General features: G+C 34.9%; 7 protein-coding genes and 1 pseudogene across 11 annotated transcripts in view; 6 read left to right on the top strand and 2 right to left on the bottom strand.

The window, feature by feature from the left end:
- The window catches only part of LOC138329421 (uncharacterized), an 11,729-nt gene extending 1,345 nt beyond the window's left edge, over positions 1 to 10,384 (top strand). The window contains exons 2-11 of one of the 2 annotated variants that reach the window (XM_069276411.1): positions 79 to 194; positions 1,850 to 1,902; positions 2,356 to 2,419; positions 2,735 to 2,814; positions 4,599 to 4,655; positions 4,765 to 4,846; positions 5,314 to 5,438; positions 5,756 to 5,816; positions 6,153 to 6,275; positions 7,144 to 10,384. In XM_069276411.1, the coding sequence (XP_069132512.1) occupies positions 79 to 194; positions 1,850 to 1,902; positions 2,356 to 2,419; positions 2,735 to 2,814; positions 4,599 to 4,655; positions 4,765 to 4,846; positions 5,314 to 5,438; positions 5,756 to 5,816; positions 6,153 to 6,275; positions 7,144 to 7,352 (970 nt within the window). In that variant the 3' untranslated portion in view covers positions 7,353 to 10,384. Of the gene's footprint in view, positions 1 to 78; positions 195 to 232; positions 255 to 1,849; positions 1,903 to 2,355; positions 2,420 to 2,734; positions 2,815 to 4,598; positions 4,656 to 4,764; positions 4,847 to 5,313; positions 5,439 to 5,755; positions 5,817 to 6,152; positions 6,276 to 7,143 lie in introns of those variants that run through there. The other variant, XM_069276412.1, reaches the window with a different exon arrangement.
- A 7,497-nt stretch (positions 10,385 to 17,881) lies between these two features.
- On the top strand, positions 17,882 to 18,669 carry LOC138329017 (alpha-crystallin B chain-like; annotated as a pseudogene).
- Positions 18,670 to 19,948: 1,279 nt separating this feature from the next.
- On the top strand, positions 19,949 to 21,350 carry LOC138329422 (alpha-crystallin A chain-like). Its single transcript, XM_069276414.1, has one exon. The coding sequence runs from the start codon at positions 20,118 to 20,120 to the stop codon at positions 20,817 to 20,819; it is 702 nt and encodes a 233-aa protein (XP_069132515.1). The 5' UTR covers positions 19,949 to 20,117; the 3' UTR covers positions 20,820 to 21,350.
- Positions 21,351 to 24,914: 3,564 nt separating this feature from the next.
- LOC138329423 (vesicle transport protein GOT1B-like) lies at positions 24,915 to 37,708 on the bottom strand. 3 transcript variants are annotated; one of them, XM_069276416.1, is made up of 7 exons: positions 37,623 to 37,708; positions 36,431 to 36,522; positions 35,808 to 35,986; positions 35,493 to 35,574; positions 34,881 to 34,913; positions 30,788 to 30,814; positions 24,915 to 27,281 (listed from the first exon to the last, which is right to left on the bottom strand). In XM_069276416.1, exons 1-6 carry the CDS (start codon positions 37,645 to 37,647, stop codon positions 30,800 to 30,802), a joined length of 426 nt encoding a protein of 141 aa, XP_069132517.1. In that variant the 5' UTR covers positions 37,648 to 37,708; the 3' UTR covers positions 24,915 to 27,281; positions 30,788 to 30,799. The 3 variants fall into 3 exon arrangements, with proteins under 3 accessions (XP_069132517.1, XP_069132516.1, XP_069132518.1); XM_069276415.1 differs by lacking the exon at positions 24,915 to 27,281 and adding an exon at positions 28,352 to 28,604; XM_069276417.1 differs by lacking the exons at positions 24,915 to 27,281; positions 30,788 to 30,814 and adding an exon at positions 28,352 to 28,604.
- A 3,074-nt stretch (positions 37,709 to 40,782) lies between these two features.
- Positions 40,783 to 90,444, top strand: LOC138329424 (leucine-rich repeat and IQ domain-containing protein 1-like). The gene is made up of 31 exons (XM_069276418.1): positions 40,783 to 40,862; positions 42,451 to 42,682; positions 42,958 to 43,069; positions 44,146 to 44,237; positions 44,502 to 44,610; positions 44,976 to 45,100; positions 45,642 to 45,758; positions 46,310 to 46,384; positions 46,785 to 46,924; positions 48,343 to 48,492; positions 49,093 to 49,806; positions 49,977 to 50,066; positions 50,386 to 50,524; positions 50,720 to 50,872; positions 63,947 to 64,097; positions 64,486 to 64,679; positions 67,450 to 67,577; positions 67,798 to 67,871; positions 68,071 to 68,167; positions 68,450 to 68,620; positions 68,979 to 69,347; positions 69,606 to 69,765; positions 71,688 to 71,810; positions 72,141 to 72,190; positions 72,629 to 72,871; positions 73,104 to 73,198; positions 74,226 to 74,333; positions 74,700 to 74,838; positions 86,454 to 86,541; positions 87,047 to 87,143; positions 87,378 to 90,444. Exons 2-31 carry the CDS (start codon positions 42,500 to 42,502, stop codon positions 87,512 to 87,514), a joined length of 4,623 nt encoding a protein of 1,540 aa, XP_069132519.1. The 5' UTR covers positions 40,783 to 40,862; positions 42,451 to 42,499; the 3' UTR covers positions 87,515 to 90,444.
- On the top strand, positions 74,964 to 76,629 carry LOC138329425 (uncharacterized). The gene has a single exon (XM_069276419.1). It carries the CDS (start codon positions 75,614 to 75,616, stop codon positions 76,430 to 76,432), a length of 819 nt encoding a protein of 272 aa, XP_069132520.1. The 5' UTR covers positions 74,964 to 75,613; the 3' UTR covers positions 76,433 to 76,629.
- Positions 90,445 to 91,208: 764 nt separating the features above from the next.
- On the bottom strand, positions 91,209 to 106,520 carry LOC138329426 (kelch domain-containing protein 4-like). Of its 2 annotated transcripts, none has more exons than XM_069276420.1 (13): positions 106,381 to 106,520; positions 99,093 to 99,309; positions 98,528 to 98,672; positions 97,493 to 97,543; positions 96,842 to 97,008; positions 96,273 to 96,390; positions 95,594 to 95,692; positions 94,783 to 94,876; positions 94,260 to 94,340; positions 92,965 to 93,050; positions 92,573 to 92,792; positions 91,991 to 92,130; positions 91,209 to 91,588 (listed from the first exon to the last, which is right to left on the bottom strand). In XM_069276420.1, exons 2-13 carry the CDS (start codon positions 99,301 to 99,303, stop codon positions 91,219 to 91,221), a joined length of 1,782 nt encoding a protein of 593 aa, XP_069132521.1. In that variant the 5' UTR covers positions 99,304 to 99,309; positions 106,381 to 106,520; the 3' UTR covers positions 91,209 to 91,218. The 2 variants fall into 2 exon arrangements, with proteins under 2 accessions (XP_069132521.1, XP_069132522.1); XM_069276421.1 differs by lacking the exon at positions 106,381 to 106,520 and adding an exon at positions 103,315 to 103,400.
- Positions 106,521 to 115,169: 8,649 nt separating this feature from the next.
- Positions 115,170 to 118,123, top strand: LOC138329427 (post-GPI attachment to proteins factor 4-like). Its single transcript, XM_069276423.1, has 2 exons — positions 115,170 to 115,317; positions 116,151 to 118,123. The coding sequence occupies exon 2, from the start codon at positions 116,413 to 116,415 to the stop codon at positions 117,604 to 117,606; it is 1,194 nt and encodes a 397-aa protein (XP_069132524.1). The 5' UTR covers positions 115,170 to 115,317; positions 116,151 to 116,412; the 3' UTR covers positions 117,607 to 118,123.
- The last annotated feature ends 5,285 nt before the right edge of the window (positions 118,124 to 123,408 follow it).

Genomic DNA, 123,408 nt, shown 5'->3' on the forward strand with positions numbered 1-123,408 from the left:
AATAAGGCTATTTTTACTGTTATATTTGGCTTTGGGCTTTTTTACTGTTATATTTGACTATTTGAATTCTACATTTAGGAGCAGTGCGAAGTTGATGTCCTTTGGAACAGGAAATGCTGACCTTAATATTCTCATGTCCGAGGTGAAAGATGTGAGGAGTAGCGCAAAGTCATTCATGGGAGCTCAGAGTCTTGGTAAGTCAATCATGGGAGCTCAGAGTCTTGGTAAGTCATTCATGGGAGCTCAGAGTCTTGGTAAGTCATTCATGGGAGCCTAGAGTCTTGGTAAGTCAATCATGGGAGCTCAGAGTCTTGGTAAGTCAATCATGGGAGCTCAGAGTCTTGGTAAGTCAATCATGGGAGCTTAGAGTCTTGGTAAGTCAATCATGGGAGCCTAGAGTCTTGGTAAGTCAATCATGGGAGCTCAGAGTCTTGGTAAGTCAATCATGGGAGCTTAGAGTCAAGTGAAGTCAATGGTAAAAGCTCAGAGTCTTGTATTGGTAAGTCAATGGTAAAAGCTCAGTCTTGTATTGGTAAGTCAATGGTAAAAGCTCGGTCTTGTATTGGTAAGTCATTGATAAAAGCTCAGAGTCTTGTATTGGTAAGTCAATGGTAAAAGCTCAGAGTCTTGGTAAAGTTGTTAATAAAAGATCAGAGTCTTGGTAAGTCATTAATAAAAGCTTATTAGAGTCCCAGAATAGAGAGGGCACTGGAACTAAAGATCAGCTTATTTATCATTGAAGGTAAGGTAGTACATTTTGTATATATACAAATTCTATTTAGGCACCACATACACTGTCTTCCTATGGAATTTATGGTCTATATAGATCTGCCATGGCTTTGCAGACAAATTTCATAATGTGCGCTAGTGCATTGTAAGATGATATATTTTATGAAATACTTATAATTACATTGTTAACTAATTGCTTAGTTAGACAATGATAATCATCAACGATAATTTAATCTACAAGGAGGAACAGCCATTTTGACGGTGATCAGTTTGTGTTGCCATGTCAACATTATTGACGTGATATTGGTCATAAAGGAGAAGGTACGTTAAGACTCGAATATAGCCTCAAAATTAATTCTCCAGTAAAGAACAACATATTTTGCCATATAACAGCTGAATACATTTGCTAACACATTATATCTCGAAAATATCCCGCATGTTCCAATTTTGTTCACTATGACGTCATCAACATGCAGTTTCCCGCCATTTTTTCACAAACATCCTTGAAAAATCATACTTTTTGAGGGTTTTTCTCTAAAAATAAAATGTGGCCGCCTTCGTGGAGCAGAAAGAGATTTTCACACTTTGTGTATCGTGTATTTATGCATATCCATGCAAAATGTTAAGTTGCTCCAAGGTGGCGGCCAAATCCATTTCAAGCCTTTTCTAACCTAAAGATGATGAATTTCTAGCAAAATTTGGCGAGAAGAGGAAAATCATCAATTTGATGACGTCATAGGTGGGACACATCGTGTACATGGTTATAAAAAATTATGTTTTGATGAATGGCAAGTATGAGAGTATTTATTGATATGAAATTGATGGGGATCAGAGTTAATTTTTTTCGGCCTGAAAAATTAAGGCCAAATACTGGTCCTATCATATCTACTCCTTTGTTCATCCGTCTCAGCTTCATGGCCTTGTGATAACTTGCTGTTTTTCAAATCACTCACAAGCTCCTAGGTTTGGTTTGTCATTTCTATCCTCTCCCACTATATCTAATAATAGGTAACAATCATTTATTGAAGTGTATTTTAAGAATAGGTGAAAATTCTAAATTTATTGTATAATAGACTAAATAAATACTGTATTTATTCTTTTTATTTGCTTTTACTTTTAGCATCAAATGACATGTTAAGATGGGCAGCAAATGAAGAGAACAGGGCGATTCAGGTAACTTAGATAATAAAATTTTTAATGACTTGTCAATATTATTGAACAAAAAACATCGAATGAAAGAAGAATTTACTGAGTATATTAGAAAATGTAACTGCACCAGAATGGATATAAATTGTATGTTTCACATACACCTATATATATATAGCTAGCTGTATAGCTAGCAACTAGCTGAGAAAACATTTGCCTCCCAACTAAAGGTTTTCAGACAAAAGAAGAATTTAAGATTCCAAACCTTTAAATTCCTTCTTTATTGTCACAATTAAACCTCAGGATGTAACATAGCTTGTACATTAATATTTTAAAAACGTATTGGTGCAGCAAATTTTACACTTCAAATAGTTCTATTAACCAAACTCCAACAAGGATGTCTGTAATGTATATATCATTTCTGATTATTGAATTCTGTAGTTTGTGAATTTTAATTAATTCTTAATTATTATGTTTCAGGATGTTGTGAATCAGATATCAGAGTTAAACACCCAGTGGACAGATGTACAAAGAGACTTTATATGTAAGGATGTTAAAAGCATTGATTTCTAGTACTGTAGGTCAATTATATGATGTAGTACTATTTGCTAATGTTTGAATAGGAGTTATCTCCCCTTTCACAAAAGAAAAGAAATGCTTGCATATACCGGGGTAGGTATGATAATTTGAAAAATACTTGGATAATGAAAATTACATATGGCAAATTAATAAATACAAGCAACTGCGTAATCAAAACTTTCTATAATAATGTAACCTTGTTCATGGTTGTCATAACCTGGCACATGTCATGTTTTGTTTTACCACTCAGAAATAGATGATGATTTATTATATATTACAGATCACTTGAAGGAGTACAGACAGATGTTTGAGATGATAATGGAAGGAGAGAAACATGTAGGGCAGGCCAAACAGAACCTGGTATATTTACTCTTTATAAAATAGAAAGGAACTTAAATATAAATTAGTGTAAATTATCAAAAATATGAGTAAAAATATTTTTTTATTTTTTTAGAGCTCTGGCGAGTTAGTTGATATGTAGTATGTTTATTTGATAAAAGTGTAAATTACGGTGTGATAAATAAACTACCCGGTACTTTCTTTTGTGTGTGATATACTTTCGCGAATTTCACGATCCAGGTAAATATCAGCATAATTACGTTGAATGCTGTACATCAAGGACGTATATGAGAAGGATAAGTCACACTGGGTTTTGGGGGAATACAAGGCAGGAGCTTTTGTGTTTGTGCACTGACCGTGACGTTGGGCGACGGCTGATTTTCCTTTGATATCCGGGTTACCGTCTTACTTTCTGAAGCGGGCCGTCATTTCATGAGCTGTCGTATTTTTTTAATGAAAGTTTAAGACATAGCCTCTAAATCTTCCGTCCTTAAAATAAGTTATAAACGTTGTGAAATTTAATAAACTTTACATTGGTGTTTCGTTTGACTCGATAAGACAAGTATTTGTTGAGAAAAACGATTTGTATTCCCGTTTCATAGGCGTCTCGCGTGTTGTTTAGTAATGTAAAGAGACAGACACGAATCCTTCTTACTTATAAATCCTTGTGTACATGTACCCTTATTACAGAAAAAGGCAGATTTCCCATATTATTCTCTGTTGTAGGATTTTAATTAATTATGATATTCAGTCAGATAATCTAGTCTAATTCATCGATAAAAAAATATGTAAATGCATGTGTTTTTCACTGAGTAACATAATTTTAGTGCGAGTGTACTTGTACTTTTATTTTCCTTGTTTGGTGTAGATTCAGTGTACATCCGCTATGCGCAGATTCCAACTGCGCACGTCATACCAGAAGTCAGTGTCTAATAGTGTTTAATAGATTTCGCCATTTCACCAAACTTTCAAAAACATATATTAAGATATACTTGTCAGCGATAATCTACTATAAATTAACAACAATGACATTACATAGTGCTAAACGCATTTGTTTTGTGTAAACTTCAAGCAGTGTATCATACAAACTCTTGCATCAGTCACGATATTCTAAGCATCTGATCGACTTTGGAAACTTCTGGAACAATAAAATGCAATTCAGGTTTATACAGTCAATAAAAGAAAGGGACGAAATGGATAACTTTTAGTACCGGCCACATATTTAATTTATGTCACATCATCCTAGGTCCTAGGTGTGGGTTGCACTATCGCTTACTAAACCCTGTGACCATAGACCACATTTGCTTCAGTTCTAATTAATATTTATAAAATTACACAGCTTTGCGTAAGAGAAACAGAATAAAAAACACATTATAAAATATCAGTCTGAGTGTCTGAGCTCTAGATCTAATGTACCCCAGAAAGGCATTCAAGTATGACACAGGTAAGTCACCACGTGCACAGAGACTGGACTGTGTTCTAGCGGACGACTATTTTGAACAGCGAAACAAATGTATCGTATCAATATCAATATGATAATAAACACACTTTTATGTAACAAAGAACTTCAAAGTAATTTCACATTTAAAGTTCTGATGAAGTAAAGGACAGTATTTATTACAATGCACAAAGGGCGTAAACCATCTCCTGCCAATAGTCCCAAGGATAATGAGCGAAAGTGCTATATACACCTGTTGTAGAGGATGATTTCATAGCAGTAATTAAGGTTAGGAAGTATTTAGCGAGCAATTAAGGTCTAACAGACATATTTCTAGTTTTTAGCAAATTTTCTATTTTCTTTACAGGCACTGTGTGAACAAAAAGAACTCAAGATCAGAAAGGAGTTAAAGAAAGCTGCGAAGGTAAGCATGATAGTGACTGATTAGTTGTAGGTAAGATGTACATACTGAATGCAATTTAGGCTCTGTTCAACACTTCTATAGTCAGTACTGATCTATTTCTGTATCACAGAGAGCTTCTGCCCCGGAGATCGGCATGTTAGAGGGACGACTAGGACAGGCAGAGCGAGCAAGGGAATTAGCAGAGGTGGAGGGTAAGATTGTATTCCTGGGTTAATGTTTTGGTGCACGTTGTGAAATTCTGTTATCTCTGATAACTGACATGAATTTCTACATGAATATAGGATTGTATATTTTAAGTGTTGTGTTTGGTATGGGCAAGGTGAAAAATTATAATTTTGAGTATTTCTATGGAGTCAATTTGTACTTCACATTCCCCCTACAACTGACATTGATTTCTGCCTTGGTATAGGGGCTTAGTGTACATAATATGTTGTTTTGGATATGAGCAATCATTTTACAGGGAAAACATGGGGTCTTTAACCGGCTGCCAGAAGGGAGTTCAATCTTAGCTGTTCTCAAACTGCACTTGTTATGACTTAAGCCTGACATTTTCCCAACAAATAATCAAATAATAGTTCCTCCAGTTTCCTGGTTTATAGTGTTAGGGCAACTCAAATAGTCATTAAAAGTGATTATGATATTTTGTTTTTGGCAATAGTAAGTGAGAGAGTCCGAGAAAACGAAGCTGTCAAAATGATACGTATGAAGGAGGGACTGCTAAGAATGTCTGAAGCCTACGTAGAACTCGGCAATAAGTGTGCCATGATATTCGAGGCACAGCGGGTAAGTACAATATCTATATGCTGACAATTTCTATAGGCACAGAAAATTATCTCACTATGTCCTATGAAATTTAGGGGGACAGGGGTCCCTTAATGTGATTGTTGCTCTCTGTCTCAATTTCATGTTGAAGTAGAGACATTTAAGTCTCAGACTTTTCCCATTTTCTTTTTCAGTTCTTGTACTTGTTCCATATTATAGTCAATTTCTTAAATTGTTTCATGATTTCATTTTGTTTTAAGTTTATGATAATTATGATTTCTCTGTAATACAGGTATATTGTAATTTACTTTTATAACGTGTTTGATATTGTTTTACAGGACATAGCATTTCAGTTACCAGACGTCCACGGAAAGGAGTTGGAGCAGGTCAAATACACGGGTAAGTTCAAATGCTGAACCAGGTTTTCTTTAAATTATTTTTGTGGTGACTTGGTGCCACAATATTACATACTTTCTCTTATTCGTGTGAGATTTCACTTCACTATGTTTGTGAACATTTTTATTTTTGCTAACTTTAGTACCCACGAATAGAATAGAAGTAATGACGAGAAAGTAAACCTATATGGCTTCTTACTTTAAAAAGGGGACAATGTATGAACAATTCTCCTTAGCAGTTTCATGAAGAAAACCGTGAAGTGTTCTCCATAGAAATTTAACAACTGTAAAGTAAACTATATTTGATATTTATTATTATAATTTGAATGTGTTATTTAAGGAGGTGGAGCCACACAACTGTATGTAAAGCAGGCCAAGGAAGGGGTGAAGAAATACAAAAGGAAGTCACACCGCCTAGATCCGCCGCCTTTTTCTGAGCGATCTGACTACTCCAGAAATACGTGTAAGTAGTTCGTATTGATAAAAGTTTTGTGTGTCTTGGTGGTTGTGCTGTTTTAATGGGCATACAAGTAGGATATAAAAGAAAGAACAAAAAAAGAATGGTCAGTGATGAATGGTAAAAGGTTTGATGTGTCACATAATCAGCTGTAGTCACTTTGTACATCCACTCAACACCTGTCGTCATACGTTAGTTACTGTGTAGAGTTACCACGGCTACTGGTTTGAGACAGGTACAACAAACAGGTCTAAGAAAAGGGTTGTGTACAAGATTTTGTACAGCTCGTTCATCAGACCTACATTTTATCTACAGTAAAGTTGTGTGTGGTACAAATTGTTCTACAGCTGTGGTGTCACAGAGGACAACGACTGCTTTCTGAGACCAGACTCTTCCTAAAATCATCTGCCAACCAATAATTTAAAGATTGTTTATTCAGATATATAAGATCTGTTGACAGCCATTTAACATGGCATTGCACTAGGGTGATAAGGTTTTCTGTAGGGTTAGAAAATGTCATTTGGTGAATATTTTGTGACAAGAGAAGTTTATGCATTATCATATTTTCTGGAAAGAAATTGAGAATTGACAAGTTTATGCATTATCATTACACACCGGTATTGTGCCCAGATATAGGTTTCCTATATGGTATCTTAGTATGCTTCAGTTGGGCAGCACTATAATTTCAAAATTAGTTGAACATGCCGGAACTTATATTCACATATATATAATATATTTATATTTTGTATGTGAAGTAACCATGGGTTCTCGGATATGTGTAGTATAAAGAAAGTTCTGACTTTTAGAAGTCTTACAGATTTAACAATCTATCAAGTTACTGATGTATTTCTGATCAAGAACCTGTCTCCAATAGGTGAAGAACCTCCCCCTCCTTATTACCCAAGTGACGAGTTCCTTAATCGGAGCGAAAATAGTAGCGACGGAAGTAACCTGTATAGCCCAACGACGACCGACATACGAACACCTGAACACCGACGATCTTACCCTATAGCAGCACCTCGACACCTCACTGATCCAGAAGAGGAACTTAGCACTACGATGGGCGCCTCAAAACTAAGCTGATGTTGTGATGTGTTTCTATAGAAACAGTGTTTTACCGCCAGATATTAGCCTCAGAGTTGTAGAATATTTTTATTCAACAAAATTTTTTGTTATACTTTACAGTAGATCTGTGTAATTGAATTGAAAATTAAAATAGAATTTGTGTATATTTTTTTTCCTTAGCCAAATGCTCTTTGCTTTCATAACTTTAGCAAAGGAAGGAATATTTTAATGATTGTTTTTATTAAAAACAAAGGTATTTGCAGTTTTATGTTTTGATTGATCAATACAATTAAGTCATATACAGGATTATTAACAGGCTTAAAATACATGTAAAATTGTAAGCTAAAATTATTTTTTGATTTTTTTTTTTTTCCAATGTAACTATGCATTTGTGTAAAGTTATAGGTGCCGACTTTATATGTACCTGAGTAGTTAAAAGTCTACTATTAAATATCACAAAGAATAATTACACAGTAATACTGGAGATTACTGGTGAAATGTTCCCTTCATTTTTGGGGGTGAAAACGTGTGGTGTTTCTTATTTTATACACGAGGTAAATATCCTATAGATTAGGAGTGGTATTTTAACTCACTCACCCTTGTAGACACATTTGAACTCTTCCAATTCGATGCTGGAATAGTTCATTATGAATTTTTAGGGGTGTACAAGTTAATTGATGTGTTTGTACATGGTTTATATGTCACTCAAGATTTAATACAGTAGTTATGGGTGTTTGTGTACTCATTGTTATAACTTTCAAGGAGATACAAATTTTAATTGATGGCAAAGACAAACTTATCTTTGTATTGAAATTATAATCTTGGGACAGTGAGATACTTTAAGGAATGGTTTTCTTTTATTTTTTTTTAAACAGAATTTAGGCAGGAAAAGACCAGTTTACATTGGCTTTATTTTTCATCCAATAAGTTATCTGGATATTCCTTTTCCGATCAATTTAATTTTATGTTAAAATTTTCATAAGTGAAAAGATATATTAAAATCAAAATTAACAGAATTAGACAAAAAACAAAATACGTTTGTAGTGAAATCCATTCAATGACACCAGTATCTATATGATGTTAATTTCTTAATTTGCCAAACCATTGTTAGATTTTGTGTTAATTATTTTATGTTGATGGTGTTTTAATCTGTGGATCATATATATAGAACAAATATGACTGGGTATAAGAAGTCTTTCAGCTGATGTGTGTACACCGATATTTACTAACTGTGTTTTAATGTTTTGTTATTTCTTTTGTTTTATGTACATATAATGCTGATTTGTTTTACTTGCCGGTTTTTTTTCTTGTGTAAATATTTTGTGATTTGTTAAAATGATTGAAATATATTTTAAGAAAAGTAATTTCAGTATTTTAGCAATATGTCAGCTTATTCCCACCATAATCTATTTTACTCCTCTAATATAGATATATAGATGTATACCATTTACGTCAACCTAAACAGCTTATACACTTAAAATCAATTGATGAGCATGTGATTCATTGCTATATTTGTACATTAAACTAATTACTTACATCTTAACAAATTATATTTTACCAGTAAAATTTAAAAAAAAAGATAAAAAGCAGAAAATTTGATTATGCGTTTTCTACCTATTTGAAATAATATCTTTGGTATATATATTTTTTCATATATTCGTTTCTTTGATATTTGTTTTAAGTCTTTGTTACCTAACTCAGATTGTCTGAAGGAAAAGACGAAAGTCTAACTCAATTAGCCCTCTTCTTCCAGAATATAACTCCCATTCACTCGATATGTAGCTCTTCTTCTGGAAGCTCTCCCGTCTATAGGATGTTAGAATTGAGCTCAGTGAACACTCTTTCAACTCTATAAATTATAATAGGTATATCAACGGTATCATAGTTCACTCCCATTCTTCATGTCTGCCTGTTTGCTACATTCCTTATATATATAATTAAGCTCCTCGCAGAGTCCTTAATTCCAGTATTTTCACTGTTAACTTGTATGATATATAATTCTGCTTCTTGCTGTCATTGAATTCCCTCTACTTTGTATAACGTGTATATGTTGGTATATCCCTACAACTTAGAAGTCTTATATAGCTTTATTTCTACTGATGGTGCTTTTTAACTTGAAACTCTGGATCATTGTTGTTTGTTTACTTTGTCATTTTATATGCAGATTCTTTGTAGAGAAACTATTATTTTTGTTGTATAGTCATTAATATCTAGGTCGTAGGGGATTTATACATCACCAGGTATCATATAGCCAGTGATTTTCGCAGAGATGATATTTTCACCATTTCACGGGACACTGCTAAGATCGCGAAAATTTGATCAAATATTAAAAAAAAAAAATGTATCTTATATCGTCTTAAAGCCATGTTACGAAAATTAAAGCATCCTGAGTTTAATTTGTCCGTTTTTAGTTTAAATCTGGAAAACTTGGACCTGTGTAATTAACTAGCTATATCGTGAGTGGTATATGTTCATAACTAAGGCATTAGATAATTAATTGTACGCATCTCCCTTATCACCAATAAGGTGAGGAAGCATATACGTCAAACATTTTCTGACATAAAATTGGTTTAATTCCAATAAAGACTCTTTAGTGTTCTCATATCATTAGGCAGTGTGATAGTCGGTTTTCTTGTGACTTAGTCAAACTTTGTTTCATTTTATTTACATATTAATTTTCTTTAATTATTTTTCGATTGGATTAGTGTATTCAGCTTTAAATAAAACCCAAACTTATAATCAAATTGTAATGTTTTACAGGGTATTTTAAATTCTGATTATTTGCATTGGCCTTGAGAGCTATTTCCTGGATACTAGAGGGAATAGAGTGCTAGTTCAACACAGCAGGTTTGTTATACTTTTTGTTTTAATGGCATGAGGGACTACCTCAATTTGTTTTACATCTCTTCTACAAAATTATCGCCCATTGTGCCCAATCATGTTTGAACACTGGATAATCTTACGTAGGTTCCTCTCTGGACAGAAAACGGAAGTTGTGTCTAATATAATTTGAATATTAATTATTAAAACATATATTGAATTAAAAGAAATCTTTCTTTTCTGTTAGTGCTTGCCTTGTATTAAAAGCGGTTGGTCTTCAGCTGAAAAATGACCAGATTAATTTAAATCACATTGGACTATAACTGTCATTTGTGTATGGGAAACAAATCAATGAAGCAGAACTGTCATTTAAGGATCGTGAACAGAACAGACTCTTTGGTCTGAACTGTCCGGTAAGAATGACAGTCAATTAAATGTGGCCAGAACTACCCTTTACTTAACAGGGGATAATGAACACATACATGTGGCCATAACTGTCCTTTCCTTATCTTTGCTTTCATTATTTGTAATGATAACGAAGAGATTTCCTTCTTGTCGAAAACATTAAAAACTTTTCAATGAGATGTTCTGCATCCCCTCTCCATTTAAAATCTCGAGTTCCACACTAAACCACTTGTTCCCAATGTTCATTTGGGTTCCATTGTTTGTAAGAAATGTGTCGAATTTTCATCTTGTTCAAGAATATCTTATCATCTTATGGATTTGATTTGTCAAAATACACGTAATTGTTTATTTCCGGCCGCGTACCCGAGATATTAACGCAAAACTGATTGCCTATCAAACTCTAACGTCTTTTGTCTCACTTCCGTTTCATTATTCAGTTTTCCAATAAATTAGACAGATCGATAATCGATAAATGTGGACTGGTGGAAGATCCAACATGCCAGCAGGGTGACAAGACTGAAAGCTTAGAACACATCCTTCCGTCTGAAGTGTCACTGGCTTATGGATGATACCAATTGAGATACAGCTTGTAAACACCTTAGAGATGGAGCGGTAGAAGGCAATGGAAACACAGAAAGGGCTCCCCCCCCCCCCCCTTTTTCCCCCCCCCCCCCCCCCCCCCTTTTCGAAAGGGGAAAAACACCTTTGAAAATGACAAGCAACACCAATTTCGGCATTCTAAGGAGTGCGGGAGACTGAGGATGTGCGTGGACATGGGTGGGGAAAAGTCTTTTCAGAGGCAGTGGCGGCAGCATTGCGACCAGGCATATAGTTGCTATCTTCTAGTAAAAAGACGCTGGTATTAGTGGAACTATATATGGTGACTGTTCCCTGGAAGACAAGATGTGAACCGGCACAAGTGTGAAAAAGTCAGCTGAGTTGACGGCAGAATGTTGAAGGAAGGACAGGTAGAAACGGAACCTCTCTGTGGAGATGTGCTACCGAGGATTATGTAGACCTCGACATTACAGGGGCGACATGGAAGACTCATTAGAAAGTTGAGGAAGGAGAAAGATGGATGATGCGAGAGTACAATGTAGTTGGAAGCTTAAGCCAGCCATCGGAGAGTAGGGACTAATCACCCTTACTGACCCACATTCCGGACAGTTCTAGGATAAGAGTTGACAAACTCGAAGATAGATGGACCTGGCTGAAGACGACGATTTTTGAGCAGCAATAACAACACTGTATTCAGGTATAATTGCATATGAACTTTTCCTGCAGATGTTGTGCACATAAAAGTCTGAATGAAGCTCACAAATTGTCTCTTTCTTTTAGTGAAGGGTACAATCTGAGTGAAATGGCCTTCTTGATGCAATTACTTCTTGTGTGTATTGACAACGGGCTGACACCGTTCATCTTTTCAGAGTGGACATTCTAACGACTTATATGAACAGACATTTTATCTGACTTGAGAGGACGCTCGCCTTACACTCGGCCATCATATATGTACAACTATGGGGTAAGTGCAAACTCAATGTACACTACATCATTACTAACCGATAATACAACATTTGGTCTTTTGGATTGCGCAGCCATGCTTGGGAGATGAACCTCGGGATTTTTATTTTGATAATTGATTCTGAACAATTCAACTAGACACTTCAATATATTTGATTGTACAACTTTTGTTTCAGTATAATCCGAAGCTTAAGTTGGCCTGAAATGGGCCGATTATCAATCTTACATTGATCAATACAAGCATAAAGCAGATACTTTTGCTGTATGTTTTATTAAAGATGCTCCACCGCCGACAGAACATATATGATACTCGTCCCTTTCACAATTATTGGTATTCAATCGTGTTTATATATGCATAATTAACACAAGAAATAATATAAGATAATTAATTTTGCTTTCAGTGCATGCGTAATCAGTACTTCATTCCATATATGACATAGTGCTGCAGACTTTTTCGGGTTAAAACAATAATTATTTTTCATATTTTTATCTTGAAGTAAAATTAGATTTTCATACTTTTCAATGATGTTAATGGTGTAAAGTAAGTAACTTTTGTCACTAGAAAAATACTAATTCGTCTCTTCATGTTTTTGATAGAGAAAAAAAATTTATTTGTCAGCTGTGGAGCATCTTACTGCCGTTCTATCATAAGATTGCACGATTGTGTTACAGTACTAGTGTATCGACTCACTGCAGTAGATTACATCGCTACATGTTACAGGTGAAGTGCCTATGTAACACGCATTGTGATTGGCTGAGTTGATCTAAAAATAGAAGAGAAAAACGTGTGTGCACATTGCTCGTGCCCCGAAACGTTATATTTAGCGTCACGGTACGTAAAACTCTTCATTCATTCATTCGTGTGTGCACAGTAAAGCTGTTTTTTTTTTTTAGCCTGCCATGCTTGGTCTCATTTTCTTCCGATATTCGACGAATTTAACAACTTCTTCACTGACCTTTGTTGGTGTCATGATAGACCGAACACGTGGAAGCAGAGAACCATGTTGTTCCTCGCACAACTTTGCGATGTTTCCAACAGGTGGATTTACAAACGTCGGCCGCTTTAGATATATTTCCATAGGACCCCATGCCATCATTGTACATTTTCACTACCCTTTCGCGTACTTTTAGATCGGTTCGTGGCTTTGACATGTCGACATATGATCGGTTGAGCACAGGGTCCCTGTGCGGTTGAGGACTGCTTCTAATTTTGGCTGTGATCGGTTGAACCGCTTCTAATTTTGGCGCAATTTTAGCGAGAGATTAAAATAGTAACGTAACGTTACACATGTGCAAACTCACATGCATCTTACCGGTAACTTATAATATGCACGCGTTGGCAGCTTGGCGATCGACGATTTTTAGTAAGTTCAAATTCAGAGTTAAATTGACATTTTAAATATACCTTACCATAATTATGAAACTGAACAGTTGTTTTAGCAGATACTTTCTTCTTGACCTTCATATTTATTCATTAACGGTACCAGTATTATCATGTTTAAATCAATATTATGTATTCTTCTACAGCTAGTATAACCTGATTGTGTGTTATCTCTTTCCATGTTTGATTTTTTTTCAATCATCTTATTTATATATTTACAACAGCTATTTCAGGAAACTCTGTCAGTCAAGTTCGTCACATGTGCTAGGTGTACTACGGAAAAAACCACCCAACAGTCATGTATATTACAGCGCGAATTCTATATATCAGCGTTATTTATTTTTACAGTAATACTTCTATTTTACAAATATTAATTTTCCAGATGTTTATCTATGAACATTTGTAATTGTTTCGACGTACTTACAACGTCCCGATTGCACAAATAGGTTGCATTGTGTAACGTTTATTTATATACACACTTCAGCCAATCACAATGCGTGTTACATAGACACTTCACCTGTACCATGTAGCGATGTAATCTACTACAGTGAGTCGATACACTAGTACTGTAACACAATCGTGCAATCTTATGATAGAACGGCAGCATCTTAAAGCATTTTAATTTTGAGACTGTGTAAAGAAAATCATATTTTAAATGTTTTCATTTGTTAAATGATAAAATTTCAGTATATTTCGGTTCTAAACTTCATATGAAAATGAATCTTTTAAGCCTGGTTTTTTACATTGTCTATGAGCAAATAACCTGATGTCCAATTCAGTTGATGTAACATATTCTTCCATGATATGCATAGCCTGCTCGAAGTATGCTCATCTTATGATCACTAAGTATGTACATTCTAGATCTGCCCACCTCCCGCCTGGTCATGTCCTCCTATCGAATTTCTCCCCATACGTTGTGGCACATTAGGGGATCGAAATTGTCTGTCTTCTCGTTTGTAGAAACACGATATGTCTTGGACATCATTATTCCTCAGAAACATTCAGAATGCACGGCATGTAGGCACACGACCTATCTGCTTAACTGAATGGGAATCTAAATCCATTAGGACCAAAACGCTACATAATTTTAAAGTATGCGTACCTTCTATACATTTCTTGATTTTGACACATAAGTAAAATATTAACATTACTGCCTGCTAATTTAGATATGTTTATGCATGTCATATTCAATGTATTATTCAAAGATAAACTATCACTGAAGTATTGATGATGGATACTATAATACCGACGAAGGTTAACCTACCTGCAATGCCACACACTCTTGACACAGGTAAACGCATATTCCCCTATTCCATCACGTTTCCGTATAAATGCTGAGGGATGCCATCCAGACTAGGAAACATTAAATTTATAGCTGATTTGTCATACCTATTGTTATCTTCAACTTCTATATTCATCTTAAATGCTAGATCAGGACGACAATGGAATACGTGATAACCTTTGATACTGCATTCAAATTGAATGACCCTTGTAATATTATGGTGGTTATTGTCAATTACTATAACGCACTTGTAAAGTGATTAATGATTACTCTATTGAATAAGGATCAAAATGCCAAAAGCTATTAACAACCGTAACTTCTGTATGAGGGATGCAAAATTATAACTTCAAAAATATGAAAACCCATAACTTCTGTACGAAAGGGTAAAAAAAGATGGACAACCATTATTTTGTTTTGAAAATGTTTTAAAAAACATAACTTCTTTATTTTTTTTTAAATAGTCATGAAAAACTATTAATTTCAGTATGATTGGATGAAAAACCAGGCCTTTCTTTTGAAAAAAACCCCATAAAGTCTGTATAGAAAAAAAGGAATAGAAAACCATTACGATTTGTTTTGAAAAAATTATGGAAAATTATACTAACTTCTGTATGAAGGTGATATCCCAACGTTATACGTAATTCCTTAATGCCCTTTCCTGTTGCTTACCCGTTGATATAATAAGTAACTTGTTTTTGCTTGTGTCGTATTGTTATAGAAGTAGCATACATTGTCTACATGTGTTATCGTATAACTACATGCTTGATATAATGACAAACATACATTGTTTATCTAAAGCTGGCACGTCCTTATTAAATCACCTTAGCTGTTAATTTGTTTGAAAACGTTATGAAAAAAACTCTGTATAAAGAGATTGAAAATAAGAAATTTTCGTTTTTGAAAAAATCATGAAAAACTAAAACTTCTGTATGAAGGGATGGAAATTAAGAATTTTTCGTTTTTGGAAAAATTCATGAAAAACCAAAACTTCTTCAAATAATGACTGTTCCCCGTGTTTGAGATATGGATAATAATTTCTTTTGTCAATGTGATGGTAAACCATAACTTTACCGTTATGATAAAAGTGATTTGTTAACCATATCTTTTAAAATTATACTCTTCATATACATGTCTAGATATTGGTGTAAACATTTTTATGTCTTATATTGTGTCCGAATTTCTAAACCTAAATATTGCTGTGAATTCTTCATCTTTAGATATAGGCCTATAGTGAATTGGTTATGCTAATTAGTTGCCGTACTGTAAACTGACTTATTTTTGCGTCTATTTTGCGTTTTCATTCATATCACCACGACGAAATTATATAGAAACTTGTAGTTTTCACTTTTCGCGGTGATTCATTTTCAAGTCGCGAATATTAATAGTCAGTGAAATAAGTAATATTTATCGACGCTCGCGCAAAAATGTTGCACAGCACTTCTGCAGTTGTGTTCATCCAGTTGTATGTAATATGAATATACCACAACTTCTGTAATTCTTAAATGCCCTTTCCTGTTGCTTCCCCGTTGAAATAATAGGTAACATATTTTTGCTGGTGTCGTGTTGATAAATGTATTTCCTGTTGTAGGAGTAACAAACATTGTCGAGATGTGTACTTCTTGTATTATACTCTGTTTTCTTATAACTATATGTTTGATATAATGACAAGCATACACTGTTTATCTGAAGCTGTGGTACGTCCCTATTAAATTGCTGTTAATGGGACGTTATTACTATATAATATTAGACAAATAGATAAAATCAAACAACATTCTATTGTAGATAATCATTACTTATTTATTGGTCAGATTGGTCTATATCCGTATGAATTGTTATGACCGGTGTTGTCGTCTTTAAAACAACTTAATCATATGTTACACTATCGTAATGACATTATCTGATATGTAAAACATATGTTTTCCACATATGATATTTTCATATGAAAATATCTAAACGATCTATTTTAGGTAATTATAATTTGATAATGTGAATATATCATAATGACATTGTCTGATATTACAGCTATGTTTCGACATGAAATATCTAAAGATTTATTATAAGTAATTTTAACTTGCGGTAATACTTGTGTGACAGCCATGTGTCGTCGTTTTCCGCTATTATATATAAAATATCTTTATATACATTACACGATTAATGAGACACCATCTCATTTATCCTGTAATATATAAATATTATTACTTGTTTATTATTTTTTTAAGAAATATGAAAATCTGAAAATCATACCATGAAAATATACTTAAAATACGTTAGTTTTCAGTACGATGTATAGTGTCATATATTGTGGTTTTCCTGTGTTCGGTGTGGGTCACTGATCACCACTCTCTAATGATATAATAAAGTCACTGTTCATTCTAACAAGTTTTATCACGATGAGAATGAAAGTCTCAATGACCGTCATATAACACTGCCATTCACCCAGTCTCCTTGAAGTCACCTGCATAGCTCCAGGTACAATGGGGCGTGTGTTACACGTATATGGGCGAGTCAGTCATTTGGAATAACAAATCTGTAGTATATACGTAGACCTACATACCTATTTTACTATACACACATTCCCTAAGTTATAAGTCATGTTGCTATTAAATGTTTTACGAAACATAACAAACACCTGACGAAGACTTTTCTAAAAGGGACATATTTACTCATCCTCCGAATTCCTAGATTTTTGGGTGGAGATCTGTTATCTTGTTTTGAACGATAAAGAAGTAGATAAGACAAACATTAGAGGTGTCATCTAATTGTGTAATATACACACCCATCAGAGACTGATGCTGAGACGGATACTGGGAGGCCTCAAACAGGGTGTGCGGATGAAAAGGATAATAAAACCGTACAATAAAAAAAAAACCAAATCATACCTTTAATAAACAGATAAAAATGTATGTTGAAACTGGATTCAAAGAAACTATTAACAAAATTAGAATATGTTTCTTATCTAATGTTATTTGGTTTGGTTATTCTGGTAGCCTTCCTAAGGGAGCCCCTGGTTGTTTACATTTACGTCGAAGAGTTTGGCCAATGAGTGTCGTCCGGCCCAAAATAGTTCTGCGAGAGATGAGTCAAAAGGAATCCCCGCACCGTGTTTTGCAGTCATTGGAGGTGTATAAATAGACCCTTATACCAGCATCGGGTATCAAACTTGAGAGATCGAGCGATCGTACCGGACCAGTACACCACAGCTATTACGTACTACACATATTACAACCAACAGGCAGCAGGCAACACCGCTCACACATCTACAGGATCGCTCATATTGCTGGTTATTGATTGAGAATCTGTTACAACACTTAGAAAAATGGATCTTATGAAAAGCGACTTTTTCGACAAAAACCTTGCAGAAATGGATAAAGAGTTTGCGACCATGAGCTCCACCATGAGCTCTATGAAGTCTGTGAGCACAACTTCAACCATGAAGAGCTCCAGTTCTGCCTTTGACTCCCCAATGGTCAAGGGTAGTTCCGTGGGCGCCAGTGATTCCCTCATGGGAGCCGGTATTGGTGGAGGACGCCTTGTCCCCACTACCTTCTTCGACTGGAACTTCTTCGACAGACAAAAATCCATGTTCTCAGATATCAGCATGGACTTTGACAATGACTTTTCGAAATTTGATATTTGGAATTAGAAAAATTGCGATTTGATGGTGACCCGAATGTTGAAAGCCGGACGATACGCACCCGAGAACATTCACATCAAGACTGTGGACAGTACTGTACACGCAAAGCATGAAGAGAAATCACCGGGTAAATCTGTATACCGTGAGTTTATACACGCTCCCCAAGGCTGTCGACCCATTAGCTCTGACCTCATCACTGTCAGCCGACGGTGTGTCCCTCAGCATCGAGGCTCCAGCTCCCAAAGAAGTCCAGGCCATAAATAAGATAAAATCAAACAACATTCTATTGTAGATAATCATTACTTATTTATTGGTCAGATTGGTCTATATCCGTATGAATTGTTATGACCGTGTTGTCGACTTAATCGGTGTTGTCGTCTTTAAAACAACTTAATCATCTATGTTATGTGATATATCATAATGACATTGTCTGATATTACAGCTATGTTTCGACATGAAATATCTAAAGATTTATTATAAGTAATTTTAACTTGCGGTAATACTTGTGTGACAGCCATGTGTCGTCGTTTTCCGCTATTATATATAAAATATCTTTATATACATTACACGATTAATGAGACACCATCTCATTTATCCTGTAATATATAAATATTATTACTTGTTTATTATTTTTTTAAGAAATATGAAAATCTGAAAATCATACCATGAAAATATACTTAAAATACGTTAGTTTTCAGTACGATGTATAGTGTCATATATTGTGGTTTTCCTGTGTTCGGTGTGGGTCACTGATCACCACCCTCTAATGATATAATAAAGTCACTGTTCATTCTAACAAGTTTTATCACGATGAGAATGAAAGTCTCAATGACCGTCATATAACACTGCCATTCACCCAGTCTCCTTGAAGTCACCTGCATAGCTCCAGGTACAATGGGGCGTGTGTTACACGTATATGGGCGAGTCAGTCATTTGGAATAACAAATCTGTAGTATATACGTAGTAGACCCACATACCTATTTTACTATACACACATTCCCTAAGTTATAAGTCATGTTGCTATTAAATGTTTTACGAAACATAACAAACACCTGACGAAGAATTTTCTAAAAGGGACATATTTACTCATCCTCCGAATTCCTAGATTTTTGGGTGGAGATCTGTTATCTTGTTTTGAACGATAAAGAAGTAGATAAGACAAAACGTTAGAGGTGTCATCTAATTGTGTAATATACACACCCATCAGAGACTGATGCTGAGACGGATACCGGGAGGCCTAAAACAGGGTGTGCGGATGAAAAGAATAATAAAACCGTACAATAAAAAAAAAACCAAATCATACCTTTAATAAACAGATAAAAATGTATGTTGAAACTGGATTCAAAGAAACTATTAACAAAATTAGAATATGTTTCTTATCTAATGTTATTTGGTTTGGTTATTCTGGTAGCCTTCCTAAGGGAGCCCCTGGTTGTTTACATTTACGTCGAAGAGTTTGGCCAATGAGTGTCGTCCGGCCCAAAATAGTTCTGCGAGAGATGAGTCAAAAGGAATCCCCGCACCGTGTTTTGCAGTCATTGGAGGTGTATAAATAGACCCTTATACCAGCATCGGGTATCAAACTTGAGAGATCGAGCGATCGTACCGGACCAGTACACCACAGCTATTACGTACTACACATATTACAACCAACAGGCAGCAGGCAACACCGCTCACACATCTACAGGATCGCTCATATTGCTGGTTATTGATTGAGAATCTGTTACAACACTTAGAAAAATGGATCTTATGAAAAGCGACTTTTTCGACAAAAACCTTGCAGAAATGGATAAAGAGTTTGCGACCATGAGCTCCACCATGAGCTCTATGAAGTCTGTGAGCACAACTTCAACCATGAAGAGCTCCAGTTCTGCCTTTGACTCCCCAATGGTCAAGGGTAGTTCCGTGGGCGCCAGTGATTCCCTCATGGGAGCCGGAATTGGTGGAGGACGCCTTGTCCCCACTACCTTCTTCGACTGGAACTTCTTCGACAGACAAAAATCCATGTTCTCAGATATCAGCATGGACTTTGACAATGACTTTTCGAAATTTGATTTGGAATTAGAAAATATGAGGAAAAGCATGTTCCGATTTGATGGTGACCCGATGTTGAAGGTCGACCAACCGTATGTTGAAAGCCGTTCTGGAAGCAAAAAACTGTCCTTGACCTTCGACGTTAGTGGATACGCACCCGAGAACATTCACATCAAGACTGTGGACAGTATGCTCACTGTACACGCAAAGCATGAAGAGAAATCACCGGGTAAATCTGTATACCGTGAGTTTACAAAGTCCTACACGCTCCCCAAGGCTGTCGACCCATTAGCTCTGACCTCATCACTGTCAGCCGACGGTGTCCTCAGCATCGAGGCTCCAGCTCCCAAAGAAGTCCAGGCCAAAAAGGAACGCTTCGTCCCCATAGAACTTCTCAAGCCATTGTGAAACTAGGTCACAGCGACCTTGACTTATAGTATTGTTTTGTGATTTGCTGGTCATTTGTACAGTATTGTTATCGTATTTTATGAATATTTTTACAGCGCATTTTGAAATTGTGAAAACTAAAACTGAGTGAAAAAAACCTACATGATCGCGATTTGGATGGTACTTTCAATTATGGACTTTAAACAGAGGATAATTTAGCTAAATGCTAATCTACCGCGTGATCCTCTGGATTTATTCATTTTCAAAACAGTATAATGGTTTCAAGATCCTGGTTAATCAATATCATTTCATGCTTCGGAACACATCTTTAATGTGTAGTTATTTATTTACCAGTTGAAGTTAAAGTTTTCAGACAAAAAGTGGAACATTCCATTTGTGACGGGACGGATGAGATGGACTCAGTGGTTTATCGTAAGCTAATACCGTGCGTCGCACGGCGATCCTTGTTTTTTATTTTGTCATTGTTGTGTACAGAAATGTGCATATTCCCTCATTTTGTATTTTTTAAATCATTAAATTTTCTTATTTGTTTATATTATTTATATGTTTTCTGTCCTATAAAAACACACTAAATGTTTAAACGACTTTTAGGTTCTGTAAATCATAGCGGTCGGTTATGTCATTTTGAAAAAAAAAATGTCATGAAAAGGTCTGAAATATGTCATGGGTTAAGTGTAGTTTAACGAATATGTCAATCGCTATGAATTACAGAATATATTTAACACGCATGGGTTTACTTGTATAAAGCATCAAGAGGAAAGTATCTCATTGTCTACACATCGAGGAGATCTCATCCTCTATAATGTTTTATACAAGTGGACCCATCATTATTATAATAATATTAAAGATGCTCCACCGCCGACAGAGCATAAATGATAATCATTTGAAGAATAATTAGTGTTTAATCGTGTATACATAAGTCTAATTAACACAAAAAATAATACAGAATAATTTATTTTGCATTTAGGTCATGCGCAATCAGTACTTCATTTCATATAGGATATAATGCCACGGATTTTTTTTCGGGATGCAATTAATTTTTTTTTTATATTTTTAACTTTAAGTAAAATGAGAAACTCAAAATTTTCAACGGCGGTAATGGTGTAAAGTAAGTAACTTTTTTAACTGAAGAAAAATACTAAATCGTCTGCTGCTGTTTTTGACAGTGAAAAAATATCATTTGTCAGCGGTGGAGCATCTTTAGGATAAACATCACCATATTGACTTTACATTTGTATTTACGTTGATTGAAGTCGTGACTTCAAAATTGCTGATTCTGTCACATTAACTCAAGGTTGGAAACGAAAAATATTTTGGATGCTATTAACATAAACTAACACATCCTATTATAGTCCATTGTAATTGTTCTACCGTAATGTTATCTTCAGTCGTTCAAGTAGACATCGACTACTTTAATGGTTAAGGGGGATATGGAAATGTCTAAGACGCGTACTTCATAGCTTCAAGCGTAGATAAAAACAAATTAGGAACATAATACTTTCTGACACGAACTCCTATTTATTTATATACTTTAAAATATGTGAGTAATTAAAATGGTAGTGTTATGTGATTAAATACGTACTTTAAAGTCAATTAACGGACCAGTGAATTTCCGGTTTGTTTATTACATTCTAGAGAAAAGCTCAGGAGAGATCTCTTTTTAGTATTTATATTTTTAGTGCGGTTGGGCTGAAAACCTCAAATAGCATTTTTTAGCAATTTGTAAATATGTTGGCAGAATCTCGCATGAAAAATAAGAGTTGTTGTTGAATTTTGTTACTGAATAAACTAATACAATAATATTATACTATTATTACATTGATAGCAAACTATATCAACGTCGCATGTCTGCGCTGTGAAACGCATTACAAACCACAATACCGTGCATTTAATGTTTACAAGTTATGGCGGAGTTAGTAAAGCTGTAGTAATATATCCTATAATACTCAATTGTATCTCCGGTCTCTCATGAGTAGTTGGACGGCTCAAGAACGATATAACTTGACTTATTCGGATTAAACACATATTATAGTACGATTATAAAGAAGTTGATATCAGAAAGAATCATGTTCCTTATTTGTTTTTAACTACGCTTGAAGCTATGAAGTACGCGCCTTAGATATTTCCATATCCCCATTCACCATTGCAGTAAACCATCCGAGCAGTCGATGTCTACTTTAGAGTAATTGAAATGGTAGCGATTCGTGATTAAATACGTACTTTAAAGTCAATTAACGGAACAGTAAGCTTCCGCAGTATACGCCGAACTGCTATGATTATAGTGTAGACTGAGGAATGTATATTGTATTTCAATAGTCTGTTGTCAAAGAACAATCAATGTTTGTTTATTACATTCTAGAGGAAAGGTCAGGAGGGATCTCTCTTTAGCATTTAAATTTTAAGTGCGGTTGGGCTGAAAAAACTCAAATAGCATTTTTTGTAAATTGTAAGTATGGTGGCAGAATCTCACACGGAAACTAAGAGTTATTGTTGATTTCTGTTACCGAGTTAATAAACTAATACAATACTATTACACACGTACTATTATTACATTGATAGCAAATAATGCGTGTCTGCCATGTGAAACGTAATACAAACCACAAAACTATGCATTTAATATTCAAAAGTTATGGCGGAGTTAGTAAAACTAGGAAACAGTGGCGTAGTGTGTTATCGTACATCATGATCTGGGTAATTATGTAGATGGGTGGTAAGATTCGACAAAATACAACAGATGTATTTATTGGTGGCATAATCATCACAATCCCTCAATAGGTTACCGTACACAAGGTATACAAGCAATTCAATTTTGTTACAATGTTTCAAGTAACGAATTCTGAATATTGGTGTCTTACAGCTTAACATCTAACCATGTACATTTCTTATTAATATCTCCCGCAGTACTTTACGTAATGTTAATTATAACGAAAACTGATCCTGCATCACGTTTAGAATATTTCAGCTTGTGGAAAGCTAAGTTATTTAGAATACACGGCGAGAAAACGAATGAGGAAATTCACACCATTTAAATATTTCATTCTCAATACTTTATGTTATATTACATAGCAAACTTGTGTTTAGTTAAATAACTACTATTGGTCCATGATGTAAGACTGAACATATCACTTTGTGGATATTAAGCTGGTCTGCCATCGTTCGAGAATTATCTATCATCTGAATGTAGTTTCTGCATCTGGCGGATATATTTAGAAATCCATGTAGGTACGATTGTATCAATGTGATAAGAAATATGACAGACCAGCAGGGCTTATCACCCGGAAAAATCTCCATATTACCAATTAGCTTCTCATAGATCTAAGTCAATAGGATTTGGCCGATTCATGTCGGATCCAGCTGTTTCAAAATACATTTATCACATTAAACTGTTTTCTTATGATAGCAATTAAAACGCACTCAGAACCACTGAAGAGATTCGCTGACCTTCGTCCTAATTTCAAAGTCACCTTAGAGCTATTTACGATGACTTCTGAGGCTGAACGCGCGGTACCTCTCATCTTAGCGACATCTTGAGTAAACATCAAACTGAACCCCCATAGAGACCAGATGTGTGCGATCGCTCAGGCACGTGTTAGACGAGGTGAGAATTGACGAGATTCTACGGTGGTAACCCCTAGTTACTGTAAAGTGTTTTTGTGTGAAACATTACGTAGACAATAATCGGCGATTTATGTGACCGTATGTGTGCACTAAATGTGCTTTCTTCAGCGTACGTGCATTCTGCTTACGTCATCAATAGAGTGATCCGTGCACATAATGTCTTCCATGAGTCAATAGGACCAGGAAACATTCCTATATGTTTGTGTGTGACGCGCCACCGAACAATAAATAATATGACCTAATGCATTCCATCTACAATACATTAGCAAGAGGTGAGGCATCATGAGAGAGAGACTCCATACTCTCAAAATTATAAATTAAAAAGAGAACTTCTCAAAAGACATAAATAAAAGACAAAATTGAAGCATAAATAGGCTTGAAATTGTATAACAAACACATGAATTGTTTCAAGTTAACAAAAGTCTAGGCTTAATCAGAACAGGTTTATTGCCAATAGTTCATTTAAGGTATCCATCTCACACATCTGGGATAGAGTCTCGAGACTATATATATTACAATCTTTGACAGCTTTAGCGTAATACAACCATCTCTGGAACTCGACCAAACATTGTTGCGGTAGACCGATTAAACATTTTGACATATACCATACTACTTGTAACCAAAGAAAACTGATGATATTGGTTTTGATATCCCACTGAATCTAGAATATCAATACTCCGACGTTTCATTCGAAAATCAAATAGAGTCTGAAAAGATGTTTTTTGTCTGGCTCTATTTTTGTTTATTACCATAAATGTTTAACTTAGTGTTTTCCCAACGCCGACACTAGTTGCTTCAGATCAGTGTCCGTACACAAATAACCATTTCTATATCAAATGATTAGTCTAACTTTTCAAACTGATTTCTATGTATGTTTTCCTAATACATAACAACTTTTTTTTCTACCTTCTATTTAAGCACATCTGTTTCTAACGACTTTATCAATATATATTTATGTTACAAATTCCCCAAAAATATTTTTCAGGAATTCGACCGCAACTACTGACACTAAGTCTGAACTCGTCAAACTAAACTGCCGCAATATTTGGCACAAACCAAATGTGCGGAATGAAGTAGCCGTGAAGATACTTTATGCCATTCATCTCCTGTGTACAGTCTTATTTACTCAAATTAGCAATAAAGGGAACTGATGGTTCCCTCTGTTAGACAAATGTCCGTCATTAAGAAAGCAGAGATAATATGCCATCGTGGTTGCAATAGTACAGAGCCCATGCGGGTAATGACAAATAACGCATGAAAGCTGTGTACGCGGTCCTATGTGTCAATACCGGGTATATTACCCTCGGCAGTAATGACAGCTGACGTATAGTGTGAGGATACAAACAGACATCGTCCCACAGGAATTTTCTCTTCCTCGAAACACCTATGAATGTCAAGGTAGAACGTATCGTGAAACAAATCACAAAGATACTTCAGCGCCTACCAACATCTTAGATTATTGACCCACACTATTAATACACAGTCCCATGTGTATTCTTAGATCAGTATTTCGCTATCGTCATCAATATATTTTTAAACATGTACGTCCTTCTATCAAATAATAGCATAATTTGTCTTTGGAAAACCACCTCCTGATAAAAGCAAATGAATGCACGTTGGCTACACGAGACCCGGGCGGAATGCCCATTACATTGCATGTTGACATGGGTTCATAGAATTACATTCACTTTGGCAAACATGTACACAGATAACTACACAATGAGGAAATATAAGACGAAGCCATCAAACCTAATACCAAAGATTGCCTTCGGGAATGAATAATACTCCGAAATGTTCCTTCGGCGGATTCTGCTTTGAAGATTACTAATTGGATAACAAACAAAAAAGTGATCTTGGTGAGTAAGCCACTCGACGTTTATTAAGTACTTTGCATACTGTAGTTTGGCGCATGCACGATGAGGAGGTCATGATTATATAAGGTATGCACGTGAGCATCCTCGAGGATGGCACGTGCGTTGATCACCAGTTTCCTTGTTGTAAGGAATAATACCCTCTCGACACCTGTCTACACTACCGATCAAAGAATGTATGGAGACCCGTACTACGTTACCAGCCATAGGATTTCGGTCCCTCATAATCCACATGTACAATATACACGATGGCGAACCATTTGGAATGAAAATTAGTCACTTTGACCAATTCAAACGACCTTTCCGTAATTATTTGATCAGAAAATAGTCGTTGAATTATAACTATAACGTATAAATTCACCTATCGCCAACATAAGACGTTGGTATATTTTGAAATAACTAATCCATTTATTATAAAGCAGTACATAACTAGTATTAGAAAAATTGAAGATGTGAATATACAAAATTTGCATTAAGTATACGGTATCAGCTTGTGCATTATGAATTTGTCGAAACTATAAGTCTTTTACATTAGAAGCCGAGATTAGCTATATCGTATTACAACAAATGCTTCTTATTTATGACGAGACGAGCAGATTTGAAAATGGTCGATTTAACACTAATTACACGTAAAATACTAGAAAAGCCACTCCATAGAAACTACGTTTACGGAAAAATGGGACAAACTTTATCAAAATTTGACCTTTTTTGCGAAAAATCTTAACTTTAATTAATATTGACCTACTTCGGAGGAAAAATCTTCATTTTGCCAGGTCTTTGGCCTACTTCGGAAAAGTCAGAAGTTTGAAGGAGTACACAGATTATTTTTTCAGCTGACATGATCTTGTCGGGTTTGCAGCTTCCTTCTGTAGACACTTTCTCATTTAAGTCTTCGATGGTTTTCAGATACATACTCCAAAGTATATCTGATGCTACTTGTGAAGAATTTGCGGCGCCGACAGTAAGGTTCCTCCTAGACAACAAAAACAATGTCTGCTCAAGTGAAAGACCTCATCAGACAAACACGTGTGGGAATGCAGAACTATAATTTGTTTTCTAAACAAACAAGTCTGGTAAACCACATACAGGGTAAAAAGGCCAGTTATTGTTGCAGAGATTGAGCGCATTTGGATAACATTACCTGTAGAACTACTGGTAAACAGACAAACGATTGCATTTTTCTGTGTTTATACTGACAAATTCTCTTACAAGTTTAAGATAATAACTTCCTTGGTGGTACTCCAATTATAACTAGTGAAATCCTGGCTGTTTTATCAGGAATTATAACAAAGACGTTGTCGAATTATCCGATCGTTTCATCTTCTATCAATGCACCAAACAGCATTCAAACATTCCAAAGGAACCGTTGTACATGTATTAAGAGTAAGATGCATCAACTACTGCATTACGCAATGAAACAGTGATAATAATCTGATTTTGAACATACATCAATTTACAACATAAAGGTTTCGTTATTTACACCAATTTATCAATTAATATCGCACAAAATTCATAATAAACTCTACACAAATATAGCATAGGAAAGCTTAGACTCGTGGAATGCCGTTGAACAACGCTATAGCGCTATCACTTTACTGATGAACATATCGCAGTTGGTATGTCCATTTTACGAACAAATATAACTGACAAATACTTTCCGATAAGGCATAAGCTCACAGAGAGTATTATGATGCATCGTAATTAAACCTTCGTTACCATTATCAGTCGGGAGACGAAAGAATAAGCGGAATAGCAGAAAAAGACCTGAGCGGAAGTGATTAATATCACATCAAACTGCAGGTTATTCTTAGAAAGACCAAAATCACCTTATAAATTGAGAGAAAAAACAACAGGAAACCATTCTTTAATATTTAGTTAGTAATTCGTTATATTAATGTTTTCGATATATCTACTGAATGGCGCTCCTGTTATTTTTTTCGTTTTAACAATTACAGTTTATAAATCTTCGCTAAAACAACCAGGCAACTGGGGTAAAAGATGGCATCATACAAAAAATAAAATACAATATCTTGAAGACAAACGTCAAAAATTACAATACATCTTTATAAACGTTACAATCAAAATATGTGAAACAGTTTAATGTATATTTTGAACATATGAAACATGTTATTGGATTGTAATACATTTCCAATGAGGATGGAGAGTTTTGACACAACAAACACGTGAATTGTTACTAAAGCATATGTATAAGTATTAACACTTAATCGGTACAGTATTTCTGGTCCTTTTTAGAAATCGTTGTCCCAAGCCCCCTGATGATTTTGACACGTTACGACTGGAAAGAGACAATTAAGAAATAAGAACGTTAGAATTACGACAGTCCAAGACCAGTTATTGTTTTAGAAATATTAAAGATTGACTTGTGATATACATTCAACACTTCAGTTTCCATAACTTTACTTTAGGCTGCTACACCGTCGACAGAGCAAACACAAAAGTTATCAAAGTGAATATGAATAGCATCGATTCAGTGTATGCATATCAAATTAAAAGAAATGAAATCTTTATGCTTTTGACGCATGCACAAAAAGTATTTTATTCAATAGTTAAGCGTAACGAATTTTTTAGGGATATACGAATTTTTTTTAAATATATTTTTACTTGATAAACAAAACATTCTAAAAATGAAATAAGAGTTGAAAAAGTGTAAAGAATGTAACATTTGCAACTAGAGATGAACACAATTTCAGTTGTTTTTATTTTCTGTTTTAAACTGATAAACATACAATTTGATGGAGGTGTAGCACTTATAAGGTCATTATGATTTCGAAAGCCCATAACCGAACATACGTGCATGCAAAAAAAGTTTTGTCATTGAAATATATTTTCCCCAAGTAAAGTATCAAGTTACTTTTTGTGCTTGTGAAGGCTTTAGTGAAACTGTCATGCAAAACAAAACCTGACAGACAATGATCGTGAACTAGCACCAACAAGACCGACAAGGCAATCAGCCATTAGCAGTAACGAGAGGACGGCTCACAAAGCATACAATATACAATGGAACAGGAAGTAATTGGTGGAAACTTCAACGAGGTTGGACGAATATTCTCCACTTATAATGTGTTTTTCAGAAGAGAACTTTCATATACATGTACATTACCTGTCAACAATTTTTGCTTTTCTTTGAAATAAACAGATACGCAGCTATTGAACCAAAGAGGAATTGAATGAAGTGATTAAATAACATGATTGAAAATGAAAGTAAGTATAACCACGCCACCTAGTGCCAACCATTCAAAGTGAAAATGGAGAGTTTACTTACATATGAAATGTAAATAAAACAACATTCTGTACAAAGTCATTCTTCGCGTTTTCTCTAGTTTTCTCGCCATTATGTCAATTGCAATCTGCATTATTAGGAATTCAGAAGTGCCAACTTATACCTTTATCAATGCCAGCATGGTTGGTAACCTTTTCATCACCAAGCGCCGATAAGTAACCGTTAACAACCATCAGCGTTAAAAAAGACAATGCTCAAGGAACCCAGACCAACATAGAGTACATTTATAAGCATTATCTAGCGTTTTATGCCTGATCGCACATGTTACATATTGCAAAAATATGACGCGGTTATTTTATATTTTATATTCGTGACAAGCAAAATTACATTGTAATATATCAGTTGTTCAAAAGGTAATTCGCTATCACACGATTAGTGAAATTTTCATTTCTTGTTATATGGAAAACCTGTGAATATATCGCCTCTTAAGATGGCAAGGGGTAAAGAACGGAGTACTTTTTTCAAGTTTACTTCAAAAGAAATTATAAGATCTTCACTTGAAAAAATTTGTTAAACTGATATTAGCCTAATCACCTCTTGAACAACTGTGCCCAGATAATACATTCGCCTTATGTTTGTTATCGCCAGCGTTGAAACAATCATGGTAGGCAAATGTGTTTAATATGACCAATTAAGAGCGAAAACATCTAGCAAAAAAAAAAAAAAAAGTTGTATGATGATGACGTAGATTGGCACCCCTGGAATTACCCGTCAATACAGTATTTCGATTAAAAAAATTCTTTCGAATCATAATTCATTGCACAGGGGGCCAACTCAATGAAAATGGATGTTGTCATACATTTTTTGTATTTGGAGGATGAACTGATGAGTATATATGACAGTCATGTGATTTTTTTCAAAAAATGCGAGATTTGAAAAATTATTTAAAAAATCGGGATATTTACTATAAAACATATAGTAAATATCCCGATTTTTTAATAATTTTTCAAATCTCGTATTTTTTTGAAAAAAAATTACATGACTGTCATATATACTCATCAGTCCATCCACCAAATACAAAAAAAATGTATGACAACATCCATTTTCATTGAGTTGGCCCCCTGTGGTATTATTTACATAAGTACAGAACGCTGGGTGACTTATGCCAAATAATCAAACTGAAGCTTCTTTCTGCTGGCACTTCTACAAGGTGAGAAATATGATACAAATCAAATTACCTTTTTTCCTATCTATGCCATGTCGTTCTGTAAGAGAGAAAGAATGAAAATAACAACTGCTAATAAGATTCATTAACTACGCTAATTTCTTTTTTCTTGCGGGCACGAATGATTGTTACCTGGTCATAAGCCCCTGGGAGTATTTTTAGAACATTGTAATTACCTTTTAGAAAAAAAGGAAGCGGGCACAACCTTGCACTATCTGTTGATTACAGGGAAATTAATTAATATCAAATTCTGGCGTAATTCCAATGTCTTCATGAAGACAACTATTTTAGTGCGTCTTGTTTCAGTGTTTTGCAGATGCATAATTAAAACATTTTGAGTACATGCAAATGGATTGGGTTTTTTTAAGTACCAGTGTTTAATCATAAAACAAAATCTGTCGAATTCGTATCTGATATAGATCCATTCAAACTTGAAATCTTGAAACTTTAATCGTCAATAAACACTTGTATATCCTTCCTCAAAAAAGATTAAAAACAAATCAAGGTTGAAACATGTACACAGTGATGTGCGGATAAACATTTCCAAGGACTAATCCGTTTTTATAGAGACTTGGGTTGTATGTAAACACGTCTGTGCCCGTATCCCACTGAAGGGGTGTTAAGTAGAGATATACACTTCACCAACAGCTGTTCCTGTACCTTTACATCATCAATAAGGCAAAGTGATGTGGTGTGACTCGAGTCTGATGGTATACATTTCCTACATACTGACAGATAGGAAGAGATCTGGCGGGCTGCCGTGTACAGTTTTCGGACAGATCTATGGAAGTATCTCAGAGCGCAATCTAAATTAATACAACATATATATATACATTGATATTTATTCTCGTTTCGCCTGTTGTATCATATGATCACTGTCAATGTAAAAAGCTGTCCTCTTCCCTAATCGCGAGAAGGACGGTCAATGAAACAGGAAAGGACTAGTCATTAGACATAGTATAACATTAGTTCTTCTTTATCTAATATTATAAATCAAATAATGTATATACCGCCATATATTTCTACTTTTATCAATTTATCCATTGATTTATCAATTTATTAACACTTAACATCACACATTTCTACATTCACTAATGAATATACGTCTTCCCTTATTCCTTTGGCTTGGCATGCATTTTTAATCATAATAGAATTCAATGATAAAAAAGTTACGTATCTTTATTATGCTCAATCTGCAGCATATTCATTCAAAATTATCATAAGTTCCATACAACAATAAATGAATTATTTCCACTGACATTACAGACGTATTTACAAATGATATTTATACATAACGAAATATTCAATACTCAATTAACAAGAAAACAGGAATCATTCATAATACACAGTTTTTAAATTATATTATACTAAAAAGTGTTTTTACAATAATATTTTTGAATACTTGTATCAAATTACAGATTAGACTCAAAATCAGAACCGATTTAAAGTCTGTTACAATGATGTCTTATGCATAATAAAGGGAGAAATTCGGATATACAACTAGATATCTAATACGTGTTTCCATACAGTGGTATTTTATGAAATTTCGTAGAACATAATCCACGTTACTTATATCTACATCCGTCATTGATAATTACATTACGTAAATCTATATTTCAAAACACAGGTAAATCTATATTTCAAAATACAAAGTAAATCTATATTTCAAAATACAAAGAAAATACATATAAAGCAATGAATAAATAACACATATTTCCTGATTTAATATTATTTTAGTGTATATGTAACGTTTGTGAGAGTAACTTCGATTTAAACATTAAGTGCAGCATCCGGTTATATATTTCCATGCTAATTATAATCCGCCGACATGGCAGATTACTGATGAAAGACTGTAAAGAGCATTGCCAAAATGACATACTTTGTTCATTCTGTTTAACTTGTCTATAATGACTACACAGGTGACAAAGATAAAACGATTGTTATAGTCAGACGGTCTATATACACAGGTCAAATTGTGTGGAGATTTTGCCATTTTGGATCCCCATGAGGTGTTTTTTTACGCAAGTAGTTTTAATACAGAAGTGGCCGCTACACCAGGTATAATGTAGGTATATATAAACATCCAAATGTCCCACATAGTGCCACCTTCACTTACAATATTTGAAATGAAAACTGCAAGCATTTCTTATTAAAATGTGTTGTTTAAAACATTGGAAATGGACCTTTATAGCTATCCTGGAAATGGTGGCAAAAAGAGAAAAAAATGTTATTTTTCATTTTGGTATACATGTACAACTCACAAACTCAAAAGGCTAGAGTGACTTGAAATACCATACTGATTTAAGGATTTTTATTTTAAGGAAATGGCGACTGATGGGCAGACTGAGGACACTGCAACATGGTACAAGCATAAGTAAGTTACTTAAACATTTATAATTTCTAGACATCATAATCAAAGTTATTGTTTTTGTATTGATCAAGGTATAGCTTCCTGTATCCAGTGTTAAGTTACAGGTACATGTATTAATCTACTTTATGAAATAAATACTAGAGTAAAAACAAATATTAATATGAATATAAAAAAAACATCAGCTCACATGAATGTTTCATTACAGATGTTTCCTTCAATGAAGTTTCTGAACTGTTATGTATAAAATACACATTTCAGTTTTGTTCTTCTATCACAATTTTTATTAATCAAACATTTTCAAGGACAACAATTATTTGTTACAAAATATGATTGGTATAAAGTGTAATGCTGGGTATGATTTTACTAACTAGCAGAATTAATATTGAATTTGTTACATAGACACAAATTCATTCGTACACAAACTGTTAGTTTGTAGAATTTTGTTCACGTCACTTTGTAACATATTGCACGTTTTCTTGTGTCTTTTACAAAGAAATATATATAAGAAATTCAGGAGGCTTATAAAAATGAAATTTTATCCAAAATTCTTTATTATTCCAATTTACCTATGTCATGATTTTGTCCTATCGATGTATACCCTTTTATCACGGTGAACATACAAAGCACTTACACAGCAATCACTCTCATAAATTACATTGAATTCCACATTAACACACACATTCCCATCAAATATAACCACCACAAACATTCAGCCAACAACACAGTAAAAATACTTCAATTGTTTGTTTGTTTATCAGATAATAAAATAAATAGCATTGTCTTCAGGTTTATGTTTTAACTCATGGCACTAGTTGTATCAGTATAAAAATAGGCATTAAAGACAAGTGGAATTTACCTGATCCAATCATTAATTAACTTGGTATCTATGAATAACATCCAAAACTTACAAGCATTATTCAAGTAATAGCTTTAAATATGATATCCATAAATTCACAATTTCTGTTCGTTTTTCTCTCCAAAAGTCCGCGGAGATTTTTGCTTGAGATATAAATCTTTCCTTTGTCCTTAGAATATTTCAATCCTCTTTCATCATTCAAGTAAATTTTGAACCATTTACATGTGAGACGTTTTCATTTTCAATTTTCTTCAATCTTATACTCAAGACAACACAAAGCTACCTTAAAATATCAATTTTAAGAAAATACAGCAAGTCTGTCAAGACTAACAATATAGAAAATAATTTGGGAAGAAACACATTTTGTCCGAATAACCAAATACAGGATATGTGTATACCCAGTAGATTTCATCATAATATACGATAGTCATTATGGGATTGTTCAAATCTTTATAAACCTGTAATAAATAAACTAAGGTGTCCACTGGTATAAAAATCCCTTAATCAGATGTTTTATATAGCACCATCCAGTACTTTGGTAATCAACATGGACATAGGTGTCGATGTGATAATTGTCAACGGCTTACATATCAGGTCAGGCTAATCCACAATAGGGTATAGATTCAATATTAGAAACTAGACCCACATTTTTCATAGGAAAAAACATGCAAAGGATAATCGCTGTGTCTTTAAAGTTACATCCTTATTAACGAAGCAAAAATTAATGTTTAGACCGATAATCTCTTACAAAGCGTCGTCTCTCATCCCATAACCTCTACAGGACCGCCACACACCCAGCACAAGTTTGTATTTACAGCATGCATTCCAAATGTAATCATGATACAAATGAGATATAAAGTCACAAAAAGATTTTTATACCATCGAGTTGGATTCCCCTAGTTTATCTGCAATCTGAAATAAAATAAAAGTACAAGTGTTAAGTTTACTGTCAATGATAATACATGTAATTCATACTATTGGTAAAATCTAGGGTGTAAACATTTTTAAAATCCTCAACTTTACAATCTGATAATCGTATATCAGTACATACAATAATAATGAGTCAATAATTATACTTTTAAATCCAAGGCAATCTTATATAATTTCTGAGGTAGAAAATGATAAGTGTAACACTTAGTATACCTATAATTAAGGATTTTATATCAGTACTTTATCATCAAACATATCTAGCTTATTTTTATAGCTAAGCCTTTAAATCTCCTTATCATGTATCATCCATACCTGTCTTTTTTATCAATTATTATTGTACTTGAATTATTGTGGGCAGGAAGGGAATTACCTTCATAGATTTGCGTGTGTGTAAAGATCTTTATTTGGGTGGCTTTATTAAGATTTGCAGATCTCCCTCACTGTAGATCGTTACAAATGGGTCTCAGCAGATTTCAAGACAAGCAGATTTACATCCCTTCCCTTACACACATAATTGATCATGCCCTTACACACATACAGTTGGTTATATATTTAACTTACTGCTCTTATCCCAGGCATATTGAGTAAAGTTCCAAGGACTGGAACTCTTCGTAAAAAATTAATTACAACTGGAAAAAATCCACTGAAAGACGAAGAAAAAAAATATGTAGAGTTACAGATTAAATTTTGACAATTATGGAACAATTGACTTCTGTCTCAATGCATATTACCAAAATTAATGTGTTATTTAAATATAAGCCATATTCCTGAAATATTAACAATTCTATATTGTGAAACATCATAATTCCTTTATCAAGTAGATATTTTAGGAACATATTGAGAAATTAGTATATATGATAAATCTATAAGTCTTACCTGAATAAGAGAAAAAATCCATACATTTCCACACACATTCCAATTACAGGCCAACCAATCAAAACTACCACTATTCCACCAATGAAAAATCCTGTTGCTTTCAGTTTATGTTTTTGAAAGAAAAATTTGACAGTTCTTTCCAAGCCAATTACAAATGCTAGTCCACATATGAAGAGAATCTGAAAGATAATTTTAAAACTAATTAAGCCATATCTATTTTTTCTATACAGTTTACAGCATAGAGGAAATTTGAGTCAAGAGCAGAAAATAGTAGCAGTAATTCGGACCACTACGTTTTATGCTTCGATATAAGATTTAACAACTCCGGGTTCGGGGTCACCTCAGCATGACCCCTATGGTTAGCCAATCAGTGTGTCGCCTACAAAATCTTCGGTATGATTCTCTTGGAAGTATAAATTGGCTAACAGTATGTTCCGAGATGTTCTGATTCTATGCCATGAGTCATGCTGAGGTGACCCCAAACGGGCAGTTGTTAGATCTTATATTAGAGTGTAAGGTAGAGCATCGTAGTGGAGCAGAATTACAAGTCTAATTTATATTAGATTGATGTTATTAATGGTAGTATATTTGGCTATTTAATTAATATTTGCTGCATTACTTACATTTCCAATCGCCAGCAAACCTTTATCAAAGAAAAACAGTACACCAAGAAAAAGGAAGGCTACTCCAAATCCAGTCAGTCCGACACCAATTTCTATTGTCAAATAAAGAAATAAATTTTATAGCAGGTGAAGTGATATTTTGAAAATTTATATGGCAAGCAATGTGTTAACAAAGGGCAATAAATCCCTCTTTTTTATATACACACATGTACACAATAGTCAAATAAATTCAATATTATTCTTTCTTACAGAAAAAACAAATTTTGAGAAAATATCATCAAGGTTATGTATCAATTGGGTTTTTTGGGTCGACACCCATGCATATTATGTATTCTAGCCCTAGCTACGTATATCGTTGTAGTGGAGAAGGTTCAATACAGGTACTCATCAGCAGAACCTAGGTATATGGGGTGGATGTAGGTTCAGTCTAACTGTATATGTAGGGCCTAGTATTTTTTCGCTAGCTTGCAATTGACAAGCTGACAGCAGACTTGAAGCATTTTGACAGATAAAATGTACTACATGCCAAGTGTATATAATTACCATATACATATGAAATTAATATTCTGGTAGGATTTTCACCTTCTTACAAAATAGTTACATCTATATTGCGCCTTGAATAAAAATATCACATTAAAATAAGATTTAAGTATTATGTATGTAACTTCATTAGCAGTACAATATGACAATCTGACAGGATGATGACAGATTTTTACAAAATATTGTAGTATCGACCTATGTAAATATAAAATAAAATATTGACCATTGCTGAAACTTTTTAAGTAGGCTTCCAGTTGAAGGCTAGCGTATGACCATCAAGTTCAGATGAATCATTGTAACTAACTGTTACAGTGCATACTGTCCCGTCAGTAACTGTGTACATTCCAGTTTTATCAACTTTCCTCTGTTCCTTGTAAACTTTTAACTAAAGTATCTGGTGTTTCCCTATGGATAATTCAAAGATAATGAATTCCTTAGAGTTAAGGAATGTTGGTAAAAGTGGAGCCTGGATAGGGTAGTGATGGACTGTGTTTATCAACAGAACAGACCCGACCGGCAGATGACAACATTTGTTGACACTTCGAGCCAAGACTAAATTGTGAAAGAAACACTTTCCTCAGCACTTACGCCAATATATCATGTGTGTAAAAGGTCAAAATTGATTAAAATATGGAAAACCATTTTTTCTTACTCTGAAAATCTGATATTTGCATCATTTTGACAGTCGTGTTGGCCAACTTCCTTCGCCACGATGTCGCTTGAATGGACTAATTCTTGTTTCACGCATAGAAGAGCTACTTACCAAGGGCAATAACTTATATCAAGAATTTATGATTAGAATGGTAGTCAAAAATCGATTTTGACTAGACTAGTAGTTTTATTTAAAACAAAATTAGATCCTGTCATACTTTTTTTTTTTAAATCGTTCAGACAGATTTAAATCTCTGGTTTAGATAAAGGATTTTTAAATTCTTGCTCAGATTGAAGAAAAAAAGAAAGAAATAGATCTACTTACTGCATATAAACCAGCTTATTTTGGCAGAGCTTATTTCGCATTTTATAAGCATTTTATGGCGATGCATTTTTTATAAACAATTATTAAAATTAATCATTGGTTATTATTTTTTGCGAATCCTGACCGTCACGGCAATATACACTTGAAATAATTGCACGCGGAAATCTTTACAGTACTATGGGCAGCATTGCCAACATCTGGTGAAGAAATAAATAGGATAATCACCATAAAACAAGTGTGAAAAGGTCAAAATAAGGTACGTAACAACAGATATCAAGATTGAGTTAGCCCACTACGTTTTCGAGACAAAAGTAAGTTTCTTAAATGCCCACTACCTTTCCGAAACGGCTTTTAATTTTTAAAATGGGAATATAAAACAAGATCGATAATTTTGTAGAGTCGCAAAAATTGTTAACTTACCGTTAATACTACATTTATCATCACCTTCTGAACGATTTGATTAAAATAAATAAAATGTTTGTTTTCATAACGCGGGTCGTATTATGTTTCCCGCCGTCATCCTAAATACCACGCGGTAGTTGACTATCACTGCGCCAGACGGCAAAACAGCGAATTGACTCTCCACTGTTTTCATTTGTTACGCAGGAAATCTTGCATATGTTTGGTGTCGTAACCTTAATTTAGGTCATCGGTTTGCATTTTCTGATGTTATTAATGTTTTTTTAAGAAACCTTTATATTTTGCTCGGGAAAGGTAATGGGCCTTTAATTAAAAACAACAATATGAAAAATCTATATCGATGAACTAAAATGATGCTCACAAGGTGGTGATAGGTGTAGTATGTTTGGTGTTGTAACCTTATCTTAGGTCATCGATATGTATTTTTTGATGTTATTAATGTTTTTAAAGCCCCACTTCCTTTCTGAAACGGCATAGTTACAGTTGTGTTCCAGGGAGCTCTGTGGTGATGGAGCAGTTTTTTTGTCTATATTTACTCTATAATGCGATAAATATTAACAAATTAGGTATGAATGTGATCTACTCTATGTTTTTTATCTGATTTGTGTGTTTTCTGTCATCGAGTATGAAACAGATACTTGTAAAATGACAAAAAGCAAAACCAGAAGTTCAAAGAATCCTGGAGGCTCCGTAGCAACACGAGCTGAATCCGTTTCAAAATCTGGATCCAAAGCAGCCGTTTCCCAATCTGACGAATCCTGTCAGGATGCGGGTACAGATACGGAGAATGACTGTATGTTATGCACAAAACAATACGTAGGAAGCAAAACGAACATTATGAAATGTGATAGATGTCAAAGCAATTTCTGCATTGGATGCCTAGACTTTGACACACGCAAATATGAAATCCTATCAACATCGGACTCCATGTGGTTTTGTTCACCTTGTAGGGTGACAGGGGAAAAAAGTTTATTGACGGATAGAAAAAATCGAAGAAAGATGTCGAGAAATAATGGAAGAATATGAACGAAGGATATCAGAGCTTGAAAGATTGATAAATGTGAAATATAAAACTGATATTACAGATATCAAAGCATGTATACAGGATGAAGTTAAAATACAGATGAAAACAAAGGAATCACAGCCAATTACGGATGTGATCGTGTCAGAAATGAGGGACAGAAAAGCACGGGAAAATAACATCGTCCTATTTGGAATCTCTGAGCAATCTGAACACGACGGAAGAAAACGAATGGAAGCCGATACAGTGATGGTAGAAGACATTTTGAATGTATTTGGGATTAGGAAAGTTATTAGACTTGGTAAGACATCAGAAGCGAACGGCACTAGCCGGCCGGTTCTCATGTGTCTAGACTGCCCAGGTATGAAAAAAAACAATTTTCAGAAACATTAAAAAACTGAAGGACCATCATAAGTTTTCCGCTATACAGACACGAACTGACCTAACTAAATGCGAAAGAGAAAGGGAAAGAGAGCTGAGTAAAGAAGCAAAATCATTGGAAACAGAAGTCTATCGTGTTCGAGGACCACCATGGAATAGGAAAATCATACACTTTCTTCGAATAATAACTAATTGAAGGACAAGGAACTTTTCATATGTTGTTTTCGGACACAATATCAGAATAGGATAATAAAAAAAACTATTAAAATTATTAGATCAAATTCTGTTAGAGTGATTTAGATATGGATATCGGGGCATATGCTTGCCTGCGTCCATTACTATTACTTTAATTTTTAAAATGGGAATGTAAAAAGAGATCGATAATTTTGTAGAGCCGCAAAAGTTATTATTACCGTTAATACTACACTTATCATCATCTTCTGAAACAATTTAATTGAAATAAATAAAATGTGTATTTTCATAACGCGGGTCGTCTTATGTTTCCCGTCTTCGTCCTAAATAGCGCCCGGTAGTTGACTATGCACTGCGCCAGACGGCAAAACAGCGAACTGAATCTTCACAGTTACCAGTTTGGTGTTTTAACGTTGTTACCTCATCTGAGGCCATCCATATGTATTTGCTTATGTTATTAAAGATGTTCCACCGCCGACTGAACAAAAATTGTGTTCATCATTTGAACGATAGTTGGTGTTTAATTTATTTTGCCTTTGGTGAATGCGTAATCAGTCCTTCATTCCATATAGGGCAATGTGGTAATGGTGTAAACTAAGTAACTTTTGTAACTGAAGAAAAATACTATATCGTCTGCTCCTGTTTTTGATTGAGAAAAAAATATCATTTGTCAGTGGTGGAGCATCTTTAATATTTTTAAGAAACATTTAAATTTTTACCGGGAAAGGTAGTGGGCCTTTAATAGCCCTTTACGTTTAGTTTGATGGGATACTGTAGGCCTATCCGGTTTTTAGTCAATCCCGCGACCCATTTCAAGCGCCTCTCTGACGTTGATCAACCAGACATGCCAACGCCAATGGCGAACGTAAACAATTTTTGAAAGCAAACATGATCATCGACTGGTAAGAAATGAACTTATTACTTTAGCAAAATACATTACCATTCTGCGAAATAATTAAGATTATACCGATTTCTGGACGATATTGTTTCGAATTGTAATATAAGCATGTGGGTGCTAGATTTTTTTGCCGGTTGAGTTGATACTTGTCAAAACCAAAAACACACTTCACAAAAATTATTTTAGTACTTTGTAAGCAAACTTTAAGGTAGCTAAGGTATCATTGGACTATAAGATATTTTCTACTAATTGGCCATTGGGATATCAGACCTTTACACAAATGGACTCATGGACTATAAGACCAATTTTAGACTACTGCAGCTGGGTCCTTAGACTATGCAGGCATTTACACTAAATGGACCCTTGGACTAAGAGACCAAGATCTGATGAACTCTTTGGCAATCAAGCCTTTACATTAATGGATCCTTGGACTTTCAGACCTTTAGACTAATAATGGACACTTGGACCACCAGGTCTTTACGTTAATGGACCATTGGACTATAAGACCAAGTTCAGACTTTTAGTCAGGTCCTTGGACTATCAGACCTTAACACTAATGAACCCTTAACGTTAAGTCTATCAGACTTTACAATAATGGACCCTTATGGACTATCAGACTTTACACTATTAGATCCTATTGGGCTATAATACATTTACACTAATGGACCATTGGACTGCCGGACCTTTACACTAATGGAGCATTGGACTGCTGGACCATTACACTGATGGAGCATTAGACTATCAGACTTTTACCCTTATGGACCATTGGACTATCAGACCTTTACACTAATGGACCCTTGGATTATAAGACCTTTACATTAATGGACCATTGGACTATCAGACCTTAACACTAATGAACCCTTAACGTTAAGTCTATCAGACTTTACAATAATGGACCCTTATGGACTATCAGACTTTACACTATTAGATCCTATTGGGCTATAATACATTTACACTAATGGACCATTGGACTGCCGGACCTTTACACTAATGGAGCATTGGACTGCTGGACCATTACACTGATGGAGCATTAGACTATCAGACTTTTACCCTTATGGACCATTGGAATATTAGACCTTTACACTAATGGACCCTTGGATTATAAGACCTTTACATTAATGGACCATTGGACTATCAGGCCTTAACACGAATAAACCCTTGGACTATCAGACTTTTACACTAATAGACCCTTGGACTATAATCCTTTACGCTAATGGACCCTTGGGCTATAAGACTAAGTTCAGACTATTAGGCATGTGGACTATCAAGTCTTTGGATGAAAATATCTCCTGACTTTCAGAAGTTTTGACTAGGTTTACCTGTATCTTGGACTTGTGACTGTTAGGTTTAGGAACATATATACATGTGTCAGTGTCTTGAAGTTTTATGGATGTTGCTTACCTTTCATTTTATGTAATATTTGCTTTATTTCAATCCTAATTTGGTATTTATTAAAATCATGGATCTTAGTACCTTTCATCTTTTTACTTTCGAAATATATGACCTTGTTATACTTAATATAGTAATTGTTAGTGATCAAAACAAAATTGTGATAATCTATAATTCAAGACTGAAACTGAATTTCTTTATAGATTTATCAATGGTGTTACAAACCGATCCTACTGACACAGGAGCTTTAGTATGCCCCCATCAGGTGTGAGTGGTATGATGGATGAGGAGGCGCTTATAGAGGCAGAAATTCAACAGCAGCTGCAGCAGCTCGATGTCGAGGACGAAGATGATAATCATGGTCAGTGGGATAATGGAGCTGATATTCCTGGCCTGGATGATGGTCAAGTGGTCAGTCTGCGGGAGGAGGACATGGTAAGTACTGAACAGGTCAGAGTTATTATACCTCGTGCAACAAAATTGATGGGGAATATACTGGAACCATCCTGTCTAGTTGTCTGTCTGGGTAATTGTGTATAATCTACAAATCTTGACGATATCTCCTCCTAAAGTACGGGATCAATCACAAAGAAACTTAAGGATCATTACAGTTTGTCAACAGCAATATAGAAGCGGGGTTCCTAAGGATGACTGGATGTGATCAAAATCAAATTTTGATTAAATAATTATGATTTTTATAATTGTTGTAGGGCCTTCCATCAGAAATGGATAACTATTTCCAACTATTGAAAAAACAGACTGCAGCTTTTGAAGAAGAACTGGAAGAATGTGATGAACTCATCAACTATAAGCATGGACAAAGTAAGTACACAGGGTCATAGGTCACTATACACAGACAAGGTAAGTACACAGGGTCATAGGTCACTGTACACAGACAAGGTAAGTACACAGGGTCATAGGTCACTGCAGGCAGACAAAGTACACAGGGTCATAGGTCACTGCATGCAGACAAAGTACACAAGGTCATAGGTCACTGTGCACAGACAAAGAAAAACACAATGTCACAAGTCACTGCATTGATGAAATAAAGATACAAAGTCATAGGTCACACTACATGGACAAAATAAAAATACAGGATGACAGGGTCTAAACATGAACAAAGGAAGTACACAAGGTCACTATTATGTATGATAGTGAAATTTCGATACATTGTTGTATTATCATTATATACAATGCCTTTTAAAATTAATGAATTCTTCTTCTACTTTATTTAATTGCCAGTACACTATACTAAACTTTGTGTATCAATTAAGCTCCAATCAAATATTGAGTATTCACAAGAAGGCCCTGATCTATGAACTGTGACTGATTTTAGAATAATATTGGATTATTAATTAATATTTCATTTAAATGATTCACTCATCCAGTGTGTAGTTTTGTGAAGTTGCTGGATGTAAACTGTACTGTGTGTAAGTTCAATAACGCTTATACCTTAGAATGATAGATATAGTACTCACATTATATAGAAAGAGAAAAGAACTAATTTCTCCATAAGATTCCAAGCGAGAGCAGGCTTACCATAACAGATGGTTGGTCTCATTTCTGGTTTTGTTTATTACAACTAGTGTTGCAATAAAGATTGTAAAATCACAGTTTATGTTTGGTTGTGGACGATTTTCTAATTATTGATTGTATTATAATCAACCAATTATCAATTAAAATTGATTCAACACTAATTACATTGTACAACATAATGAGTTTGTAAGTTTTAAATTTATATAGTTGATACTGATAAAATTTATCTGTTAAATTCAAGGTTATAATTTGTTGAGTTTAGAATGCAGTCATGCTGTCCCACAATATCAGGGTATTATATATATCTTATATAGATAATAATAATTTATGATACAGTCAGTCAAGAACCATTTGAATTTTAGATTCCAATGCCGTAGTTGCTGTTGACGACTTAGAACTGTTAAAGGAGGTAGCTAACGAACAAGGTGAAGACCCTGACGAGCTCCGTCGGAAGGTAATCATGTTACTATTGTAATTCTCAATCATGTAACAGCCTAGTTTATAGATATCTCTATGATGCTACCTTCTGTGTGCTGCCATTTCAAAGAAAAAGGAAAAGTTTCATGTATAAATTATAAATAAGGTCTGCTGTATTTGCCATAGTAAGTTTTAATACATATGTAATGTCCTGCACCTTTTGAAATACTGATTTACATGTTGTTGGTGTTAGTCAATTACAGTAAATATGGTAAGGTTGCTTATGTTGTATGAAATTCAGATTTTGGAGGAGATTTCCAGGACGACTGAGGATATGACTGGAGCTGATCTGGAAGCCGAGCCTATAGTGTTGGCTGGTATTGGTGATGGGCCAGGAAATCAGGGTCCAGGTATGTAATTTCACAATCATCTATTTCCTCTTTTACCGAAATTTATCTTCAGAAACTCTGATGGATTAATAGTTGTTACAAAGAGACAGATATCCGTCAAGAAAATAAACCATTCTGCAAATGCGTCATTCACAAATGATATGTAATAGATAATTCATAAGTACTCCCATAGCCATATCATGAAATTTTGACTTGCTTAGATTTAAGTCTAAATCGCAAAAATAAACATCAATATGATAGTTTAGTACAATAAAATGTCAATATTCTGATGTGTGATGTTGATTTTTGTTATTGGTGATTGACAATTTGATGTGTGATGTTGATAAGTGATTGACAATTTGATGTGTGATGTTGATTTTTGTTAGGTATTGGTGATGAAAAGGCGCTGGTCCTTGTCGATGAACGACAGCTGGCATTCCAGAGGGAGATGAGGGAGCAGATAGATAATGTGGAGAGGCAGTACAGGATCCGAGAGGAGAGACTAAAAGCCGTGAGTCACCAGGAGTTATACCTAAGAATGTTACTAGAGTGCCGAGTTACCTCCCTTGTTGGTAGGAATTCATTGTGACATCATTCTTTTATGAGCGAAATCCACAATGTTTTCTCAGAAAAATATGATGTTGCGCTCACAAGCACATGACGTCACAATACAGACCTTTCCACAAGGGCAGATAACTCTGTAATATGCAAATACAGAAGAAATAAGACATTGAGGTCAAAGTTAATCTTAGTCATTACCAGGTACATAAACAATATGTGATGCAGATAATCATTAAAATATGTTATTGGATACAATTTATCAGGCTTCTACATGCACTTACTTGAAATGTTCACATTTTATATTTTAGCTATAAGATTAAGTACAAGATATCTTTATTAAAAAAATAGTGTAATATGGTTGGTTTATTCCTGACATTGATGTTCAAAAATATTTTGTCAATTTATTTCTGAATATTTATTTTTAAAAAAAAACCCAACAATGACACGATAACCACAAGTCAATATGCCATAATCTGTTACATATAATTTAGGCTCTGGAAGAAGAGAGAAGAGAAGTAGAGCTGTTAAATAAAGAAACTGAGGGGAAAAGACAGGAACAACGACAACGGCTGGAGAGAGAGGTCACAACATTGGCTAAAGAGAGACTGGTGAGATCTATATCAATTAATATCACACTAATGAAAAAGAAACATTACATGATTATATGAGAATTGTTTCCAGTGACAAGTCTATAAATCTTTAATCCCAATCTTCATGGAATAAAGATAAAACATAATGTAATCTTCATTTATACATACATAGGAAAAAACTTATTAACTCAAAGTTATGGAGATGGGGCCTAGTCATAACATATTTATATCAACAAAGCATTTGAGTGCAATTAGATATAATTACTGTGAAAAGTTTTGTTGTGACAGATTTGCAGATTTTATTCACTCTCAGACATTAAAGTATGTAACAGGGGGTCACTATACATGATATAAACATGCAAGTATATTGGCCCCATAGCGCGACAGTGCATTACAATATGTATTAGTGAAGTACATGCTCAATCAATAGTTTTTCAAAATTTTTAAAAGATACTTACATAAATTTGTAACAAACAAAATACATCAAATTACTATACACAAGGTATTAGAGATATTGGATATACAATATGATGAATTCCTCATTATAATGTTAGATGATTGTGTTGTAGGTGGAGCAGGAGAGATTGGAGGAGGAAGAAAGAAGAAACAACGAACAACAACAGACAGTGCTGAGACAACATGAGGTACAAAATTATTATAAGTCTTAGTGTTTGTCTGAAAACAGAAATGATGAACAGTCAAACCTCCTTAATTCAAAGTTAATGTAACCAAAGTGTTCTAGTACTAGTTCTAGTTAGATATGTATGTACATGTATGTCTATTTGAATCTATAATGGAAGGATATTCTTGGACAAAACACAGTGGATTAATTGGAATTTTTAAGTTTCAGGATTTCAAGTCAGGAGGTTCTTTAACTGTGAGAAGCTGTCAATTTATTCATTACCTTACAGTCAGGACTCACCCTACTTTTCAATTAAGGTTTTCAGCTCTTATACATATTAATACAATTCAAATTAAAATTGTTCATAAAAGAATTAAAAAGGGAGAGATACATTTTTATTTTTATTTGTTTATTATTTAAAGGAAAACATCAAGAAAATAAGTGAAGAGATAGAGCTAGAACACAAAACTTTTGAGGTCAGAAGGAAAGAGGAGGAGACGAAAAAACAGCAGAAAAAGGAGCAGGCTGCTACTAAGATACAATCTGTATTTAGGGGCTACACGTAAGTGGTATGCTGATTGAAAGTGGACTTCAGAACATTAAAAGTGAGGTAGATCTAGATTAAAATACATAATTTTGTACTCCACAAATTGACTGTCATGGTGATTTTGACCAGTAATTCTTCTTTAAAGGACATTTTTAGCTCACCTGGCCAAAAGGGCCGGTGAGCTTATGTCATGGCGCGGCGTCCGTCCGTCCGTCCGTCGTTCGTCCGTCAACATTTCCTTTAAATCGCTACTAGTCATAGAGTTCTGCATGGATTGTAACCAAATTTGGCCACAAACATCCTTGGGGGAAGGGAAACAGAACTTGTATAAATTTTGACTCTGATCCCCCGGGGGCAGGAGGGGCGGGGCCCAATAGGGGAAATAAGGTAAATCCTATAAATCGCTACTTGTCCTAGAGTTCTGCATGGATTGTAACCAAATTTGGCCACAAACATCCTTGAGGGAAGGGGAACAGAACTTGTATAAATTTTGACTCTGATCCCCCGGGGGCAGGAGGGGCGGGGCCCAATAGGGAAAATAAGGTAAATCCTATAAATCGCTACTTGTCCTAGAGTTCTGCATGGATTGTAACCAAATTTGGCCACAAACATCCTTGGGGGAAGGGGAACAGAACTTGTATAAATTTTGGCTCTGACCCCCCGGGGGCAGGAGGGGCGGGGCTCAATAGGGGAAAATAGAGGTAAATCCTATAAATCGCTACTTGTCCTAGAGTTCTGCATGGATTGTAACCAAATTTGACCACAAACATCCTTGGGGGAAGGGGAACAGAACTTGTATAAATTTTGGCTCTGACCCCCCGGGGGCAGGAGGGGCGGGGCTCAATAGGGGAAAATAGAGGTAAATCCTATAAATCGCTACTTGTCCTAGAGTTCTGCATGGATTGTAACCAAATTCGACCACAAACATCCTTGGGGGAGGAGAACAGAACTTGTATAAATTTTGGCTCTGACCCCCGGGGGGGGGCAGGAGGGGCGGGGCTTAATAGGGGAATTAGAGGTAAATATTAAAATTCCTACAGAAAAGAAATAATGAACCTGTATTCAGAACATTACTTGGCATCACAAACCAGGTGAGCGATACAGGCCCTCTGGGCCTCTTGTTGTTTATCACAGATAGAATATGCTTAAGAATTTTATTGAGATATAATCAAATTAAAAACAATTATCACAAAACTACGAAAAAAAGTATAAGTTGTCTGAAGCAGACGTCTACTTGACTAGCATATTTTGCTGGTATAACCAAGTTTATGTATTATGCTGGTTTTGATTACAATAAAGACGGGGAAAAATATTATTGTGGAATACACAAGGATCTGGTTTAGACAAAGACTGGTTTAGACAAGTTATACTGTAATATATAAAGGTGTTTATATCCTACAGTTTGTTATATAGTAATGTCATATTCACTTCAGTGTTAGAAAAGATAACAAAGCTGTTAAAGAAATCCTAGAAGAAAAAGCTGAAGTTCGGAAAAAGGAACAAGAGAAAGAAAAAATAAGGAAAGCAGAAGAGATGATTCAACAGCGTAGAGAGATAATGGAAAAAGAAGAAGAAACAAAAAGGTATATACTTCTTAAAGATGCTCCACCACTGACAAATGGTATTTTTTCACCATAAAAAACAGGAGCAGACGATTTAGTATTTTTCTTCAGTTACAAAAGTTACTTACTTTACACCATTACCACCATTGAAAAGTTTGAGCTTCTAATTTTACTTCAAGTTAAAAATATGAAAAATAATTAATTGCATCCCGAAAAAATTCTGTTGCACTATATCCTATATGGAATGAAGTAATGATTGCGCATGCACCAAAGGCGAAATAATTATTTTATGTTATTTTTTGTGTTAACTAGGCATATATATACATGATTAAACACCAATTATTGTTCAAATGATGAATATCATTTATGCTCTGTCGACGATGGAGCATCTTTAACAAAAACTTAAAACACAATGTTTAAACATTGAAATACAATTTTATATTTTTGTCCTTTTTTGGAGAGAAATAGAGATTCGTAAAGTATTTACCAGATGTTTACTATCTAAAATAGACATCAACATGACAGTAACAAATATATTGAAGAGAATAAACTCTTAACACTACATCACCTTAATATATCCTCTGTTTCCACATGTCCTATTTCTTTAACTTTTAATTTCAGACTTGAAACTGAAGCAAAAGAAAGGGAAAAGGAAGAGCAAAATCGAAAGAAGGAAGAAGAGGAAAGACAAAAAGAGGAAAAGAAACGACAGAAAGAAGAAGAAAAAAGGAAAAAAGAAGAACAGAAAAAATTAGAAAAAGAAAGAGAATTGGAAGAGAAGAAAAGAAAAAAGGAAGCTGAAGAAAAGAGAAAACAAGAAGAAAAACTGAGAAAAGAAGAAGAGGAAAAAAGGAAATTAGAAGAAAAGTTGAGAAAGGAAGAAGAAAGGAAACGTCTTGAAGCTGAAGAAGAGAGAAAAAAGGAGGAAGCCAGGAAATTAGAAGAACTCAAAAGGCTTGAGGAAGAAAAAGAAAAAGAAAGAAAGCAACTGGAACAAAGAAAAAAGGAAGAGGAAGAAAGGCTTGAAATAGAGAGAAAACAGAAAGAGGAAGAAGAGAAAAAGAAGGAAGAGGAGAGAAAAAGGAAAGAGGAAGAAGAGAGAGAAGAGGAATACACAAGAAAAAGGAAAGAGGAGGAAGAGAAAAAGCTAAGAGAAGTAGAGGAGCAAAAAAATAACCAGGAAAAGCAAAAGCAGGAAATGGGAAGTTCAAAAGTGAATGGTGAAGTCGCTTCTCCAAGAAGTAGTAGGAGGGAGGGAGGAATTAGTAGTCGATCCAGTAAACACAGCATCCACAATTCACTGAACCAGTCTACTGATCAGGAGGAGAAGAAAAGGTAAAGACCTTGATGTATCTGTTTGTTGGTGGTAGCATATGAAAAATTGATTTATACCTATGTATTCGAATGTATGAGTTATCAGTTATGCCAAGTTCTGAAATTAACTTTTCAAAGTTGTAAGTAGTTTAAAAAGTTTGTAATAATTTATTTGTTGTCTGTTTACACAGGAAAGGTGATCAGCGAGCAATGATGTTAGGTCTGCCTGACAGAGCGGAGATTCGGAGGCTGGAGTGGATCAAGACATGTATTCCTTGGAGGTAATTACCGGAAACAAGTTATACACCAAGAAAATCACATCCACAAGTGTTCCTTACTGTTTTTATGCTCATTTGTTTTTTCATAATGGACAAAGTGTCTGAATGTTGATAATCAGTGGTAACAAACGTCATGAATATTTCACAAGTGATTTATAAGACTCCATGATTTTTTCTTGATTATCTTTTATTGTATCAGTTTGTTTGCTAATTTACAACTCTATTCTATTTACTCTATAATTTTAGTAAAAACAAATTATCAGGTAAATTACATCTTTTATGGTTGCTTTAAACATAATTTCTGTGATGTTTTTAATTACAGTAAAGTAAGTAACGAGCCTTGGAAGCTGAAGACAACTACCACTAAGAAGCCATCCAGGCGACCGTCCTCAGCCAAAAAGTTAGAACCGCTCGACAAGTTTATAATAACCTCAGCTGCTCAGGTGGACACACTCCGACAGGTAAAGCAAAGAGTATTGTATCTTACTAGGCATGCATTTTCTCCACTTTGCTCAATCACCAAAATTTGCCATGTTCATAAGGACCATTAATAGAAGATTGATAATGAAAATTGAAGAATATGAACGTGAGGTTCTAACTATTAAAAACAAAAGATTTTTCTTGGTGATATTTTGAGTATTTGTTTTTGTTACTAGGTGACCACTGTCCAGTTGCAGGATCTCCCTGGGTGTGACCTATCCACTCTTGGTCAGTGTTGGGGTCTGAAATACCTTTCTATGACCAACTGTAACCTGGTGGCTGTAGACGGACTACAGTCCTGTAAACAGTTACAGCTTGTTTACTTCAAGGTAAGGTTCACCAGTCAGTCATATAGCTACGGCTTGTTTACTTCAAGGTATGGTACACCAGTCAGTCATATAACTATGGCTTGTTTACTTCAAGGTTTGGTACACCAGTCAGTCATATAACTACAGCTTGTTTACTTCAAGGTATGGTACACCAGTCAGTCATATAACTACAGCTTGTTTACTTCAAGGTTTGGTACACCAGTCAATCATATAGCTACGGCTTGTTTACTTCAAGGTATGGTACACCAGTCAGTCATATAACTATGGCTTGTTTACTTCAAGGTTTGGTACACCAGTCAGTCATATAGCTACGGCTTGTTTACTTCAAGGTATGGTACACCAGTCAGTCATATAGCTAAGGCTTGTTTACTTCAAGGTATGGTTCACCAGTCAGTCATATAGCTAAGGCTTGTTTACTTCAAGGTATGGTACACCAGTCAGTCATATAGCTACGGCTTGTTTACTTCAAGGTATGGTACACCAGTCAGTCATATAGCTACGGCTTGTTTACTTCATGTTATGGTACACTAGTCAGTCATATAGCTAAGGCTTGTTTTCTTCAAGGTATGGTACACCAGTCAGTCATATAGCTACAACTTGTTTACTTCAAGGTATGGTACACCAGTTATTACTTGTTTACTTCAAGGTATGGTACACCAGTCAGTCATATAACTATGGCTTGTTTACTTCAAAGTTTGGAACACCAGTCAGTCATATAGCTACGACTTGTTTACTTCAAGGTATGGTACACCAGTCAGTCATATAGCTAAGGCTTGTTTTCTTCAAGGTATGGTACACCAGTCAGTCATATAGCTACGGCTTGTTTACTTCAAGGTATGGTACACCAGTCAGTCATATAGCTACGGCTTGTTTACTTCAAGGTATGGTACACCAGTCAGTCATCTATACCAGTCTACGGCTTGTTTACTTCAAGGTATGGTACACTCAGTCATATACTACTTGTTTACTTCAAGGTCAGTCATATAGCTACAGCTTGTTTACTTCAAGTATCAAGTATGGTACACCAGTCAGTCATATAGCTACGGCTTGTTTACTTCAAGGTATGGTACACCAGTCAGTCATATAACTACAGCTTGTTTACTTCAAGGTATGGTACACCAGTCAGTCATATAGCTACGGCTTGTTTACTTCAAGGTATGGTACACCAGTCAGTCATATAGCTACGGCTTGTTTACTTCAAGGTATGGTACACCAGTCAGTCATATAGCTACAGCTTGTTTACTTCAAGGTATGGACACCAGTCAGTCATAAGCTAGCTTGTTTACTTCAAGGTATGGAGCTATACGGCTTGTTTACTTCAAGGTATGGTACACCAGTCAGTCATATCAGCTCACTTGTTTACTTCAAGGTATGGTACACCAGTACGGCTTGTTTACTTCAAGGTTGGTACACCAGTCAGTCATATAGTAGCTTGTTTACTTCAAGGTATGGTACACCAGTCAGTCATATAGCTACGACTTGTTTACTTCAAGGTATGGTACACCAGTCAGTCATATACTTTGTTTACTTCAAGGTATGGTACACCAGTCAGTCATATAGCTACAGCTTGTTTACTTCAAGGTATGGTACACCAGTCAGTCATATAGCTACGACTTGTTTACTTCAAGGTATGGTACACCAGTCAGTCATATAGCTAAAGCTTGTTTACTTCAAGGTATGGTACACCAGTCAGTCATATAGCTACGGCTTGTTTACTTCAAGGTACCGTACACCAGTCAGTCATATAGCTACAACTTGTTTACTTCAAGGTATGGTACACGTCAGTCAGTCATATAACTACAGCTTGTTTACTTCAAGGTATGGTACACCAGTCAGTCATATAGCTACAACTTGTTTACTTCAAGGTATGGTACACCAGTCAGTCATATAGCTACAACTTGTTTACTTCAAGGTACCGTACACCAGTCAGTCATATAGCTACAACTTGTTTACTTCAAGGTATGGTACACCAGTCAATCATATAACTACAGCTTGTTTACTTCAAGGTATGGTACACCAGTCAGTCATATAGCTACGGCTTGTTTACTTCAAGGTATGGTACACCAGTCAGTCATATAACTACAGCTAGTTTACTTCAAGGTATGGTACACCATCAGTCATATAGCTACAGCTAGTTTACTTCAAGGTATGGTACACACCTCAGTACCAGTGGCAGTCATAGAGCTACGGCTTGTTTACTTCAAGGTATGGTACACCAGTCAGTCATATAGCTACGGCTTGTTTATTTCAAGGTATGGTACACCAGTCAGTCATATAGCTACGACTTGTTTACTTCAAGGTATGGTACACCAGTCAGTCATATAGCTACAGCTTGTTTACTTCAAGGTATGGTACACCAGTCAGTCATATAGCTACGACTTGTTTACTTCAAGGTATGGTACACCAGTCAGTCATATAGGTAAAGCTTGTTTACTTCAAGGTATGGTACACCAGTCAGTCATATAGCTACGGCTTGTTTACTTCAAGGTACCGTACACCAGTCAGTCATATAGCTACAACTTGTTTACTTCAAGGTATGGTACACCAGTCAGTCATATAACTACAGCTTGTTTACTTCAAGGTATGGTACACCAGTCAGTCATATAGCTACAACTTGTTTACTTCAAGGTATGGTACACCAGTCAGTCATATAGCTACAACTTGTTTACTTCAAGGTACCGTACACCAGTCAGTCATATAGCTACAACTTGTTTACTTCAAGGTATGGTACACCAGTCAATCATATAACTACAGCTTGTTTACTTCAAGGTATGGTACACCAGTCAGTCATATAGCTACGGCTTGTTTACTTCAAGGTATGGTACACCAGTCAGTCATATAGCTACGGCTTGTTTACTTCAAGGTATGGTACACCAGTCAGTCATATAGCTACGGCTTGTTTACTTCAAGGTATGGTACACCAGTCAGTCATATAGCTACGGCTTGTTTACTTCAAGGTATGGTACACCAGTCAGTCATATAGCTATGGCTTGTTTACTTCAAGGTATGGTACACCAGTCAGTCATATAGCTAAGGCTTGTTTACTTCTAGGTATGGTACACCAGTCAGTCATATAACTACAGCTTGTTTACTTCAAAGTATTGAACACCAGTCAGTCATATAGCTATGGCTTGTTTACTTCAAGGTATGGTACACCAGTCAGTCATATAGCTATGGCTTGTTTACTTCAAGGTATGGTACACCAGTCAGTCATATAGCTACAGCTTGTTTACTAGTTGGGCAACACCTTAAGGGGTGTTGCAGATGAAATGAGAGACATAAAGGACCACGATAACTCGTGATAATTCTCCAAAGTATGCGCTATGCATATAAATGTACATGTATACAGTGCAAACGTGTATGGAAACTGAATGAAGAATAACGCACAAGGGATCATGTAACATATCTCTGATCTATTTTGTCTGTATGAAGGAGTGTCGCGAACGGGATATAACTCTTGCTTTTACTCTTAAAAGAGAGCGGTTTCATAAGCTTAGGAAACATATCCAACAATTTAAAGTCATTTTACAATTTTAGTTTATTTGACCCTTGTGACTGTGAAGGTCAAGGTCATTCATTTGATCAAACTCATATTAAGTTGCCCTTCAGCCCAGCATGCTGCAAAATATTACATATACCATGCATATGACTACAGGCCAGCCAATTATTGATAGAGGAGTCATTTGAAGATTTAAGCTCATTTGACACTGTGACCTTAAATCAAGGTCAAGTCCATTTATTTGAACAAACTAGGTATCCTTCCATTTCAGCATGTTACAGGTACTCCCATTTCAAAACTGGCAGTTTGATTCTTTTACGACTTATCCTATTACGACTTATCCTAACCTTCGGAAGATAGTTCGATTCTATTACAACTTACCAATTCTAAATTGGAGGTAGTCCTATTCTTTCACGTCTCATCCTAATCTTCGGAAGTATATTTTAATTTCCTAACAAAAAGCACCTGAATGTACACATGAACACACATTTTTGGTGAATTATGTATTTACCTGTTAAGATAAGATGCATTATTTTGTCTTTAGGTTACTTTCCCTAATAAAAGTAGCACCAAAATGGCTATTTATTGTTTTGTATTCCTATGAAAATCTGCCTTGGGTATTATGGGTCTACCAAATTATTTTTCATCAATTCTATACATTTATGGACCCTTCGACAGTGTGATATGAAGGTTTATTTTTGAGGAATATGACATCTAAGGGTAAATAAACCTTCATATCACACTGTCTCCGGGAACAAAAAAATTATTATACAGAAAATCTGCTAGGGGGGGGGGGGGGTGTACATGTGTTGTGTTAAGAATTTCCGTGTTTAAGTGTGCGGTTATAATAAACTTTGGTAATGAAAGCACACCCTTTCAAAGTCAGTTTTCAGTAGTAATGGAAAAATTCATTGTTTTTAATTTTAATACCTTTTCTTATTAGGATAGGACCAACTTCACATTACTTTTACAGTACATACTGTTTAATGAAGAATGTTTTTTTTGCTATGTTATAGCATTTTCAAGTTCAGTAATTAAAACATAGAAATGTTGAAAGTTAAAATCATGTCATTATACAACTTATTGGTTTCAAAGAGTTTTACCTGCATCATAAGTACTATATAATGTTATTAATGTAACGAATTAGAAAGAATACTTGTAAAAATGTTCAGTCAGCGAAGGGATATAAATACAGTTGTGTTTTTCCAAAGAATCTGTCAGTAGGGGGAGATAACTCCATAAAGCAGGATATTTTGGGCACCATGCAGACATTACTTAATCTTGAAAACTTTATTCAGTCTGATTTTTGCCTTAAGCATATAGCTAAATGAGTTTAAAAAAAAAGATGTAAAAAAACAAATCATTTTAAAAAATCCAGATTCTAATTTATAAATAATGACATGATACCCAGTATAAGATTTGGAAATTGTATATGACATCACAAGTTTTGTATTCTTACATGTATCCTGGAAATATGCATGTTCATGAATAATCATGTAAAAAGCTCTGCTACCCCCATTTTATCGAAAAGACACTGTTTTTCCTCATATAAGTAAGAAATTGGTAACAATAGACAATATCGTCCTTGTAAAACACTAAATACCTTACAAATACATACATTTTAGAGAACAAGAATCACTTGAATTTCATGTTCATGATTAATTTTGTTTTCTGTCCTTTCATCAGTATTAGTCACTTATTAAGACGCGCTGGTTATTTAGAAGGTGAAAATGATGGAGTAGCTTGTTTTGGGATGTGGACAGTGTTTTCCTAGTGGTAAGATGTCTCAACATATTTAGCATAAGCCCTCTACCTTTGGCTTATGAGTTTGAATCCCATGTGGGGTAGATTCCAGGTACTGACTGCTGGTCAGTGGGTTTTCTCCGGGTACTCTGGCTTTCCTCTCTTCTGATATTTAATTTAAATAATGGCATGACATAAACGGTTTTTAAATGTCTTGTATATAATTATCATATAATAGTAAGAGCCACAGTGGCCAAGTGGTTAAGATGTCCCGACATATTACCACAACTCAAGCCAGACTCACCTCTGGGTCACTCTTGTCACTCGACTGGTTTTTCTCCGGATACTCCGGCTTTCCTCAACCAACAAACCACACATCCTTACATGACCCCTGGCTGATAATAGGACGTTAAACTAATAAAAACCCACTGATTTATAGGTCTCGGCTAACCCTATTCTATATAAAAAAAAAAATTCCCATATAAATAAGAAAATGGTAAAAATAGACAATATCAATCTTGATAAACAAGAAATCTATTAGAATAGTACATGCATTTCTATATTTTGGCTATTTTTTTAATTGTGTTTTAGCATTATTTATGCTAGAAAATATACCTAGAAATGAACAAATAGTAAATTGCCTCCCTTTATTAAATCCCAGTGAAAAAATATTCTGCGAACATGTAAAGAATGAAGTAATTAAAAAAAAAAGTTTCAAAAGCAAATAATATTTTTATTCGTGTAATACCTTAACCGATATGACTTATTAATTTTTTAAATGTATCTGTATAATGAGATATATATATATATATATATATATAAATAAAAAAGAACAATGTCCATGTGATGGTTTCCATATACATAAAAAAACACAACTATAAAACAGTTTTTTCTCCCTAGCGCTTTCTCGGCTCATGCCGGTCTTCAGGGGTTTGAATTCTTTTATTTGTAAAACATGACGTCATAGTACAATGACGTCATAGTAAGATTACGTCATGACATGGTACATAAAGATATTGTGAATGGTTCTGGAAGAAAATAACAAAAACATGAGGACGAAATAAAAACTAATATGAAGTTCCTTTGTCCCGTTCTGAATTTAGCACAGGTTTCATAAGTTGAATGAAATACATTTCTTTATTTTCTCTTTTTAAAAGATCTGAATTGGACATTTGATATATTGGTAAAATAAAAAAATTATCATTAGCACACATATGACAATGTTCGTTTACTGTTAAATATCTGAGATGGTCTGTTTTGGTTTGTTGTCGGTGTAATGTAACTCTCTTTCTCAATTCCATTCCTGTCTGACCAATATAAAAATCTGAGCATTTGCTACAAATAAGTGCGTATATGACATTTTTGGATGTACAATTCATATTAGTTTTAATTTTGAAATTAAAACCATTTTTGAATGTATAATTTTTACACTCTATAATAATATCACATGTTTTGCAACGCTTTTGCATACATTTAGTGACAGAAGTATTTTGCATTTTCGAATCAAATTTTGACGCACATAAAATACGTTTAAGGTTTTTAGGCTGACGCTTGCAATTTATTATTTTCTTGTTAGATAAAATCAATTTCATTCTGTCGCTATTTTTCATGTAATCTTCACAACCTTTTACAATTGGAAAAATATTGTAGTTGTTTGGATTAAAAGTACTGACAAAAGGTATTATATTGCTTTTGGATTCCACTTTATTCGATTTCCTTAAATGAATAGGTCCTTCTTTTTTTGCTCTTTCAACTCCATAATCTATAACTTCTTGCGGATAATGCTGTTTGCGCAGATAAAAAAACTAAGTTCTCTAAGCGTTTAGCTAAAATAGTTTTATCACTTACGATTGTGATTAGACGGGACGCTAAATTAAAGGGGATATTTAGCTTTACATGCCTTGCATGATTTGAATAAAAATCAAGATAGTTATGCGAATCCGTCGGCTTACAATACAAGTCAGTAGTGATTTCACCATTTTTACTATGTACAGATATATCCAAAAACGGTAGTTTTACTGTACTAGAATCCATTGTGTACTGTATATCAGGATGTAGCTTATTAAGTTCTTGAAATAATGTATTTATATCTTTATCTGATTGCCAGATTATAAAACAATCGTCTAAAAATCTGATGAAATTCCTTCTTAAATAATCAGCTTGTTCATTGTCTATTTTCCCGATGTTTGTGTAAAGCATTTCCTCTAGGTAACCAAGAACCAAAGTAGCATACGTAGGGGCAACCTTTGTCCCCATCGCTGTACCTTTACATTGCCGATAATATGAATTATCAAAATAAAACACATTTCTATTCAAAACTATTTTCAAAGCTTCCAAAATAAAGTTTTTACTTACTCGATTGTGAATTAAAGCAGGGTGTTTTTCTAGCCAAAAATTGACTGCTTTTAAACCAAGTTCGGTAGGAATGTTTGTATATAAAATAACCACATCAAACGAAATCAATTTGCTACCTGGTACAACCTTTTTTGGTAACCTTGTTAAAAAGTCAAAATCGTCTTTAACAAAACTCGGTACTGTAGGACAAAGTGGTTTTAAAATGATATCTAAAAAATGACTTAGACGTTGTGTAACGCTATTAGATCCACCGACTATAGGTCTGAATTTTTAAGTCAGTTGGACAATGTATAGTAATAAACTCAGAATTTTGTTCTTTTATAGCATTAGCAATTTGACTGCTTTTATGAATCTTTGGTAAACCATAAAAGTAACTAGTTTTAAATGAAAAATTTGTTAAGTAATCTATTTCCTCTTTAAGAAGTTCACCGCCTTCTCTGTTAACCAAGTTTACAATTTGTTTAAAAGTCATCTCATCCTGTTCAGAATTACATTCGTTATAAAATTCTTTGTTGGATAACATTTCCCTAATCTTTTTAGCATAGTAGTCAGTATCCATGACAACAACAGCGCCACCCTTATCAACCTCCTTAATAATTATTGTCTTGTCTTGTGCTAAATTTTCTTGTGCTTTTCTTAGTTGATAAGACAAATTACTTTTTCTATTTTGTATAGGAAGCGGATGTTTCTTTAGTCTAGATATGGTTTCTTCTAAAACAATATCGTCACATTTAGGTGGATTATAAGTAGACTTATTTCTCACAAGTGGTAAATTTTCTGTGGACTGATCGTAATTGTCAGAAAAATATTTTTCTTCCAATCTAAGTTGTCTACAAAATCGCAAAACATCGCATTCTAATTCTTTCTTATCTGATTTTGGAGTAGGACAAAATTTGAGACCTTTTTTAAGCAAATTAATTTCATGTTCCGTTAAACTGCGCGATGACAAATTGATAACTTTTGGTAGTACCTGTTCAGTCAATGAGTCCTGGTTTTTCCCCCGCCTTTCATTTGATGATGGCGCTTTTCTAAAAAAGAACGTCGCGAAATTCTACCAATATATGTCGTACCATCTGTTGTAACCGGAAGCGACAATGGCGGTGACTTCTCCATTTTTTTCCTTGGTCGAAGGATTCTTTTAGATGCTGGTCTAATCACAATCGTAAGTGATAAAACTATTTTAGCTGAACGCTTAGAGAACTTAGTTTTTTATCTGCGCAAACAGCATTATCCGCAAGAAGTTATAGATTATGGAGTTGAAAGAGCAAAAAAAGAAGGACCTATTCATTTAAGGAAATCGAATAAAGTGGAATCCAAAAGCAATATAATACCTTTTGTCAGTACTTTTAATCCAAACAACTACAATATTTTTCTAATTGTAAAAGGTTGTGAAGATTACATGAAAAATAGCGACAGAATGAAATTGATTTTATCTAACAAGAAAATAATAAATTGCAAGCGTCAACCTAAAAACCTTAAAGCGTATTTTATAAAGTTTTTACTTGATTCGAAAATGCAAAATACTTCTGTCACTAAATGTATGCAAAAGCGTTGCAAAACATGTGATATTATTATAGAGTGTAAAAATTATACATTCAAAAATGGTTTTAATTTCAAAATTAAAACTAATATGAATTGTACATCCAAAAATGTCATATACGCACTTATTTGTAGCAAATGCTCAGATTTTTATATTGGTCAGACAGGAATGGAATTGAGAAAGAGAGTTACATTACACCGACAACAAACCAAAACAGACCATCTCAGATATTTAACAGTAAACGAACATTGTCATATGTGTGCTAATGATAATTTTTTTATTTTACCAATATATCAAATGTCCAATTCAGATCTTTTAAAAAGAGAAAATAAAGAAATGTATTTCATTCAACTTATGAAACCTGTGCTAAATTCAGAACGGGACAAAGGAACTTCATATTAGTTTTTATTTCGTCCTCATGTTTTTGTTATTTTCTTCCAGAACCATTCACAATATCTTTATGTACCATGTCATGACGTAATCTTACTATGACGTCATTGTACTATGACGTCATGTTTTACAAATAAAAGAATTCAAACCCCTGAAGACCGGCATGAGCCGAGAAAGCGCTAGGGAGAAAAAACTGTTTTATAGTTGTGTTTTTTTATGTATATATATATATATATATATATTTTTGTAGATCTATTCCCAAAAGTTATTGTTTAATAATTATAAAATATTCAGTTTGTCCAGGAATTGGCTGGGAGACCGAGACATTTTTTAGACAAACTACTGGGACCCTACCAGTAGTCGTGATTTGGGAAAAAATAATTCTTTGCATCTCATGAAACATATTATTTCCACATAAACAAACCAACACCTTGATGAAGAATTCGTCAGCAGCTTCAGACATTCGTAAATCTGGACACACAGTAGAATATGCACATAATCACGACTACTGGTTGGGTCCCAGTAGAGAACATTTTTAGAATAAATGTAAAAAAAAAAATGTTTAAAAAAATCAATTAAAAAGTCTCTGAAATGCTGAAAACCGAAACTGAAGAGACTGTTGAGTGTTTGATATACAGAACATTTAATTTTTGAAAACTTGTTGTTACTATGCCCCCCTCCCCTAAGTGTACAGTAACTTTAAGGTAATGTAAAAATAGTGCATATGTTAAGCTTAGGCCAACGTGTCATGTAAAACTGCAGTGCACATCTACATGTAACTAACTAATAATGTTCATCATATCCATTGTCAAACTACCAGTTTTCATGTTTGTCTTCTTCTTTAAGCCTAGTTGTCACTATATTTAGTTTACGGCTATATCCCTTGCCTGATATTGTCGCATGGACGTGTCTTTCGCTTTCGCTTTGATCTCATCACGGTACAGCTGATACTCGGTGCTATTTTTAGACTGCAACTGATCAACAAAACATGTCATCTGATAACGGGTACAGTATGGTTTAACTACGCTACTAGTTAAAGTAGGTATCAATTTAATCATACAATTAAAGGGACAATTCGCTCTAAGACTTCATTAAAACTTGCACATATTTCGGAAACAAACCAGTTCTAATGGAAATTAGATTAGTTGGTTTTACTGTGATATGTCAGAAAAGCCCACTGCAGTCAAATGTATGTGAAATGTTCAATCGCCATTACACATAGCCTTGTATGCCGAACCCTGACCCTTGCCTGTGTAGTAAAGCATTTTTTGTCTAGAAATACTCAAATCGCTCTTACAGTTGTGGTAACATTATTAGATGCATGTTCTTGTCTAAAAATAATTTCATCAACTCCTCAGTGGTTATGTATTGCATTTGTTTAACGTGCGTGACTTTGACTCGGGTAAGGGAACAGCGTACATGTTGTATCTGCTTAATCGTGTTGATCAACGATCTGGAATTTCAATGGTATTAATCAAAATACTTAACAATGTTGTGGAATTTGTCGCTATTTCTAGTCATATGTTTCATAAGGACTGTAGAACAATACATTAATGTCATATTTTGCTTCGTGGTTATGTAACGAATTAGCCTTACTGAATTGTCCCTTTAAGCAATATGAGGAGAACATATTAAAACGGCATCTGTCTCAGAATCTGTACAATAGACTGTCAGTTTACATGTACGAGTTGTTTTTAAAAATTAAATTCAATCTATGTAGTGTTGTCTGGCCTAACGCTTGATTCAGTCGCTGTCATGATCAGACTCGGTACATAATAAACAACAGCAACCTCAAATATAAGATAGCGAATAATACTAACATCCGCCGATAGTGATCGCTTTAACAATTAAAATACATAACTATGCCTACTTACCTGATATTGCCGATTGTAACTTGAACAGCGAGGCGGCTTTCAACATCAATCCGAACCGGTTCAAACCGGATACACAAGTGACACAACGTTACCATGCACATTCCTTCTACCAGGTGGCGCTGTCGAATTGCAATCCTTTGTGCGGTTGAACGCCCCAAACAGCACACATTTCCACAATACACGCAAATCCCAAAAAATATTTGGATATCATTGCAAGATTTATAAAACTTTTTGATAAATTTAAGTAATTATATAATGAAATAAACAGATTTTTTCATAAATACGACTCATTTGTGAATGGTCCACTCATTGATCCAGTCGGTCAGAAAAGCTTTGAAGGAAGGAGGCCCACAAGTCCCGAAATATCGTCTGCCGTGGAAATTTACTGAGAACCTGCGAAATACCATCAATTTCCAAGACCGTCTTGTGGTCGTTCTGTATAATATTTCCAAAAACCAAAAATACCATTTTGTTCAGAATTACTTTTACTAATAATGTGTAGAATCTCAGTTTGTCAACTATGAGCATTTGTTCGCTAGGACGAATTAAACAGAAACTAGAGATGAAAATGTTGATTTTTGCCTGTTTGACTGAAAATATTTTACACAAATGAATTTTCGTACAGTCAACATCTATCTCAGTCGATAGATCACGCCCAGATTTACTTAACTGTAAAATATTGTTTAAAAGTATCTGTCAGTTTCCTTATTACTCAACTTGCGGTTATAAGCGTGTTGGTAGGTAAAAGTTGTCGTGTTAACATTCGTTCCGAAGGAACGATAACTCTGTTATCGCACCTTACGTCTCTCATTTCATACTTCAAGGTATGGTACACCAGTCAGTCATATAGCTACAGCTTGTTTACATCAAGGTATGGTACACCAGTCAGTCATATAGCTACGGCTTGTTTACTTCAAGGTATGGTACACCAGTCAGTCATATAGCTAAGGCTTGTTTACTTCAAGGTATGGTACACCAGTCAGTCATATAGCTACGGCTTGTTTACTTCAAGGTATGGTACACCAGTCAGTCATATAGCTAAGGCTTGTTTACTTCAAGGTATGGTACACCAGTCAGTCATATAGCTAAGGCTTGTTTACTTCAAGGTATGGTACACCAGTCAGTCATATAGCTACGGCTTGTTTACTTCAAGGTATGGTACACCAGTCAGTCATATAGCTAAGGCTTGTTTACTTCAAGGTATGGTACACCAGTCAGTCATATAGCTAAGGCTTGTTTACTTCAAGGTATGGTACACCAGTCAGTCATATAGCTAAGGCTTGTTTACTTCAAGGTATGGTACACCAGTCAGTCATATAGCTACAGCCTGTTTAGGTTTTATGTAGAGTCTGCTCCTAATGGTACAAAGTGGTGGCGGAGTGGTCAAGATGTTCCAACAAATTGCCACAAGCCCTCTACCTCTAGGTTTCAAATTTGAATTCCATGTGGGGCAGTTATAAGGTACTGACAGTAGGTTGGTGGTTTTCCTCTGGTACTCCAGCTTTTTATACACCTCCAAAACTGTAAATGGTCCTGGACTGTTACTAGGACATAAACAAACAAAGTGTTTAGTTATCAGGAGATTCATTACATTTGTATGAATGTAACATAGTAAATTGAGAGATAGAAACTTCAAATCTACAAATAGTACAATGTTAATATTTTATTTTCAGCACAACTTTATTGAGTATGTAGACTTGAAGGACCTCGGAAACCTATCCTATGTGAATCTATCTCACAATAAATTAAGTGTCATACATGGACTGGATGGCTGTGGGAATCTGCGCTGGTTAGACCTGTCTCACAACAGACTTACACGGATAGGTAGGTAGAAGTCAGAGTAGTGATTTATCTAGTTGGTAAGAGTATACCAAAGTGGTACATTATGTATTTTGAAATCTAGCTGGTGTTAGGAATAAATATTTATGTGGGCAGGATTTAAGCAAGCATATGACCATCAAACTGCTAAAAAATTATTATAAAAAAATTAAGCATGAATTGAATTTTAAACATATATATAACAAGAAATTTGCTTTTGCCTGTAACATTTAATGGACTAGATCTTCCATGGCTTATTATATATTTGCTGTTGGAGTAGTTTATAATTCTGCAAAAGTTCTATACGTACATACTTTGAATACATGAAATCATTAATTTAATGGATAACATTCTTATTTATTATAGTGACACATGCCACTTTATTTCCCCACAGGTGGTTTGCACTCGTTACGACGTTTACATACGGTTGATCTGTCCAATAACCAGCTGATCAGTACAAGTAGTTTGGGGGACACGCCCACCATCCAGGTGTTAGACATCTCCCATAACCACCTACAGGACTGTCAGGACCTCAATAGGCTGTGTCTCCTCCAGGTCCTCAAACTGTCCTCTAACAATCTTCTTCAGGTATGTATAGGTACATTAACCCCTCCCCCTAGGTCCTCAAACTCTCCTCTAACAATCTTCTTCAGGTATGTATAGGTACACTAACCCCTCCCCCTAGGTCCTCAAACTCTCCTCTAACAACCTTCTTCAGGTATGTATAGGTACACTAACCCCTCCCCCTTACAGGTCCTCAAACTCTCCTCTAACAACCTTCTTCAGGTATGTATAGGTACACTAACCCCCCCCCTAGGTCCTCAAACTCTCCTCTAACAACCTTCTTCAGGTATGTATAGGTACACTAACCCCTCCCCCAGGTCCTCAAACTCTCCTCTAACAACCTACTTCAGGTATGTATAGGTACACTAACCCCTCCCCCTAGGTCCTCAAACTCTCCTCTAACAACCTACTTCAGGTATGTATAGGTACACTAACCCCTCCCCCCCTAGGTCCTCAAACTCTCCTCTAACAACCTTCTTCAGGTATGTATAGGTACACTAACCCCTCCCCCAGGTCCTCAAACTCTCCTCTAACAACCTACTTCAGGTATGTATAGGTACACTAACCCCTCCCCCATGTTTAACAGGTCTTCAAACTCATCCTCTACCAACCTACTTCAGGTATGTATAGGTACACTAACCTCTCCCCCCAGGTCCTCAAACTCTCCTCTAACAACCTTCTTCAGGTATGTATAGGTACACTAACATCTCCCCCCAGGTCCTCAAACTCTCCTCTAACAACCTACTTCAGGTATGTATAGGTACACTAACCCCCATCTCCCCCAGGTCCTCAAACTCTCCTCTAACAACCTTCTTCAGGTATGTATAGGTACACTAACCCCTCCCCTAGGTCCTCAAACTCTCCTCTAACAACCTTCTTCAGGTATGTATAGGTACACTAACCCCTCCCCCTAGGTCCTCAAACTCTCCTCTAACAACCTACTTCAGGTATGTATAGGTACACTAACCTCTCCCCCCAGGTCCTCAAACTCTCCTCTAACAACCTTCTTCAGGTATGTATAGGTACACTAACCCCTCCCTCTAGGTCCTCAAACTCTCCTCTAACAACCTACTTCAGGTATGTATAGGTACACTAACCCCTCCCCCTAGGTCCTCAAACTCTCCTCTAACAACCTACTTCAGGTATGTATAGGTACACTAACCCCTCCCCCTAGGTCCTCAAACTCTCCTCTACCAACCTACTTCAGGTATGTATAGGTACACTAACCTCTCCCCCTAGGTCCTAAAACTCTCCTCTAACAATCTTCTTCAGGTATGTATAGGTACACTAACCCCTCCCCCTAGGTCCTCAAACTCTCCTCTAACAACCTACTTCAGGTATGTATAGGTACACTAACCTCTCCCCCCAGGTCCTCAAACTCTCCTCTAACAACCTTCTTCAGGTATGTATAGGTACACTAACCCCTCCCCCTAGGTCCTCAAACTCTCCTCTAACAACCTTCTTCAGGTATGTATAGGTACACTAACCCCTCCCCCTAGGTCCTCAAACTCTCCTCTAACCAACCTACTTCAGGTATGTATAGGTACACTAACCCCCCCCCCCCTAGGTCCTCAAACTCTCCTCTAACAACCTACTTCAGGTATGTATAGGTACACTAACCCCTCCCCCTAGGTCCTCAAACTCTCCTCTAACAACCTACTTCAGGTATGTATAGGTACACTAACCCCTCCCCCTAGGTCCTCAAACTCTCCTCTACAACCTACTTCAGGTATGTATGTACACTAACCCCTCCCCCTAGGTCCTCAAACTCTCCTCTAACAACCTACTTCAGGTATGTATAGGTACACTAACCCTCCCCTAGGTCCTCAAACTCTCCTCTAACAACCTTACACAGGTATGTATAGGTACACTAACCCCTCCCCCTAGGTCCTCAAACTCTCCTCTACAACCTACTTCAGGTATGTATAGGTACACTAACCCTCCCCCCAGGTCCTCAAACTCTCCTCTAACAACCTACTTCAGGTATGTATAGGTACACACTAAACCCCTCCCCCTAGGTCCTCAACTCTCCTCTAACAACCTACTTCAGGTATGTATAGGTACACTAACCCCTCCCCTAGGTCCTCAAACTCTCCTCTAACAACCTACTTCAGGTATGTATAGGTACACTAACCCCCCCCCCAGGTCCTCAAACTCTCCTCTAACAACCTTCTTCAGGTATGTATAGGTACACTAACCCCTCCCCCTAGGTCCTCAAACTCTCCTCTAACAACCTTCTTCAGGTATGTATAGGTACACTAACCCCCCCCCCCCAGGTCCTCAAACTCTCCTCTACCAACCTACTTCAGGTATGTATAGGTACACTAACCCCTCCCCCCTAGGTCCTCAAACTCTCCTCTAACAACCTACTTCAGGTATGTATAGGTACACTAACCCCTCCCCCTAGGTCCTCAAACTCTCCTCTAACAACCTACTTCAGGTATGTATAGGTACACTAACCCCTCCCCCCAGGTCCTCAAACTCTGTTTTGAAAATATTCTTCAGGATTCTCCTAAAAAGGTGCTCAGATGATGATATCAATAAAATGATATGCAAGACGGGTGCTTGTTCTATACAGGAATGAATACAATCTTCTGTAGCTTTGCAATTGGTAAATGTGATCTGAACACGCCTAGTTCTCTATTATTATAGTCCACAAGACATGTGCAACTAGTATTAATAAAATCAAAGGATATATGATGTACAATCTTTATAAGAGAAAGGTTCCAATAATTAAATATACAGTAGATATTTTTGAGCCATGTGTCGTGATGATCATACTATAATGTTACAGCTGCCCGATCTGAAGAATCAGGTGCTACTACAGACATTGTGTTTAGAGGACAACAGTCTGGACTGTATCAAGGGACTGGCTCTCTGTTGGTTCCCCCTACTGCAGAAACTCGACCTTAGTCAAAACAGGTAAGCCTTAGCAAAACAGGTAAGCTATTACATATCCAAGACAAGTTGGAGTTTCAGAGTTAATAGGTTAAGGTCAATGTCAATTTTACAGCCAGATATAACTCAGTTGATAAATAGCTTTCTGAGAAGTTTTGGGGGCCCATTAGGGACTTGTGTTGCTTCAGCAATACTAAGTTTACTTGGTAACAGATATTTTCTAATGCGAAGTTTTCATTTGCAGCATTGAACATCTAGTCAACTTTGAAGTGTTCCATTTACTGCGGGATGTGGATGTTGGTAGTAACCAAATTATGGGTGAGTACAATATATCATATTTGATGAGGTGGCTGCAGTACCCTAGTGGTTGAGAAATCCAACATTCTGCCACAGTATCCAGGAAGTTAATGTTCTACCACTTAATCATTCACTTCTATAAGTGAAATACCTCATGGATATTCATGGATGTTTAATATACTGTTGACACAAATAAGTTAGATGTTTTCTCCTGTTCCAGATGCTGAGGTGCTTAACAAGTGTTTGTGTGGTTGTGTGTATTTAGAGAAACTTGGAGTGATAGATAACCCAGCCCTGGAGGAGGATTCAGAACTTAGGTAGGTCCTTCATTTTTACTTCATTGAGGATTATAATACCATAGATAACCTCTAATCAATGTAAATTACTGTATGGGTTTTCAAACCAGGCCATATTATGACTGGATGCAATATAGCTATGTATGTGAGAGAATATTTCAGCTGATACTCCCAATATATGTGTCTGTTTATATTAACTAAGAAACTGATCAGTACATGTTAGAGGTACAGGTAGTATCTACTTCAGAGACCCCCCCCCCCCCATCCTTCAATCACACAAACCTCTATTTTACTAATTCCTAGGTCCAAACTTGCCGAGATGTTTCCCAGACTATCATCCCTTGACAGTGCTGAGTACGCAGGGTCACATGACAGTAATTCACCAATCAGACCACGCAACAGTTTCGAGGCCATGTGTGTAATACAAGCGAAAGTGTTTCAGGACGCTACACATAAACTGGATCAGGACTTGAAGTAAGCTATGTATCAAGGACATTTTGTGACTTAACGTTAAAGTGTGAATGAAGGTCATGGTGTAACTCAAGGTCACAGATAGATCAAGACTTCACTGTTACTGAAGGGCGTGTGTGTATCAAGTTTGTGTCGTGTTTCTAATATGGTCATAGGATGGATCCAGATCATCATGTTTTGTCTGATTGAAGCCTTCTATAACTGAAAATGTACTCAAAACACTATACACATTTTTTTTTAAAGAATTTCACCAGTAAGATGATGATGAAAATAAATCATGATAAGTTTTAATACTGATTATGTTTCACTTCAGGTCAAGGTCAAATGCTATAGATAAATGTTTTACTCTTATTTTCTGTAGGTCACTAGAAAGCCACGGTCAGATCAACTTGTCTCATATGTGTGACATACACTACAAATTTTGTGATAAAATGCACCACATTGCTGTCGAGTATCGTAACTCTCACGAGTATGGTGAGGTGACAATGACTGTGCCTACAGCACCATCTACGCCAAGAACTGTTAGTCATCCTCGATCTGGTCGGACCAAACCTGCGCCCGTCGTCAGAGAGGAACAGTATGTTAGTCCAAAGGAAATGTTTGAGCGCGCTCTCCAGGGTGAAAATGCTTCTGTCAATAACAATCACACAAATACTGGCAAGGAACCAAAGATAACTGCTGATATGGTCGGCAAGTTTCTAGAAAGAGACAAAGATTCAGAAACACACAGGTAAGCTTTCTAAATTTATAGTGTATCCAAGGTTAAATAATTAATTTTTCACAACTTATTTGATGTTTGAAAAGCAGATCTGTATACTTTTAAAAAATAAATTAGAAAAATGGAAATTCTCATTAACATAAAGGTGATGTATAGAAGAAGTGAAATTTTTATCCCTGATGTATATCTCCATTTAGTTCTTTGGTCTCCAGGTAAACAAACATCTCTTAGATAAGATTACCTATTACTGAATCTGTTGTTGTTTCCTAGGTTACAAAGGGAGAAGTCAGCCATTATGATACAGGCTGCCTGGCGAGGCTATTGTGTAAGGAAGAGGTTACTAGCTGAGGACTTATATGTTCACCACAACATGTCTGATGTAGACTACGAGGTGTTACAGGAACTTCACCGCGCAGCTACCAAAATACAGGTAAGTTAGGTCACATGACAGTACACAAAATACATGTAAGTTAGGTCTCATGATGCGTCCACAAAATACATGTAGGTTAGGTCACATGACATGTCCACAAAATACAGGTAAGTTAGGTCTTATAGCATGTACAAAAATACAAATAAGTTTGATCACATGACATGCTCACAAAATACATGTAGGTTAGGTCATGTGATTCTCAACAAAATACAGGTATTAAATTGTATGAGGCTAAGGTAATACAGATATTGGTAGGTCAATAATTCTGTGTCAAAATATTTTTATGTTATTTAGGCTTCTGAGAGAAGAAACTAGATATGAAGTCATGTATCCTATCTAGCTTCTGAGAGAAGTAACTAGATATGAAGTCATGTATCCTATCTAGCTTCTGAGAGAAGTAACTAGATATGAAGTCATGTATCCTATCTAGCTTCTGAGAGAAGTAACTAGATATGAAGTCATGCATCCTTCTAGCTCTGAAAGTAGATGCATCCTATCTAGCTTCTGAGAGAAGTAACTAGATATGAAGTCATGTATCCTATCTAGCTTCTGAGAGAAGTAACTAGATATGAAGTCATGTATCCTATCTAGCTTCTGAGAGAAGTAACTAGATATGAAGTCATGTATCCTATCTAGCTTCTGAGAGAAGTAACTAGATATGAAGTCATGTATCCTATCTAGCTTCTGAGAGAAGTAACTAGATATGAAGTCATGTATCCTATCTAGCTCCTGAGAGAAGTAACTAGATATGAAGTCATGTATCCTATCTAGCTTCTGAGAGAAGTAACTAGATATGAAGTCATGTATCCTATCTAGCTCCTGAGAGAGAAGTAACTAGATATGAAGTCATGTATCCTATCTAGCTTCTGAGAGAAGTAACTAGATATGAAGTCATGTATATCTATCTAGCTTCTGAGAGAAGTAACTAGATATGAAGTCATGTATCCTATCTAGCTTCTGAGAGAAGTAACTAGATATGAAGTCATGTATCCTATCTAGCTCCTGAGAGAAGTAACTAGATATGAAGTCATGTATCCTATCTAGCTTCTGAGAGAAGTAACTAGATATGAAGTCATGCATCCTATCTAGCTCCTGAGAGAAGTAACTAGATATGAAGTCATGTATCCTATCTAGCTTCTGAGAGAAGTAACTAGATATGAAGTCATGCATCCTATCTAGCTCCTGAGAGAAGTAACTAGATATGAAGTCATGTATCCTATCTAGCTTCTGAGAGAGAAGTAACTAGATATGAAGTCATGTATCCTATCTAGCTCCTGAGAGAAGTAACTAGATATGAAGTCATGTATCCTATCTAGCTTCTGAGAGAAGTAACTAGATATGAAGTCATGTATCCTATCTAGCTTCTGAGAGAAGTAACTAGATATGAAGTCATGCATCCTATCTAGCTTCTGAGAGAAGTAACTAGATATGAAGTCATGTATCCTATCTAGCTTCTGAGAGAAGTAACTAGATATGAAGTCATGTATCCTATCTAGCTCCTGAGAGAAGTAACTAGATATGAAGTCATGTATCCTATCTAGCTTCTGAGAGAAGTAACTAGATATGAAGTCATGTATCCTATCTAGCTTCTGAGAGAAGTAACTAGATAGTAGCCAGATATTACAGAGTTTGTATCAATGTTTACAGGCTGTGTTTAGAGGATAGTAGCCAGATATTACAGAGTTTGTATCAATGTTTACAGGCTGTGTTTAGAGGATAGTAGCCAGATATTACAGAGTTTATATCAATGTTTACAGGCTATGTTTGGGGGATAGTAGGCAGATGTTACAGAGTTTGTATCAATGTTTACAGGCTGTGTTTGGGGGATAGTAGCCAGATATTACAGAGTTTGTATCAATGTTTACAGGCTGTGTTTAGAGGATAGAAGCCAGATATTACAGAGTTTGTATCAATGTTTACAGGCTGTGTTTAGAGGATACAACCTTAGGAACAAACTGGAAAAGGCCTTAGAGTTTGCCCGATTTGAAGAATCTGAAGATGAAGATTTTGATGAGGTGGATTTGGGTGAATTCAATTTTGATGAGGTAAATAAATAATGATGATATATATATCCTTGGGATACTTTTGGCCATGGTCTGTATGAGAGAACTGTTTCCTTACATTTCATATGCTAATAGGTTTAAAACCTGATTTGTTTTATCAAATACCATGGAAACCTGATCAGTTTACACAGGATATTTTGTTATGGTCAAAAAGCTCATCAGAACTTTCTGTGTAATACAAATAATGCCATGATGCTACTGTTATCTATATATAGGTGAAATTCTGTATCTATATATAGGTGAAATTCTGTATCTATATATAGGTGAAATTCTGTATCTATATATAGGTGAAATTCTGTATGTCTCTTTTAGAATATGCTGGATGACTGGAAACCACCAGAAACACCTCAGATTCCTGCCAGGTAGGTTATAACATACAATCTGCCATTGATTTAATTTTCGTTTTACCCGATTTTCTTTTTTTCTTTTGATTATATTTAATAATGAATAATATTATCTAAATCACATTTATATCCATATAAATGATATAGGTTTGATGTAAACATGCTTTGTAGATGCACACTCCTTACATATATTGATAAGATGGATGATAGATATAATCATTAGTTTCTTGGTATGGTTCTGATAAAAGATCATTTCATTTTGATCAACATGTGTCTTATATAAATTGATTTTCTTTCAAGAAAGATAATGGTTTTAGAAGATATTAGAGTTTTATCATTACATACTGGATCTTGATGGCATAAAACCCCTTGATTGTCTGAGAAATTATTATAATAAGCTGGTCAAAGGAATAAGTTACTTAATAAGGTAAACATTTTATCTCTGGTTACCTTCAGCCATGCTGTCCTGGGAAAACCTCCGTCAGGAAAGCTACCTTCAGCTGACCATGTGCCTTACTTGGACCTGGGAGATAAGCCCCATCCCCCAGGGCAGCCAAGAAAGGCGTGGCGGGGAATGGACTCACCCCTATCTAACATTCAGTCCAGGCCTCCGTCCTCTCTGGCCAGCGGTACGATCAGTGGCATGGACAGTCATCGGTCAGTGTTGTCCAAGAAAGAGGAGAAACTCACACAGGAATGGTTGGTTTATTTCTGTCTGGGGTCAATAAGTGCATATGTATTATTTACTTTCTTTATTTGTTTTCTTCAATTTGGTATGTGAAATTTTTCTAATGATTTTGAAGTATAATCACCATTTCACTAATTTGCCTCTAGTAAGAAAGGATGTATTTTATCATAAATTGTTAAACTACTAGTTACAGCATCGATATGACAGACATTACATGTTTATCATACTATCAACATTTTTCAGGGGGTTTAAAGACAACCAAACAGCCATTCTGATGATGCAGAGAGCAAAGAAAATGAAGTATAACGCTGAACGGAGAAAGAAACTCGGCAAACTAGGTAAACTATTGTCGGAGATTTTCTTCATATTGACCTACCCATATGTAACTGCATTTTTAGGTCACCTGACCATAGGTCATGGTGACCTATTGCGATAGTCTTTTGTCCGTCGTCGTCCGTTGTCCGTAAAAATTTACTGGTGAACGTGATAACTTGGGTAAATATAAACCGATCTTAATGAAACTTTGCATGTAGACTAACATTAGAAAGATCTCGGACGAGTTTAAAAATCAGCATGATTTGATAGAAATTTGCGGAGTGTTTGCCCTTTGCTCTAAAAATTATTATTAGATATTGTGAATGTAATTACTTGAGTAAATAGGAACCGAGCTTAATGAAACTTTATATGTAGACTAACATTAAAAAAATTTCAGACGAGTTTGAAAATCAGTGTGATTCGATTGTAATTTGCGGAGTTATTGCCCTTTGCTCTAATAATTATTAATAGACATTGTGAACGCGATAACTTGAGTAAATATCAACAGAGCTGAATGAAACTTTGTATGTAGACTGACATTGGAAAGATCTCTTATGACTTTGAAAATCAGCATGATTCGATAGTAATTTACGACCTGAATAAATCGTAATTTATGGAGTTATTGCCTTTAGCAATTATAATTATTGAATCTTGTGAAAAGGTAACTTGAGTAAATTTGTACCAAGCTTGATGAAACTTTCTATGTAGACTAATATTGTAAAAATCTCAAATAAGTTTGAAAATAAGCTTGATTCGACTCTAACTTATTTATGGAGTTATTGCCCTTTGCAATAATAATCATTGAACCTTGTGAATACTGTAATGTGAGTAAATATGCACCAGGCTTATTGGAACTTTGTATGTAGAACTTTTAGATGTATGTTCCTATTTCATGAATAAAAGACATCAGTAAAATACATAACTAATTTGTGTCAAATATCAGGTGACCGTTAAGGCCCATGGGCCTCTTGTTACAAGCATAATTACAGTGATAATGTACACTGGATATATTTCTGAAGATATGTTGTTATCTTATTTTCTCATTGTTAGATCCCAAACAGAGGCTAGCACTGTTCAGGAAACTTGAGGAGACAACCAATATAAGGACAGTAGTCCAACCATCCAGGAAAACCCTGCCACGGAAGGAGTACTTCCAAGGTAAGCTTTCATTGTCCTAATTCAAATCGTCATCATGTTCATGTGTAAGTAAATGTAGAAGAGTGTTTATCTACTGAGCTGAGAATGTATTGTATGTTCCCATGAATGGCTTTGTCAGAAGCAGCAACTATGTTGCTTCAGTGAGACAGTAAAATAAAGTCAAGCTCAGTTTCACTCTGGCACAAGGATTTTAGGTCTCCCAGATCACACTAGCATCACGTAAGGGAGACCATCAGTTGTTAATGGATTGTAAAGCATTTAAATAACATTACAGAAACCTATTATCATTCTTGTGAATTATAGATCTGAATAGCTGCATGTTTATGTGACATGGTATTGTGTAATTATTGTTTTCCATTTCTGCAGCACGCCAGCAGGAGATCGAAAGAAAAGAGCTTGACAAGAAAGTTGAAAACCATAACCGCACCAAACGTACCTTTGAGTGGATACACACACAGGTCGGGGAATATGATGTGACAGACTCGCGGATCAGTAAGCCACATGGGTAAGTAGAAAGTGGATTGTGAGAACTGTATTTGATGGGCTCCATGGTTTGATTCTCCTAACTTGGTAACTGGGTTTTTTTTTAAGCTAGGAGAATCATCTACATTTTGTTTAACAATTTGTATATTATTAGAATTATAGCTCACCTGCCTGTCTAAGAGATATCTTTGACATCATGGCTTAAACTGACATTATTTGGGCCTGACACTGGAGAAATCATTATGACTGTCATATCCCACAAAGGAGTCAAAATTTTAGATTTCAACAAAAATTGATTCAAGGGTTTTAGAAGACACTGAATATCGTGGTAATACATTATCTAATGTAGTATTGAAGAAATCCAAAATGTCACTTGTCATTTACTGCAGCTATTAGGGTCAACTTAGCGGAGGCAGGATCTGGTTGATGTCAGATTCCTAGTCTTGGTGGTGGTCAAGGTCACGCGGACCTGTGCGGACACACGATTTTTTGCTCTGACGAAGTTGGATTATATCCGAGTTTTTAGCAAATGACCAGTCTCAATTTTTGGTCTGTGTGTTGACTACGTACATGTGCTTCAAGCTATTGCAAAATTTAGATGGTTTTACGTCTAAAAGTGTGTTTTTATAGACATTGAAAATCTAACAATGGGCTATATGTAGTTCCTATACCGCGTGACAACCATTCACCGCTCGCCCGCCGACTATTTGCACGGACTTAGCCTGTGTATACGTGTTTACTACGTGTACGTGGAATCATCATATCATTATATAAACTGTTGTGAATCTTTTGTAATCATGCCACCACCCATTGGAAAACATTCGAAATCTTCTATTTCCATTGGAACGAGATCAACTGATGATCGGCTTGATGAAATTAGTGCTCAGGTGGGGAATCTTATAACAAAGCCTGAGATGGACAAGAGAATGACCAGATTTACAGAAAGATTGGAGGATAAGTTTGAAAAGCTACAAAATGACTTAAAGAGAGAAAACAGAGAGCTCATTGAGGTTTTGGAGGGACGGATTTTCGATCTTGAAAAGGATAATATTTCTCTCCGGAAAACTGTGACAGAGTTACAGGATCGCTACACCGAACTACAGAAATCCCAACAATGGTCTGAAGAGAAATATAATGACCTAGAACAGCATGGACGGAAGAACTCAATCAGAATTTTCGGCCTAGAAGATACATCAGAGAAAGAGACTGTTCAGGAATGTAAGGAGAAAGTAGTATCTCTGGTGAACTCCAAATTGAAGGTTGCATTACGAGGTGATGAAATAGACATAACGCATAGACTGGGAAAATTTGTGCACGGGAAAAAACGAAATGTGATTGTAAAGTTTACCCATAGGACTAAAAAGCACGAAATCTTGAGAGCAAGGAAGATCCTGAAAGGGACGGGAATTTCCGTATTTGAAGATCTCACCAAATATAACCAGGACAGACTAAAGGAAGCGTATCATGTCAACTGTGTGCAAAACTCGTACAGTATCGATGGAAAACTTTTCGTTATTCTCAAGGATGGTAGGAAACGTAGACTTCTATATGACACGCCACTAACTGAGGAATTCTTACTCAGAGATGAAAACTTCACGCGAACGCGAGTTGGTTGAGCTATCCATTTCCGATATCGGTAGAGGACATTTCGGGGATCATTCCTGGACTACCGATCATATATTAACTTCAATCTTTGTGGTTTTTCTTGTGTTAATAATAGGAAATCTCTTCATTTGTAAGTGCGTACGTGAAAGTGTTTTTTTTTCGATGTTTGGGATCTAAAATTATTCCATAGTGTAAGGTGAGTAAAATACCCCAGATTTTTTAACTCGTTTTTCTAATGGGGTTCTTTACCTCCAAATACTGTTTATTCTATTAATTCTTATAACTGTATTGCATATTTCTATGTTACATATATAAAGATATTACTGAAATAACAATTCACCACATTTATTAGTGGCTGATCATGGTATGTTATTTTCCGGACAAAACCAACAGGCATTATAGTCTACATTTAGTATAGTACTTCCGGTTTTTATCAATTTCCGGTTTTATTTCATAGCAAGTACTGAAGTGCATATTAGAAATCTATATATTCGCACAATGCAACTGTTCCTAGACTGGGCGTGTAAGTTGAATGGTTGTCTTTTGATTGATTTGACCTAAATGAAAACTTTTTACATGTTTTCTTTATTTTCCTTTTTCTTCTTCTTATTCTTTCTCTCCCGTTTGTTTCCGTTACTTGCCCTATGTTGGATGTCACTGCCGCTTTCTCTCGTTTGATATATTTTTTTTCAGGTTATCTCATAACCTATGAATGAAATCAATGTTCTATCAGCAAATTGTCAGGGTTTAGGTCAGAAGTTCAAAAGAAAAGACGTTTTCTCATATTTGAAAGATAAAAGATACAGTATTTTTTTGTTTACAAGATACCCATTTCACACAGGAACATGAAGACTTTTTGAGAAATGAATGGGGATATAATGCGTACTTTAGCTCTTTTAAATCAAACTCGCGTGGTGTTGCCATCCTACTAAATAACAATTTTGAATCTAAGGTACACAGAGAGAAAAAGGATAGAAATGGCAATTTTCTTGCGCTTGATATTAATATTGATGGGTTAAGGACAACTCTAATATCACTCTATGGCCCGAATCAAGATACTCCAGATTTTTATGATGTAAATACAAGAAACCATACATGATTTTAACAATGACCATATTATAATTTGTGGTGATTTTAATCTTGTTTTGAACCCGTCGGTAGACTATGATAGTAACTATAAACATGTAAATAATCCTGCAGCGAGGAATAAGGTTCTTGAAATAATAGAAAACAATAATCTTATTGATATTTTTAGAGAACACCACCCTGATATTAGACGATATACTTGGCGTAGGGTTAATCCTGTAAAACAAGCCAGATTGGACTTTTTTCTTGTTTCTGAATCTTTGCTATCAAGTGTAAATAAATCAAAAATTGAACCAGGCTACAAATCTGATCATTCTACCCCTATAATATCCCTGTCAGTAAATGAATTTAGGAAAGGAAAAGGACTATGGAAATTAAATAATTCCCTACTCAATGATACATCTTATATTGAAATAGTAAAAACTTGCATCAAAGATACAAAACGACAATATTGTTTACCTGTTTATAATATTGACACAATTGAAAACATTCCTGAGGATGACTTACAGTTTATGATAAATGATCAATTATTCTTAGAAACATAACTAATGGAAATTAGAGGAAAATCTATCTCTTATGCATCATTCAAGAAAAAACAAAGAAGTCAACAAGAAGAAAAGTTAAAGAAGGAAATTTTGATACTAGAAGCAGAAACTAATATTGATCTTGTAAAATTAACTCGTCTGAAGAAAGATTTAGAGGATAGTAGAGCAAAAAGGATAAGAGGAAGTCTCATTAGATCTAAAGCAAAATGGGTTCATGAGGGAGAAAAACCAACTTCTTATTTTCTTAACCTAGAAAACAGAAACTTTACTTCTAAAATAATTCCTAACATCCAGAAGGAAAATGGCGAATTTATCACTGATCAGGTTGAAATATTAAATGAGGTTAGTGACTTTTATGAAAATTTGTATAGAGATAGGGTTGTAGATAATGTTGATTTAGAAACACACCTACATAACTGTAATGTACCAAAACTAACTAACTCCGAGGCTCATAAGTTAGAGGGAAATATTAATAACACAGAAGCAGGAAAAACACTCTATAGTATGAAAAATAATAAGAGTCCGGGGTCGGATGGTTTTACTACAGAATTTTTTAAAAAATTTTGGAAAAATCTTGGAAACTTTATTGTTCGCTCTTTAAACTATGGATTTTCTTCTGGTCAGTTATCTGTTACACAAAGACATGGTGTTATTGTATGTATACCAAAGGGAGATAAGCCGCGCCAGTTTTTAAAAAATTGGAGACCAATTACTTTATTGAATATTATATATAAAATTGCATCTGGTGTTATAGCCAATAGAATAAAAAGAGTTTTGGATAGGTTAATAAGCGAAGACCAGACTGGTTTTTTGTCAGGAAGGTATATAGGAGAAAATATTAGAACAGTTTATGACATAATGAAATATTTAGATGATGCTGATATCCCTGGTATGCTAATGTTAATTGATTTTGAAAAAGCTTTCGATTCAGTTTCTTGGGATTTTATTGATAAGTTTTAAAATATTTTAATTTTGGAAAGGATATTCAAAATTGCATAAAAGTTTTTCTTTGTAATACATATGCTTCAATTAATCAAGGCGGCAATATCTCTAAGAAAATTGACATCAAAAGAGGATGCCGTCAAGGTGATCCAATCTCGCCATATATCTTTATACTTTGTGCCGAAGTCCTCGCTGCAAGAATAAGAACAAATGATAAAATTACAGGCATAAATTTACCAGTTGATAACATACCTATTTTGAATGTTCAATATGCAGATGACACTGGCCTTATATTAGATGGTTCAGAGACATCACTAAGCGAGTCAGTCTCTGAATTAAGTTACTATGCCAAAATTTCTGGTCTTAATATCAATACTAATAAAACACAAGTGATCTGGTTAGGGAGTTACAAATATAGCAACACAGAATATCGTCCGGACCTAAATTTACAATGGGGGAAGAACAATTTCACTTTCTTGGGTATAGATTTCTCTGTTGATTTAGATATGATACCAAAAATGAACTTTGACAAGAAAATTGTGAAGCTTAAGGCAATAATAACCTCATGGAAAAGAAGAAATCTGACTCCAATAGGAAAAATTCATATTATAAAATCACTCTTGATTTCGCAACTAAACTATTTATTTATTACCCTTCCGAATCCTTCAGAAAAATACATTTCCCAGTTAAATTCTATCATATATAACCTTTTAAGGAATGGTAATAGACATCAAATTAAGAAGGCTGTTGTTGTACAGAAATATATAAATGGGGGTTTTAAAATGATTGATTTGTTATGTTTTATCAACTCCCTTAAGCTAGGGTGGATAAGGAGATTAACTAGTGCATCTGGTAAATGGACATCCATATTGAAGCTAGATATTGATTTTAATAAATTTTATCAATGTGGAGAAGAATATGTGAATTCATGTATTTTAAACTGTAAAAATAAATTTTGGACAGATGTTTTCAAAGCCTGGAAATTGCTAAATAATTCTGAAAATATGAAACAGCACAAAAAGGAAAATTTTCTTAAATCTCCACTTTGGTACAACAATGAAATTCAAATAAATAGGAAATTTGTCTTCTTCCAGAGCTGGTACCTAAAAGGCATTTATATGATAAATGATCTTACAAAGGATACTGATTTTAACAACTTAAATTTCCTAGCATTTGAGGATTTTTCACAAAAGTTTAATGTTAACTGTAATTTCTTATAATATCATGGAATGATAATGGCAATTAAACAATATCTAAGAAATATTGTTAAAGATACAGAAAAATTACCGCTTCCTAATATACCATTAAATTTAGAGTTGGTCATTAAAAGTAAAAGAGGGTGTAAAGACTTTTATAATTGTATGTTAGTAACACCACCGAGGCCTACTGGCACTACAAAATGGAATAGAGAGTTTGACTTTGACGATGATAAATGGAAAAAAAATTCATAAATTGCCCTTTTCAGTTACTAATAACTCAAAGCTTATATGGTTTCAGGCAAGAATTAATCACCATATTTTGGTGACAAACACATTTCTATTTAAGATCAATTTGATACCTAGTTCATTGTGTACTTTTTGTAATTTGGAGAATGAATCAATGATACACAGTTTATGGGAGTGTAATGAGATTCAAACATTATTACAACAATTTGAATCTTTGCTGGATGTACTTTTTATTCCATTTGCTTATAATAAAGAAACTTTCCTCTTTGGAATTGTTGAACAAAAATGTAGTAAGGTTGATAATGAAATATTGATAATTATTAAACAAAACATGTATATGTACAAAACAAGATGTCTTTATAAATCATTGAGTATAAATGCCTTAATTAATAATATTAAGGATAATTATAATGTTCAAAAGTATAATATATCTTATCAGAGTGAAAATAAGATAAAAATGTTTGAGATGGAATGGGAGAAAATGGAAACCTTTACTGGATCTTTAATAAATTTTTTGATTGATTGGTGCCCCTCATAAAGATTACATATTATGTATATAGTAAACAGTTTGTTTGTCTAGCGATATGTATACTGGCCGCCCTACGGTGTGTCAAATGCATACCATGTCTTTATATTATGTTACAATGTCAACCCTGATTTTTTTGCAATAATCTATAATAATATGCTGTTCCTTCATTAAACCAAATTATAATACACAGTGCATCCAACACCCCCCCCCCCTCCCTCTACTTTTAAACCCCCCCTCCCCTTCATTTTTCTTTTATTCCAATCTTCTCTTTTCTTTCTATTTCTTTCTCCTACACAATGACTTTATTCATGTCCTGATTTTTGTTTTATTTTATTTTTGTTTTTTGGTTTTTTTTTTTTTTTTTTTCTTTCATCAATGGTATACGCATACTATGTCCAATAATGCAATGATTTATATATCCCAAAAAGTACAAAAAAATCATAAATCTACATCACTTATTTTCAATATATTAAAATAATTATGCTTTGTATATTAGATATTCTAAGTGGTCTATAACTATTTGTGTGTGAAGTTTAAACTTTGTAGCATTTATTGGACATAGTATGTTTTATTGTAATCATGTTTCTAATTGTATATGTCTGTGTGTGAATGTGAGTGTGTGTGTGTATGTGAGATAGTTACATATTGGTGTATAAAAATAGAACAATGTGAATGTATATTTCTATGTGAAATCCTATGTATGAAATACATGTATGTGTGTGAGTGTACGTTTTTGTGCATGTAATTGTGTGTAGATGTGGTCATCTGCTGATGTGTAATTACGATATATACATTTTAACGGTAAAACTTGGTTTTACCAGTATTGGTATCGCAATTCCGGAACTAGCTTTTTACCCCCCCGGCTGGTGTCGTGAAGAATAAACTGAATAACCACACATTTGTGGTATATGTAGTTGTAATTTGCACCCAGATACAATATAAACTAGTTTAGAATCATTCTGTAAACTTATTCAGCAGCATCAATATCATTTTAAATGGATTGCGAAGAAAATAAGAAAATATAGTGAACTGCATTTCATTAGAAACTTAATAATATTCCCAAGATAATCAACAGGTACAAGTGGTGTCGTGGTAAGTCCTGAGCTTTCTAAGCTGACGGCCCGGGTTCAACCCTTTTCGTCGGCAGGTTAATTTAATTTTTTTTTTATTTCATATTTTTATTTGTTGTTAATTCACCATGCTTGAAAATATTCTTTATTTTGTCTTTATATTTATTTTTGTTTTATTTTATTTTTATTTTCCAAAAGTTTATTCCAAACATAGACATGTATAGCATATACACTAAATTACGAACATCCCACTATTACGGCCACTTATTTTCAGTTCCGATTTTTTTTTCTCTTCAGAAATACAATCACACCGCTACAGTATTCTGTTTTTACGACCAATTTTAATAGTCCCAAAGACCACTAAATTAACACTAATTGACCATTTGATTATGACCACAGGCGCATGTGACTTCACACCTCGCTGTGCCTCACCTTCCCGCACGCAGCAACCCGTGAACAACAACTACCCGCAGGTACATCAGTCAGTCTTTTGTTTCCGTCAACCTAATTATCAGATTATCTACCTGTACTAGGAGAGTGTTAATTGCCATCATTTGCATACTTGTGACTGGCAGTTGACGTGATCGAAACCACAAGTAATGCAACGTTCTTTCGATAGCTCTGGTGGTGAGATCGAACGATTTAGGCAGTTCTTTCTCATACGTGTAACGCCAATGGAATTAAAATTCTTTAATGTATGAGATATATTGATCTTATTTCAGATATTTATGAAGTACCGTAGGCCAATCATCTCATTTCAATAGATGTGTCATCTATTTTGTTGCGGTAAACAATCGGTGTTTTGCATTAGTTAAAAGTACGCTTGACTATTGCACAGTAGTCTTTCAAACACTTTACCGATTGTGATCGTAAGTTATTATTTGACCAATCATTGCACATGGCGGGGTAATTAAAATCGATTTACGTAAATATTAATAATAATTTACACAGATCAATACCAATTTTAAAACACATAGATTCTCATTTACCTCAGGTGATACTATGTGATAATTAAACCAGAGACATAGATAATTTAATAACTATCTAAAACTCTGATTAAACTAACGATATGTATTTGAATTATAATTAAAACATAATAGAAAGTAATGTCTAGAAAAAGTATTTTCATTTAGATCGTCAACAATTACTTCAGTGAAATTCAGTTTAAGATTTAAATAAGCACACACCATTAACTTTATTTAATTAAAAAAATATGTCTATGCTCTAGAAATAAATGGTATAGTCATTATATGTCCCTAATTTATCAATATTTAAAAAATATTTGTAAATTATTGGTTTTGATTAGATACGCATGCATTAAAATATGATATGATTAAGATTCTAATGGCCGACAAAACTAATTGATCAAATATAGTAATTTGCAAATTTATCTTAACCAAAATATATCAAACTGGTTTTTTCCCCACACGTACAGTACATACTCAGCATGCTATGTTATGTTTCTTATGTTTTTTATATAAATGTAATGTATATGTCATGTCAAGTTTATGTTGATGTCCCATGTATTTGTAAATGTGTTAAATGCAAAAAATTGAACAAAAAAATAAAAAATATATATATATAATATACATTTATATATACATGTATATTGCATTTTTCATAAAATTTCAATTTTGAAACAAAAATACTGTATATATATTATGTACCGGTCAGCTAGGATACAGAGTTTCTGTTCTTGATCGTCATGATCATAGAAGAAACCTGGTCCACCTCAGAATTAAGACCACCTCGCTATTAAGACCACTTTTACTCGGACCACTGGGTGGTTTTAATAGATAGGTTTTAATGTAAATACTGTTATACATATTCTCAACACATGTTATATAATGTTTCTGACGTCCCTTGCTCATACACATTTTCATTTACAGCGGTTCGGAGCGGTAGGGAGCTGGGTTTTCGAGAAAAATATTTCAAAGATTAAAGGATAGATAACCACCCCATATATACATCTCTTCGTATCTGTAGCAGTGTGCAGCCAAGCGTGAAGGTGTGATACATTGATCATGACCACATCAAGTTTCTTTATTAGTTCTCTTTGACAAATACATTGTATAGAGAAACATAATATATAAATATCAATTTCAAAAATTTGACAAGTAGAAAATATGTACATATAAGGAAGGACAAATCATAAATTCTTTTGGAAAATATCAAAACAATAAGCAGTGATCTAGAGTTGGCTGTTCTATTGTTTAGAGGATTAAGTGTCATTTTATAACGAAATCTTATCGTTTGGTTGTTTATGCAAATGAAATGAAAATTCGGAAGTGTTTTAAAATATAAATGAAATTGTAATACATGTACGTACTATTCTGTACTAGGCAAATGTACTTATATAATTTGTAACACAATGTTTTTTCAGAGTAGATTATCATGTCAAAGTAAAATTGCTGAGTGAATCTGCTATAATATATATTGAAACCACTGAAGCTTATAATTTTCGTTACTGTAAAGGAAATTTTAGAAATATCAACCCATTTCAAATGATTCGACTGAACTAATTAAGTCTTCCCATCTTCTCCTCCCGGTAGGAGTATGTTATTTTTTCATTACATTGTACAGATCAATATGAAATATTTAATGTAAGTAGGAAACAAATTTGACATATTTCAGAGTCAGCCTAATTCAGGTATTCTCTGATAGCAGATACTAAAACCGTGATATTCCACAAAATTAGTACTAATCTGATAGATTTGTATCAATTCATCAAAACAGTAAAAAGTAAGCGTGTCACTATCCTTCATTAATTCATATACTACAATTATGTTTTTCTTGAACCAAGCCTTATAAGAACAGTTTTTCTACCAATATTCATATTTCAAAGTAAATTATCATGTTCAAGCCTTATGAAAACAGTTTTGGAACCAATAGTCAAATTTCAAAGTAAATTATCATGTCAAAGTAAAATTTCTGAGTGAATTTGCGATCCGAATTTTGGACCTATCCTTGCTCCAAATTTTGCTGAACAACTTTCCATAATGTTTAAAAAGAAGATATTTACAAATTGTAGTTAGAAAAGGACACTGATGACAATATCTGTCATTTAGGTAACTCGTGCCGTTACCGTTTGTTAGAATATATGTTGTAATGTACTACAAACTTGATAGACATAGAGAAAAAATATTAACATGTTTTGACAAAAAACATCCTTCGTGCCATTTACATGTCGTTTAGTTAATTAACTCAGGTTATTTAGTTCTTTAGTTAATATATATACATTCATGTACTTGAAACTTGATAAAGCATATACCGGTAAACAGCTGATAGCTGACAGAGATTTTTTTTCTCTCTTTCCCTCTCTTTCCCCTCTTTCTCCCTGATATGTTGCCAAAGTAGTATTCGTGAAGTTATGAAGCATGAAAGTCATCCTTTATGACAATATACGTTAGTTATATATGTTACACGGTCTGACAACCATTAAATTTTGTACTTATAGATAGTATGGTGTTCTTAAACTTGCTAGATACATTTTTGTTAAAAAGGAAATCCTTGATGTCATTCATATTAGTCATTAAAGGTCAAATACGTGTACGGTATCGCTTAAACATTATATGAGATTTTATATAATATAACCAGTAAGTTTTTTCTTGATATCTGAAGAATGCCTGTTTAGTTTTTAACAAAAAAAAAAAAAAAAATCAATTTAATTTGACATTACAAGTCACCATAATGCTGAAACTTTTCTTTATATAAACTTGACAACATAAATACTTCCTCTTTGATTGAAGGTTCTGCACTGAAATGCATTATGTGTATTTAGAATAACTGGACCTGTACAAAATGTGAGAAAATAAATCAATGTGATAAATTATTACGACCAAATAAAAAACAATTATTTGTATTAGTTTTTCAGCCTTAGTTTAAGTCCTGTTTTTTTTGGATCGTTTTCCAATTTGCAGTTATACTGATAATATAACCATTGACTTATCAATCTTTAACACTCGAATCAACTCCTATCATCCAGAAGTTTTACCGCAGCAGTACTTTCAGTACTTTGATTGATATATATTTCTATTCTGTGTACATGCGTGTGAGTAAGAATGTGTGAGTGTAAATGGCTGTTGGAGGTGTATACAAATATAAAAATATAATGACTATGCTATGCGTGTGTGGATTTGAGAGTGAGTCTCTTTAGTGAGGGTATATGTGTGCGGTGTTATATATGTTTTGTCATGATATATGTCTAATGAAAACTTGAAAAATAAAAAAATTACAAAAAAAAAAGATTCCTAGTCTTTAGTGTTATGAGCCTATATAATAAGACTAATAACACTAATAAAATGGTGTATAATTCTAATATTTATATCTACTGTGATTCTGTATATATGTCACAGATTAGAAGTGACTACCTGTTTATGAGAATTTTTGTTCAAATATTTGTTTGTTATTTTCAGTGAGAACCTGAGAAACATATATGGTAGTGAGGGGAACCTACCAAAGATGACTTCTGATGTGACATCTGGGCGGCCCGTCAGACTGGTGGTTAGTAATCAGGATTTCTTATAACTTTTTATAGTCAAACAAGTGTTGGCCACATACCATTTCCAGGGGCATTCACATCCAATGTCAAAGCTTAAAATATTATTATTTGTGATAAGTTATTACAGGACAGATAATGATGCAAGCCTTTGTTTAACTATTGTTGGTTTCTGTATCTTTGGCTGTATATAGTAACTGAGTGGTTAAGATCTTACAACATACTACCACAAATCCTCTGCCTGTGGGATTTGAGTTCAAATCACATGTTGGGCAGTTGCCAGGTAGTTGCTGCTCGTCAGTGTTTTCCTCCTGATACTTGAGCTTTCCTCCATCTCCTGAAACTTGTACATCCTTAAATGACCCAGGCTGTTACTAATGTCAAGAGAATTTGCAGAAAATGATTATTGATGCTAATGAAAACATTTGATTCTTTCATTGCATCAAAACTTTGTTTTAACAGTGACTGGTACCGTGAAATGTGTAGAGTTAATGTATCTTATTTTTTCAGAGTCCTGCGATGGACCTTCAGTCTGTTGACAGTGCCAGTTACTATGGTGATACAGTCCAACACAACCCTCGCCGTTTCTCTGCAGGATCTGATGCCAGTAAGTAATGTATCTTATGTAATGTTAAAATATCCCTTCTGTCCAATAGCAGAGCTCACAGCTCAGATTTCAGTTGAAACAAAGACTATTATATATATCTTATTCATTAAATCTCCTGAAATTTTAATTTTCAGGAATTAAGATTAATTCTGCCCATTTTAATGATAAAAGCTAAACTGGAATTTGATATTTTGCTGCCTAGTATGTAATCACTAAAATGTTTTTTGACTTCAGGTTCCACTCGATTACCGCCCATCAAAACAGGCTCGGCTCCATCGGTAAGAGGGAAGGAGAAGATGTCCTGGCGCAGGAAGGAAGTCAACAAAAGTATCGGCTGGGGAGGTGGCAAGAAACGGAGTCAACTAAGTTAATAAGATAATGTGCACTTAGTAAGATATTATGTGTTAGCAAGGATTCCTTAACATATTCCTAAAGGTTTTGACTTGTTTTGGGGTTTCATTTTGACCAAGTTATCAGGATGTGCACAAATGCAAGAAGACTTCAGTATGGTATATCAAGGTTAGGCTTTTTTGCATTATTGCATACCTATAGTTGATTGTACAACGCTATTCCTCAGAAACCATGATTAACTTGCATGGTGTAAGGCGATCAATTGGGGAATCTAGTGAGGAGATATTAGAATAGCTACAAGAGAAACTTTGACAGTGACTTCAGGAATATGTTAGAGACAGAGGAATTAGGCCCATTGTGTATGTGGGTATGTTTGTGTGTATTTGCTCCTTTGAAATCTTCAAGATTTAAAGGAAAATGTTTTTTTGCTAAATGTCAAAAATTGTTGGCTAGCTGATATTAATTGGATCTACAGCACGAGTGGTGACAATAGTCACTACTGACATTAGAAATGCGCTAATAAGTCACATTGCATAGCAGATGTATAACATTTGCAGCTTTGACGTAAATATGCTCAGATTTTCCACTATTCTCATTGGCTAATACATGGTCATGTGGAGTTTGATATCAACTCCATGTTTCCATTCTTTGAAACACTGAGTCAATATGCCTTTATGGACTTCATTGCCCAAATGTGGAGTTCTTCAGTGTGACGTCCTCTGGTCATTGATTTTCTTGAAATCAAAATGCACATCATAATCCTTGTTCAAAAAGCATACTATCATCTCTCTGAAAATATGTGCATTTTGCGCTTTAAAACTTATGGTCATCTCTAGATCTAAGCTCTTGGTAAGTATGTCCAATTTCTAGTCTAATAAGACAGAAAGAAGCGGCTAGCCTAGCCCAAATGTTGTATGTCGTAATTGTTTGTGGTTTTAAGCGACTTTTGATAAAAGCTTTTGAATTTATCAGTTAGCGATATATTATTGGCTACATTGAAACTTAAACCAACTTTCTTTCGTAGCTAATAAATTTCGGAATTTCACAACAAAACAAGTTTAAATAGATTAACATTCGTGGATTGAAGAATTGAATGGAAAAATTCTGTCAATAAATATGATGTAGATGATAATTTGTGGAGATAAACTTTCACGAATTTACTTGTATTGTCAAAGTTGCGAAAGTAACTTGCATGCGAAAACAATTTGATTTACAGTACATGTTTTTATTTGATGGTTTTGGTTCATCGTCAGCCATATAAAATACAAGTATTTATCGTTATCTGTTATCTATAGACACATTCCAAATATCTATATCTCCGTCCAACCATTTCTGTCATATTTTTGTTTGATTCATCAAAATGAGGATTCAAAATATGAATATGTATTTAAAGTATAAGCTTGCCAACTTTGCACGTTTTTAAAATGACAGTCATTTTAATTCATTCAGCATAAATGTGATATGTCAATTGAGTTAGAAACAAATGTATGTCAAAAACTGATATAAGTCGATTTTTTCACATATTAAGTCACATAAGGAGAAAAACTGAAGTTCAGACTTAAGTATGCACTTTTGTTTCGAGAAATCAAAGCCAGATACTTTATTTGTTGTGCCTTGCCATAAAATGGGCATATACAGTGTAGTGTCACCAATTTTAATTCTGCTCTAAATGAAGTTTACATGAACATCTGTTTAGATAAAAAACGAAATTCAGCAGCTGTAAGGTCCCCATTTACTGTTGAAACAGTCCTTTGGGTATTAACATTTTGACCTAGAAATGTAGAAAAGAAATAAACACCCGACCTCCAAAAGAAATCTGGACAAACATGACAGAATGAGAGAGAATAAGATAAGACAGACATGACTACTACATTCTCCTCCCTATTTCATGGTGGAAGTAAATAAAATGTGACACATTCCTTAGTAAAAACATTCCACATTTTATAATTAACATCTTCAACTCCATAAGCCCCCCCCCCCTCTCAATTGTCAAGGTCACCTTGAATATTGAATCTATATATTTATTTCAAAACAATTGTCCTATAGAGGGAGAAAATATTCAATATAAATAATACAAATGTCTCTTCTTTTACAAATTTTTGGCCTCTTGGCCATCTTCAAGCACATGGATAAATAAATATTTATTAAATACAGACTAAAGTATAATTACCATGTAGCTTCTTTGTTATCTTTTCCACGAGTAAATTAGTGACTTTTAAAAGTAAGCCCCTCCAATCCCACCCCACCTCAATTTTCTCAAATTTTAAGTACACTGGATTATGTTTTTAATTAAGGGAGATAATATAACAAGACTTCCACCAGTCTTCCACGTACCAGGTACATGAATCAGAATTTGAGGGGAGAAAATGGACAGGGGAATTCTAAATTAAAAGTTTTCTATTTTAGAGATGTCAAAACTAGCAAATATCAGAGCTTTATCAATTAATAAGCATAATATATCCAAAGTAAAATTATCAATTTATGTATTAAAACTAAAAATAGAATATTATTTGTAAATTTTATATATGTAATTGTGACTTCACTCTGATGATATAAACATTTTTATGTACAGTTTGTATACAGGAATCCTGGTTACATTATTGTTATTGAATTCAGTATTGTATTGTCAAAATTATGGGTTTAGTGCATTGATTATGTGGGATTCTTGGTATTTTGTTTTACTATATAACATTGTCAAAAACAAAACTGAAGGATTGTATCAGTTCTGAGAGTTTCATTAAAAAATAAGTTAAAAATGAAACATTTTAAAACCCAAAACAACCAGTTTAACCTGCATAAGCAAACAATCTTCAAGTTCCAAAGTGGTTTTGTAAGTTATTTTATATTTTATGTTACATATTTATTATGTTATGTATTTATTCATTGATCACCAAATGTGTTATTCAGCTTTTCAAATACACGTTAATAAAATGTAGAATTGCTTAAGTCAGATTTGGTTGGAGTATTTGTTTTTTCATCTGTTTAATATCAGAATAATTTTGATTGCTTTGAGAATGGTTATTAATTGGTTTGCCAACTTTGAGTTAATAAGGTTCGGTCATATATCCCATTATAGTCACCACACTATTATGATACTGGTTCTATTATAAAACATCCTAATGCACTCTTGTGCAACATTATAGACAGGTATTGATGCAATATGATGATTTGTTGCAATCACAGATAACAATGTGATCAGATGTAGACCAGTCAGCACCTTACACAACCTTCAAATGCACTACAGTTGAACCTGCCATAGAGACCACCTCTGTATAAAGATCACCTGCTTAATAAGACCATTTTCTAGGATCACAAATAACCAATTTCAACACAATTTAATCTGTGTATGAAGATCACTTGGCTTCAAAGACCATTTTTCCTCTGTCCTTTTGGTGATCTTTATAGACAGGTTTAACTGTCCTTTGGGTGGTCGTTATAGACAGGTTTAACTGTCCTTTGGGTGGTCTTTATAGACAGGTTTAACTGTATAATGAATTATTCAAAGACCATTTTTCCTCTGTCCTTTTGGTGATCTTTATAGACAGGTTTAACTGTCCTTTGGGTGGTCGTTATAGACACCACACACTGTCCTTTGGGTGGTCTTTATAGACAGGTTTAACTGTATAATGAATTATAACTGAACCACACACTGTCCTTTGGGTGGTCTTTATAGACAGGTTTAACTGTATAATGAATTATAACTGAACCACACACTGATAAATAATTACATCTTTACTGGCAGATCAGAATCAAATTCAGGATTTGTATAATTTGTGGATTCAATTGGCTCTGCTGGAACTTGATAATTTTCCCCCGGAGTAGATGTTTCGTTTGTAGAGGGTTCCTGAGCCTGGACACGTCCGTCCTTGTTGAATCCACGAACAATCTCGGCAATCAGAACCACCACCAGTAAAAAAGCGAAGTAGGCGTACCAGAGGGCCCACACAGCAGTCCTAGCTACAGCGAAAAACACACCCAGACTGATGTTTACTAGAGCCAACAAAACAGCTACACGACCACTAAAATGGTGGATCAGTTCCCAAATCTTACGGCGCGTACTTCGTGTTTCTCCAACGTCGGGTCTTTTTCCACGACTGCAAGAAAATCAGTCACAGCTTTATTTCCTCTTTCAGAGTTGATGTATTTCTTAAAATTTCTAAATACAGAAAACACAATTAGCACTATCATATGTTAGCTAAAAAATATTTGTCACAAAAAGTGCTAAATGATGTAGTTTAGAGTACCATTAATCATGATGGATATGATGATAGTGTGAATTTAGCAAGATGAAGGACAATCAAAGAAGTCTAGCAGAAAGACCTGAATTGATAGGAATTCATTGATGAAAAATTTTCGAGATATACAATTTTCTTACGTAGTTTAGCAAGAGAGCCAAACTTGAATTCAAATGTTTCGCAAATAATTGTAAAAACAGTTATACAGATGCATTTTAACAATTAAATGATTGAATGCATAATTGTTGTTCACATACTTACAAACATGCATTCAGTGGCTGCTGGAGGCCCAGTATCATGACCGCTATACCAATAGACCCGTGGGCAAACGTAAAATGTTTAGACTGGACGGAGAGGATAGCAAACACTATACCTATAGCAGCTATGATTAGGCCTAGCACCTGTCAGGGGATAGAAAATAAGTTATAGCGGTCATAATAAGGCCTAGCACCTGTCAGGGAGTAGAAAATAAGTTATAGCAGTCATAATAAGGCCTAGCACCTAGCTGTCAGGGAATAGAAAATAAGTAATAGGGGTCATAATAAGGCCTAGCACCTATCTGGAACAGAGAAATATATATTAGTTACAATATTGTATTTTATTTAATGTTTGTGAATTAATTTTTAGGACAATTCCTTGCAGTAGCTGACAGCTATCACTGTATTGCAAACTGAACATTGATATTTGCCAAAACACTAACCTCAACATCCTAGACAGGTTTGTTTTTTAATTTCATGCTTCTAATTTCAATTTTTTTTCATGCATTAACCTGATAATGATTTAAACTTTAAAATTCCAAAATATTTTTCAATACAAAGATTCATTAAACAGGGAGACAATTACCTGAAATGAGACGTGGAAAATAAACCAGAGTTTGCCTTTGCCACTGAAGTATCGAGCAATTAATGCTCCCCACGTAAGGAATCCTCCCCATCCAATGGTCATAAAGATACCATGGAGAAGGATCCAGTTAAAGAAATGTTTGGTACAGGAAAGCATGACAGCTGATTCCGTGTCTGCTGCTGTACCACTCAGAATCCAGAGGTCGTTAGCAGTGTCTCCCCTGTAACAGATACAGGTGACTATGTTTTAACCTAACATACAAGTTTCATAAACGCCTATTACATAAATTTTGTAAATGGTATTGTTTTGAATCATAATTGTAGTTCGGCCCTAAATTACCTTAAATGACCAAACAAACAAATTTGTATCATAATATAATATTATACACTTACGATTCTTGGAGGACACCTCCAAACATGTAGACTCCTGTTGTAGCTGTCGCCATGGCAGCAGACAAACGCTTCGCAGGAGGAGAGGTCTGAAATAGAATGCCATGCATGTTTGATAAGACTATTTAGTTTTTAGAAATGTTTAATCAAAAGGATACCATACAGTAACATGTAATCTGTGAATTGTATTTGATATAGCTATGAGCAATGTTCCATCCTCCTCTCAACATGCAGGTTTAACAAAAATTAATGTATTGGATATTAGTTTACCGGAATTTTTGAAATACCATATTCGATCCAATAAGCAACCCCATCCCTATAAGCGCCCCTCCCCCTTTTTAGGTTTCATTTTCACTTACTTTGAATTAAATGCAGACTGAAAATATGAAACCTTTGTTGGTTTTCTTACCAAATTGATTCATGGGTTACTGTGTAAAATAATTTTATGAAAGGCAAGTCCAAATTTGTTTCTATTAAGCACCCCCCTGAGTTGCTTAAATTTTTTAAGCGCCCTGGGCAATAATTGGGTCAAATATGGTATCTTATCCTCAGAATGAAACTCAAGATCGTATCAGAAGGTTGGTAGCCTTTTAAGATACAGGTTGGAGTTTGTTGATATGACCTTGTTTCAAAGTCGTTTGGAAAATAAACTGGACCATGGCATTTTTACAGCTGCATGTCTTCTATTTCAGCTCAACAATTTAATTCCTTTGAATGACCTTTAGCTTGATATCCCTATTTCAAGGTCAGCAGAATCAAATGAATACATAGGAAAAAACATTAATTATTAAAGTGTATTTTAGGACTGTGTTAAAGTTGTATGGTTTGTAACTTGTATTTCTGGCGTAGAAAAAGTGTTCTCCATGTTTTTCTACGCCTCTCTAAGTTTTAAACTTTCAATGTTTACTGACTTTTGTAAAGTTCGTATTCGCAAAGTTATTAAACAATTAAATTAAAATATTGATTTTTAGCATGTACACGTTTAAATAGCTCTTAAGTATCTAACTGGTCCAATCTATTCCAATCTGCCGATATTGACCACGTGATACGGCTCGGGAGGTTCCAATCTATACGGGTATCCGGTCATGATGCAACTCGGTTTTTCATGTTACATTTACCACTATGTCATTAGTATATTGGTGCTTTCATCGATCTGAACCATCGTATGTAAGCATCCATATGCACATATTTAATGTTTTTTGAGAGTTTGTGATGGGGAAATTTACAAGAAATACAACTTTAAGGTAAAGAGTTCCCAATGAATATACACCTGGGGTAAAATAGACATTGATACTTACAGTATAGCTGGCTTTCTGTCGATACCATATCATACTATCGGGGTCTAAAACAGATATCTCATCAGCCTCTGTCACCGTTGTCTGAAATTGTCAATAAAAACAAGAAAGTTATATATATAACAGTTTCTATTGCATGGTCAAAAACACCATAGACTGCTGTATATAGTCATACCTTCCTTAGAGACCACCTTTGTATAAAGAACACCTGCTTCATAAGACCATTTTCTCAGGGTTCCAAGTGGTAAATTTCAACACATGGCCATAAAGATCATTTCTATTGGTCCCTTAGGAGGTCTTCATAGACAGGTTTGACTGTATTTCATATATTTGCATATACCTGTATCAAGTCATCAACTCCAAATTTCCAGTTCCTTTCTTCTTTATGAGAAAAGGTTAAAAGAAATGCTAAAGCTTTAGTTTCTTTATTGTTGATAAATGATTAGGAACTGTTCATCAGCTAGATGTACAGACAGTTAGATTTAACTTGTTATAGTTTTGTTCCCAGCATGCATCTGTTACTCACCGAGAGAACTTGTTTGAGTTCCTCTTTGCCTCCGTACAACACCAGTCGTCGTGTCCCTCCAGAACTAGGAACCATCGCCATTGTTCCGTAAACCCTGTATAAAATCATCTGATATCAATAGTCGTGTAAAGTGTCTATGTCTTGTATATTTACCCCATTTTATCAAAATATTTTGTATAAATTGGCAATATAAGTGTGTGTGTTGGCAAACAATGTATCATAAAATGTATCATTTTACATCATTTTATGTCAACAAACAAGACTTCTAGCATCAAACTTTATTCGTAAATGACTCATTACCTCTTTGTTATTTCTAACAACCATTAACGAGGTTGCAATCAATTACAATCACTTCACCCCTAGACTACTGAAGGCAGTTCAGAGGAAAAAATCCGAACCAATCACAGGCCAGTAAATATTTCCTTTGTAGTCTACACAGAGAGGGACGCCCAACTTCAAAGCCACACAGTCAACCAGTGTATACTGTTATACGGTTCTGATGATGTACATCAAAGGACCAAATTACCTGTCTGTTGCCTCCAGTTTTACTAGGAGATAGTTCAGGGTTGTAGAGATTGTAAGTGATCTGAACCCTTGGAGTACTGAGGATGACCATTAACATGGGTATGACCTTGAAAATGTACTATTTACTGATTCTACAAACAAAACCATCCTATTATATGGAAACATGTAGAAAACATTGAGGATGTTTCTTAGGCATCTCTTAGCTTATTGCTGTCAGTTAATTAAAAAAATTTTAATGAAAATTCCTGGAAGAAAAATTATTCAGCCACATATATAGATAAATGACCTTGGGGAGGGGCAGCTGGGTAGCTGTGTCCAATCGTTGGTCTGACTGTTATAGATCCAGGAATCTCCTGAGGGACAAGGACCACCTGTCAGTCCTCCACTGAAACAAATAGATATTTATCACTGACAAAAATGTATCTTTCTCCCTCTCAGGAAGTATATTTTAGAGCCGTGACCTTGAAGTCAAGGTTTCTATGATCTAATGACCAATGACAGATCACTGCCCTTCATTAGGAGGTCAGTACATCATCTAAGTGTAGGCATTAACCTTAATATTAAGGTTACTACCATCCAATGAGTGCTCTTCATCAGAACATACATTATCTAAAAATGACCTTTGACGTTCAGGTAAAGGTCACCATACATCATCCAATGATCACTGCATCATGCCAGTAGATGATTGTTTAAGGTATATAGCATCTAGCATCACCTAGAAAGAATAATCTTATCAGAATTTTTTAATAATTATTTCAAAATGCACCTATTTCATAGATAGCACTTTGCACTTTGGCATCTCTTATTGACAATTAACATGAGGATCGGTTAACATCTGAAATACATTACCATTGGCCTCCTTTGAAGAGTAACAAATATGGGTGGGTAAATGCCATGTGATATTTATCAACTTAATATATAAAATTAAACTTTTTCACAATGTGAAATCTTATGAAGATCCTCACCTCATGCAACCCCCAAATATGACTAACTCATGAGGTGACGCCATGGCCCCGGCGTGTAGACACCTGGCGTGGGGGTAGCTAGGGTTGTATGGGTTACAGGTCGAGCCAGAACAGTATTCTGTGGAGAAACAAATGAAAAGGTTAGATATGTTACACTTAAATATCACTCAACCAATCATACCTCATGATCAATCACATGTCCAGTCAATGAACAAATTATATCTCTCAACCAATCACATCTCTCAACCAATCACATCTCTCAACCAATCACATAACCAATCACATCTCTCAACCAATCACATCTCTCAATCAATCACATCTTTCACCCAATCATATATCTCAACCAGTCATACCTCTCAACCAATCAAATCTTTCAATTAATCAGATCTATCAACCAATCATATTTATCAACCAATCACATCTATCAACCATAGCTAACAATTTTATAAACATATTAGTTAAATTGGTTTATAACTTTAAAAAATAAACAAATGGAATTTTATTTTAATGAAATTAACCCAAATCATGCTAAATACAAACATGCTATAGTGAGACACAGATGAGCTTACCTGCAGACCAGCTTTGGTTAAAGACGTTGTAGGAATAGGTATCAAAGTATCGCTGTGTAGAGAATCCCTGGTTAACAAACAGGTTAGATCCCTGGAAGTGGATTCCCCCCGCGGCTCCGTACCGCGCCTCTGGTCGCGGTCCCATACTCTCATCCCACTGACTCGCACTATAACAAAGTCATTATTTACACATCTATCATTAACAGTGGTGGTGCTTCATAAATCTATCATCTTGTCTGGTGCTATTAAAATTCCTTGAATTAAACTTTGCAGCTATACCACAATTAGGTTTAGTTTGTTTTGTTTTAATGCCCTATTAACAGCCAGGGTTAGTTAAGCCAGGTTTATTGGTAGTGGAAAGCTGGAGCACCCAGAGAAAAACTACTGACCAGTGGTCAGTATCTGACAACTGCTCTACATAGGATTCAAACTCGCAGCCTAGAGGTGAATGGTTTGTGGTTATCTGTTAAAACATCTTAACCAATCAATCACCACCACCCCCCTTTAGATTTAAAACAAGTGATATGATATTTCACTTATAAAAAAAAAAAAATTCTTAAGTGATTTCTTTTTTTGGCATGAGAAAAATTAATAATAGAGAAAGAAAAGCTGAAATACACCACAAAGAGATTTCCCAGCTTGATTGCCTACCTGAGATGAGACGGCCTCTTTTGGGCTGGTAACTCCTCCCAAGTCTCGGTCCTGTAATAACACAACAGAATCTGGTTAAACCCAGGTGTTCACCATACATGGTTATATCATATACATATAATATATGAACTTGGCATGGTACAGTCAAATCTGTCTATAAAGACCACACAAGGCACAAATAAAAAAGGTCGTTATTGCGAGGTGGTCTTTATATGTAAAACAAATTGTGTTGAAATTGACAAGAACCCTGAGAAAGTGGTCTTATTAAGTAGGTGGTCTTTATACAAAGGTGTTTGATAAGGCAGGTTTTTCTGTAAAGTTAATACTGTCGGTAGACTGTAAACATTTTCCTTTATAAGCTATGCAGGTGTCCTTTATACAAAGATAAAATATAAAGTAAATTGATGAGCCTGTCCTTTATAGACAGATATTCTTTATATAAATGTCCTTTATAATAGGTTTGACTGTATTTGAAAATGGCAAGAGTACACTTACAGCAAGTCAAGTACAGACAAAACATAAAGGAACTTCAAACATGAAATGGTTTAGTTAGTTTAACATCCTATTAACAGCCAGGCTCATGTGCAAGGTATATTGGTGGAGGAAAGCCAGAGTACCCATAGAAAAACCACTGACCAGCGGTCAGTATCTGGCAACTGCCTCACTTGAGATTCAAACTTGTGACCCAGAGATGGACGGCTTGTGGTCATATGTTGGGACATCTTAAATTACTGGGCCACCATGGCCCCACATGTATGTCTATGGTAATGTCTGCAGTAACTACAGATTTTATACATGTACTTCAATTGACCAGCAATAAACCCCCTCCCATTTTTATCAACTCTTTTAGAACTAGAGTCAATCCGGCGAAAAGTTCAGATTTTCTGATTCTGTTTGCTTGTAACTTTGTTCTGAAAAACATTGATGTATGGAGATCAATCTGACTTTAAATAACATTGCTCTCAAACCTACCTGATTTTACCTGTATATAAACCACTGACTAAATTGATTGTTGTATTTACATAGCTTACTTACACTAGACTAAATCTCCAGATATCATCAAAGAATTGTCGATTGAGCCCTTCACCCATCGCCACATAGAAGTAGTCTCCCTGTAGTCCACTGATGAAGCTGAACCTTGACGCAGGCTGTACCCCAGTATTAACAGAACGCCATGTTCCTGTGATAATAAACAAAGCTCAATACAGGGCTACAGCCAAGTGAAAAGGACTGATACATTTATCTGATATAAGAATAAATTTTACAACATTTTATGTCAGTATACCACTGACCTAATATCAACTCCATGATCTTAATTTTAATTACAGGTTTTCAACAAACTTAGCAGTCCTTTACCCCAGCATGCTTCAGACTTGAATCAGGTTCATAGAAGTTTTGGAAATATGAGTACAATGTAGCCTTAAATGAAGTTCAAGGTCATTTATCTGAACAAAAATTAAGATTTCTTTCCTTAATGCATGCATATTGCCAGGTTACCATAAAGAAGCAAACAGTTGTAGCTAAATTTCAAAATTTCAGATTTAGAAAAAATTAACCTGGCCCTTTGATAAAGGAAAAAATGAGAATTTTTTTATTGTACCTGCGCCAATGTCGAATATCCATGTATCATTGTCTGTCCATGGTCTGCCTCCAAACAGAATCAGTTGATTTCTGGTGGCATCAAACGCGAGGCCAGCATCTCTACGGGGGTCAGGGGTCAAGGCCGGGTTGGCTATCTGTTGCCACACTAACTGACCATGAGTGCAAGTCAACAGGATACACACCAGTATACAGGGGATAAACATCCTCATTAACACCTGTTAAATAAACATCCTCATTTGTAGCTGTAAAATAAACATCCTCATTTACACTTGAAAAATAAACATTCCTATTCATGCCAGTAAAATAAACATCTTTATTTGCAACTGACACATAAACATCCTCATTATACATGTAAAATAAACTCACTCATTTACACCTGTAAAATAAACATCCTCATTTACACCTGTAAAATAAACATCCTCATTTACACCTGTAAAATAAATATCCTTATTTATACCTGTAAAATAAACATCCTCATTTATACCTGAAAAAAATATACATCCTCATTTATAACTGTAAGATAAAAATTCTCATTTACTCCTGTAAAATAAACATCCTCATTTATACCTGTTAAATAAACATCCTCATTTAAACCTGTAAAATAAGAATTATCATCTACTCCTGTCAAATAAACATTCTCATTTACACCTGAAAAATAAACATCCTCATTTACACCTGTAAAATAACACCTCTCATAACACCCAATAAAATAAACATCCTGATTGTACCTGTAAAATAAACATCCTCATTTATACCTGTAAAATAAACATCCTCATTTATAACTGTTAAATAAACATCCTGATATATACCGGTAAAATAAATATTCTCATCTATACCTGTCCATTAAAATAAAATCCTCATTTATACCTGTAAATAAACATCCTCATTTATACCTGTAAAATAAACATCCCTCATATTTATACCTGTAAAATAAATAAACATCCTCATTTATACCTGTAAAATTATACCTCATTATAACTGTAAAATAAACATCCTCATTATATACCTTAAATAAATAAAATCCTCATTATACTGTATAAATAAACAACATTATACCTGTAAAATAAATAAACATCCTCATTTATACCTGTAAAATAAATAAACATCCTCATTTATACCTGTAAAAATAAACATCCTCATTTATACCTGTAAAATAAATAAACAATCCTCATTTATACCTGTAAAATAAAAAAAATATCCTCATTTATACCTGTAAAATAAATAAACATCCTCATTTATACCTGTAAAATAAATAAACATCCTCATTTATACCTGTAAAATAAACATCCTCATTTATACCTGTAAAATAAATAAACATCCTCATTTATACCTGTAAAATAAATAAATATCCTCATTCATAACTGTAAAATAAACATCCTCATTTATACCTGTAAAATAAATAAACATCCTCATTTATACCTGTAAAATAAACATCCTCATTACACCTGTAAAATAAACATCCTCATTTATACCTGTAAAATAAATAAACATCCTCATTTATACCTGTAAAATAAATAAATATCCTCATTCATAACTGTAAAATAAACATCCTCATTTATACCTGTAAAATAAATAAACATCCTCATTTATACCTGTAAATTAACATCCTCATTTATACCTGTAAAATAAACATCCTCATTTATACCTGTAAAATAAACATCCTCATTTATACCTGTAAAATAAACATCCTCATTTATACCTGTAAAATAAATAAACATCCTCATTTATACCTGTAAAATAAACATCCTCATTTATACCTGTGAAAAAAAAACATCCTCATTTATAACTGTAAATAAAATCTCATTTATCTGTAAATAAACATCCTCGTTATTCTATACTGTAAAATAAATATCATCACTCTTTATACCTGAAAAAACATCCTCATTTATAACTGTAAATAACATCCTTATACATGTAAATAAACTCATTTATAAATTACACCTGTAAAATAACACCTCATTCTAAAATCCTATACTAATTCCTCATTATACCTGTAAAATAAACATCCTCATTTATACTGTAAATAAACATACATTAATAAACATCCTCATTTATACCTGTAAATAAAATCCTCATATACTGTAAAAAACATCCATTTACCTGTAAAATAAACATCCTCTCATTTATTACCTGTATAAATAAACCTCATTTATACCTGTAAAATAAACATCCTCATTTATACCTGTAAAATAAATAAACATCCCATTTCTGTAAAATAAATAAATATCCTCATTCATACCTGTAAAATAAACATCCTCATTTATACCTGTAAAATAAATAAACATACTCATTTATACCTGTAAAATAAATAAATATCCTCATTCATAACTGTAAAATAAACATCCTCATTTATACCTGTAAAATAAATAAACATCCTCATTTATACCTGTAAAATAAACATCCTCATTACACCTGTAAAATAAACATCCTCATTTATACCTGTAAAAATAAACATCCTCATTTATGTACCTGTATAAAATAAACAATCTCATTCTTTAACCTTTAAAATAAACATCCTCATTTATACCTGTAAAAATAAACATCCTCATTTACACTTAAAATAACATCCTCATTATACTTAAAATAAACATCCTCATTTATACCTGTAAATAAAAAATAAACATCCTCATTTATACCTGTAAAATAAACATCCTCATTTACCTGTAAAATAAACATCCTCATTAACTGTAAATAAACACTGTTAACACCTACGTAAAATAACATCCAAACCTAAATAAACATCCTCATTTATACCTGTAAAATAACATCCTCATTTATACCTGTAAAATAAACATCTCTACACTGTAAAATAAACATAATATATAAATAAATAAACATCCTCATTTACACCTGTGAAATAAACATCCTTATATATACCTGTAAAATGAACATCCTCATTTATACCATTTACAAGCATGTGCAAAATACAACCAGGTTTATTCATACCTGAAAAACACTTCTTTTAAATTCTTTTTAAATTTATTGTATATGGAAAATAATTCTTTGTGTGATATATATAATTTTCATTTACAACTACCAGGTGTTTATACACCTGTATCTGATGGAGATAAAAAACATTTCACAATTGTTCCTCAATATTGAAACAAGGTAATATATCAATGTCTATCAGCCAATCAATAGAAATACATTTATAACTATCTATAATGATAAGGAAGGGAACTAGATAAACAATAGAAGAACCTATCAGGATTACAGCAGCTGAGCTATTGTCAGAGGTAAATGGAGGACACTTTGTAACATACATGTACAGACAACCAGTCTAATAAAAACCTCCAAATAAAGGAATACAAAAATAGTCATTGTAACCAAGTGGTCTTACAGGTAAAATACTAATAAATGTACCATTTGGGTGCATAAGAAAGTGTTCATATTTAAGTATAATGGAACCTGCCTTAGCGACCACCTTTGTATAATGACCACCTGCTTCAAGACCACTTTCAATGGGTTCCAAATGGTCATTTATAACACAATTAACCTGTGTATAAAGACCACCTGGCTACAGAGACCACTTTCCCTTTTCACCTGGGTGGTCTTTATAGACAGGTTTTACAATCCAAACACTTTGATCAGTAAGTTTACATCACTTTTTTTCTTAATTAAACTATTTTTATCGTATTTATCACAGGAAAGTTGTTGAAAAAACACTTTTTGAACAGGGGTTTGAAGACATGGTAAATAGCAGCAATGGCAAAAAAAGTAATTCTCTTAAGCTTGTTTTTTGAGTGCATGACTAGTTTGAAAGTCATCAGCAGAAAATAACAGAAATCGTGTGCTATTTGATTATTTCAGAACATATTATTTATCATGTAATGATATTAAATACAGAGGCTAAATAAACTATTCCAATCAAAATCGACATGCCTGACTGACCATGTGACTAAGTTGTGTATTTATGTTTGTTTACAGAACCAATCACGTGGAACATGTTAATCTGCAACGCAGATTACATGAGTTTGTCAGAAACAGGAAGGAAGAAACATTTTACATGTATACACCAACCATGCTGATTTACATTTATTATTGGGTATAGTCCATTCTTTCTCAATACCCAAGAGCCATAGGCAGATTGACATACAATGTCAATAAAAGTGGAAGAAGACATAATTAGACACAGCGATTTAATACCGACACACTGGACACAGTTCCCTTCCTATATAATCCTTAGTTTAAATGTACAGATTTCACGAATTGTGACATAACTGTTATGCTTCATGTTGTGGATTTCTCCATTGGAAATGTAGACACCACTGTATATAAACAATGATATATCTGCTACATGAATTTGCTTTTTATTTGGTTACATACAACAATGACCATGCCTGACTACTCTACACTATAAATAGCCTTGATCTAATATTCCACCTATATTAAGCATACATTGGCCTTTAAATTTCATGTCAGTCTATGAGATTTCTGTACACTGGTGGATCTTTCTCTCAGAACCAATGTAAATATTGGTAACAATGGTCAATATACTTAAATTACTAGATTATAATCGCCATTGATGACCAGAACAGTACTATAAGGTATGTGGAAAGGGGAGAGAGGAGGGAGTGCTTGTAGGGGTGATGGAGGGGTTGGAGCGTTAGAGGGGGTAAGGGAGGGGTTGGAGATTAAAAGTGGGTGGGGGTAATGAAGGTGGTGATGAAGGGATTAGAGAGTTTGAGGGGTGAAGGAGGGTTGGAGAGTTTAGGGGGCTGGGGAGGGAATTGAAAGTTGGATGTTGAGGGCCAGAGAGGAGTTGGAGAGTTTGGGGGTGAGTAAGGGTTCGCAGAGATAAAGAGAGTAAGGGAGGGCTTTGAGAGTTGAGGGGGAATAGAGAGTGGTGGGAAATATTAAGGGGGGGGGTGGGGTGGGGTGTGTGTGTTTAGGGGGGGTAGAGGGGTGAGGAAGGGCTTGGAGAGTTTGCTAGGTTAGGGAGGGCATGGGGAGTTTAGGGGTGGAGAGTGCTTGGAGTTTAGTGGGGTGGGGGAGGGGTTGGAGAGTTAAAGGAGGCGAGGGAGGGTTGGAGAGTTTGAGGATACAATAAAGATTATCATCATAGCTCTAGATGTTACTCAGCTGAGAGAGTATAGGGAACAAGAGTCATAATACAATACATGTTATAGGGAACAACAGTCATAATACAATACATGTTATAGGGAACAACAGTCATAATACAATACATGTTATAGGGAACAACAGTCATAATACAATACATGTTATAGGGAACAACAGTCATAATACAATACATGTTATAGGGAACAACAGTCATAATACAATACATGTTATAGGCAACAACAGTCATAATACAATACATGTTATAGGGAACAACAGTCATAATACAATACATGTTATAGGCAACAACAGTCATAATACAATACATGTTATAGGCAACAACAGTCATAATACAATACATGTTATAGGGAACAACAGTCATAATACAATACATGTTATAGGGAACAACAGTCATAATACAATACATGTTATAGGGAACAACAGTCATAATACAATACATGTTATAGGGAACAACAGTCATAATACAATACATGTTATAGGGAACAACAGTCATAATACAATACATGTTATAGGGAACAACAGTCATAATACAATACATGTTATAGGGAACAACAGTCATAATACAATACATGTTATAGGGATTCCAGTCATAATACAATACATTTTATAGGGAACACAGTCATAATACAATACATGTTATAGGAAACAACAGTCATAATACAATACATGTTATAGGGAACAACAGTCATAATACAATATATGTTATAGGGAACAATAGTCATAATACAATACATGTTATAGGGAACAACAGTCATAATACAATACATGTTATAGGGAACAACAGTCATAATACAATACATGTTATAGGGAACAACAGTCATAATACAATACATGTTATAGGGAACAACAGTCATAATACAATACATGTTATAGAGAACAACAGTCATAATACAATACATGTTATAGGGAACAACAGTCATAATACAATACATGTTATAGGCAACAACAGTCATAATACAATACATGTTATAGGCAACAACAGTCATAATACAATACATGTTATAGGCAACAACAGTCATAATACAATACATGTTATAGGCAACAACAGTCATAATACAATACATTTTATAGGGAACAACAGTCATAAACAATAATATGTTATAGGAACAACAGTCATAATACAATACATGTTATAGGCAACAACAGTCATAATACAATACATGTTATAGGCAACAACAGTCATAATACAATACATGTTATAGAGAGACAGTCATAATACAATACATGTTATAGGCAACAACAGTCATAATACAATACATGTTATAGGGAACAACAGTCATAATACAATACATGTTATAGGGAACAACAGTCATAATACAATACATGTTATAGGCAACAACAGTCATAATACAATACATGTTATAGGGAACAACAGTCATAATACAATACATGTTATAGGGAACAACAGTCATAATACAATACATGTTATAGGGAACAACAGTCATAATACAATACATGTTATAGGGAACAACAGTCATAATACAATACATGTTATAGGGAACAACAGTCATAATACAATACATGTTATAGGGAACAACAGTCATAATACAATACATGTTATAGGGAACAACAGTCATAATACAATACATGTTATAGGAACAACAGTCATAATACAATACATGTTATAGGAACAACAGTCATAATACAATACATGTTATAGGCAACAACAGTCATAATACAATACATGTTATAGGGAACAACAGTCATAATACAATACATGTTATAGGCAACAACAGTCATAATACAATACATGTTATAGGCAACAACAGTCATAATACAATACATGTTATAGGGAACAACAGTCATAATACAATACATGTTATAGGCAACAACAGTCATAATACAATACATTTTATAGGCAACAACAGTCATAATACAATACATGTTATAGGAACAACAATAATACATGTTACATGTTATAGGGAACAACAGTCATAATACAATATATGTTATAAGGAACAACAGTCATAATACAATACATGTTATAGACAACAACAGTCATAATACAATACATGTTATAGGCAACAACAGTCATAATACAATACATGTTATAGGGAACAACAGTCATAATACAATACATGTTATAGGGAACAACAGTCATAATACAATACATGTTATAGGGAACAATAGTTATAATACAATACATGTTATAGGGAACAATAATTAAAATACAATACCTATTATAGAGAACAAAAGTAATAATTTACCTGTAAAATTATTTAACCGTCATTTTCACCAGCCACTGATATATACTGATCAAATGAGACAATCTCGACAAAACCCGTTTTTGATTGTCGATGCCAGCACTAGCTGTCTTCTGTAGAAACTCGTGCATTGTTCACTCATTGACCCGTCGTCTCCGTTCCTGCACAGGGACTTGATGATAATTAGTACTCTCCGTGTACGTATTTTAGCCTCCCATCTTTGTATATATAGTATATACATAGGGACTTGATTGTAATCAGTACTCTCCGTATACGAATTCTAGCCTTCCATCTTTGTATATAGTATATAAACTGTATACTATAGATGAGAACAACTCTCCTGTTTTATTTTTTAAAGTATATGAATTTTGTCATTAAAATAAGATCTATAACAGACATATATATATATCATACGGTGACTAAGCTTGTTCATCGTCAGTTACCCTCGTAATCACAGGGATCTGAGAATTAGTTACAGTTTGCAAAATTATGGACACATTAGAGTGTCCATAGACCGTTTTACATGCTTTAGGGGTCTAGATAAAAAAATCTTCACGACTAAAATGGTCTATGAGCACTCTGATGGGTCCATAATTATATGAAATGTTACTAATTCTCAGAACCATGTTCTTGTATTCAGCCTACTGGAGCGTATTGGAGTTTAGACGTAGTGGTTCAGAAGGCATAGTCCCTGTAATACATTCCATCATGTATATACGTTCTACAGTGTATTACAGCGACTGTTACATAGTTATTCTCAAGTCCCTGTGTTTGATCGTCACTGAACACGCTGTCATTGTATCGTCTCTGTCATATTGACAGGCAGTGTCAATAAAGCTGTTTAGATTGAAGACCTTACTTTAATCACTAATTCATTCATTGTATTTGCACCTGTTATAGTTCAATCCATAACCATTTTAAGAGCGACAAGTCGTGACGTTATTTATGATAATTTTCTCTCTAAAAATAATCCGACATCCGGACTTCTCATTACAATATTGAAGTGACAAATTAAAGAGATTATTTAAAATTAAATATCGAAATATATCAAACAATCCTACCTGAAATTCTCCTACTCGCGCCAAGGCTGTTAATGGGACGATAATCCAAACAAACCGAACATTCGCGGACAGAAATAGTTGCCTTGCAATGCGGAAAAGTTACAAACTTCAAGCATATATGTCAGATTAATCATTAATTTACTCATTATAATAAATGAATCATGTAATTGATATACGTTTGTATGTCTATTTAGTATGTATGCGTTTTATCAAATTAATTCCAAATGTTAATCATACAGTGCCGTCATCTAGGATTTAGGAACATTCCCCCAGAGTCAACGGGTTCTTTTTGTATTATAAGATGTGTATAAGAACATTTTACTGTGAATATCCACAAAAATATCCATATTTAATGAAAATTTGGTTTTACTATTCTATTTCAGAATATGCTATGCGAGCTTGTTCACAGGGACCTGATAACAAGTTACAATTTATATAAAGTATTTGAATCATTATCCACGGTTACTTTTAATTTAGTTAAACAGAATTTTATTTATGTTTCAATATAAGAGGTGTAAAAAAACAACCCCAAAGCTTACATAAATTCCTTTCCATGAAAGTTTACGCCTAACGGTGTTCCTCATGCCCTCCCATTTTTTAAAAGTATTATGTATACAAGATACATGTACTTATCTTTAAAGTACAAATTTTGCAAAAATAAGCATAACCAGAATCCACTCTTGCTCGCAATAAACTAAAATAATCATTGCCAGAATCCACTCTCGCTCGTAATAAACTAGAATAAGCATTGCCAGAATCTACTCTCGCTCGTAACAAACTAAAATAAGCATTTCCAAAATCCACTCTTGCTCGTAATAAACTAAAATAAGCATTGCCAGAATCTACTATCGCTCGTAACAAACTAAAACAAGCATTGCCAGAATCCACTCTCGCCCAGTTACAAACTAAAATAAACATTTTCATTTTTGTGTTTTATACGATCCATTTTTACGTGTCAGTAGCTACAAGAAAGTTCAACGTATAGATATCTATTTGAATCACAGGCTTTCTAATAACTTGATGAAGTCTAAGACGATCATCTTTATTTTGTCTGTATCAAGTATTTACTTAATCAAACAAGAAATACAGATAGTTTATCTGAAACTTATATTTACCAATAGAAACAGCCCATATACTAGAAATCTAAGGTAAAATGGCGATTATTTTTTTCTTACAAATATGATTTTAGTGCCACTTAACGATCTCGACTTTATGCTGCACATATGCTGCACACTCGTTATCTCGACCTCTTACCTTTAAGAGACAGTTGCTAGGCGACGTCGAGAAGTTGAGAAGCTGCCAATCTTGTTTCCAGATGCCTTACGGAGGACCAAAATAGTTATAATTCTCAGTACACTTTCCAACTGTACAATTCACTCCAAAAACATTTCAGAATAATTGAAATTTCTGCCCGACCAAATGTACATGCACTTGTCCTCAATGTCGCCGACCAAGCTGCCTTGTATTTTACTTTTGGTGACAGAACATTAATTATTATTCAAAGGTGATCTTTACCGTTGTAATATGCTCGTTAATTCTTCATACAAGAACACACTGTGGATGTCAGTGTGAAAATGCATACCATTTACATGTATCCACTCGTGTAAAGTTTCTTTGTGAAATTAATAGCTACATTATAGACATAAATTATTTCAACTAAGGGGGACAATCTGGTGCAAAAGCTGAAGGTTGGAATAGTTACTGGTTGTGCATTGTTATATTATACATACTCTTTGTAGTAGCCATGAACATGGTTATCAAAGTTGGAAAGAAGATGGGGAGATGTCATCAGGCAGTAGACACCCACCATCCCGCATCCTCGACATTCTTGGGGTTACTATCACTGCCGTAATATTCACACTTGGATTATCTCATAGTAAAACTGAAGACTCTGTCTGCGACAACAGATGAGCAATTGATTTGGTACTTTGATGTACATTGAAATAACAGTATACTGTGGTTAACTGTATCGCTTTGAAGTTGGACGTCGCCCTCTATTATCTTCAAAAGAAGTTTCTGCTGGCCTGTCGGGTTTTTTTCTCCTGAACTGCCTCCAGTTTTTCTAAGAGATAGTCTAAAGGTGAATATAATGAGTGAAAATAGCTCCTGAAGTATTGAGGATGACCATCCCGACACAGGAATCTGAGAACTAGTTATAGTTTAAATCAATATAGACCAACAAGAGTGACCAAAGACCACTTTAGACGTTGTAGGGGTCTAGAACAAAAATCGGTAAAATTAGCGTGATGACCAAAACCCTAACTCGGTACAATTGTGACATTGTGAGTGCATTGTTCCAAGGTCGCTAGCTGCAATATTGTAGCATATGACTTACAGAGATCATTGGTGCCTATTTAGCTAATTTTCACATTCAAAATCGGCCGAGCCAACAACCTTAATCGTACCAGTATTATATCCCTTCCTACTAGACAACGTATAAAATATTCATATCGCAGCAGATACTATTTGTTTTGCATTCAAATTATGACTGTCAAAAGAAGATTGCATTTTGCAGCAAATCTATAGAAAATAACCCCTGGTAAGCAGTAAGGATTGGTATGTTTGTGTTGAACAAATTGATATAGTATATACATGCATTCTAAATGCATAAGTTTTTTGAACCCCCAAACAATAACATATTATACATTGTGTTCGTGAGATTCCCTTGGACAGTTCCCCACTGTAAATTGTGACCATTTCGTACTCGGCCGAAAAGCTAAGTACATGTAGGTCGGTTACGTAGTGTTTTGTTCCATCCACACGTCTGGTATTGTGTATTGCACTTTTAATTGTATTTTAATTGTATTTTATGTGGCATTCGAATAATGCATTATATGATACACAAGTTGAACTTTTCGCACTAACCGATTCGTCAACAACAAGATTAAACAATTCAAATATAACCTTTAATGAAATCGTAATATAATCAAATCGGCTTCGGTTCCAATAACTGTCCGCGGTCATTGTCAACAATCGTACATTGTGTCCGGTTGGTTGGTCAGTATAATAAACACGTTAATCTCGTGATGTAAGAGATTCTAAATTCCTAAAATCTGTGACCAGTGTTTATAGGGTTGATGGATTTAACGGTAATGTCAATATAACTACTTATCTTTATAGTATACAGTTTAAACTAGTATTTAATCAATGTTTGACACCGATTTATATGTGACCGTATATGTTTCCGTGTGTTACGTCTCAATGCCTGTAACAGCTAGAGTATGATCATAGGTTTTTGATTCTATAGTTATACAGACACCTACATGTGTAATATATAATATTACACACGCATCTGTAGTATCAAACTCATTTGGTATATCTAGTGTTATTTTTTATCTTCAACAAAACCTGCATTCTTTTTCGATGTTATAAAAGCCTTTTTGTAATTTTGATTTTTCCATTCACTTTTATGATCATATTGACATGTAAACTTACTTACTATCATTCACCATCGTTGTCATTGTCAATATTAGTGGTTTTATTTATCCATTCTTAACTTGATTATATGATTTATGAACTTGTTACATATTAATGATTTTATAAAAGTGATTTAAAATAATTCATCGGTGATTAGAGTACTGTTTGTTGACGTCTGATATGTTTATGCTAAATGAAACAATTAAAATATTCTACATTTGTTTTTGGTATTTTATTTTGGTTTTTGGTATAAGTAATTATGACAATAGACAACATTTTTGTTTCATGTCAGAACAAGTAAGATCTCCACAGATGCGTGAAGATTGTCACGCATAACAAGAAATGTTTGAATGAAGCTTGACGACAGTCATGTCACAAAAATTAAAAAAAAAAAAAAAAAAAAAACGAAATCGATTCCATCACGATAGCGTCACAGTTGACGTATAGTTGTTATGTTACACCAAAGTAAATTATTTATTGTGTTTATAATTAGTCTAAACAATTACCGTACAAAACATTTTAGCAAGAATTCCCAACCAACTGTAGCCCGGATGAGTCACGGGTAAAATAGTCCTCCTTTGTACACAGGTACCTGGCTCGTTCGTCTGTGTTTTTTTAATGACATGCACGGTAGTACATAATATGTGTACTACAACATGTCATTAACAAGGGCCCAATGGGCCCGAATCGCTCACCTGCAATCTGGTAATCATACATGGTTCATACTAAACAAATAGAGTAAATAAGAATTTATATCATCCCTAAGCACATTAGAGGCCTCTTTGCCTCTTGGTTATTAAAAAGAAGTCGCTTAAAGATTTTAGCCTATTTGACCCCTGTGACCTTTAATGACGGTCAAGGTCATTCTTTTGAACAAACTTGGTAGCCCTTGATCCCAGCATGCCATAGGCCCAATATCAGGTCCCTAGACTGTTTGGGTATTAAAAAGAAGTCTTTTAAAGATTTTAGCCTATTTGACCCCTTGTAGCGCTTCATCCAAACATGTTCCATGCCCAATATCAGGTCTCTTGCCCTCTTGGTTGTTAAAAGAAGTCGTTTAAAGATTTTTTAGCCTATTTGACCTCTGTGACCTTGAATGGTGGTCAAGGTCATTCATTTGAACAAACTTTGAAGCCCTTGATCCCAGCTTGCCACAGGACCAATATCAGGTCCCTAGACTATTTGGGTATTAAGAAGAAGTCTTTTAAAGATTTTAGCCTATTTGACCCCTGTGACCTTGAATGGAAGTCAAGGTCATTCATTTGAACAAACTTTGTAGTGCTTCATACCAGCATGTCACATGCCCAATATCAGGTTTCTAGCCCTTTTGGTTATTAAGGAGAAATCGTTTAAAGATTTTAGCCTATTTGACCCCTGTGACCTTGAATGAAGGTTAAGGTCATTCATTTGAACAAACTTGATAGCCCTTGATCCCAGCATGCTTCAGGCCTAATATCAGGTTCCTAGCCCTCTTGGTTATTAAAAGAAGTCGTTTAAAGATTTTAGCCTTTTTGAACCCTGTGACCTTTAATGACGGTCAAGGTCATTCATTTGAACAAACTGTGTAGCCCTTGATCCCAGCTTGCCGCAGGCCCAATATCAGGTCCCTAGACTGTTTGGGTATTAAGAAGAAGTCTTTTAAAGATTTTAGCCTATTTTACCCCTATGACCTGGAATGAAAGTCAAGGTCATTCATTTGAACAAACTTTGTAGCGCTTCATCCAAACATGTCACATGCCCAATATCAGGTCTCTAGCCCTCTTGGTTATTAAAAGAAGTCGTTTAAAGATTTTTATCTATTTGACCCCTGTGACCTTGAATGAAGGTCAAGCTCATTTATCTGAACAAACTTGGTAGTCGTTTATTCCAGCATGCCACATGCCCATATTAAGGAGAAGTCATTTAAAGTTTTTAGCCTATTTGACCCCTGTGACCTTGAATCAAGGTCAAGGTCATTCATTTGAACAAATTTGGTAGCCCTTGATCCCAGCATGCCACAGGCCCAATATCAGGTCCCTAGGCCTCTTGCTTATTAAGAAGAAGTTCTTTAAAGATTTTAGCCTATCTGACTCTTTGACCTTGATTGAAGGTCAAGGTCATTCAATCGAACAAACTTGGTAGCCCTTGATCCCAGTATGCCATAGGCCCAATATCAGGTCCCTAGACTGTTTGGGTATTAAGAAGAAGTCTTTTAAAGATTTTAGCCTATTTGACCCCTGTGACCTTGAATGGAAGTCAAGGTCATTCATTCAAACAAACTTTGTAGTGCTTCATCCCAGCATGTCACATGCCCAATATCAGGTTTCTAGCCCTCTTGGTTATTAAGAAGAAGTTGTTTAAAGATTTTAGCCTATTTGACCACTGTGACCTTGAATAAAGGTTTAGGTCATTCATTTGAACAAACTTGATAGCCCTTGATCCCAGCATGCCTCAGGCCTAATATCAGGTTCCTAGGCCTCTTGGTAATTAAAAAGAAGTCGTTTAAAGATTTTAGCCTATATGACCGCTGTGACCTTGAATGAAAGTCAATGTCATTCATTTGAACAAACTTGGTAGCCCTCTATCCTAGCATGCAACATTATCAATATAAGGTCTCTAGCCCTTTTGGTTATTAAGGAGAAATCGTTTAAAGATTTTAGCCTATTTGACCCCTGTGACCGTGAATGACGGTCAAGGTCATTCATTTGAACAAACTTGGTAGCCCTTGATCCCAGCATGCCACAGGCCCAATATCAGGTCCCTAGGCTGTTTGATTATTAAGAAGAAATCGTTTAAACATTTTAGCCTTTTTGACCCCTGTGACCTTGAATGGAAGTCAAGGTCATTCATTCAAACAAACTTTGTAGTGCTTCATCCCAGCATGTCACATGCCCAATATCAGGTTTCTAGCCCTCTTGGTTATTAAGAAGAAGTTGTTTAAAGATTTTAGCCTATTTGACCCCTGTGACCTTGAATAAAGGTTAAGGTCATTCATTTGAACAAACTTGATAGCCCTTGATCCCAGCATGCCTCAGGCCTAATATCAGGTTCCTAGGCCTCTTGGTAATTAAAAAGAAGTCGTTTAAAGATTTTAGCCTATATGACCGCTGTGACCTTGAATGAAAGTCAAGGTCATTCATTTGAACAAACTTGGTAGCCCTCTATCCTAGCATGCCACATTATCAATATCAGGTCTCTAGCCCTTTTGGTTATTAAGGAGAAATCGCTTAAAGATTTTAGCCTATTTGACCCCTGTGACCGTGAATGACGGTCAAGGTCATTCATTTGAACAAACTTGTTAGCCCTTGATCCCAGCATGCCACAGGCCCAATATCAGGTCCCTAGGCTGTTTGGTTATTAAGAAGAAATCGTTTAAACATTTTAGCCTTTTTGACCCCTGTGACCTTGAATGAAGGTCAAGGTCAGTTATTTGAACAAACTTGGTAGCCCTCTATCCCAGCATGCCACATGCTCAATATCAGGTCTAGCCCTCTTGGTTATTAAGGAGAAGTTTTTTTAAAGATTTTAGCCTATTTGAACCCTGTGACCTTGAATGAAGTTGAATGTCATTCATTTGAACATACTTGGTAGCCCTTGATCTCAGCATGTCACAGGCCCAATATCAGGTCCCTAGGCCTCTTGGTTATTAAGAAAAGGTCTTTTAAAGATTTTTACCTTTTTGACCCCTGTGACCTTGAATGAAGGTCAAGGACATTCATTTTAACAAACTTGGTAGCCCTATTTTAGCCTATTTGAACCCTGTGACCTTGAATGAAGTTGAAGGTCATTCATTTGAACATACTTGGTAGCCCTTGATCTCAGCATGTCACAGGCCCAATATCAGGTCCCTAGGCCTCTTGGTTATTAAGAAAAGGTCTTTTAAAGTTTTTTACCTTTTTGACCCCTGTGACCTTGAATGAAGGTCAAGGACATTCATTTTAACAAACTTGGTAGCCCTTCATCCCAGCATGCTATAAGTCAAAGTTCAGGACTCTAGGTCTCCAAGTTTTGGAGAAGAAGTTGTTTATATGGAAAAGTTGAAGCCGGATGGCCGGACGGCCGGACGACGGACGGACGACGGACGCTGCACCATAGCATGAGCTTACTTGCCCTTCGGACAGGTGAGCTAAAAAACGAGCCAGGTACCTGTGCTTTGTAACTTATGTTGGTTTCTGAGATAATATCTAATTACTAAACACACTGCATTATATACACAATGTGTTGTTGATCCGAAAGTTATATTTGAATTTCCTATTGAAATATATAACAGTGTATTAAGTATTTAGTAGTTGAAATTTTGTGCCATGTCCCTGTGTTCCGAACAGGGTATGTGTATTCAGTAGACAAGGCCCGGTGTTGTTCTTTATTCAACAGTCAAGGTGCCATACAATAAACAGAATTAGGACCATGATTTTGGACATCTTAGTTTGACCACTACGGTATATACCAACGTGTCGGGACAAAAGGAGGGAATGATCTACAGGTATTAGAATGATTTTAAAACTTGTTTGATTGTTGTAGAAAGAATTTCGATAATGTAAAGCATTGTGTAGCACGTATATCTTTAACCTTTAGCACTGATCGACGTTATCTCCATTTTTGTCAAACGAAAATTAATTTCATGACTGATTTTTATCCTCGGATTTTGTAAAAGACTTTGGAAATACATGCAGATATGGTTCGATTGAGGATTCCACACATATGTATTGTGTACAGGTATTTAAATGTTCATAAAATAATGTATACAAATAACTAATCACGTATACCAGAGTGTAGGTATAATGATTCGTGTATGTATCTCTAATACATAAGTTACACCCGTGAACAAAGATAGGCATACTTATCATACACAGTATTGAAATGTATTCTTTAAAATTGATCACACCTCAACGCCCCGTTACGCCCACTTCATGTAATTAGATTGTGAGTAAAACCTGCTGTAAAGGACACCTCTATATAAAGGACGCTTGGATTTAAAGGTTATTTAACCTGCTGTAAAGGACACCTCTGTATAAAGGACACCTGGCTTTAAAGGTTATTTAGCCTGCTGTAAAGGACACCTATATATAATGTACACCTGGTTTTACTAGTAAAGGCTATTTAACCTGCTATAAAGGTCTTTAATAGACTTTCTTTGTAGCAATAGAGATTCTAGTTTAGATTCTACTTTAAAACCAGGAGGAGATAATCTCACCAAAAGCTTGGGTTTGCTGGCCTTTTACAGATATGTACTTTGTGTATCAATCCGTTCTACAACGTAATGCAACGTCCAGAGGAGTTTGCTTCATTATCATAACGCAAGTTTTTATGTTTCAGGGAAAATGTCTAAATGAAGACGAGCAAGAGTTCTACTTTGACGACATGATGTCGATACGGAGTGAATATGGGTGGAGCACGGTAATGTTTAAAAAAAGACCTAACATTCTACAGACATTAGGCCGAGAGATTTACGAAGAGAGGTTTTTCACAAAGTTTCCAAGCACAGGTACAAAAGATTAACTTTATTCACAGACATTCTAATGAATGTCCATATCTTGCATCAGTGATCCCAGGCGAAGACCATTGAATCAGAAGTAAGATGATGCTTCGTGTTAAACATCACTGCTGTAGAAAACTATCCACGTACACCCTGTTTCTAATCACCTTGTACCTGTCGGCCATTGCTCTGGTAGCGTTTGTGTGCAAGGACATCCCACTGTCGCCGTTATTTAAAGAGTTCCATCGTGACACGAACAAATTATCCCAACAAGTGTCCGACTCCAACACACTGAGACTCGAGGAGGCAACGCAATACTTTAAATCGAGGAGACCTGCAGATTCTATAAAGCATTATAAAAGAGAGTTCAAAGGTCAAGTAGACATCGTTATTGCCATAGTAACAGTAAAACGGAAGTCAAGACAGACGTTTTCCACGGGATACCTGATACAAACATCGGCCGCCTTAGACAAGATTGTCAGGACTCACAACACGTCATTTAACGTGACGTTGTTTATCTGTAACACAGAAACTAAGGATTCAGATCATAGCGAGGCTAATTTTGTCTCGGCCTATATCCCCATGGTTACAAAACACAGTGACCAATCAGAGAGAAACGCAAACGTCACCGTTCTTCAGAAAGAGACCAAGGATTATATTTACTGTTTGAGTACTGCAAGAATGCTAACACCAAGGTATATTTTGATGGTAGAGGATGACTCAGTTCCTAATGAAAACTTTCTAGAGGTTATACAACAATCATTAACACAAATTGGGGAACGCAAGTTTGCCTTTCTAAAGTTGTTTTACCCTCCAAAATGGCAGGGATTTGCTTTAGAGATCTCCCGAGTTTTAGAACTTCTTTGTTTCGGTGCTATTGGCGGTTCTTTCTTCCTAGTATTTCACCACACTTGTCAGTTACATAGACATTGGAAACGTTCACTATATGTCCAGTATATCGTAGGCTTCTTATTTACAGTGACGGTCATCTATTTGATAGGCCGACAGAATATAATGACCTTCAGGTCAAGGTCACGCCACTTTCATTCCCTACATCCCTCACCGGCCTGTTGTACACCGGCCATGTTGTATCCATTGGAAACTGTTCCAACACTTGTAGATTTCCTCAACAACTCACAGCAACTAGACAGCGATGTTGGCCTTGACCTTCAGATAAACGAGTTTACACAAACATTCGATTTACCTGGGTATCAAATAGAACCCAACTTGTTTCGACATATAGGGATGATTTCCTCTTTGTCGAAGCCGATAAAACATCCAGAAGAATTTTTATAATACTCCATCCTCGATATTCCAGGGGTTCCGTTTATCTCATAGTAAAACTGGAGGCATCAGAATAGAACAGGTAAAATAGTCCTTTGATGTACATCAAAAGAGCTGTATAACGGTACACTGTGGTTGACTGTACGTCTTTGATGTTAGGCGTCGCTCTCTCTGTAATCTTCAAATGAAATCTTTGCTAGCCTGTGATTGGTCAAACGTTTTCCGCTGAGCTGCCTTCAATTTCACTACGAGATAGTCCAGGGGTGTAGAGATCGTAAGTGATCGGAACCCCTGGAGTATCGAGGATGATAGTACCCTGACTGATCCGTTGGTTCTCTGATCACAGGTTTTTGTACACATGTCATTATGTTATTCCGGGTCAACGAGTACAGCGCTGTCCGTGGATGAAATAAAACCCTGTGCTATTACGATGTATAAGTTATGTTATACATTGATGTTGAGTAATATTTCATAATCTATTTTTATATATACATGTATTTCTATAAGATGACATTGAAACGGCAGGTATCAGAGTATCAGTAAAGAATGCTTTTTATTGTCATATGTGTTATGTTATAATAAGATAGATATTTCTCTTAGCCAAAAGAATTAGCAATGTTTCTTGCATATTATTGACAATTCAATGACATTACAACAAACATAAATGGTGTTCGTGGAAATAAAATGGTAGTCTTAGTTTTTACAGCCTTACAACTATTCTGATTCCAAACGACCATACATGTTCCATTCTAGGACAACCATTGTTCCATTTATAGGTCATGAACTTACTTTAAATTAATCAAAATGATACTTAAAATAGTACAAAGGGATTCTTACTATAGGACACTTCTCAACGGTACTGAGTTAAAATTCAAACTTGATTGATCATGGGGATATATCAACTTTAATATATCCAAACGTGATATTAAACTTATATATCAACGAATCAGATTCCAACTTTATTTAATTTCATTATTACAGAGTTATCTGCCCTTGTATGTAGGTATCGATTGTGACGTACAATGTAACAATAAATACCTACAAACAAGGACAAATTACTTAAAGTCAAATTAGAATCATGTGCTTTTGGAAAATGAAAGTTCCTGTTTCATTAATTATATCCGCCATTTAACCTGAGTAAAATCTGGATCATCGCAATATCTCGAAGAAGAATTTAGTCATGAAAAAATAGCACTGTCTTACACAACAGGAAGGTCGGGAAACAGGTGGGTTTTTTACGGACACGTGATCAGGAGGGCAACCATAGAAAAATATGTCTGTTTAGGGTTACATTGGCCCAAAAAAAAATAGGGTCGGTAGGTCCACTGTACCCAACCAGATGTGGGTAACTGTAATTACGCTCTACAAAATTGGTGACGGTGATTTAGGTCAGATTTCGCATGCCCCAGTTTACATGTTTGTAGGGCAATATGTATATAATGCTGACCGTGCTGTCAATTAAATGTGTTTATTAGATAAAATAAATGAATTTTGAAGCGTGTTGCGCTCAACTGTAGATCTCTATAAAAGAAGAAAATAGCCGTGCAAATATCAAGACGGGCATACCAAAATGTTGCGAGTCGGGAGGACGTGTAAGGATTCTTAAAAAAAAATAGAAATTAATGTTTTAGCATGCAGAGCGATTTTGACGGCAAATTTCATTTTTCTGTTCCCAAAAAATACACTGGATATATCAACACTATTTTTGCCGACTTTAGCCTTCCTTTGCCCAACTATTCACTTTAAATACGCGAATCGTAAGAAAACACTTGGTACAGCTATACTCAACTTCATTATGCAAGGTATTCAGTACAATACCCTCTCTGTCAAATATCATAGGTACCGGGTATAACCATTTTTTTCTTTCATACCCACGGGTGTAACACTGGCTGGTCCAGGGCGTTACACTCATGTCGCCTGCGGCTGTATTGCATGGCTACCAATGCATCGTGACGTCACGGCGTCAACAAAATCTCTTTTTCAGGCCTCGGTAAAATTTTCACATTTTTTTCACAAATATGACTGGTTTTACTATAAATGATGCAAATAACGGAATTTGTGTTGAAAATATCACGTTATTTTTCATGAATGAAAAATTGACTTCAAGTCGTGGATTTCATCGAATTTATTTCAAAATGGCGGGATATTATAGTTGTAAAATTGCAATAAAACGGTGGGGTATGAAAGAAAAATACTCTATCATAAGTGGGTATGAAGGATAGGGATATTCTACCTGAGGGTCACAAAATGTAGTAAAACCCGAGGCTTGCCGCAACATTTTGTGTTCCCGTCTTATTGTATGTATTATAACGAATTCTTGATTTCAATTAATTTATATCAGACTGGCCGGGTGTTAATCTCGTTGACATATTTCTATTTCTTGCGCACAGACGTCAATTCCGTATTCGCATATTAAAGAGTTAGCTCCCTTGCGAGTAGGTATCCATTGTGACGTCATTATTTTATGGGCGCAATTTACGTCGTTTTCTCAGAAAAGTATGACGTTACGCTCGCAAACACATAACGTCACAACCAATATCTACCCGCAAGGGCAGATAACTCTGTCATATGCAAATACAGAATAGACGTGTGCCGATAATAAATGACACTCTCAAGCGACAGCGAATTTAAATAATGTATATTCATAATCACCATTAATTTATCAAAAGGTTAATGTATGCTATGAACGAATCTGGCATCTCGTAATGACTTATGAAATGATGACCGAAGGGCTATGAAATATGCTATTTTACCTGTCGATTCCTTATACATGTACACCTCGTGTCGTTTTTGAAACTATATGGAGGAAATATTCAGAGCACTAAATCATATAAAACGTAAACAATAAATATACATTAGATTAGTATTTTATTAAGACCCGTGTATTTACTGCTTTTTTATTCGCCCATGCGTTTCTCAGATGTATTCATCAAATGTAATATCAACCCCGAAATCAGCGGCGAAAAGCACGCGAGGAAACTTGACTGAGTCCAGATACTATATTGCGAGTTCAGTGTCAAAATTTGATTGAGGGAATCTCCCCTTAGATGTGACGTCATAATCTCTCAAGCATAAAGGGACTTTCCTTCTTCAATGACGTCAGGATAATTAAGCAATGATGTCACTATTTTCAACTTCATCGGGGTATGAAAAACATTTTGTTTACAATTTTTTTTTTTAGATTACAAGATAAAATAAAATACGTTTAAACGTACAAGTTCCATTGATTTTCCGATGCTTTAGTTTTGCTCAAAATCAATACCCAACGTCGTTGTATCTAATGTCACCTCACAATAACGCCAGTGTTTTACACCGGGACACAAGTTAAAACTTAGAAACGCGCTCCCCTTATAATGGCTTTTTGTTTTAAATTATACCATAATTATTTTTATTTAAGCGGAACAGATAAGAGAGAAGAAAGACGTAGATAGATAAAGAAAGAGGGATAGTGGACATAACATCAGCAGTTTACAACTTATTTACATTCATTTAATACATGTTTTTATATTTATTTACTAGGAAAATCAGAAATTGTCACTGGACAATTTGACGGGTTTTTCACCAATAAGGATTTTCTTTCATGGACATTCACATTAACAAACTTGGTAGCACTTTATCGCAACGTGTTACAGGTCCTATTTCAGGACTCTATGCCTTCCAGATCTTCAGAAAAAATCGTTAGAAAATTTTAGGATTTTTTTACCCATATGACCTTGAATGAAGGTCAAGGTCAATCAGAGTATCAAACTTGGTAGGCATTTATGTCAGCATGCTACGGACCTAATATTAGGTCTCTGGGTCTTCCAGAACTTGAGAAAAAGATTTTTGAATGATTTTTTTCGAAAAAAATTGCACTTTTAACCTTTGACCCTTATTCCAACCGGAAGTTGACGTTTTACAGAAAAGTGTTACATAGTTATTTGCTCCATTTTTTATTTTACATAACATATCCAAAACAGAAAGAAATGCGTAAAGCCGTTAACGAGATATTGATATTGGTTTAAAACCGGAAGTGAAGTCATAGCGGCCATATTGAATGTCCGACCCGCATAAAAATGCTACTGTCACACCTTCAACGCATGCCCTACAATATGGTGACATGTACATGGGTATATCTCTTACCATTTTGGAGATCCTTTGTATACAAGTTTTTGTGAAAAAGAATAGTGAAAAACAGAACAAAAACAACAGGTCTTATCACCCATAGGTAAATAGCCCTAAATATGTATCATAGGTTGGTCGATCCAATCCTAATTCGTAAGTTACGCTCCATGTTTGTCAGTTACCCACCATTCACCTAAAATTCATAACTCAGTTACGCACATTCAAATTTCAGTTACCCACTAAATGTCAATTTTGTGATGGCTTGTTTAGCTTATTCATAGTCATTTACGTATGCGTTACGCTTCAAATTTTATATTTATACAAAGATGATTCATGAGACAAGAATAAAAACCTTTAAAATATCGTAAATTACGTAAACTGGGACATGCGAAATCTGACCTAAATCACAGTCACCATTTTGTAGAGCGTAACTACAGTTACCCACATCCGGTTGGGTACAGTGAGGTCGGGAGAATTTTTTTTAGCGTCTTTCACCCTTCACGTCTTTCAAATAATGGCCGAAACCGGAGTCTGAGATCGGGTCGGGGGTAAAAAATTAGGGTCGGTGGTTAACCCAAAACTATTGTTATTTTTTTTTTGTTTTTTTTTTTTTTTTTTTTTTTGCCTTACAGTATCTATCCACCAAATATCCGTTGTCTTAATTACTGAGTCAGTGATCGATATAAGTCACGAAAATCGTGATAATGGTAATGTTGATCTCCAGAATACTGGGATCTGAGAATTAATTACAGTTTTATATATATGTTTGGACCTAAATGTCCATAGACACTTTTTAGAAGTGTAAATATTGCATGATTTCTACCTTTAGTTGATTTTGACTCCTAAAAACGCTGAATTCATAGACCATTTTAGACATAAGGGGTATTGCATAAAAAGTCGTTAAAAATAAACTGTAGCATTCAACATGAAATGATGGAAAATTTCCAGGGGCGAAATGATTTGCGGAGCTGTAAGAATCATTTGTGTAAGTCGAGTCATTTCGCCCAAAGAATACAACCAAGCTATAATGTGTGTGTATGCTGGAGCGAAATGTCGTTTCTAGGAGGTGTTGCCAGATGGAGATATTCCATTCGAACCAATCGAGAACAGAGTATAAAAATGTCACCAGAACCGGCTAAACGTGACCCCTTATGAGATATTGTCAGATTCTTTATGAAAGGAAGTTAGAATAAGGATCTAGACTTTAATCCCGCTAAAATATCTCACTATTTTTATCCAATTCGTTTGTTACTAAACTGTATAATTCATCCTTGTATTCCGAACGAATGAATGAAATAAAGTTTATATCACAATATTATATAACTCATTTAGAACTAAAAACGTAATAATATATAGAGATGCACATACTAGTAACATGTTTAACGTCAAATAGACATTCGTGCTAAAACAAGATTGGCGCGAAAATTATGAAATACAAACTACCTCATTTTATTGTCGAGCATTTGTTAGGTATCTTGCCTGAAATAATCGATGCAATGTGTCAAATATCTTTTTTTAATTCCCTATCGGATGCTGAATTCGTATACATGAACTAGGGACTTGTATATATACATAGTACGTTAGGGACCTAAATCATAGAATCGTAGTAAGTGCATGATTTCATAATGCATCCATCATACCAGAGATTTGGATAGTAATGTACAATGTACTATTTAAATATCTGAGAAAAAGGACCATACAAAATAATAG

Source organism: Argopecten irradians, chromosome 8 (assembly GCF_041381155.1).
Source record: "Argopecten irradians isolate NY chromosome 8, Ai_NY, whole genome shotgun sequence".
In the NCBI taxonomy this organism is placed as follows: domain Eukaryota; kingdom Metazoa; phylum Mollusca; class Bivalvia; order Pectinida; family Pectinidae; genus Argopecten; species Argopecten irradians.

Excerpts from the sequence above, each read along its gene's own strand:
- LOC138329422 (XM_069276414.1), top strand. The coding sequence starts at position 20,118 with ATGGATCTTATGAAAAGCGACTTTTTCGACAAAAACCTTGCAGAAATG.
- LOC138329423 (XM_069276416.1), bottom strand. The coding sequence starts at position 37,647 with ATGATGCAAATATCAGATTTTCAGA. Across the intron at positions 35,575-35,807 it reads GGATTTTTTCTCTTATTCAG|TGGATTTTTTCCAGTTGTAA; the intron begins GTAAGACTTATA and ends TTCGTCTTTCAG. Across the intron at positions 34,914-35,492 it reads ATATGCCTGGGATAAGAGCA|ATTGCAGATAAACTAGGGGA; the intron begins GTAAGTTAAATA and ends ATTTTATTTCAG.
- LOC138329424 (XM_069276418.1), top strand. The coding sequence starts at position 42,500 with ATGCCCCCATCAGGTGTGAGTGGTATGATGGATGAGGAGGCGCTTATA. Across the intron at positions 67,872-68,070 it reads TGGTAGTAACCAAATTATGG|ATGCTGAGGTGCTTAACAAG; the intron begins GTGAGTACAATA and ends CTCCTGTTCCAG. Across the intron at positions 87,144-87,377 it reads CTCTGCAGGATCTGATGCCA|GTTCCACTCGATTACCGCCC; the intron begins GTAAGTAATGTA and ends TTTTGACTTCAG.
- LOC138329425 (XM_069276419.1), top strand. The coding sequence starts at position 75,614 with ATGCCACCACCCATTGGAAAACATTCGAAATCTTCTATTTCCATTGGA.
- LOC138329426 (XM_069276420.1), bottom strand. The coding sequence starts at position 99,303 with ATGAGGATGTTTATCCCCTGTATACTGGTGTGTATCCTGTTGACTTGC. Across the intron at positions 96,391-96,841 it reads TAACCAAAGCTGGTCTGCAG|AATACTGTTCTGGCTCGACC; the intron begins GTAAGCTCATCT and ends GTTTCTCCACAG. Across the intron at positions 93,051-94,259 it reads GACAGAAAGCCAGCTATACT|ACCTCTCCTCCTGCGAAGCG; the intron begins GTAAGTATCAAT and ends ATTCTATTTCAG.
- LOC138329427 (XM_069276423.1), top strand. The coding sequence starts at position 116,413 with ATGATGCTTCGTGTTAAACATCACTGCTGTAGAAAACTATCCACGTAC.